We start from the raw sequence: 106,895 nt of genomic DNA, 5'->3' as shown, positions 1-106,895 counted from the left end.
AAGAATAGAACCGGTTAGGGTCTTGAAGGAAGGACATACATATACAATGGAATGTTACTCAGCCATTAGAAAGGACCAACACTCACCATTTGCTTTGATGTGGATGGAACTGGAGGGTATTATGCTGAGTGAAGTAAGTCAATCAGAGAAGGACAAACATCATATGGTTTCACTCATATGGGGAATGTAAGAAATACTGAAAAGGATTATAAGGGAAAGGAGGGAAAATGAGTAGGAAAAATTAGAGAGGGAAACAAACCATGAGAGACTCCTAACTCTGGGAAATGAACAAAGGGTAGTGGGAGAAGAGGTGGGCAGGGGGATGGAGTGACTGGGTATGGGCACTGAGGGGGGCACTTGATGGGATGAGCACTGGGTGTTATGCTATATGTTGGCAAATCGAATTTCAATTAAAAAAAAAAAAGAAGGAAGGACAGACTGCCAAAAGCAGGACTTTAACCCAATAGGCCAGGTGCTCAACCAGTGGACACATTCAGGTGCTCTTGGTGGACACATTCATTTATTTGACAATGATGTCGTGAGGACCGCCAATGAACAATAATGTCCCCACTGGCGACTTTAGATGCAGTGAAGACATTTCATTTTTGACCCTTTCAGGGTAGAATTTTCTTGCTGCCCTCTGCAGCCCAACCAATGCTCCTTGGTTGAGAAAATGTTGCCTTTACCCATGAAAAAATTGGCAACTTGGCTGGAGAAATGACTCATTTGTCTTAGTAACCGCATGTTTCTGGAAAATTACTAGGCTATACCTAAATACTATAAAAACCCACTCAAATTTTCAACATAAGGTTTATAAGTTTTACCTCAGGTGGTAGAAGGGACAGCAATCAGAAAAAGGGGACCATGAGTGGCTTCCAAAGAGCAGGCTGTAGGGGAGGCCAGGTGGCTGTCAGCTGGCTCTCTGGTGGCTGAGTCACACGTAGACAGGTGCGTTCTTGGGGCAGGATAACAAGTCTAGACTTTATGAAATAACAGTCCTCCAGTCGTCAGCAGATGAAAGACTAGGTGTGCCCCAGAAAAGCAAACATTTCCTCTCATCTGTAGACAGTTTATGACAATGTGAAAACTTTACCTGAAAACTTTTAGTTTCGTCTTAGGTGCAAGAACCATATGTTCCCAGTGAAGAATTGGTATACGTGATCTGACATATAGTTGTCTAATGAGTCAGAGTAACTAGACGACTATTTCTGGGGAAATTAGTACAGTTAGAGAGTACCTTAGTGTTTGACACTGAGAATTCTTACCCCCCCCCATCACCCGCCATCTTTTTAATCCATTTTAGATCTGTACCTTAAGGTACTTATACAGTTGAAAATATAAAATTACATTTGCAAGCATCCAGTGAAAGGACATCCACTAGGTTTGTCTTTGTTTTCCACCCAATTTCCTAGAACAGAGCTCTCCTTACCTATGTACAGAATGAGTACCAGAGGGCAGTTCCCCTGAGAAAACATCGTGCCCTGAGTTTACTGGCTTGTCCAGCACCTTCCATTCTACCTGGGCCTTCAAACCTCAACACTTTCTCAGGCATGTGGCTTTCTTTGCAGTGGGCACTGTTAGGTTGTTTCCTGACATGGACCTGGTGCCCACCCTCCTTTTTAACTATACCACATTCAATTGAGTATCCCCTTCCTTTGTGCTTCCAGGACTACCCCCAGCTTCCAGAGGGTGGATCTTGATGTTAAGCCAATCCAGGTGACCCCAATCCTTTTGCTAGTAATAGAGTAAAGCCTGAACAGGTGACTAAATTCTGACCAATAAGAAATTAGAGGATCCTGCTGGAGGGTTCCGAGAACGATTAATTCCTTCTGAAAAAGAGGCAAAGGGATATTTCTTTTATTTACTTAACATTTTTGTGTTTTAATGTGATATTTGCAGCCGTGGCTGCCATTTTATAACCACAAATTGATAATCTGAGGACAAGCCAATAGATTTGCAGTAAGGATTTGCAGAAAAGTGGAGAGAAGCTGGGTTCTTGATGATGTCACTAATTTCTATTCTATCAGAGAGCTTTTTGTTTTGTAAAATAAGAAGTGTTCCTTGTTGTATAAGGTTTTTTGAGCTGAGATTTTCGGTTCCTTGCAGTTCCTTGCAGTCAAAAGTACCCTAATACAATTCCCCAATGTTTTCACACCCCAAAAGTTTCTGATCAACACTAGGTGATGTGGGAAACATTTAGCATCTCCTCTTCCAGGGAAAACATTCTAAAAGGCATGCTGGCAGGGCACCTGCCTAGCTCAGTTGGCAGAGCATGGGACTGCTGATCTTGGTGTTGTGAGTTCAAGCCCCACATTAAGCATAGAGCTTACTTTAAAAAAAAAAAATCAACTGGATTTAATTTTAAAAAAAAACTTCAAAAAAAGGCACCCTGGGTAAGAATACAAATTAGACAGAATTTCATTACTTCCTATTGAAGGTGAAAGAAGTGGAAGTTGATTGATACACACTCACAAAGTATCAAAGTAGTTCTAAGAACTGTCACCAGTGTCTATATAACTAGAATTCTTATAAGAAGGATTTGGGACTCTAGACTTGAAATGTTGGTAGTAAGCCTTTAAGAATGATAATTTTTGGCATACCAAATGTTTCCAGGCACCAATCTATTGCAGTCTGGAGATGCCTGGAAGTTACCAGGGAATTTCACAAGTTCATTGCAATAGCATGTATTCCAATTCAAACCAAGATTAGTAATAATAGATGTAAGTGAATAATCTGACTCTAAAGCTCACAAAAATCGCAAAATCAGTTCCATTTAAGGATAGACAATTACCATTCGCATTAAGATATGATGCAAAATGATCATGAAATTTTGAAAGCAAAGAATTTTCCCCATGACTTAGAATCAAACTTTTTGCTAACTTTCAAAAATTTTATCTTCCTTATATTTAATTGATGTAGAATGTAGATATCTGATGCATCATCACCCCCTGGCTAGAAGATAAAGACATATTTCCTAATTTAATATCCAATAAAATGACCCAGAAACAGCTCTTTCTTCTAGAGAACTCCAGAAATCTAGTATATTATACTCATGACCTAGAGGTAGTTTTATTTTAGAAGACAGCCAGATCTGTGACTTTTGTAGGTCAAGTGCCCAGGAAGTTTCTAGAATCTCTAAATTAACCTCTCTTAGACCATGTGACTTAGCACTTAAAAAGAGCAAATAGAATAAAATAACATGGATCATGCCAAAGCCAGTAGCAGGCATGTTACTGTACTATTGTTAGGAAAACTTGGGTGCACATACCCTCCTTAGAGGTTGAGGAGAACAGATTAAAGTTTGGGGAGGTAGGGGCTCAGGATTGCTGTGACTTAGACATTAAATAAAAGAATGTGATTCTGGGGATGCCTGGGTGGCTTGGGTGGTTAAGTGTCCAACTTGATTTCGGCTCAAGTCATGATTTCAGGATCATGAGATCAAGTTCCACATCACGTTCCACACTCAATGTGGAGTCAGCTTGAGGGTCGTTTTCCCTCCTTCCCACCCCCTCCCCCCACTCTCGTTCTCTAAATTAATTAATTAAATGAAATCTTCAAAAAAATAAAAGAATACGATTTTCACTTTTAACCAAGGGTTGGTGCACTAGATATTCTTCACTTGCCCCTTCAAATGGATTTTCCTCTCTTTCCACCATGCTCTGTGCCCCAGGAGGCTGAAGATTTATATCAACAGGCTCCTTTGTCCTCTGACCTCTGGTTGGGTTTGCCAAAGAGGCTCTAACAAGAGACTGGAAGGCTGGAAGACAGGTGGGGTTTTTAATCCCCCCAGCTCCCTTCTGGGCCACTGCCTTCAAACTGGGGCACCAGCCTTTCTCTTGCCTTCAGACTTGAATCGAAATATCAGCTCTTCTCAGGTCTTGAGCCTGTCGGCCTTCAGATTGAAGCTACACCATTGGTTCTCTTGGGTCTCAAGTTTGTCAACTCATTCTACAGATCTTGGGATTTATCAGCCTTCATAATCTCATGAGCCAGTTCCTTATAATAAATCTCTTTCGATATATTTTGGAGACCAGAATATGCCACCCCAAAATATGCCTTTTTGAGGTTAGGAATTTTTTGAGGTTAGGAATTTTCAAAAACAATGCACAGAGGAGAAGCTCTGAAAACAGAAGTTACCCTTTTAATACGGAGATCTTCATTTCTAAGAGTGTCTCGTTCTCTTCTCTGTACCAGAAAGAGAAATGTGACTAAGTCAGTAGAGACTAAAGAGAGGTTAAAGCACCAACTTAAATCTGCCTAACAAATTACATTTGTTCATTGTCCTTTTCCTGGCCATCCCATAGCTGGCCTCCCCACACCCTTCTTCCTCTGGGTTAGCTGAAGATGGTATTTAAGCCTGAATTCTAGCCACGTCTCTGAATTACTCATCGCCAAATTTCTCCCATGTATACATGAAATGTACATGTTAATAAGCTGTTTATTTTTCTCTTGTTAATCTGTCTCGTTATATAGACCTCAGCTGAGAATTTAGAAGGGTAGAAGGAAAGTTCTTCTCCCTCATCTATGTCTCTGTCACCTTTCTATCCATCCTGTTGGTTCTGTTTCTCTGGAGAACCCTAGTACTGGTAACCTCCGTCAACCACGGAGGCCCTTGCTATAAGAGTGAGGCCAGGGCAGGGCAGGCTGCCTCCCAGCAGCTGGACAGATATTGCCATATAGTCAGGAGACCTCACAGTGACAGATAGGAGTCTCAGGGCATAAAACCTTCCTGGTGAGTGCTGCCTTCCAGAGCCTAAGCTTTCTCTAGGTACCTGGGAGGGGTTGATCAACCCCACCCCAAGGGACTGTGCTCCCACTGGAAGGGAGGGAGTTACAAGGCTTGGATGTGACAGTGTGATATGTGGGCCCCAGAGTGAAAGGTTGGATTCTTATTTATGGAGTTCTAGAACTGACCGAAGACCCCCCCTAGCCTCAGCCCCTTCCTGCTTGCTTGGGTGCTTCCAAGGGGCTGAAATGGGTCCAGATAGCAGTGACAGCACATGTGCAGTGTTTTTGCACCAAGGGGCTGACAAAGTCAAAAAAGGAAGCGAACTGGAGCTGCGCCCCCCCAAGGAGCCTGCCGCCTCTGGAGGACCATGCTCAGGCCCTCCAAAGGCCACAGTTAAGAGCCCCTGGTTTCCACATCTGACACGGGGTTGAAGGTCATCGTACACAGAATTACTGCAAGTCACAGCGTGGGGCTGCCATCGACGATGTGTCGACCCTTGCTGGGACCCCTTTCCCGTGCATGAGGCAGGGCCCAGGGAGCAGTGGAGGGCACTCCAGAGCTGGGCAGAGGGGGGCAGAGGGATGTCACAGAGCACCCTGGAAGCCAGCTGGGAATGAGGCACCCCCAGCTCACAGCTGAAGCTGAGGTGGAGGCTTGGGCCTGACAAAGTTTAACTTTGAGAGAAGGAAGGAAAAACTGTGGAAAGGGTGAAAAGAGTGGAAAACGAGAGAGAAAAGAGAGTTAAAAAAAACAACAACCTTCTGCCCTTAACTATGGGCATGGCGCACGCACTTCTCATTTATCCCTCACCACAGCACCATGAGGTGAGCGCTATTAGGACTCCCGGGGAACGGCAGGGCCTAAATGGGAAGCATGTGGCTAAGAGACCCACCCACAGTCACCCAGCGAGGATTCTAACTCCCACCTGCCCGACCGCAGGGCCTGGGTGCTGGTGGGAAGGACTGACGTGAAGTTAGGGGACAGAGGACATGTAGAAGGTGAGGTGCCCAGGATGGGGGTCAGGGCTGGGGACAAGAATAGGGGGATGGGGTGGCAGTTCCTCTGGGGTTAGAGAGCGCACTTCTTTAGCATCTAGAGTGGGGGCTCCAAACAACCACGTGACATTTTTTCTGGATTCTCCTCTCTGGATGCATATGTTTTGTAAGTTGGCCTGTTCCTTCCTGATGTTTGTCTTCTGTTTATTTACCTGTTTCCTTGGAGCCACGAGGAAGGGCTGTGGCCTGTGGCTACTTTTCCTCTGAGTGAGACAAGGAAGGGGAGCAATGGGAGCAAGGGGGGAGGGAGCTTGTAAGGCCTGCTGCCCTCCCAGGGGAGCCCTCAAAGCCTCATGGGAGCCTGGCCCACCCACAGGCACCCTCCCGTAAATGGAGCCTTCCCTATAACAGCAGACCCAGAGGCTCTTTGCAGACCCACTTGCTGTGCCACTTCAGCAGGTCCACATGCTTCTCCTGAGGCCTGTGCCTCTGCCAAATGGACACAGGATCCTGCGGCCGGAGGGATAATTGGAGATGCGTGGGCCGGGCAGATTCCATTTCTGACAAGAGCAGCGGTTTGAACAGCCTGAAGAAGATTTCAAAATCAGGCAAGGCAGCGTCTGCCCCAGCATCTCCCCCTTCCTCGGCTGGCATCTCCTGCTGAGAATTGCCCGACAAGCCCACCAGACACACAGAGCCCGGCCTGAACCCAAGTGCAAACAGAGTCTTACCTTAACCCTCTGCTTGCGAAAACCCGCCCCGGCCTCCCTTCTGGGTGTTTCCCACATGCTCAGGGGGCGAGGAGGCTGACCAACAGCCCGCCTCCCCCACTTCCCTAACAGTGAGGCCTCTGGCCCTCCATTGCACCGGCTTCCAGAAAAGCAGGCAGGAAACAAGGGTTAGCGCGGGCCTGAGGGGAAGTGTGGGCCCGGCAGGGAATCAGGTGGGCGAAAAACGAAAATGAATTTTCCTTTATGACCCTGTTGAGTTTCCTTTCATGGTACTGAAACCAGGGTCAAGAGGTTGGATAGGTCATAACCCAGGACCCACCCACTCCAGAAGGCTGGAGGGAGCAGGAGCCCACGTGCTCTGCCTTGGAGACCCACACTGGTGCTGACTCATCCTTTCCAGAAACAGCAAGGCAGGCCTCCTGGGGAGGTGGACCCTCCCGGGCAGGGTCCCTCTGTGTGCTCAAAAGTGGCTAAAAACGGACTCCTGAACCTTTGTGTGTGTGCAGATGCTCTAACGAGTTGCTGAGATAGACGTCATACCACATGCTTCACCCTCTATTGTATGTAAGTCCATGACTTGTGGTATAGTCACAGGGGGATCCGACTGTCACCACCCATTCCAAACATTTTCGTCACCCCTAGAAGAAACCCCACACCCCTCAGCCACTGCGGCCTCTAATACTCCCCCGTCTCCCTGCTCTAGGCAACCTCGTGTCTTCCTTCTGCCTCTCAGACTTGGCGATTCTAAACATTTCACATGAATGGACTCATAAGTGTGTCTTCTGGGACTGTCTTCTTTCACTTGGTGTACTTTTAGGGTTCATCCAAGTTATAGCATCTATCATACTGCATTCCTCCTTAGGTTGAGTAATATTCCATCGTATGGTTGTCACACGTTAATTTAGCCATTCATCAGGGAGCTGGAGTTGTTTCCACTTTTAAGCTATTACAAATAATCTGCTATGAACATTTATGTACAAGTTTTTGTGTGGATATGTTCTGTTGGGTATAAACTTGGAGTGGAACTGCTAGGTCATGTGGTGAGCTCTGTGTTTAACCTTTTGAGAAATTGCCAGAACGTTTTCCAATGCACCATTTCAGTGCACCATTTTGCATATCTAGTGGGTTATATATTATTATATATTATATATGTGTTATCGCCAGTCTAATGGGTGTGAAGTTATATCTCACTGTAGTCTTGATTTGCATTTCCTTGATGGCTTGAACCTTTGTTCTTGATAAAATAAACCTATTTCAGAACTTTAAACCTTTCGTCTTTCAATCCAGACTCCAGATCCTTGCTAATTCTGTCATTTAGAAAGTAGAAACTTTTCTCTGGGCCATGAGAACATCAGCTCACTGACCACCCTGAAAAAATTTGAGTTCATTCCAACATTTTCTGAGATTCCTTACCATTAACCCCTTGTCAATTACTATTCTTTGGAACTTCTCACACCTCTCTTTAGAAAAGTAAGAATCCCTCAACAGTCTATAGCAAAAAGAAAAAAATGAGGGAATATTGTTCTGAGTTGGGCTCTGTGCTGATGGTGGAGCCACTTAAGATTCTCTCTCTCTCTCTCCTTCTGCCCCTTCCCGCCTCTTGTGTGCATGTACTCTCTCTCTCAAAACAAAATAAAAATTAAAAAGAAAAACACAAAAGAGACATAACCAAATCTAATGTGTACATTGTATTTGTATCATGATTTGAACCAACCAACAATAAAAAGACATTTTGGGGCACATTTGGAGGAAACTGAGTGTGCACAACGTATATTTTGACATCATGGAATTGTTGCTAATTATGTCAGGCATGATGATGGTGCTGCGGTTAAATAAGAAATTGTTTATTTTTATAGTTTTTAGATGTATCTACTAAGGTAAGTATGGATAAAAATGACATAGTATCTGAAATTTGCTTTAAAATATCAGAAAGGAAAAAAAAAGAAATAAAGGATACATGGATGGCAATTTTGGATGATGGGATATGGAGGCTCATTCTACTTTTCTCTTGACTTTTAGATGTGCTTGAAATTTTTATAATAATACTAAAAATTATGGAGGCACTCCAAGATCTTAATGTAAACTGTGAACAGAAAAACTCCATAAAATACTTGGGTCCTAGGCTGTAGAACCCTGTCATCTATGACCAGTTGAAATCTTCTTAGATCAAGGATGCCTGGGTGGTTCAATGGTTGAGTGTCTGCCTTTGGCTCAGGGCGTGATCCCAAGATCCTGGGATCAAGTCCTACAGGGAGCCTGCTTCCCCCTCTGCCTAGGGCTCTGCCTCTTTCTGTCTCTCACAAATAAATAAATAAAATCTTAAAAAAGAAAAAAGAAATCTTCTTAGATCTAATACATGAAAAGCAACAATTGATTCAAACATATCTTATGTATTGTATTTTAAAACCTACTATGTTAGCCAAAGTTTTGATATCAGGCTAAGGCTTTTCTTTTTTTGAGTATGGGTCCTTTTGATTGGCAATTGTGCTGTTTCTTTTATGTAGACTAGAGTCAGAATGTTTCATGTATAATTTTTAATTATGGCTTCTTCAAAGTGGAACAAGAAGATATAGACAGTACACAACAATCTGAGTGTGGAATGTTTCTATATTTTTATTATTTGTTACCAAACACCAGCATTTATTCCATACAGCAAAATCAACTGCAAATCTTTTTAGGAATTTAGTTTTGGTTATTCCTTACTGAGCATTTATTTACATTGGTTTTTTTTTTAAATTTTTTTTTTTTATGATAGTCACACACACACAGAGAGAGAGAGAGAGAGAGAGAGAGAGAGAGGCAGAGACATAGGCAGAGGGAGAAGCAGGCTCCATGCACCAGGAGCCCGATGTGGGATTTGATCCGGGGTCTCCAGGATCACGCCCTGGGCCAAAGGCAGGCGCCAAACTGCTGCGCCACCCAGGGATCCCTACATTGGTTTTTATATAACAAACAACTCTCTTCTTTGCACTCATACTTAATTGACTTATATAACATACAGGTAAATTACATTACCACCATGACAAGAACTACTGTAAGTAGGTTGGGAGACAAGCTCACCTGACTCTCAGTAAGCACAGATCTCAGCTGGTGGGAGCCAAGGGCATGGTGCAGCCTTCTAGTGTGGGGCATCCACCAGCATGGTTTACGGGAAGATGGAATACATGGTTAATATGGTAGGCTAAAAGGAAGTCAGTTTAAAAAAAAAAGATTATTTTCTACTCAGAAAAATTTGAATTAATTGACCAAATTTTTCATTGAACATCATGTTTTTTGAGTGATGGATAGCTGGCCAACAAGCTTGCTGAGTTTGGTGAGGAGTCAACATGGCACCACAGGCAGTGCTTCATTCCCATTCAGGAACAGGGCCACGACTAAAGGCTGCAAACAGGACAAAGGGAGGTGGGAGAGGAAGTAAAGAAGGTAAATTTTCAATCCAGTAGTGTTGGCTACTGCTCTTTCCTCTCCAGAGGTTAAATTTGATCCACTGATTCCCACAGCAAAGTACTGAGAATGGGGGCTCGTGACTAAATTTCAAGTTTTCTAGAGCAAGTTGCGGACACTTTAAAGGTCAACTCATCTCCCTCGGTGAGGTTGGGAGTGGTTCAGTATATGTTTCCATGCTTGGCAGACATGTCCTTATAGAACACAAAGAGCTCTTTGTGGGAGCAGAGAAAGAATTATAATCAATCAAGGAACATCAGAGTTGGAAGGGGCCGTAGTGGCCTCTACTACAAATATCCCATTTTACAGATGAGGTGATGGAGGTCTAGATAGAGGTAGTGGCTTATCACTGCCTTGACCACCGGGCAGACCATGTTCAGCAAACATAGATATGCTGATTACATACTAATTTCAAACTTCTGCCCCAAATTCTCTGAAGCTCAGAGTGGCACTGTATCATTGGATGATAGAGGAACAGAGTGATCATTGGAAGTACTGACAAGGTGACTATAGAATGTAAGAAAGACCCACTGCTGAGTGAGAAAGGATCATCAGTGACCATGTAGCCCAAAGCTTTTATTTTGTAGTTGAGGACAGCAAGGCTCTGAGCAGGTAGCAAAAGAATTACCTGGGCTAGAAGAAGTAAATATTTTTTTAAATAATGGAAATCTATCAACTGAAATATGTAAGATCTACTAACAGCCCCCCTGTTGCTTGGGTTAATTTTATCCCATGCATCTCTATCTCCAACACGTAGTAAGCTCTCGATAAATGTCCTTGAGTTGAATTATAAAGCTTATCATTCAAGCTAACATGGCATACGGCACAATGTATATTCCATACAAAAATTAAAAGGTATTCTAAGACCACAGCTGGTTAAAAGGGTAGGAAAAGCTTCCAGGAGGAGAGAGCTTTGAGGAAGACCTTGAAAATGAGTGGGACTTTTGAGGGGTGGGTGGGAAGTACAAAGAGAATGCTCTCCACAGAGCAGATGGCATGTTATAGATGCAGAGGGCCTGGAGTTTAGGGAAATCTGGACACCCAGTTGGCCACAGGGTAGTGCTGGGGCAGGGAAATAAGAGTGGTAGGATTGTCAATGAGGGCCCAGAATTCTCTGTCCCTAATTCTTTTATGAGGTTCTGAAGAGGCATCAGGTTTTGAGGTGGGGAAAGACATATAAGACTCATTCTTAGGAATGAGACCCTACAAGAAGCTGATACTCAGTTCAGAGACAGGAATTTTCTACACTTCATCCAAGTGCTTTGGCTCTATGAAAAGGTCAAAAAAACATTGATGACTGTCTGTTTTTGGGAAATATTTCAGATCACTGAAGCTGTTAGGGAGATAAGCATCCTCATGATGCTTCCCAGGATCCAGGCCCATTCTGGCTCAGAAAGTATAAGGACACTCAAAGATCAAATTTGTTGGAGGAACATGTTTGCTAAACATTCTCAGTTTTTCAGAGAAGTTCAGGCTCAGTTCAAATTTGGGGCTGAGGTTTGAGCCGATGTTGATTTTATCAGCACCTATTTGCCCCCAAGACTTTAGGGAAAAGGTAGTTTGCATTAGTTCTGATGTTGCCAATGGAGGAAATAATGACCATCAACTGAGTGTCTCCTATTAGGTACTCTATTAGGCACTCATATTTGCAGAGGTAGATAGCATTAGAGGCATGTGGTGGGTATTTTTGTTGTCAAGCTTTCCCGTCACTCTGGTATTGGTGGCCATATGACCAGGGACTGGCCCAATCATAATTGCTCATCTCCCTCAGCCAAAACTTAATGAACCAAGGAGTGGGCATAGGCACCTACTCCAATCCGTCCTTTCCTGGGACAGATTCCTTTGATGCTGGGAGTAAGGAGCATGTTCTGCTGGGATGAGCTGGGGCCATGGTGGCCACTGTGACAATGGCACTGCAGTGCAGCCTCTACCCCTACCCAGTCCTGCTTCCTTTACTCCCTCACAGATGTGGTGCTGAGCACTCACTCGAATATCTTGCTGTTTGTTGACCACTTTCTCAGAGTGGTCTCCCAGGAAACAGACCCGAGAGGAAGAAGAGGAGGATGAGGATGGAGTGGGGATATTTGATTTTATAGAGAATTTTTCTTCTATTACAAAGTATAATTATAAATACAAGCATTCAGGAAGTCCTGAGAGTCTCCAAAACCTTTTTCCAAGGAAGCCTCAAACCAGCAACCTTTCCATCAGCTACCAGGAATGCTAGCGTAACATAGAGGTGGTTTTGCCTAAAGGCTAGGAGTGCCCAGATAGCCTCTTACAGATGTGTCCAGCTTTGAAATTCTTTCAATTATGCCTTACATACCCAAAAGCTGTCTTGGTAGATGATTTCAGAGAGATCTGCAGTTTGCATGGGTTGAGATTCAATGCCCTTTTTTGCTGAACGGACATGGACAATGAATGCCTCTGGATGAGCAGGGTTGATGCAGCCTTCAGCCAGCCTGGGAACCCAGTCGCTTCATTGCTCCATCACTGACTCATTCCTGTCCTCCAGTCTCTGGTGGGCAAATCTAAAGCAGGCATTTCAAGGGCTAAGGCACTAATAACCTTCTCTGGAGCAAGACAGAAACCCTCTCACAAAACTGAGCAGCCGAGTGCTGGGGCTGCTTCACACACCATGGGCCAAGGGGTGGAGCCAAGGCTGATACCAGCCTGTCCTCTGCTTTGCTGAGCCCTGGGACCAGGAGACACTGTATCCTCCCAGAAAACAGGATGCCTTTGTCCAGTCTTCACATAGGCACTGCACTTAGGAGTTTCTCCCTGCCAGGAGTACATCTTCCCTCCTAATCATTTTCCCACCTCAATTAAAAAGAAGCTTGGGGCCCCAGCATGAAAGATTGCCAGGAACTGGGACACACCTATACTGGGCAGGTTTGTTCACAGCTCATGGGGCATAAAGACTTAACTCACTTTTCACATTAAATTTCACATTGGATATGACAGCTAAATCCCTCATTGTCATTTCAATGACAAAAAACGATTTGGAGCATTGGGAAAGAACTTGCTTTATTTATTCTTTCAGAAATAAAACTTTTCCTGCAGAGACTTCACAGGGTTTACTTATAATCTTAGCTCATAATCAGACAAAAAGATTAGAGCTGGGCACGTCGGGTTTTTTGAAAAGCTTTAGAGTGAGACGAAAGATGGGCAAATACAATTTTCCTTTTTTTTTTTTTTTAATGCCCAGGCCAAAATGCAGGTAATATCAATATCTTGAAAACTTTCCTGTGGAGGTAACTCTACCTTTCTGTACCACAAGTACATGAAGATGAATATCAGGTCCTGCCAGAGGCACCTGGCAGCCCAGACCTCATGGCCAGGGCCTGTTGGTCACTCTGAAGGGGCAGACAGGCCCCAGGTAAGGGGCAGGGCAGTCCAGTTCTGGGAAGTTACAGACCTGGCAGTGAGACATGGGCTGCGGGTCCTGGTTGGTGAGAGCAATCAGCATATTTGTGCCCCAAATCCTGGTTCTGAGTAGGAGGGGGAGCCTCTCTAGAGATAATCAGAATCAATGAAAGAAAGATAAGGCCTTGAGTTGTTCTCCAGACCCATTTGACTTCATGTTAATAAGGGAATACACAAAACGAAATCTCAAAAGAATAGGCTAGCCTGAATGACAAGCTCAGTGGATAGCACTTCTTGGGGTAATGTGAGCAATGGTTCCTTTGAGTTTAACTTGGCTTTTACTGAGGCGCTTCTTTCTAACAGGAAAGTAGTAACTGACTAATATATTAGCAAGAGTGAGTTTGTCATGTGGAACCAACAGAACAAGAAGAGAGGTCTGAATGTTGTAGGAAGATTGGAATGAAGATAGGTGGGAACCTGGAAGCGAAGGAGGAAGAGGGTCTGAAGGCAAGTTTGTTCTCATCCTCCAGGCTCACCTTTTCCATGGGCTTGTTCTGGGTTAAAAGGAAGGGCCATACCCGGTGCTAGCCTCTGTTTTGTGGCACTGTGTTGAGACACGTGTATTTCCCAGTTTCTGCACAACAGGGGTGCCTTAGACTTCCAGACATAAACAAAAATCCCACAGCCTGAAGCTCCTGAGTCAGGCGTGGGCCATGGGCCCCCACTAGGATCAGAGAACAGCTAGCCCTACTAAAAGCTGAGCCTCCTTGAGCAAATCTGTTTTGAATTCCAAAGCTAGCATGAAGCATCTAAGAAAATAAATACAAGGCGGAAATAACTGTTAGGAGGAATACAGCTGCTCAATTTGTTCTGTGGGGTTAGGTACCTGGAGAAAGCACTCCTCCTGCAAAGAGAACAGCATGTAGGATTTGGAGAAAAAAAGCAACAAAACACCCCCGAGAAGGTGCAGCTCTGGGTTATCTGCATTTCTTGTGTTCCAAAATGTTCTTCTGCCCAAAAGATCTTAGATCACGTGGCAGTCTTCCCATCCATGCACCTGTCTATCTACCCATCATCCACCCACTCATCCATCCAACCATCTAGCCATCATCAACTAACCCATCCATCCATCCATCCATCCATCCATCCACCAAACACTACTTGATACCCATTACATGAGCCAGGCTAAGGACAATTGGCCACATATACTCATATACTCACTGGGTGGGCAGGAAGTCGGTAGTTCTTCTCTTTAAGGAAATAACTGACAGACATTATAAGGCCCAGTAAGATGCTGTATAACATAGACATAAAGAGCACAGACTGTAGAGTTAGCTGTGATAGAGTTACCCATGATTCTGGCCCTTTCTGGGCATGTGGGAAAGTTACCTAGCCTTTCAGTGCCTCAATTCCCTCTTCTGTAGGATGAGGGAGTCATAATAGCTCTTATCCTACAGCTTGCTGTAAGAACTGACTGGGACAATTAATGTAAAGTGGTTGTTAGTACAGTGCACATATAAGTACAGTGCACATAAGCATATATAAAGTGCTTAATAAATTTTAGCTCGTATTATTCAAAACAGGAAGACCACAGTGAATTCTGCAGAGTCTAAAAGGTAGTGGGAAGGCAGAGTTTCCTAAGGGGCAGAAAGGTGTACCAGAGGCCATGACCAAGCTCTGGGGACACTTTACAAATGTCCTGGGCAAGTAAGGAGCAGGTTGGTTGGTGGGGAGAGTGGTAAGTTAAAATGTAGGGTTTTCTCGATATGTTTGTCTTTATGTTCCCAGAGGTCCAGCAACACTTCAAGCCATTGGTTCTGCCACAAAGCGTCCTGGCAGGGAGAGCCAGGAAATGGGGAAATGTCCCCAGAAAGAACAGGGCGGGCAGGTCAGAAGATGTAGGTGGCAGAGATCTTGCAGGTTTGCCTGATAAGGGCAAACCATCAGCCAGGGAGTCTGCTGAGGCTTGGGGAGACAAGAGAAATGTGGGCCTGTGGGGCCCTGGCTTTTCACTATTAAATGTTATGCAAGGAAGCAGCTGATAAGGATGAGAAGTTGGAGAGGAAAGAAATGTCAGGTCTAAGGCTGAGGGGTTCATGGTCAACATGGCAGCTTCTACAAACCCATCTAGAATGTCTGGGAAAGGGAGAGACCCTGGCTAGGAATCAAACATCTGGGTGATACAGAGAGACCAGATAATGCTGGGCCTGGCAGAGGAGAGAAGTAAACACCCAAAAGATGTCCCACAGGCTTCTTTTGGCTAATTTGTCTCAGGAACACAGGAGTCAGGGTTGGGATGGGGAGGATGCTGTGATTCATGGGAAGAGCCTCCCCCAATGCTGTGTCCTACAATTAAACTCTCTGGGACTCTTTCTATATATCTTGAAGGGGGAAGGGAGGTGTCTGGGCACCCCTTGCAGGTTGCAGTGAGGGCCACCACCTGCCCACCTCCTTATCAGAGGGACATGATAGATGTAAGCCTGATGAAGGCTGGGGACCCAGAACAAAGGAAGGAGGGATTGCTGAAGAATCCTGCCTGCTGATCCTGAATCTACTCTAGGAGACGGGCTAGGAAGATGGTGGTTAAGTCCAAGATTATGTAATACAGAGCCCACTGCTTTAGGGGCACACACCCCTGAGATCCTGGCAAGGCTGCTCCAAAGATGCTGAGACAAACTGGCCGAGCTGGTCCAGGATGTACCATGAGCACGACACCCAGAGAATCCCACCTTGTCCCTTGAGACACACCAGGCTGGGCTCAACGGCCATTCACAGACTCATAAGAATATGAATCACCCCTCCAGATATCTGCAAAACTAAGGAGGCTTGTTTGTGGTCAGTCTTGGCCCTAAATTCCTGTTTCTACTGAATTCAGTTTCTTTCTTTCTTTTTTTTTAAGATTTTTATTTATTTATTCATGGGAGACAGAGAGAGGCAGAGACACAGGCAGTGAGAAGCAGGCTCCCTGCAAGAAGCCCGATGTGAGACTCGATCCCGGATCCTGGGATCATGCTCCCAGTCACAGGCAGACACCCAACCACTGAGCCACCCAGGCGTCCCCTGAATTCAGTTTCTAATTCTGCTTCCTGTTCTGTAGATGCTGGCCTAGTTTCATGCCAGGGAAACCCATTTATGGAGCTCGGCCCTTTCCTTGGATTTCCATCAAATCTGTGTGAATGCCTGTGAAACAGGTTTCCCTGGAGGAGTGAGGAGGCTGTGACAGGGTCACATCACCGCCGAGCAAATGATTGTAGATGGTCAAGCTGACCGCCTTGTTCTTGGCAGTTTGTTGTCCTCCCAACCGTGTGTCTTGTCATCTTTTCTTGCCAACCCCTCCGCAACTCATCTTTTTCTGCTCTCCTCCACCCACCCCCCAAGTTTCTGTTATACACTAATTCAGAAAGATTCAATTATTAATTAAATCAATTTAATTTTTGATGTACTTGTCTTCAGCTAAGGCATGATTCAGGATCTCACCTTCTATCTCTAGATTTTTATCAAGGTCTGTCCTTCAACAGGGAGAGGCTCCTCTAGGAGAGAGTTAAACTGATTTTTTTGTTGTGCTTTGCTGAGCCTGACTGAAGGTAGACCACAGAAGGGGAGGGATGTTGCTTCTCTTTAGGCCCTGGAAAAACTAAGCCTTGTTAGGCCCTGTGAAATGTGTGCGGCTGGCTCAGGACGCAGAGGTAGCCTGACAAGGCCCTCCTCGTTCCTCTGCCTGGGAAAAACATTCTCTGTGCAGGTGGGAAGAATCACATGCTTGCTTCATCTCCAAAGATCAAGGAATAACTTTGGACTGTGGTGGCGGGTGCTCTTTCCAGATCAGATGCTCATCAAAGAAGCTAACCTGAGGTCACTGATGACGAAGCTATTTCTTTTAGTAAAAATCGAACAACATTTTAACCTCACTGGAAAAAAGGTAATGGAGTGGTTCCGAGTAGTTCCTATGAGCACTGTCTTGCTACGCTGTCCCTAGAAAAGGGGAAATGAGCCATCTCTCCCCTGTGCATTCACTGTCCACCCGGGGAAATACACAGGGAACAGAAGGGACTTGATAGTTGTCGACAGGTCCAACAACCCTTACCTCAGCACAGACTGGTCCCAGGTTGGGTATCTTGGATATGTAATCCCAGTTAATCTCCAGAGAGAATCTTCAGAAATTCTCTAAGTGATTTATCTCCATTATATAGATGAGGAAACCATCACTTGGACGGGTGAAGCGATGTACCCTAAGTCTTAAAGCCAGCGAGAGGTAGATGTGGGTTTGCATTCCATTCGCCTTCTTCCAAATGGCAGTGGCTTTCTACTATCGTCCCCACCCACCCTCATCCCACAGTGATGTAGAGGGGAGCAAAGCTACGAAAAGCACAGGGAAATGCCTGCAGTCTGCAGAATGCAGAAAGGAGCAGTAACACTGAGACCCCGAGCGGGGCTGTGCAACCACAGTCTGTGTCTTTAGTTAGTTCTTACATTTCTTTTGGTTCTTGGTAAGATTCCTTTGGGAAAACTCTAATCTGTCTCCACTGAACAAAAGGCAAGGATATTTTGTGATTGTCTTGTCAGGATGATGGCAGCTGGGACTTTGAATACCTTCTAACTTTAGTTGCAATTGTCAGATGTGATCATGACTTTTCCCTCTGAAATTATACCTCAGAGTCATCCGACGTTGGGAACTTTACAGGGTACTTCTTCAATCAATTTATCTGGAACAACAAAATGAGTACCTATTAGTCTTAAGCCATCTAAAGCAACGCTGATGTAGGATCCTATGGAAGATTTCTGGCAATACAGGGAAGTAGGGGAAAGAGAAATCTGACACACATTTGGTACTTACTTCTGGGAATCTGACTCCTCAACTGTTGAATGTTGGAGGCCACATGAACAAATCATATAAAGATCATGTTAAAAATCAATACCACTACACACTGTCTTTTTTTTCTTTTTTTTTAATTTTTATTTATTTATGATAGTCACACACACAGAGAGAGAGGCAGAGACACAGGCAGAGGGAGAAGCAGGCTCCATGCACCAGGAGCCCGACGTGGGATTCGATCCCGGGTCTCCAGGATCGTGCCCTGAGCCAAAGGCAGGCGCCAAACCACTGCATCACCCAGGGATCCCTGCACACTGTCTTTTAAAAATAAGTGGTTGTCTTGTGAAGTCACAAATAAAGAAAGGATTATTGAACTTGGGGTAAATTTTCCAACAATATCACACTTAGGTTTTAAAAAGTGCTGAATGTCGAAGGCAACCTGGATGGATATGCAGATGAGATGCTCTGGAAAGCATACGGCACATTGGAAAGATTCCATTAAAAGCTTTGCATTGTGAATGGGTAAAGCCGTATGTCTGCATTATAAACATGATGTGATTTTTGAATATATCCCTTGAACTATTAACGTATTAATCAGTGTTTATAGATTAACAGTGTATATGATTTTAAGTATGTATAAATAATTAAAAGATATTAATTATTATATGCAGATATTTGTCTCTTTCATTTCTATCCTGATACATTTTTATATTCACATCAATAAATCAAATCCTTTTTTTTTTTTTTTTAGATTTTACTTATTTATTTGAGAGAGAGAGAGAGAGAGAATGCACAAGCAGAGGGGAGAGGCAGAGAGAGGGAGGAGAAGACTCTCCACTGAGCAGGAAGCCCAATGCAGAGGTTCATCCCAGGACCCCAGGATCATGACCTGAGCTGATGGCAGATGCTTAACTGACTGAGCCACCCAGGCGCCCCCAACGAAATCCTCTCTTAAACTCTCATTGGGTAAATGGGGCTGCTCTCATATTCAGGTCGCCTCACATGCAGTACTTACTGGATGTCTTCTATCCATAACCTCACTGTCATTGAAGGGATGGCAAGACCCTAACTCATACGCATTTTAGCCCAAAACACAGTCTGTCCTCAGTCAAACGTTGTTGAGCTGCCGCTGTCATTTTGGAGATACAGAAATCAAGACTCCGAGGGATAGAAGACTGGGCCAAAGCACACAACAGATAACAGGCAGAGTTGGCTGCTTCTAGAACAGTTTCCTGACACTCCAGCCAAGGCACAAGCCAGTATATCAAGCTGGAGAGCATGGAAACGTTTCCTCCTCCGCTGGGATCAGAACCCCAGCCCTGGCCAAAGACTACAATGGCTTGGCCTGTTCGCCACAGAGCAGGAGGCCGTCTGGAGACGTGATACTCTTGGATCTGGCCACTGCCCAGGCAATGCCACACACATATATTTGGCCTTTTGCTAATTGGTTATCAATTCATGAATGTTGTGAAGCAGAACTGACAACATTTGATTTAGATTCCCACTTTTTTTTTTTTGCCATTTCGGACGTTATCTCTTTTCTGTCACATTCTTTTCATCACGTGATAGCAGCACTGAACGCTGCCTGTGTGCTCATGTGAGCAGCACTGCCTGGGAACTCACTCCCAGCACTTTTTTGGAGGGGATAAGTTCCATGGAAAATTATCAGATGTGCAATAATGTACAAAATTCTAGGAAAAGGGCTTGGTGGAACACGCATTGCAGCTAGGTTGCTAATGCTTCAAGTTGGCATGTGTGTTGGTCACTGACACTGAATTTAGTCATGTTTGGAGGAGGTTTTTTTCTTTTAATCATATTTTATTAAGATGTGGAGACATATTCTCACAAGTTAAAAAAAGAACTGTGGTCTCCCAATATGACTGTAAGAACAGCACTTTACAGAAACATTAACATTCTCCTAAATCAGAAGCGTATGGAGAGTGTGTCTGTGCGTTTCATTCCTCCTCAGTTCTGGACAAGCCAAGCTTTCAAAGAGACAGGACTGTCCCTTGGTGGGGCCATGCTGCACTCATAAGAGGTTTTTTTGCCTTGCTGCCTTCCCAGTGTGATTGATCAAAATGTCCTTTTTGATATCCCAACTTTTCCTTTCCATCCCCTTGTGAGGCCCCAGCTAGCTCTGAGGTTCCCCATAAATATTCTTCCTAGGAAATCAGTTGGGAATGGCATGCCTCCTTCTCAGCACTTGGGTCCCAGGAAAGTAGATGAGAGGGGGACTCAGTGGATCCCCTGGGGCAAGGCCTTCATTGTCACCATGGGAAAAGGCTCAAGAACCAAAGGTCTCAGTCTTCGGTGGAGATGTGTCAGGGTAGACCGTGAGAATGCTGTTTGGAGTTCCCTTGATGCTTTCCCAGGGCCTGGGACAAGACAATCCTGACAAAAGGGACCAGGTCCCAGCACCACTCTACTCTTTGCCTTACCCCTTGCCTCAACTCTCTGCCCCTAAAACCACCTCTGTGAATGGGCCTCAAGGGGCCTACCTCTGAGTGTGGCTTATGTGGGAAGACCATTTCAGGTTCAGACTGCTGGCAGGGGTGGGGGAAACACTTCCACTTCCTGAGCTTAAATCACCACTGTCGAGAACAAACATTTAGTCTGACACCCTCTGAGTGACAGCCTTTAAGTCACTACAAATTTGCTGATTCAGAAGGACCAAAGCCAAAAGGCAGTTGTTAATTCTCAGCATGATCTAGAATTTGTTGGTATAGACATCATTCTTTTCTTCCCTGATTTATACACGCATATAAGTCACCACCTAAACACTACAAAGGAGTCTCACTGTTTCAAAGATCAAGTCCAGATCTATTAGGGGACCTTGCTTACCCCTATGGCCTCACACTGTACCACTGACCCCACTTTCTGTGCATCCAACCATCTTGTTTTCTTCCTGGGGAAATTTTGTAAGATCCTTCAATCCTAGCAGGACCTCCATCCCTGCCCCAATTCTGCACTCTCGTAACAACTCAGCAACCCTGGGGTCCCTGGGTGGCGCAGCGGTTTGGCGCCTGCCTTTGGCCCAGGGCGCGGTCCTGGAGACCCGGGGTCGGGTCCCACGTCGGGCTCCCGGTGCATGGAGCCTGCTTCTCCCTCTGCCTGTGTCTCTGCCTCTCTCTCTCTCTCTCTCTGTGACTATCATAAATAAATAAAAATTGAAAAAAAAAAAAAAAAACCTTAAAAAAAAAAAAAAAAAACAACTCAGCAACCCTTGCAGGACTTACATTAATGCAGTCAAGCAATTAATTGATTGGTTAGTTATTTCACAGTCCAGGATATCAGCTCCCAGAGGGCTTATCTGTCTTATCCCCAAGACCTTAGGACTGTGCCTTGCACATATAATGAGTACAAAATATTTGTTTGAATGAATATCTGTTTGAATGAATAATGGATCGAGGTATCAGACTGTGCAGCCGCAGAGTACAGGGGAGTGTTTGACCCAGCTGACTAGCTCCAGGAGCCAGAGGCATGCAGCCTGGGTGGGTGGCAGAGGCAGCCAGGGGACAGGCACAGGGCAGCTCAGCCATGAAGTATTTCGTAAGAAGACCTCAGGCTTCCCTGCTGGCTGAGCTCCTCCACTGTTGAGCAGGGAGGGCACTCAGACATTTGTCTCTCTGGTTCCGAGTTTTTCCGAGCAGCACGAGATTAGAAGGAAAAACAGTTTAGGAGGAAACACAACATTCTTTTATTCTTGAAAGTCTGAAAGTCTTCATGAAGAATAGGACTAAGGAATAAGTTTGAGTGGCTGTATTTATTTGTCACCCTGAGTGTCCCAGAAGCGACCCGGGTCGTCTGTGAGAGTAGGAAAGTCATGCAGGTGATTGTGGCTCCCACGGAAAGAACTCTGGGGCTTTGGAGTCAGAAATACTTGGGTTCAGATCTCTGTTTCCACTTGCTAGCTATGTGAACTCAGGCAAGGGACTACACCTGTCCTTGAACTTCAATAGCCTTATCTGTCAAATGGGCATAATTACTGTGTAACTGCAGGAATGAACAGACCGCTAAGTGCAGAGTCTGATGCAGGGGAGGCACTGTAAGTAAAGAAGAGCTGCGATCACTGATGGCTTATTACTGTTAGCTCCTGGAGGGATGTTCAGCTTTGATCCCACTGTGAATTTTGACCCTTCTTCTTTTTTTTTTTAGGGGTTATATAACGATCCACTGTAAGGCAGGAGTGTATAGTGCAGTGAGTTTGTTTTTCAAATAAGAGGAAACATTTTTCCCCCTTTTAACAGCTCGTTGTTCATATGTAATCCAATTACAGTGCTGTTTGGGAAACTTTACAGTTAGGATTACCAGCAGCGATCAATACTGTCTTGGCTTAGGGAGAAGGAAAGGCCACTCCATTCCGCCACCCTGGAAATGCTGGGCTCAGGTGTGGAGGCCCAACACTAGGTGATGTTAGAAAGAACACACACAGAGACACACATTCCTGGGCCATGAGCATGAGGCTCTTGTCTGCTCCTTATAAGGAACCAGTTATCATCAGGCCCACAGAAAGGTCACTGTTATTTCTCTCTCCTCAAGTGCCTGAAATCAGTTTTCCTCAGAGGGGTGAGGCGGTGATTAAGCAGGATAAATATGCTGCACTTCGTGTAACCAGTTATGAGGATGTTGACAGACCCTTGCAGCAGAGCCGGCTGTTTGAGTTTTTGTCTGATTCGGGGAGTCTCAGAAGACATCCTTGTATGCGTCCCCAGCCCCTCCCTGCCGGGGGCAAATGAGCCTGAAGATCCACTTTTGCAGCCAGAGAGCCAACGGCAAAAGTTGGCCTGGTTGAGGAGCTGGATCTGGAGCTGTGTCTATGCCCTGGTCAGCCCCTTCACTCCTGCCTGCCTTTTCCCATCACCAGTAGCCCTGGAACACTGATGTGTGAAGCTGGTGGCTGCTGGGAGGAGAGGGAGCCCAGAATACGGCAGGTGAGGCTTTCCCGCCTCTCAGAGGGTCAGCTCTTCACCCCTCTCAGAAGTGAGGACCTGGGGTGGCCACCCTGAAATCTCCAAGGCCTGAGCCTCACTTCCCCTGCTGCATCCCCCGACCTGTCCATCTGACTCCTGTTCTCGCGGCTGCACTGCACCAACTCACACCCAGGGCATAGTCTGACATCCCACAGTCTGGTGTGGACCGTGGTGCTCTCCTGGGCACACTGGTCTGGCCTCCCTGCCAACACCACAGGTCCTTCCTAAGCAGATGTACAGCTTGCACCTCATCTGTCACCCTGCAGGACCCAGCCCAAGAGCTAGGCCTAAAATGGGTGCTGGGGGAAAGCTTGTTGATGGCTCGATGGAAAGTTGATTAGGCCACATGGCCCAAAAGGCCTGGATGATCCCCTCCTTTCTGGGAGAATGAGTCCGAGGTTGCTGAGAGCTGGTTATCTGAAGGCATTTAGGTCTTTTCCACCTGACTCTTGCTCCTAGTTATGCCTGGAGCTGACCGGGGCCCAGCATTCCCCTGTCCCTTCCTCTGCGAGTGGCCACATTTAAATCCACTTTCAGATTCTCCCCCAGTCCCTGTGAGCGAGCCCTGCTGTGTGCCCAGTGCTGTACTCAGACATCGGTGCGACAGACGCAGAGCTGCCCCCTGCCCCCGGGAGCCTTCTGTGTAGTTCAGGAGTGAAAACCCACACCGGGGGTACCTCCATCGGTGCCCTTTTTGCATCGACCTTTCTTCTATCCCTTGAGATTTTTTTTAAAGCTTTTAACTTATCAATGCCCTCCTGTGACTATCCATAGCCTGGGAACTCAGACCAACTTCTCAATGTCCCCTTCATGGTTCTCTGACATCCTTTAAAGACCTTCTTGTCTTTTATGGGTTCTACTGTTAATCACTGTAACAGCAAGAAAGAACAGACATGAGAAAGTCACTAGGTAAATACCCAGTAGTGCAATTGCTGGGTCGTAGGGTCACTCCATTTTTAACTTTTTGAGGAAACTTCATACTGTTTTCCAGAGTGGCTGCACCAGCTTGCATTCCCACCAGCAGTGTAAGAGGGCTCCCCTTTCTCCTCATTCTTGCCATTTGTCATTTCCTGACTTGTTAATTTTAGCAGTTCTAGCAGGTGTGAGGTAGTATCTCATTGTGGTTTTGATTTCTATTTCCCTGATGCCAGTGGATATGGAGCATTTTTTCATGTGTCTGTTGGCCATTTGTATGTCTTCTTTGGAGAAATGTCTGTTCATATCTTCTGCCCATTTCTTGACTGGATTTTTTGTTTTGGGGTATTACATTTGATAAGTTCTTTTTTTTTAATTTGATAAGTTCTTAATAGATATTGGATACTAGCCTTTTATCTGATATGTCATTTGCAAATGCCTTCTCCCATTCCATAGGTTGCCTTTTATTTTTGACTACAAAAAGAAATAAAAGGCATTCAAGTTGGCAACGGAGAAGTCAAACTCTCACTCTTTGCAGAGGACATGATACTTCATGTGAAAACCCAAAAAACTCCACCACAAAATTGCTAGAACTCATACAGGAATTCAGCAAAGTGGCAGGATATAAAATCAATGCACAGAAATCAGTTGCATTTCTGTATACTAACAATGAGACAGAAGAGAGAGGAATTAAGGAATTGACCCCATTTTTAATTGCATCCAAAACTGTAAGATACCTAGGAATAAACCTAACCAAAGAGGTAAAGGATCTACTCTAAAAACTATAGAATATGTATTAGGAAATTGAGAAAGACACAAAAAAATGGAAAAAACTTCTATGCTCATAGACTGGAAGAATAAATATTGTAAAAATATCTATGCTATCCAGAGCAATTACACATTCAATACAATCCCTATCAAAATATCACCAACGTTTTTCACAGAGCTGGAACAAATAATCCTAAAATTTGTATGGAACCAGAAAAGACCCCAGAATAGCCAAAAGAATGTTAAAAAAGAAAACCAAAGCTGGGGACATCACAATGTCTGACTTCAAGCTGTATTACAAAGCTGTGATCATCAAGACAGTGTGGTACTGGCACAATAACGGACACACAGATGAATGAAACAGAATAGAGAACCAAGGGGCAGCCTGGGTGGCTCAGTGGTTTAGCACCGCCTTTGGCCCAGGGTGTGATCCTGGAGACCTGGGATTGAGTCCCACATCAGGCTGAAGCCTGCTTCTCCCTCTGCTTGTGTCTCTGCCTCTCTCTCGCTCTGTGTCTCTCATGAATATATAAATAAAATCTTAAAAATATATAGAGAACCAAGAACTCTATGGTCAACTAATCTTCAACAAAGCAGGAAAGAAAAAAGAACAGTCTCTTCAATAAATAGTGTTGGGAAAATTGGACAACCACATGCAGAAGAATGAAATAGGCCATTCTCTTACACTGTATACAGGGATAAACTCAAAATGGATGAAGACCTAAATGTGATAAAGGGATCCATCAAAATCCTAGAGGAGAACACCGGCAGCAACCTCTGTGACCTCAGCCACAACAACTTCTTCCTAGACACTACTCCAAAGGCCAGGGAGACAAAGGCAAAAATGAACTATTGGGATGTCATCAAGATAAAAACTTCTGCACAGCAAAGGAAATGGTCATAGAGAAATTCATCTGCTTTAGCTTTTCCCCTTTACCTGAGATGGGCAGGGCCAGCCGAGGGGCCTCTACCAGCCAGTGGCTGTCCCTGCCTGCAGCTAGCTGCCCCGAAGTGGGACCTGACTGGGAGCAAAGGATTGCTCCTGAGTTCATCAGCTCCAGCACTGGGTCAAGGCACCACCAGTACTTAAGAAATTATGGCATCTGAACCCAAAATGTTAAAAACTGAAACTTTTGCAGTAATACTGAGGATTGCTTCATTGATGTTATGAAAAAAATAAAAGAGAAACAGAAACAAAAAACAATGTCTAATCTTTCCAATAGGAACATGATGAAAGTTAAGAGACCTCCAAAATGGTTAGCTGCTTACCTAAACAGAACAGTTAGGACAAGCTACAAAATGCCCAGATCAACTACATAAGGTCATCTACGGCAGGAAAAAAAAAAAAAAAAAGTTCATCCTTTTCCAAATCCTTGTCCCAGAAAACAGTCTCCTAGACGTGGGGGCTGTGACAAGGCCGAGAAGAGGAACTGGCTTGTGCCAGCCACCTGCCTGTACAGTTACCCTATGAGAGTCCAACAGTTACCCTATGAGAGTCCAACGTTGATTCCAGTGATTCTTCAGGGACAGGAAGCTCAATATCAAAATATAGTGAGTGATTTCCCCTGAGGCTCCTCAGAACTGTGAGACAATGAAACAAATTTAGCTCAGCAGGAATTTGTTTTTTTTTTTTAATTTTTATTTATTTATGATAGTCACACAGAGAGAGAGAGGCAGAGACACAGGCAGAGGGAGAAGCAGGCTCCATGCAGGGAGCCCGACGTGGGATTCGATCCTGGGTCTCCAGGATCGCGCCCTGGGCCAAAGGCAGGCGCCAAACTGCTGCGCCACCCAGGGATCCCTAGCTCAGCAGGAATTTGGGACTGAATATAGCTTTAACTTTCCAAAGAATGAGAAATACAGGTGAACTTGCAGCTTGCTTGGTGAGGATAGGAGCCTTCCTGTACTCACTGAAAATTTATGGGAAAGAAAAAGCATCTCACCGGACTACTGGGTAGACTTGTTGCCTCTAGGAGAGTCACGACTTAGAAGCAAATTAGAAAAATATGTGATGATTGGTTTAACCTGGCTTCAAACATCATAAAGGTAGTGGCCAGAATAATCATCCAAACCAGAAATTATAAATGGTAGAAATATTTAGATTTTAAAACAAGAATTAAGTAGATTATGGGAACTAGACAATCATTTTACTTTTGGTTTCAAGATATACTGATCGTATGGCTAAGGATGTATTACAGCTGCATTCAGAGACTTCATTTTTGTTATTTGAAACATCCCAGGACCCTATGACTTCCAGAAACACGTCTTAACTGAAAATTTTGAACTATGGAAGAAATCAAAACCATCTTTTTTCCTTGTATAAAAAAGCCACATAGAGAAATGAAACCTTAACAGCCTATTTCACATCAAAGTAGAAACATCCAAAAGGGATAGCTTCAAATTCCATGAAGGGAAAGTGCCCTATGAAGATGGTTACTTTTATGGCATTTGAGGTTGATTCATTTGGTTATTTGGTGATGCTGTTTAAGAACTACTGGGTCTTATTAATACCATACTGCATATTGCATAAGAATGTAAGTTATACTGTCTGAAAAAGAATAAGACAGGGGGTGTTACTAGGAACCACAAAGACTGATTCAAGATTGTGCTTCAGAAGTCACTGAAACTTGTGCAGAGATTTTCTCATGTTGAGATGATTTTGAAAGTTTAAAAATGTCATAGCAAATAATATTAAAATTTTTTTGTCCACACTGATACCGTGAATGCAAAATGCTCTCGTTATTAGTAAGCCAATGTATTATGACACCAATATCTGTTTTATAAAATTAAAACCACCCATGCTGCTGGCATGATAAATCATGAAATTAAACCAGGGGTTTACATTCAGGTATAATGCTGTTGCTGAAACTTATTTCACACAATTTTTAAAAGTTGAGGATATTTTTAGTGTCGTTTGTTTTGTTTTGCAAGAATCATGAGGTCATGTATGTATGTGTGGTACCTATAGAAAAGAAAAAAAATGAATATATTTGTATGATGATGATGCTTCACTGGAAATGTGAGGTCTGTTAATCTATATTCAATTTTTATTGTATATGGATTTCTAATATTTTCCGTTCTGTATCATTTAAGCTTCCTTTGAGTAAATTTACTAAGCTTTTCTTTAAAAAAAAAAAAGTTCAGGTGTTTTGATCAATCCATCTGCAAAATTGGAGATGAACAGAAAAATATGAAATAATCAAAAACAAAGATTTATGTACAATATTAATGATTGAAAAGACCTATTACTTTGAAACTTTTGAAAATGATGTTTCTAGGAATTTTTAAATGCCCAAAATATGTTAAGTGAGGGACACCTGGGTGGCTCAGCGGTTTGGCGCCTGCCTTCAGCCCAGGACGTGATCCTGGAGACTCCGGATCGAGTCCCATGTCAGGTTCCTGCATGGAGCCTGCTTCTCCCTCTCTCTGCCTCTCTCTCTCTGCTTGTGTCTCTGCCTCTCTGTCTCTCTCATTAATAAAAAAATAAAATCTTTAAAAAATATATGTTAAGTGAAAATGAAAGAAAAAAATGAATACCTTCCCACTCACAAAATTATATGACATATGTATGTATGTCTGTGTGTGTCACTGTGTGTTATACTAAAGTGTACCAAGATGTTAACATGTTAACAGTAGTTCTTTCTAAGTGCTGGGAACTTAGGCAATTTTTTTCTTTTTATGTTTTTCTGTGTTTTCCAAAATAGCTATCACCATAATTTTCTACATGATCAGGAAACAACTTTATTGAAAAAGAGAAAAGCATACTTGGAAAAGCCCCTCATATAACAATTGAAAGCACAAAACAGAGGGCTTACCGTGTACAGTTGCCTTATATGCATCTCATGTATCGTGTGTATGCTTACAATGGGGCCAGGGTGGGTGTTAGTGTCCCTGTTTTCTAGATCTAGAAGATTCCAAGGCTCAGGGGGTTGCGTATCTTGTCCAATGTCCCACAGCTCTCATGGGTGGACCAGGATCTAACAGTGTACCTGTCTCATCAGAACATCTCAGACACAACCTGCTTACCTCCCGTGTATAGTCGGGTGCTCACTCCCCACTCCCTGCCTCCTACAGGCTGAACCCACCTTGGTCTCAGAGGGACCCTGCCTCCCCAGAAGCTCACTGCCAGCAGGAGGGCCAAAGCTGCCTTTAGAACAAATACATATGAATCTCAGGTGTGCCCAGGCCCCAGTCTAATGCTGCATAGCCTGTATCTCTAGCTCCTGTGTACCCTTGGCCCAACCTGATCTCTCTCCAAGTGACACACAGGTCACAAGAGAAGGGCACCACCACCTGTGTCTTTTCTCTGCCTGTGGTCACATCCTTTGGCTTTGATGGTTTTGAACTTACCAAGTTCAAAGTTTTGAACTTACCATTGCTGGGGGGACTCTCTTCCCTACCACTCAGCTCTCAGGAAACCCATCAAACTGTGTGGGCCAGGGGGGCTGGGAGTGGTAGTGGAACAGCCCCAAGGGCTCCTTCTTGGGTGCTCCCACCAGTAGCTCTGACCCTTGGCTGGTTGTGGAGAAAGTGCCAATGAGCCTCAGGGCCACCGGAGAGGATGCTGTCAGGAAAGCTCAGTAGGAATGTGCCTACAGCTCTATGTGCCTGTGGGCAACACACCCAGCCTTTCTGAGGACAGCGGCATGGGGTCCAGGAGACCACACACGGGAAAGCATATTGTCAACCAGTAAGCTCTACATGAACATCAGGTGTGACCAGCTAGAAAGGGACAGGGATCAAAGGACCAGAATAGCCACCCATGGGTTTCTTCTCTGCTTTATTTACTGCTGAATTCCTGCCACCTCGAATGGTACCTGACACACAGTTGGCACTCAGTAAAAACTGTTTAAATGAATGAATAAAGTGTCCTTGGTGGCTCATCCAGTCTTTTTTTTTTTTTAAGATTTTATTTATTTATTCATGAGAGACACAGAGAGAAAGGCAGAGACACAGGCAGAGGGAGAAACAGGCTCCATGCAGGGAGCCCGACGTGGGACTCGATCCTGGGACTCTAGGATCATGCCCTGGACCGAAGGCAGGCGCCAAACTGCCGAGCCACCCAGGGATCCCTCATCCAGTCTTTTAATATGTGGCATTTCACTTACCTGCCAAGAAAGCAGGTGCTGTGGGAAAGTGGGAAAAGACACTGGAAGGGGATGGTTTCTCACTGTGTGGATTTGGGCCAGTCCTTGGTCACTTGAAGCCTCAGTTTGCCTATCTATCAAGTGGGAAGAATAATATGATCCACAGATATCATCCCAAGTGACCAGCAAATGAAAACATATAGGATTTAAAACTTTCAGGTCTATGGTGCTTTTTATCTCTAACATGTTGGGTTACAGCAGCCCATGCAGGGACTCTGGAAAGACCCGTCTAGATCCTCCCCTAGGTTCCGGTAAGAAGTCAGCCTCCGAGGTGAAAAAAATCTTTTATTTATTAGAAGTTGCCTGTATTAGAATGAGTCAAGTTATCTGTGTGGGTAGAAATGTGTTTATTTAGAAATTGAATTCCTGATTTGTGTCCAATATTTCCTAATGATCCATTTAAGGAAGGGAAATACGCCCATACAGAATCGGTTAATGAAGCCTTGAGAAACCAATAAATCTCTGCATCTATTTAACAAATGGGCCAGCTCCTGATTCAGCTTGCTCATGTCAGGAGCCTTGAGAGAATGTAGTGAGCTCCCTAAACAGATACAAAAGCTCTTATTTCATCACTGAAATATCTTCTCTGGAAGGCAGTGCTGAGCTCCAACATGCAAACCAGCTTGGCTGTAATCCTCAGGATCCCCCCCAAAAAAATAAATAAATAAATAAAATAAAATAAAATCCTCAGGATCCCAGGCAACTTGTGGTGATGGCCTCCCTATTACGTATCTCAGATTGTCCCAGTGGCCCTCCTCCCTCCCATCCTCACCCAAACCCCTGCCCCTTCCCTCAGATCCCTCTCTACTTACTGCCTGGGCCTGGAGTCTCTTTGATGAGGACAAAGTTTCCCATTGGTAGTCAGAGAGACAGCCTAAATAAATATGCGTGGTCAATGGTCAGTAATTAAGCACATTTCTGTCCTTGGCTTCTCCATCAACATACAGCACCCTCCTTCATTACCTGCTTCTTGAACCCAGAGACATAGGAGAAAGGTCTACAAGGAAACACGCAGCCTCATTTGCTTTTGTCCATGAAGGCCATGGAGGTAAGGTCCATAGCGTGCTGTGCTGAAGAGAGCCGTGAGCTATCTAGGCACCACTGAGCTTTGGACAAACCACTTCATCTTTCCAATCATCAGTTTTCTCATCCATAAAATGAAGTGGTTCAGCTAGAAATTTCCAAGTGCCTATCTAGTCCTAAAAGAATGCTGCCCCTATGTTCCCCAGGTCACCTACTCCTGTCTGAATTCAGTAGAACATCAAGGATTTTACCTCCTGCCCTCCTGGAGTGAAGACAGACCCAGGGGACACCTGATGCAGTGCTCTGACACTCTACCTGTCTCCACTCAATTACACGAGTCACAGGAAGAGTCAGATCTATGTGGGTTCTTGGTCTTTCCTGCTTACTAGCTGTGAGTGATCCTGGACAATCTTTGCACCTCTGGATCTTTATCTCTAGATGTGAGTGATACATCCTGCCTGGCAGAGTCAGTGGGAAGTTACAGTTGTTTATCTGTTTGTTTGTTTAGGATAATGCCTGGCTCATCACAAGGATCCTCTTGTCATCGGCTCCCTTCCTTCCTTCTTGCTGAGTCATACTAGGCTGGAAGGGTCAGGAAGAGAGAAGCCAAAGAACAACCCCACAGGTGTATCAGTTAGGCTAGAGGTGAAGCTGCCAGAGCAAAGAGACCCACAGATACAGTGGCCTTAACGTGTCTAACTTCCCTCTTATGAATGGAGGTCATAAGATAGTCAGAGGTAGGAGGTTGGTGAGCCCCTCTCCTCTATGGGACCTCAACTTGCCACATCCTGTTCTTCTTCAAGATCAACTAACTCAGAGCCCACCCCCCTTGGAGCCCCTGGAGAACCTCTCATCCACAGGGATCCCATGTGGTCAGCTCCTCCCAGTGGGCTCAGCGTGCACTGCCTCACAGTGCCAGATAACTTTGCACCACCAGGCTGGGAGCTCCTTGCTGCCCAGGGTCATGCCCCCCCACCCCTGCCCCCACCCCCATCTCAACTCAACTTCAGCAAAGTGTTTAGCTTAGTGCTTAGCTTAGTGCTTGGCACACGGCAGGCTCTCCAGGAGGGTTTGAGAACTCCCTGCCCCCACCCCTGTGAATGCATTCCTGGAGACTTGAGCTAGCCACAATTATGAAAGCTGAGGTGTTTGCTTAGTCATCACCATCTTACATATTTTTTAGCTTAATTACCGTGCAATTTCCTCATATCCTCCCATAGATGAAAGGCAAAAATTGCATATCTTTGGGAGAGGGAGGATGTGTAAAATTAATTCCTTGATTCATCACAAAAATTCAAGAAATGTGCTTCTCGCATACAGACACAGGGAAGTATCAATTTTCCTGTAATATGCAAGATAAGAACCTCTGGGTGGAAGAGGTGACGGATGCCCAGCGGAGTGAATGTCTAAACTACTAACCGTAAATCTTATATAATTGAATTTTTTAGTGGATAAACTTACCATAGTTGTTAGATTTGGTAACTGCCCTGATCTGAGCAGCTTATATCTAGCCATCCCAAAGACCACTGTAACTCAGTCATCTACCTCAATGTTTACTTCATACTTGTGCACTTAAAGGCAAACCACACTCCCGACGGGAACCAATTGGAGTTCTACTGAGGTATTTTATAGCTAGCATGTGGGGAAGGACACAGTTTGTTTTACCGGCTTTGAAAATCTTCAGACAAACATTCTTTTTTTTTAAAAAAATTTTTATTTATTTATGATAGTCACAGAGAGAGAGAGAGGTAGAGACACAGGCAGAGGGAGAAGCAGGCTCCATGCACCGGGAGCCCGATGTGGGATTCGATCCCGGGTCTCCAGGATCACGCCCTGGGCCAAAGGCAGGCGCCAAACCGCTGCGCCACCCAGGGATCCCTCAGACAAACATTCTTGTGGCCATTCTCTGTGTTGGATACGACTTCAGGTTATTTCTAATGGAGCATCTTGGTCCTGCCCACTGCTGCCCCTTTTAGCCCATTTCTCTAGTAAGTGAATATTATGTGTTCTTTTTTGGCACTGGAACTTTTATAAATATGTGTACTTTTTATACTTTAATAAATATATCTGCTTTGGTTACTGGTTAAAGCCTATGTCTTTACGCTTATCCAGCCTCATAAATAGGAATGCCTTATACAGTCGTGCAGGTTGTGCACTGCAAGGCTCCAAGATGTGCTATTTACGTAGACCATGATGGCACCTCCAAAGCTATCTTGGTGTAAACCTCCATAATTTTCCAGGAAAGCCTTGTCTCATAGATTACCTGCAAATTTCTCCGCAGATGTATGCTTGAACTCTCTGCTATTTGGTGTTCAACTAAAGCTTGATTGAGATAAGCAGCCCCAAGAGCCATGAAGTATGTCTGCTCCTGGGCACTGAAGGTTTGTTCCTGGAACAACCCAGGTAAATAAAAAGCTGTGACTGTGGACCACATTGTTCTGACTCTGCATGCACTTGCTTTTACTTAATTACACTCTGGCATAAGGCATCGACCACACTGGAGAATGTAATAAGAAACATTATGAGCCTTACCGTAGTTCTCTAAACGTTCTGGTGGAGGAGCTTGCTCACGATATACAACCTCTTCAGAAGGGCTCATGGGAGAAATTTCTCTCTGGTCCTAGTATCAGGAAGATGATTTTTCTGAAGAGTTTGACCTGAGATGCAAGCATTCCAACTGTAATGGTCCACATGTAACTAGACCATTTCCATGTGTGGTATTGACTGTTGGAAAGCTGAGAGGCAAGTTGGTGGTCCGTACTAACTCTTATAAAGACCTCATAACATGTGTTTCATGTTCTTGCCTCATTCCTAGCTTCATCAACTTTAATAAATTTAATGAAAGCTATTGAGTGCCCACTACGTGCCAAGTGCTCTTCTAGATCCTACCCTGAGCTTAGACAGACGTTCCCATGAAGAAGCGTACATTCTAGTGGGGGGTACATGGTAAACAAATGACATAGGCATATTGGTAATATTGTCTATGTATTATATATATAATTACCTATACATGCCTATGTGTATATGTAATACTACATATGTGCATAAGCAATGTTATATATGTATTATAAAGAGTTATCTATACATACACATATATGTAATATTATAAATATTATATATGCGTATGTGTAGTATTATATTAGTGTGGTAAAGAAGTAGAAAACAGGGGCGCCTGGGTGGCTCAGTGGTTGAGCATCTGCCTTTGGCTCAGGATGTGATCCTGGGGCCCTGGAATCGAGTTCCGTATTGGGATCCCCACAGGGAGCCTGCTTCTCCCTCTGCCAGTGTCTCTGCCTCTCTCTCTGGGTCTCTCATGAATGACTAATCAAAATCTTTAGAAAAAAATAAAGTAGAAAATAAATCAAGGAAGGGGAAGATGGTGGGAGAGGTGAATTTTAAATAGAGTGGACATCTGAGAAAAACGTTCTGAGAAGATGCCATTTGAGCAAAGCCTGAGGAGGTGAGGGAGTGGGCTATGTGGCTCCCTGGGGAAGAACATTCCAGACAGAGGGACCAGCTAATTCAAAATTCCTGAGGCAGGAGTGTACTGGGCACGTTGAAGAAACAGCAAGGGGGCCAGCGTGGCCGCAGAGCGGTGAGGGAAGAACTAGGACAGTAGCCGGAAGAAGGCCTGGGAGGGCTCTGGTGTGCTTGGATCCTGCACTAAGATGGAAAGCATCTGAGGGTTCTGAGTGGAGGAGTGACATAATTCTCAAGGGTGACTCTAGCTAATGAACTGAGGTCAGAGGAGACAAAGGCACACCCCGGAGCCCAGTTAGGAGACAGTTGTAGAGGTCAGAGGTGATGGGGCCTGAGTCTCTTGGTAGCAGGGGCAGGTAAGAATGAGTTATATTGTGGGTGTACAGTCGACCCTCGAATGTGGTAGCAGAATAGGGGCATAGCAGATTCGGACGTGCTAAGGATGAGGGGCTGGCTAGACACCAAGTGAGGATGAGCAAGCTGGATTTTCAGGCAGATATCTGAGCTGGGTGTAACCAACTGGGGGTGCTTGGCACCATGACACTGGAGGGAAGATCACAGGGTGAGTGTGGATGGAGAGGAGGTAGGTACCCCAAGAACAGGGTCCTGGGGTACTACAAAGCTAAGAGCTCACCTAAGCATCCTATTCTCATTTTTTAAAGGCTGGTATTCAATAAACTGTATTATTTTCAGTTTCATAAACCTCCTTATATTGTGCTTAGAACAAGGCAAACATAGTGGAGCACTGGAGCACTGACATCGTGTCATTCACGTAAGAAATGTCTACTCTGAGCCAATGACATGTCAGGCATTAGGAGCTGTGGATGACCAGACAAAGACTCTGGCCTCCTGAAGCTTATGTTCCAGCTGAGGACAAGGACAGTACTTGACATGTAAATAAACACACAAGGCAGTTTCAGATCGTAGCAGGAGCTATAAAGGAAGTAGAACAGATAAATAGAGGGTAACTCAGGACAGGAGCTGTGGCTTCACTGAGGACATTTTATCTGAACTGAACCAGAGTGAAGAGGAGGAGCCATGCAATGTTCTGGAGGAAGAGCATTCCAGGCAGAGGGAGCAACCAGTGCAAAGGCCCGAGATAGAAGGAGCTTGGCTTGTCGGGTGACAGAAAGTAGGCTGGCTGGTGCGGCTGGGACACGGTGAAAGGGAGAGCGGTGTAGGAGGCAGAGCCAGAGAGGGGCAGGGGCCACTTGTGCTGAGTCTTGCCAGCATGGGTTTCATTCAGTGAAACTTTGGGTTTCATTTTAAGTGCACTGGGAAGTCACTGCAGATTCTCAGCCGGGGCAGCGATGGGATGGGACTTACCCTAGCTGCGGAGTGAGTGTAGCACGGGCTGTAAGGAGCAGAGAGACTGGCATGGAGGGTGTCACGGTGGATGAGGGCCCAGCCACCGGGGGCTGGACTAGGACAGGCGCAGGGCAAGTGGGGGAGAGTGTGAGGCCTTGCCCATGGATGGAATGAAGGCAGAGAGAAGTCTTTGATGACCCTGGGTTTCGGCTTGAGCAACTAGATGGATGTCATTCCGTGGACAAGAGACCTGGCAAACAGGAAGAGGGGCGGGTTTCCCGGAGAAATAAAGAGCTCCTGTCCAGCTGTGCTAAAATTGCACTGAGATGCATGCTGGTCATTTTGCAATTCTTTGTGTTATCGACAAAGTCCTACATTCATTGTTCATTCGGCGTCACACTCCCACCAGCCATGTTTCAGAGTTTCGATTTCTCCACATCCTCACCAGCACTTGTTATTCTGTTATCTTTTTTATTTTAGCCATCTGAGTGTGTGTGAGATGATACCTCACTGCGGCCTTGATTCACATTTTCCTAATCTGATGACGTGGGATATCTTTTCATCTGTCAGTTTCTGGCCTGCAGGGTTTTGGGTCCCAGGCCAGGATGCCGGGGCATGGCTGTATTTAGAACATGCTGTTGACCTTCCCATCAGATCGAAGGAGGAGCATGTTTCATCAGAGTGTGAGCAAACATCGAGGCCTTTTCTAAAAACAGATGTGGTTTTTTGCCTGAGAGCCCGGCAAAGGACATTAACGTTGTAACTTTTAAAATTATTTCACAAAATTAACGAGCAAAGGGGGAAAAAACTACGATGAATAAGATAGAAGAGAAACTCGATTAGAAGAAAATTTTATTATCTAATCTGATTCCAAACTTGAATCTTCTTCCATACGTATGCTTTCATCCTACGAGTAAGTGTCATGATGAAATCACTCTGCTTTTTAGAGCTCATAATGGTAGCAACCTCAAACCAAGGCCGATTAAACAAACTCACAAGTTGGCCATCATCCGCACGCTATTCTATTCTCTGATGGGGCTTCCGTGAGATGCTGATGGGTCAAACAGCTTTGATCTTCTGGAAAGCAGCTAGCCCGACAGGGGGTGAAAGAGGAAACAGAAGGTGGGCAGCCGGCTGCTGAAGGCAGCACTGGTCTCTCATAAAGGCCCAGGCCTACCACTTCCCAGCCATGTGGTTTCAGGCAAATTACTGACTTTCCATAAACCTCCATCTCTTCCTCTGAAAAATGCAGCTCAGTTTACTTACTTAAAAAGCCTGATTTGGGGCACAAATCAACAGTGAGCGAGGGAGCACCCACCCAGCCTGCTAAGAAGTGCTACATGAAGGACACTACTGGTATGTCATCTTTCCCCCCAACCCTCAGTAGGAACTCTCTTTCCTTTCCTTTTCAACCTCCCTCCTAGGTCCCAAACCCCAACCCCAGGAATAATGCCAGACCTTCAGAAGTTACTCAGCAGAAGTTGTCTTAGAGGAGACAAACCCATTCTGTCCGGATGAACAGAATATCAAAGAGATAAATGGATTTGGTCATTTAACAAATACTTGTTGGTGCCTCTTATGCTCCAGAGACTGTGTTAGGTACCAGAGAAACAGCTGTGAACAAGACAAGACAACCCATGCCCTCGTGGAGCTTTCACACTAGCTAGAGAGACTAGAAAGACTCCGAACAGATCGATCACCAGAGTGCGCTGGGGGTGAACTGGTGGGGAGTGACTGGAGAGAAACGAGGCGGGGAAGATGAGGCTGGAGATGGGTGCCTGTTCCTAAGGATGCCAATTCGCAGTTCTAAGGGGTGAATTCTTTGGAGGTGAGTTAGGTTTCTGGGGCTCATTTCTAAGGAGACCTCACCTTCCTTCCAGGGCAGCCGACACTCTGCTCCCAAGCATGCAGCAGCTGGGCTCAGCCGAGGGCAATGTCAGGCCAGACAAATGCAAAGGAGACTGGCCAGCGCTGCACGCCACCCAACCCTGAGAATTAGATCACCTTGGGAAAGACTCTTCACCTTGGCTCTGAGTAAAAAAAGGCCTGCACTGTGCTTCCTTAAATAGCACCGGACAGAGACCAGTTTCATACACTTCAAAGCCCTTCCCTGTCTGCATTGTATGAATGACACATTCCTATCTAAACTCACCCAGACTAACAGCCACTAATTTCCTAGCAACCCTGCCCTAACAGTTCTGGCATGGAATGGAATTAATTCTAGCACAGAACTGGAAGTTTATACTGCAGGAAAAACAAAAAACCTTTCAAAATTCTTCCTACATGTCTGCCCTACTACTCAATCTCCACCCCCATGCACCATCTTTGACCAAGTCCAACAGGTGGTTCTCCCCTGTAGCACCGGGCAAGCCCTAACCGTGTGACAGCAGTGCTGAGAACCCTCTGCCTAAATAATCATACAGCTTGCATTTATTTACACTGAGCCACCTCACGCTATTTCTTGACTATGGAATCATCCATTTTCTGCCTCATGACAACTTTTGTAGGAAGCCTGGACAAGTCTATACGGAAACAGATTGAGAATCACATCGTGTGAGGGTAAAAAGGCTTCAGAAAACCGGCAAAGGGTGGCAGGTAGGTTGTATCTTGGGCTCCTGTCCCATGTGCCTGGTGCTGGCTCCATGTGGCTCCGGTGTGTAAAGGGGTCCCTCGGGCAGCCAAGTGGTACGGAAGCAAAGGATGACAGACTACTGATGTCCACCGTGGACGAGACACAGGAGCCAGGCATGCCCCTTGGATGTTTGTTATGTCTGACCCAGTTCCAGCTTCTCATCTTACAAGTGAGGGAGCTGATACTCAGGGAATTGGGGTGACTCCATCAAGGTCACACTGCCACTGAGAAACAGCCAGACCTCGAACCCAAGCATCTAGATTCTCACCTGAGAATTGCTGTCGAAATCCACTCTTTTTTGCTCTCATTCATAACGTCTACAGAGGGCTGATTTCATGAGGCCAGGAGGGCCGGGGAACCTGGCTGGCGCTGTGTAATGCCTGCCATGTGGCCCCTGGTAATCAGCTGTCCAGGGCTCCCAGCCTGGCTCCTGCTCCCTCTGCGCCCTCCCAACAGGACTGCTTGCCTCAAGCTATTGTGAACCCAGCAAGGAGGGTGAGGGTCCTGCCCATGAAGAAATCTACAGTGATTCACAGAGGCCTGGACTCCTGACCCAGATCCTGATGTTATTCCCTTTTCTCCATAGTCATGTTACCTTCAGAATTCTTATTATCCCAGTTTGGATGGGCTCAGGCTTGTGAGAATATACACAGAACTGCTTTTATGTTTTTCTCAGAGTGATGCTGACACACATTATATTTACTTCTTCTTTTTTTTAATAATAAATTTATTTTTTTGGTGTTCAATTTACCAACATACAGAATAACACCCAGGGCTCATCCCATCAAGTGCCCCCCTCAGTGTCCGTCACCCATTCACCCCCACCTCCCGCCCTCCTCCCCTTCCACCACCCCTAGTTCGTTTCCCAGAGTTAGGAGTCTTTAAGTTCTATCTCCCTTTCTGATATTTCCTACCCATTTCTTCTCCCTTCCCTTCTATTGCCTTTCACTATTATTTATATTCCCCAAATGAATGAGACCATATAATGTTTGTCCTTCTCTGATTGACTTACTTCACTCAGCATAATACCCTCCAGTTCCATCCACCTCGAAGCAAATGGTGGGTATTTGTCGTTTCTAATGGCTGAGGAATATTCCATTGTATACATAGACCACATCTTCTTTATCCATTCATCTTTCGATGGACACCGAGGCTCCTTCCACAGTTTGGCTATTGTGGACATTGCTGCTAGAAACATCGGGGTGCAGGTGTCCCGGCGTTTCATTGCTGCTGTATCTTTGGGGTAAATCCCCAACAGTGCAATTGCTGGGTTGTAGGGCAGGTCTATTTTTAACTTTTTTAAAACTTAGCTTACATGGCTACGAATAAATGACTCCTTTGATGAGAAAATACATTCATATGTAGATGTCACTGGAAGGGAAAAGGGACCAGAAATTTAAATTTATCATAGGATATCTTTCTTTTAAAAATAAATATAAAATAAAATAAAATAAAATAAAATAAAATAAAATAAAATAAAATAAAATAAAATAATAAAATAAATCCTAGCTCAACTGATGATGTGCCTTTTCCTTTGGCCCAACACCTGGTCTCCTGCCAGGTCCCACGCTGGTCATCACCTCCTCCTGAAATGTTCTATTCTTGCGGGACAAACCCTGTTCTCCCCTTCAGGGTCTAAAGTGCTCCTTTGTCTTGGGGTAAGAAAAGAAAATTTGTTTAGTTCAATGGACTTATTTTGAGTATCTAAAAGGTGCCAGGCATGTGCCAGGCACTCAAGGCTTAGAAGTAAATGCAGTAGGTCCCTGCCCACAGGAAATTTAAATGAAACTTAAATTGAGCCCAAGAAACACAGAGTTGAGCCTGTGTCATTTAAGCTTTGCCCTAAATCCACTCTTCTGTGGTCATGCACTGTGTCTCTTTTGTTCCCCACTCTGTCCCCAGCACTGAGCACAGTGCCTGGCACATGGTGCCAGGAAAGACTGGTGACTCATTGAATCACTGATTCCTTAATGACCACCCTACAAGGCACACAACATTTTTCTCCTTTTACAGAGAAAGAACTGAAGCTGCCAGCAGCTAAGGACCCTCTCCCAAAGTCTCCTGGTAGTGATGACCCAGGCATTTGTTTTTAAATCCTTTGCTTTTTCTCCTGTGTAGCACATCCTACCACTTCCCTTTCTAGACCTAGTGTTCTCATCCGTAAATTCAGGGGAGCAGTCTAGATGATCCCATGATCCCTTAAAGCTTTAAATTTTGTAGCCCATGTCCAAAGTTGGTACTAGCATGCATACCCTATTTTCCCTGGGTGGGTTCTCATGAGTTTTTTTCTTAAGAGGCACTTCCCCTGTTCCCATCATACTTCAGCTCTTTGAGTTTAATATTTCACTGTGTAAGCTGTTTGTAGTACCCCTAGATCTGTTTTCTTTGCTCAGGGATTTCTCATTTCTTAAAGTGCATGGCTGTGTAAACCTGCCTTATCTGGACTATGTAAATCACACACTTTACTTCCCCATGCCAAGAATTTCTCAAGGACAGCAGCCAGCTTTTGGTGCTCCGTGGCAGGCTTCAAAGAATCCCATGCCTTAAGATGGACAAAATATTCCTTGGAAATGACAACTCTCGATTTTAAAAGGAAAGATACAGATTTTTACAATTTTGTGGGATCATAAAACTGCATTTTTATATACTAACCATGAAAAATCAAAAATGAAATTAAGAATTTCATTTGCAATAGCATCAAAAGGAAGAAAATATTTCAGAACAAATTTAACAAAAGAAGTGCAATACTGGTACACTGAAAATTAAAAAAAAAAAAAACATTATTGTAGACAACCGAAGGAAAAAAATACATGGAGAGATAGCCCATTTTTGTAGACTGAAGGACTTAATATTGTTAAGATAGCCACACTCCCTAAATTGATTCACAGATCACACACAATCCCTATCAACATCCTGGCTGTTTTTTTCTACAGAGATTGACAAACTGATATTAAAATGTATGTGGAAATGCAAGGGACCCAGAATAGCTAAAACGATATTGAAAAAGAATAAAGTTAGAAGACATATACACCCTGATTTCAAAATTGCAAAGTGTAGTAATCAAAACACTGTAACACTGAGATAATGATAGATATATAGATAAGTAGAGTAGAGAGTGCAGAAAGAAAGTCTTACATTTATGGTCAATTGATTTTGACAAGCGTATTCAATCTGATGAGGGAAAGAGTAGTCTTTGTAACAGATGGTTCTGGGACAAGTGGATATCCACATACAAAAGGATGAAGTTGGGGGATCCCTGGGTGTCTCAGCACTTTAGTGCCTGCCTTTGGCTCAGGGTGAGATCCTGGAGTCCCAGGATGGCGTCCCACGTCGGGCTCCCTGCATAGAGCCTGCTTCTCCCTCTGCCTGTGTCTCTGCTTTTCTCTCTCATGAATAAATATATAAAACCTTTAAAACAAAATGAAACAAAAAAATGAAGTTGGACTACTAGCTCACACCATGTACCAAAATTAACTCAAATGGATCAAAGACCTAAATATAAGAACTAACACTATAAAATTCTTAGAAGAAAATAGAGGTGTTAATCTTCATGACCTTTAGACGGGCGACAGTTTCTTACCTGTGCCACCAAAAGCACAGGTGACCAAAGGCAAAATATAGATTGGATTTCATCAAAATTGAAAACTTTTGTGCTTCAAAGACTCTATGAAGAAAGTAAAAAGACAAGCCACAGAATGGGAGAAAACATTTGCAAATTATGTATCCGATATAGGTTCAATATCCAGAATATATAAAGATCACTTAACAAGCCAAGAATAAAGAGACAACACATTCTTTATACTTTTCTGAGTTGTCCTACATGCAAGTACATGTTTTTAATGTTGTCTGTCTTCTGTGCTGTTACTGTAAGTTTGCTACTAAAATATATTAAACTATACCAAATAAAGACCAAAAAACACAATTTAAAGATGGTAAAGGATTTGAATCAACATTTCTCATAATAAGATATACAAATGTTTAATAAGCACATGAAAATATGTTCAACATCAGTGGTCATTAGGAAATTATAAATCAAAACTATAAGATGCCACTTTATACTCACTAGGATGGCTATAAAAAAGGGGGGGGGGATGCCTGGGTGGCTCAGTGGTTAAGCATGTCCGCCTTCAGCTCAGCATGATCCTGGAGTACCAAGATCTAGTCCCACATCAGGATCCCGGCATGGAGCCTGCTTCTCCCTCTGCCTGTGTCTCTGCCTCTCTCACTCTCACTCTGTGTCTCTCATGAATAAATAAATAAAGTCTTAAAAAAAAGAGGTAATAAAAAGAATAGTGAGGATAAGGAGAAATTGGAACCCTCCTTCATTACTGGTAGATTTGCAAAATAGTGTTCAAAAAGTTCAACACAGAGTTACCACATGATCTAGCATTTCTACTCCTAGGGTGTGTGTGTGTGCATACATGTATGAAAACATTTGAATGCACAAAAACATGTACCTGACTGTTGTTAGCAGTATTATTCATAATAGCCAGGAAGTGGAAATAGCCCAATACTCATCAACTAAGGAATGGATAACAAAATATGGTATATCCACGCAATGGAATATTATTTGGCAATCAAAAAGAATGAAGTGCTGATTCATGCTACAAGTTTTTGAGGAAATGGTTAGTGATGAAAATATTCTGGAACTGAATAGTAGTAATAGTCGTACAACTCTGAAGGTGGTAAAAATTATGATATATAAATTGCACTTTAACAAAGCTGTTTAAGATAAATCTTGTGGGAAATTCGATGGAAAATGAGAGGTTAAGTGAAAATCCCAGGCTAACCCCCACTCTTAGCACCTAGAAGGCTCCCCACAACTGTGGCAACAGTCACACCCATAGAACTCTGAATCTGTGGATATTCAAAGGCTATCTTACCTGATGATCCTTCAACCTCTCAATGGTACCCCCACTAGGTGATTACCCAACCTGTGCTTGACTAGGCTGTTTTCTCCCTCTCCAAGCATTTGCTGAATATCTACTATGTGCTCAGCTCTGGGCTAAACATTGAGAATATACTTTGTGCCGTGGTTGTCTCTGTAATATAACCAACATGTATTTGAATATTTATAATATGTCAGGCACTTTATTGGTTTCTATTCTTTTTTGTTTGCTTGTACCTCTTTTAGTTTGGGCTCTCCCAGAAACAGATCCTGAGACAAAGATTCAGTGGAAACAATTTTTTCAGGAAGTGCAAGCACTTACCACCTCCATGCTCTCTCTATCCCTCTCTCTCTCAGGAAAAAAAAAAAAAAGATTTAAAAAAATACCTTCCTCCTTCCACACACTGGAGATGGTGTACAAAACGTATAATAATGCCATGAATTAGGTCAAGGTAAATGAATAGAAGTCTTTCTGCTAAGGCGAAGAATATCCTTCTAATCAATGCAGACAACGGATGCTTTTTCTCACCATATCCTTTGTCAAACACTAGATCTCCAAAAATACCTCCAAAACTATTTTTTGGAAAGGGAAAACTGAGTTGCCAGCTTTATCATGATAAATGAGGTCACAAACTTGACAGAGTCTCAGTAGGTGAGGGGTTTGGGGGTTTTGAGGTCCAGTATAAGGCAAGATTTTCTCTGCAGGCCCTTGATTAGAATTGAGTAAGGCGTACAGTATAATAAAGACTGGTGAACACAGGAGAGGGTTCTCACTGAGGCGAAGGTTGCAGGGAGTCATGGGAAGTAAACAATTGTTTGGTGTTAATTACTGACCGGTTGAACCATCAAGTATTTGTTTAAATGTTTAAATGGTTATGAGGAGGAAGTTCCTGTGGTGAGCAGTTATTTGCAACTTTAATCTTCTCGATAAATGTTTTCTGATATAGGAAAGTGCTTATGTTGCAGAAAGTTGTGTGGGCACAAATGGTTTCTCCTGGCACTTTCGACAGGAGCCTACGACGTCACACACTAAGACAGAATCCAGTGAAAGCAGCTCTTTAGGACAGCAACAATCTGCCACCCAGACCCCAGTAAGCCTTACTGAAGAGGGGGAAAGACACACACTTCCCATCTTTAAGGAGCAGGCTTAGGAGCACCTGCTGGCTCAGTTGGTAGAGCATGTGACTCTTGATCTTGGGTTGTAAGTTCAAGCCCCACGTTGGCTATAGAGATTACCTAAAAAATAAAATCTTTTTTCTTTTCTTTTTTTTTTTTAAGGAGCAGGATTAGAAGGGAAGTCCTAGAATGCAGGGGTATGACAACTTCTGTGCCTGGCAGTGGAACATGTCTCCCACGGGCCTGGGGACATGCTGAGAAGGGGGAGAATCCGAGCAGTGAGGTTTCTTAAATCACTCCTCCTGGCCTCACTGCCAGGTGGGCAGCTCTCTCACGGATGCCACAAAGGAAGTTACAGCAAACCTGACCTCCGCCAGTCCCCCCTCCTGGCCCCTGCTTCTTCAGGGCTCATTCTGGCTGCTGCACCCCAGCCCGCCCCTTTAAGATTCTATTTATTTATTCATGAGAGACACACAGAGAGAGACAGAGACAGGGGCAGAGGGAAAAGCAGGTTCTCTGCAGGGAGCCCAGGATCAAGCCCTGGGCCCAAGGCAAGTGCTCAGCCACTGAGCCGCCCGGGCGCCCTGTGGCTGCGGTCTTACTCCCTTCGGAAGGCGCCTTTCCCACGCTGGGCTGGGGGATGGCAGGAGTTTCAAGCAGGACTCGTTCTGCTACCCTTGCCTATAGAATCACCAAAATCGCAGGGACTGGCCACCACCTCCTCCCAAGGCCACCTAGCGCTGATGCCTGGCAGGTGGAACCTCCGCCGGGCCCGCCCGGCCCATCGCCCTGGCTCCTCGCAGGCAGGCAGCCAGGCAGGCAGGCAGGCAGGCAGGCAGGCAAGTTTCCTTTCCTGACAAAAGAAATAGAGGCTCAAGTTCAAGTCAGCAAAAGAGCCGGAATCATCAACCAGGTCTTCGGACTCCGCCCAGAGCTCTTTCTGGGGTAAGAAATGTCCTATTTTTTCAATTGTGATAGAATCATTGTGTCAGGCTAGGGCTTCACATCCAAACACGAGAAACTGCTCCTACCAACCTGGAAACGCGGTCGCCCGTGGCTTCGATCTGCAAGGCCTTGCTACTCAAACATTCAGAAATACGAGTGATTATTTTTTCCATTATGAGAGTAATAATGCTCATCCCAGAAAACGTGTTTTAAGAATCGATTCGTGGATTTTTGTGTTTGTGAAGAAAAGGCTTTGGTCCTTTCTTGAGAAAGAGTGACCTCATCTTAAAGGAATGAATGCCCCTGGAAAAGAGCTGTGTGTCAAGGTCCCAGCGGTTTTATGTTTCTAAGAGAGGACGGGGCTCTGTTCACTCTCCAGCAGAGTAAATAAGTTTTTATGTTCCTAAGGGCTTGATTTTTCAGTTTAACAGGCCATCCTGTCCTTTCCAACAAGCTGTTAAGCCTTATTGCATAAGAGACGGAAGACAATGAGAGTCATTGTGCCCAAGAGCTGGGGTGGGGGCAGCGCTCCAGGCAGAAGGGCTCACCGGACCCTGACACCCTGACACCGAGGTGATCTGAAGGGAGGTTTGCTGGCCTCAAAGTGCCGAGAGATGGGATGGGACAGGGCTGGGGAGAGAGCACTGGTGGAAACGTTCTGCTGTCCGAGGGGCATGGCTGGACCTGCGCCTGCCCCTGCCCCAGGGCCCACCTAAGCTGTGGGGGCCCCTAGAGAGGGCAGGTACCCGAGGGACCAGGCAAGTGCGAGGAAGTGAAGCTGTACCTTCCTTCTCGCACTTCTCTGTACCCCCAGGACACCTGCAGGGCCCCGGGAGCCTAGTGCTAGCCCAGGGCCGATTCCTGTTTCTGTGTCTAGTGACTGGACAAGAACTGCTGGTGCCTCCCAAGCTGAGAGGTGGAGGATGAACGAGCCACCAGTGTCACGGTACACAGAAATGTTATGCAAATCCTGCATGCTTCCCCGTCCCCACACACCCCAATCTCTGCGAAGCCCTTCCAGATCTGAAGGGGTTGGCTCCAGCTCTCTCTCCCCGTCCGCAGGCTGTGTCAGCTGTACAAATGCAGCTTTTAACCAGAAACTTTAACCAGAAAATTCCACCCTCTGAGAACGGTGGGCCTCGGCGCTCAGGAACGCTGGTGACAGCATTCACCACCTTCCTTGTCCCCAAAGTCAGCAGCATCTCAGGCACCATGAAAAGCTGCCTGGGATTTTGAAATTTGGGCCTTTGCAGCAGAAGATGCCTATGAGTGGAAAGAATAAGTCCTGGTGTCAGCAGAGCAGTGAGTGCCCACGAGTGGCAGCTCGGGGATTCAGGGCCCCCTCACCGCTGGGGGTGAGTGCGGGGCACATGTTCCTCCAGTCGCCCCTGCTTAGGGCCTAAGTGGGATCAGATGGCTTGTCTGTGACCTCGCAGACATGATGCAAGTCCAACAGTCTCTCGGCTACCGTCTCTCCAATCACAGCAAGCCTCCCACTACCCCGGGAGGCAAGTCTGAACCTTGGCTTGGGCATCCTGAGGATCACATGCGTTTTTGTTTAATTAACTTGAATTTGATGACATACAAGCCACGTGTGTTAGGGGAATCGTCCCTCCACCACCACCCCCCACCACCCCCAAGGTGTCCATGTCCTCATCCCCTAAACTGCGACTATGTTAGGTTGCATGGCAAAGGGGAATCAAGATTCCAGATGAAATTAAGTTGCTGACCAACTGGCCTTAAGACTGGGAGTTTAGCCTGGATTCTCCAGGTGAGCCTCGTAAATACCAAGGGTGCTTAACAGGGAAGAGGGAGGCAAGGCCGGAGGTTGAAGTGATGAACTGGGAAGACCCAGCATAACCCTGTGGACATCCTGATTTTCACCCCGTGAGACCCATGTTGGACTTGCGGCCTCCGGCTCTGGAACATGATGAAGCCACGTCATAGAAGCCGCGGAGTCTGTGGTTATTTGTTACTGCGGCCCTAAGGAACGAATGCACTACGTATTAACCATTCAAGAAACAGCCCTCTGGGTATTGACAAATGTTCCAGAGTCTTCAAACTCTGCTTCAAAAAGACAATGACTCTTGCTTCATTTTCTGGTTTCTCCAGATCTTGCATCTCAAGGGGAAAAATAAAGCTCCTAGAATTCATGGCTGCAAAACCAGTTTGAGGAGTCTCAACTATGTGGGCAACGGGTATAATAAAGTGCACTTTCCCCAGTCCCCAACCTTGCCCATCCAGCCCAGTCTGGGTCAAATTCCAATCTCAGGTCCAGTTTAAATTTCACCTTCCCTCTGTCCCTGAGAAATCCCTGAGGGGGGTGGGGCTGAGGCAGTCGTAGCTCCTCTGGTCAGCATTAGCCTGCACCCTTAACCTCTCCCCTGGGTGGGTCTTGCCTCACCTGGCCAGTTGGCTTGTTGCCAGCAACTACGGAGCAGCCTCTCAGGCCTCGGCCCAGGCAGTTCCCACAGGGCTCCTGCCTTCAGACATCTCTGGGTTTGGGCCTCAAAGTTTCATGGGTGCCTCCGAACGACACGAACATAACTTGTGCCCCCCAAGAACTTTCCCAGTCATGCCACATTCTGCTCCATTCAGCTGGCCCCCTCCATCGTAGGGCACAGCCAGCTCTCCACCTCACTCTGGGGAGGAAGTCGCCTGCCCCTGTGACCACCGACCTGGTCAGAATTCATCCTCTTCCCACCCACCCCTCTTCCCGGGGCTCTGCTGCTATTGCAGAACGGAGTGGGAGGAAGGCTGCAGGCAGTCGTGGTCTGGCCCTTCTATAGAATGAGGGGCTTTTAACGCTCTGTTGTCCGGTACAGCAGGGGCCTCCACTTGTCCATGTAACTTCCCATTCCAGCTGCCTTCCAAAAATCCCGTCCTTTGATGATGCCTTCTCTAGAAATCTTCTTGGTTGGTTTTAACAACCACCACCCTATTAAGATGGAGGACCTGAAACACAGCTCTCTGAGTGAGGACTCTAAGAGATTTCAGCCCTGCAGAAGTAGAAATAGAAAAGAATCCAAGAGTTTTACTAAATACAGTAAATTAGTATCTGGGTGGACAGAAGCAAAGCCTATGAGCCTGAGGCACTTCTCAGGAAACAGCCCTTCCCATTCTCTGAGCCTCCAGCTGCTAAGGGACTGACTTTGGCTCTGGGCAGAGCCACACTAGGGCCTCTCCCTGTGACCCAGCTCCTCAGGCCTCCCTGCATACCCGGTGTAGGTGAGGCCAATGAGCAGTAATGTGTACCCACTTGTACCCTCTCACCTGCTCCTACCGGGCTTTCTCCCAGTAACCACCTCTGAGTCCCAAGTAGCTGAGGGTGCTCCCCTGGGAGGGTATGCCTGGATGTGCAGTTACTGTTACAAGTGCGGCTCTCTAACGCCCTGGAGATGGGAGTGGTCTGCGGAAAGGGGAGCACCCATAAAGGGTCTCAGAGTCATGCACTTGTGTCTTTAAGTCTTACAGGTGCTCTGGGTTTCATTTAACCAACGCTTTGCACTTCTAATATTCTAAGCGATTTCCAAACATTAACCCACATGACCTCATAGCAACCCTCTAAAGCTAGGAACCACACATGGATGGCTACTCGATAGGGGGAACAGCCTTGAAAGCCACCCGAAGTCACTCAGTGAGTGGTGGGACAGAGCTGGAATTTTTTTTTTTAATGTGATTTTATACGTATGTTTTACTCCCAAGCTCTTCTTCTCCCTGTGGCCCAGTGACGTGACTGAGGAGCCAGGCTGAGGACAGATGCAGGCTGAAGTCAGAAGCGTGCCTGGCCCTGAACACATGACGCTCTGCTCAGCATGGCTCACTGTGCCCGGCTGTCTCCCTGGAATGAGTTCTCCAGAAGGCCCCTATACCCCCTTAAAGATAGACCACTCTCCGGCAGCCCAGACAGCACCAGAGGGGCCCGAATTCCCAGCAGAGAAGGAGAAAGCTTTGACTCTGCTGGGAGTGGTCTCCTTGATCTGATACAGAATTTAGGGTCTAGCTCTGACTGCTTTCCTCTCAGGCAGGATCTTTTAATTTTTTTAAAAGATTTTATTTTTTTGAGAGAGAGAGCCCACAAACGGGGGGAGGGACAGACTCCCCACTGAGCAGGGAGCCTGGTGCAGGGCTCCATCCCAGGACTCTAGGATTATGACCTGGGCCCAAGGTAGATGCTTAACCGACTGAGCCACCCAGGCACCCCTGAACCAGGATCTTTAGAGAGTGACCATTTCTCCCGGCCAGCGGCTACTCCCTTCTCAACCCAGGAGGCTCTGGTGGCCTGATGAAGAGCAAGTAGGAGCATCACAGGCTCTGCAGGCCGGGCTGGAAGTAACCACTAGTGATCTCTGAGCCGAGAAAGGACCCTGGGCTCCTCCACCTGCCCCAGGAATGGTGGCCCAGCCACAGGGGACAGCGTGCTCCGCAGGGAAGACCCACCTTGCCTTTGCCCTGTAAGTGCACCTGATTAAAAAACTCAGGTGTGATGCAATTGAAGACAAGAGTTGAAAAGACACCAGGTGGTTTCAATCTACCCTCAGTGTGAGGATGAAGGGGGCCCAGCCCTGCAGGTTCCCTCTCCCGCATTCCGAACCTGGGTGGGGGCGCCGCCCGGGCACCCCAGCCCTGGGAGGAGGCTGGCCCGGCCCCAGCCTTGGAGACAAACAAGAGCTGGTGCCCTGGGAGGGGACAGCCACCCTCCCAGGCCTCCCTTCCCGCCAGGGTTTGGGCTCTCGCCTTCAATGCTAATGAGCAGCTCCTAAACACAAATACGCTCCGTGGCACCTGGAAGCGGGCAGCGTGACTTCGGGAGTGAACGTGGGCCAAGGCTAGGCCCCAGCCGAGTCAGGGTGGTGCCACCCGTGGAGTGTGGTGGCCTGAGATGGCAGGAAGGCTAGCCGCTCCTCCCAGACGGCTGACTCAGGGGGGCCACGGGGCCACCCCGCAGTCATATACCTCAGTCACAGACACTTCTCCCTGACAGACGGGCATGAGCAAGGTGCCCTCCCTGACACTCAGATATGCGGCAGCTTCCAGAAGGTCCAAGATCAGCCCCAGTCTCCGAGAAGGCTTACGCGATGTTGAAAGGCAGGCAGCATGCCGACATTCCTGCCCAGCCCTGCACCCACGCCCCCAGAGCCGGCCGCTAAGTTGGCAGAAGACGTGCACAGGTGACGCTCTGAGCTCGTACTCAGGCCACTGGAGCCCGGAGAAAACCACTAGGGATGTGTGAGGCTCCTTGGAGCCCATTTGCCTGAGCACTTCCACCTTCATGGAGAGAGAGAGCTGTAGGAAGCAGCAGCCCTGCCCGCACCCCCTGCCCCTGCTGGGAAGAGGCCCAAAGGCCAACACCAGTGGGGCCGCGTTCCTCTTCCTGGGGCTGGGAATTCATTGTCCCATTCCCACACAACCTGCTGGGATTCCTCTGGTCCTTGGAATGTCGGGCCTCCATCTCTGCCTCCGCCTTGTCTCTGTGCGGTGTCCCCAGGCCCCGGGCCTGGGTGGAGGAGGCGGTCCTGGTAATGCCCCCCCACCTCAGCTGCGTTCCCCCTTCCTCGAGCCTGCGTGCTCTGTGACTCTGCCCGGGGATTTCTCTGTTTGCAGCGAGGTGCTCGGCCCCCAGCAGGCCAGCCCACACTAGCTGGGAGTTCGTGCCCTCCACCAGTGAGGGAGGGAATTGGCAGGCACACCTCCCCAGCCTCCTGGCCCTGTGGATTGGCGGGGGGGGGGGGGGGGGGGGGGGGGGGGGGGGGGGGGGGGGGGGCAAAGCCAGGCAACCTCCACACCATCTGCCCGACATCCCCAGCCTGGGGACATTAACCTATTCGCTCAATGCATTTTGAATGTGCTTCCTTCCCTTCCTCCCTCCCTCCCTCCCTCCCTCCCTCCCTCCCTCCTCCTTCCTTCCTTCCTTCCTTCCTTCCCTTATCAGTGCCCTTAAACCACGGTGGCTGAGCAGCATTAGAAAGAGGGAACATCCAAGAGACAGTGCCTCCTTTAGGATTCCATCAAGGCTAAATCCAGGAGAAAAGCAGTCCCTGACGAAGTGGGCTCTTCTTGGGTTAGTAATTACATCAGTCTCAGCAACCACAGGGCTTGGGGCCACTGGGGACACAACTGTGGCACCCTCATCCTTCTTTCTGTGGTGCCTAGCACAGGTATGACACTTATAGGTTCTCAGTAAACGCTGAACAAGGCAGAGATCACCCCAGGGAAGCTCAGTGGAAAGGGGCTCTTCAAAGACTCCTCCACCCCATGAAAGAGAACATCTCTTTGACTTTCTATCCTTCTGAAGCCACTAAGGAGCAACAGTTGGGCGTCACGCCATCCCATTTTTCTCTGGCACTGGAGGAGTCAACTTTCACTGCAGGGCTCCGGAGCTGACACAGGACTCCTCCCTTATGTAAGAATGGTGAGGCAATCTCCAGGGGAGAAGCGGGGAGCTGGGCCTGCGCTCCAGGGCAGAAGGCAGGGCCGTAGACTGCACATTGCCCTGACCCTCTAACCAAACAGGATGGACGGGGCTCTTCACATGCTGTTTCTACAGAGCCCACCCTGGGAAGGGCTCCCACAATGTGATAATATTTGGTCATGGCATTTATTTATCTCACATAATTAGAGGGCAGGGAACCAGGAAGATGTTGAAACATCTTGGGTAGAGCTAAGCTTGGGAATAAGCTCAAGGAGTGCTGTTTCTTATAACCCTAACTGAATAATTCCCTAAATAGTAAAAGAAGGAAAAAGAAGAGAAAAAAAAGGTGCTGGCACATGAAATGAAATCAAGTGATATTTGTCACCCACAGGTCTCAGACTCCTGGTCCCCAGAGACTCCCAGTCACTGCCTCGAGGTCTCAGAGTCTATCCATGCTCCCAGGTTAGTAAACATGGGTTAAGACCTGGGAGAAACTGATGAACCACTGTGTCTGGGCCTTTCACTTCCTTGGCCTGAGTCACATCAAGCAAGCTCACCTCTCCTCCCCGAGCAATGCGGAGAAATGGGGAAGGTGCCCAGACCTGGGTGTGGTGTTGTTGGGATCTAGCCAGGCTCCGGATTTTCTGGCCAGATTCTCTCCCCAGAACAGCCTGGCCAACTCACACAGGTAGCACCTTTGTGTTTCTGGAAAAGGAAGCATCAAATGGAAGGGGAGAGGGGAGGAGGCTAATCAGGCCCCTCTGCCCAGGCACAAAAAGTTTGCTAGGAAATGGCTTTAAATGTCACAGATGATTTGCCCCAGGAGGGACCCAGTATTCAATACTGCCAGCCACTGTTATTTTCCCCAACTAAACTATACATCCCTTGAGGGCAGAAGCTCATTCTCACAGCCTTAGCTGTTTTCCACACGCCTTACAAATAACACACAGCCAGGAATGTGTTGACCTTTGATTTTCTATTGTATAGGACCATTTCCTTCTGGAAAGAAAAAGCCATGAAACTTGGTACAGGTTGTGAAAAAGACACTTTGTCCAATAAAATGATTTTCAGTTTCATATTTTAAAATAATTAACCTATCCACTGGAAAAGGGACAGCCTCTTCAATAAATGGTGCTGGAAAAATTGGACAGCCATGTGCAGAAGAATGAAACTGGATCATTCTCTTACAGCATACACAAAGATAAACTCAAAGATAAACTTTTCATCAAAATGAATGAAAGATCTAACTGTGAGACAAGAATCCATCAAAATCCTAGAGGACAACACAGGCAACACCCTTTTTGGGAACTTGGCCACAGCAACTTCTTGCAAGATACATCTATGAAGGCAAGAGAAACAAAAGTAAAAATTAACTATTGGGACTTAATCAAGATAAAAAGCTTCTGCACAGGGGATCCCTGGGTGGCGCAGCGGTTTGGCGCCTGCCTTTGGCCCAGGGCGCGATCCTGGAGACCCGGGATCGAATCCCACGTCGGGCTCCCGGTGCATGGAGCCTGCTTCTCCCTCTGCCTGTGTCTCTGCCTCTCTCTCTCTGTGTGTGACTATCATAAATAAATAAAAATTTTAAAAAAAAAGCTTCTGCACAGCAAAAGAACAAAAGTAAAAGACAACCTACAGAATGGGAGAAGATACTTGCAAATGACGTATCAGATAAAGGGCTAGTATCTAAGATCTATGAAGAACTTACTAAACTTAACAGCAAAGAAACAAACAATCCAACATGAAATGGGCAGAAGACATGAACAGAAATCTCACAGAGGAAGACCTAGACATGGCCAACAAGCACATGAGAAAATGCTCTGCATCACTGGCCATTAGGGAAATAGAAATCAAAACCACAATGAGATCCCACCTCACATCAGTGAGAATGGGGAAAATTAACAAGACAGGAACCAACAAATGTTGGAGAGGATGTGGAGAAAGGGGAACCCTCTTGCACTGTTGGTGGGAATGTGAACTGGTGCAGCCACTCTGGAAAACTGTGTGGAGGTTCCTCAAAGAGTTAAAAATAGATTTGCCCTACGACCCAGCAATTGCACTGCTGGGGATTTACCCCAAAGATACAGATGCAGTGAAACGGCAGGACACCTGCACCCCGATGTTTATAGCAGCAATGTCCACAGTAGCCAAACTGTGGAAGGAGCCTTGGTGTCCATCGACAGATGAATGGATAAAGAAGATGTCGTCTAGGGATCCCTGGGTGGCGCAGCGGTTTGGCGCCTGCCTTTGGCCCAGGGCGCGATCCTGGAGACCCGGGATCTAATCCCACATTGGGCTCCCAGTGCATGGAGCCTGCTTCTCCCTCTGCCTATGTCTCTGCCTCTCTCTCTCTCTCTCTCTGTGGCTATCATAAATAAATAAAATTTAAAAAAAAGAAGATGTCTATATACACAATGGAATATTACTCAGCCATTAGAGAAGACAAATACCCACCATTTGCTTCGACATGGATAGAACTGGAGGGTATTATGCTCAGTGAAGCAACTCAATCGGAGAAGGACAAACATTATATGGTCTCATTCATTCAGGGGAATATAAAAAATAGTGAAAAGGATTAAAGGGGAAAGGAGAGAAAATGAATGGGAAATATCAGAGAGGGTGACAGGACATGAGAGACACCTAACTCTGGGAAACGAACAAGGGGTAATAGAAGGGGAGGGGTGATTGGGTGACAGGCACTGAGGGGGGCACTTGGCGGGATGAGCACTGGGTGTTATGCTATATGTTGGCAAATAAAACTCCAATAAATTTTTTTTTATTTTAAAAAATAAAATAATTAACCTAGATGTCCACAACTATGGTTTGTCCTGGAATGTTTAGACGAGGATAATAGTTGAAAGCTGAAATAAGCAAAGCAAGCCAGAAATAATCTAGCCTGTTTGGGTGAACATCACAATGGGTCTTTAGGAAAGCATGCACAATTATACTTTCAGAAAATAAACCTTTGCCTGAGGCCTGACTCTTGGCAGACAAAATGGTCCAGACAGGCATCCCCCTGCCCCAAAGATGCACCTTTGGCTGCTGCTAAGTGCTTCCTGGGCAGACCGTGGTGGGCAAGCAAGTGGTCTGTGTTACTCTAGCTCAGCTCCACGGCAGGACACACAGCCTCACTGTCATCAGTTAGGAAAGACCAGACCCCTTCTGCTCTAACGTTCCCTCACACCCTATCTTGCTGTTGTATAATGGAAAAGGGCCTAGATGTGGGTCTGGGAGGTGACCCACATTCATGGTCCCTCCTGGCCACTCACTAGCTGTGTGACCTTAGTCGACTCACTCAGCCTCTCTGGGCCTCACTCATAAAGGCCATAGACCTATAGATTAATGGATGGCAACATCTATAAAATGAAGAGAGTAGGGCCAGATAGTCTGTGAGGAGAGTTTCAGCTCTAAATCCTGGCATCCTCTGAGATGTGAGAGAGGGTCAGCTGCTGGCAGCACAGGGCAGATGGGTGCTGGTGCCCAGAGCACTCTCAAAGACCACGTCCACATTCTTTTTTTTTGCCACTCCCAGGATGTACACACAAAGGCACGTCATAGAGTACTATCCCTGGGTATAGATGGCAAATATTAATTTGAATCATTTAATAAATCAACATTTGCAGAGGATCTCCTGCAGAACAATGGGCTATGGGGTCATGTTGTGTGGATACAATATACCCTTGCCCTCGGGAAGGCCAGGGTCTACATGCCAGCTGCAGCTGCAGCAGGCCGTGAGGCCCTAGGCATACTACAGCCTCTCTACGTACACCTCTTCATCTGCAAAAGATGATAAACTTATTTTGCTTGTTGTAAGAATTAGAGAGGATACGTGTAAAGCATGTTAGACTGTTTCTAGGATTGGATTGTTAAGAAAGAGATATTATGTGGTAAGCTCCTAGCATGGTGCCTAGCACCTGGTGGGTTTGACATGAATGGTAATGACTAGTTACTATTAATATGCTCTCATCATCATTTCCAGTATGGGCAGCATTAATAAATGCTTCTCGGAAGAGAGGAGACTGGCAAGAGCCCTGAAGAAGAAATGGGTCTCAGTGGATGGTAGGTAAGTGGCAATCCGAGACCTTCCCTCCTTACTGCCAGACATGTGGCATATCTCCTGTCTGTCATTCATTCCTAGAAACTCCTTAGACCCACCTTCCCACAGGGCTTTCTAATCGGAAATACAACTGTCAGCAGGTTTTTCTTTTTTTCAAGTTAAAATCAAGTTCAGCCCACATGTATTTCTTTGGGTATTAACCCTACACAGTGCTGCCCCGTGAGCAGCCGTCTCCTGCTTTTTGAGAGACACAATCTCTGATCTCCTTGCGGCTGTCCAGAAGGTGGCTTTGTTATCCTCAGTACAATCTGGGGCCTTGGAATCTCTGCCCTTAAGTGGGGCTCATGCAGCCGCCCCTAGAGGAATGTAAGAAATCCCTCAGATCTCTAAAGAATCTGGATTAATGGGGCTTCTTGGTGGGCAAGGTGACCTGCTATAAATACTAGCATCTTAACTCAAAGGCTTTCAAATTCTTGCTTCTTAAAGCTAGTTCTTCGAATAACTCCATACACGTCACCACAAGTTTTTGCTTTTTTCCTATGCTCCTATTTTTCTCTGAAACTGTATGACAAAATGCAACAATATTTTGTTAACATTAATAAAATACATTTGTAATGTAATGTAGAAAGGGTTTTTACTTCTTTGGCCTCACCTCCCTTCTCCCCTTACTTTCTCTCTCCCACAAAAGCCTTACTTTCTCAAGTGCCCATTCCTCTTTCCGTAGGGAATATCATAATAACTGCAAAGTATTGAGTAATAAATACATGCCAGGAATGGACAAAATTCGTCATGTACTTTATTTCACGTAATCCTCTCAACAACGCCCTGTCCTAATCCTCGTTATATTATTACCGTTCCTATTTTGCACCTGAGAATGGTAGGATAGGAGAGGTTAAATAACTTTCCCAAGGTCACACAGCCGGGCGGGTAAACCTACGACTTGAATCCAGAATGCCAATGACTGTTCTCCTCTTTATCATTACATTACATTTTCCAAGTTTCTAGAGACCATCAACAATCCTCTACATTGCTTTTGGTGGTCCAAATAATTATATTCCTGAGGGCCGAGTGGTTGTTCCATTCTAAATAAGTTATTATATCTTTTAAGATAAGTTATTATATCTAAGGAAGCAGTTATAAGGCACCTTAAAGCAACTGCCCAGATTGGCATTTTGATCCAGTATACTTGACAGTGGGATGGCCAGCCATGTGGCCTTGCAAAGATTGTGGAAACCACAGCTTAATACTCTTAGGATAGCAGACCTGGACATCCCATGTATCCCACCACTAAAGCCAAGTTCTGTTACCCCCCCCCCAAAAAAAAATCCTTCAAATGTCTTTTCTCAGTAATACAATAGCATAGCTAATGACAGTTTCTTCACTTTACGGGCCCCAGACCTCAGGATCACCAGGAAATAAAGCAGCACGCCTGGAAAGACGCAGAGTCAGGGCAAGTGCAAAGTGGGTGCGTCTCAGCACACCTCCACTGCAAGAAGGGTTTCATAAGCTGTGTGTTGCTCCAAGAAAGGGCTGCTGCTCCCTATATCTTTTTAGCTCCATACCACTTCCTAGGCTTCTACATTTCTGGAACTTTTCCATCTCGGGGAATAACTCCAAAGTCTTAATTCTAATGCAGAAGGTCTACAGTATTTGGATATAATGTAGATGGAAAGTCAGATGGACAGTGGTCTTGAATGAGATCCTAATGTACCTGCTATTTCTGCCTGACAACCAAAGAGATGAAAGGAACATGTCCATAGCAGAAATGGATGGTGGCCTAAGGTTGGGTTAGGCATGTAGGTCTCTTAGGTTAATTAAAGGAGGAGGCCGTTAGACTGGGGGGAGGCTCTAATGTCATGACAGCCTATGGAAAGCTACCCAAATCTAAGCCTGAAAGTGCCTCAAGGTTATGAAATCAAACCCTAAGGACAACCAACCACAAACAGCCAACTAGACTTTAAGCTACAGCCAGTCACGTAATTTCCTATCTTTGCTCCTCTACTTTTTTATATAAGTCTCCCCAAGTACATATACCCTCAGTTCCTGTCCTCGAAGCACTTTTGACAACTTCTGGTTTGGCGCTGCCTCTTCGAAATCAATTTTTGCTCAAATAAACTCTTTAAATTTTTTATCTATGCCTCAGTTTATCTTTTAACACTTAACCCTCTGAGTTCCCCAGAGCTAACATCTTCAGATCCAAAGAGGCGATCCACTGGCAGTTATCAACTAAGAAAGAGGACTAGTACTTCTTGGAGGGCCCTTGGAAATGCGGGTGGTGATACGGTTGTCACAGTGATGGGGGTGGGGGAGTATTGCCAGCATTTAGTGAATGGGCCAGGGATGCTAAACATCCTGCAGTGAGGGGACAGCTCTGCACTATGAGAAAAGTAGCATCTTAGATGTCAAGTGCACTCCTGTGTGGGTCCCAGCCCTCAGAGTTGTGCTCCGCTCTGGATCCGGGCTGGAACTCTGCACAGCCAACCTGAGTTTTATCTTCAGGGGACTTTGTTGGAAAAGGACTGATGCCATCATCAGCCTCATCCTCAATAAATAAATGTGTACAAAGAGCCTGTGATGCGGAGGCAGGGCGCTTACCCAGGGGAAAGTAGGGAAATGCAGTGAAAATCAAGTGGCCTTGAAAACATGACTCTTGGTCTACCACAATTGTCCAGAAGACCAGCATTTAATTTATAAATTAAATAAATTAATTTTATAAATTAATTTTATAAATTAATTTATAAATTTAGGAATGTGATATGCCCCCCTGTTTCTTCTCTCTCTTTTTCTAGATAAATAAGGGTTGGCTCCATGAAACCAGGAAAAAACAAAATCCATACATACAAATTTCCAGTAACAGTTCTAGTCAGTGTACTATCTTCTCATGTGATATACTTTCAAGGCTACAGACTTCTCAAAATAATCAACTAATTAAGTAATAATTAAAAGACTCTTGATTTACACGAGGCTCTGCTCTACAATAATACCACAGTCTTATCACTTGAGTGGGCATTTTGTTTTGTTTTCATTCCAAATTTAGTCCATACAAAATTACATATGAAAAGTAGAGTAATTCTCTGACATTCTGAAATTATTTTCAAAATTGCTGAAGGCATTTTGTCCTAAATACTCACATTTTCTTCAGCTGCCAAAGAAATTAATGAGTGATGCAGGAAATACTACATTTTATGACCTTAGCGAGAGTCTGCATTTTCTGAAAATCGATATATGTATTTGAAGACACACCTACTCTGTGTTCTAAGGTAAACTTGTCTACGGGAGCTTTCCCTTGAATGACCCTGGTGCTAACTCATGGTGTTTTCTATGGCTCAGTGCTAGTGCCCGGCGTTCCCTTCCTTGCATAGGCTTTGGACATCTTTCACCTCTGTGCATGCCACCGAAAGGTGTGTTTTCATATCTGATCTCTCACCAACTATCTTGTGTTACATCTGATATTGCCTAATGTGCATTTCACATGGAGGTCCTATTTCCTTTTCAACAATGTCCCCAAACACCACTTCTCCCTTCTACTTCTCCTGTTCTGTCAGTTCTCTGGGCTCCTTCTTATCCTTTCCAATGAGGGAGAGATCAAGGAGAAGGAAGGGAAAGAGGGAGGGTGGATTTATTTTTTCTCCCTTCCTTTTTTTTGGGGGGGGGTATATTTTTTTATTGGAGTTCAATTTGCCAACAGATAGCATATCACCCAGTGCTCATCCCGTCAAATGCCCCCCTCAGGGCCCGTCACCCAGTCACCCCATCCCCCGGCCCACCTCCCCTTCCACTACCCTTGTTCATTTTCCAGAGTTAGGAGTGTCTCATGTTCTGTCACCCTCTCTGATATTTCCCACTCATTTTCTCTCCTTTCCCCTTTAATCCCTTTCACTATTTTTTATATTCCCCGAATGAATGAGACCATATAATGTTTGTCCTTCTCCAACTGACTGACTTCACTCAGCATAATGGGAGGGTAGATTTCAGTGCAATCTGTAGTCCATAATACCTTATGCTATTATCAGTATTATCAGCACCCACTCCCTCTCCACACCCTGTCACCCCATAACAGATATGAAATCTCTGAGGCTAGATGCCTTTGTTCCCAGATTCCACAATTAACAAGCAGTCAATAAGGTTGACGATGATGAAGACAATGACCTCAATCAAATTTCCTTTGATGATGGGGAACAAGAGCTTGAATAATATATAATAAAATGATAAAAACCCAATCCAGGGACACCTGGGTGGATGGCTCAGCAGTTACGTGTCTGCCTTCAGCTCAGGGTGTGATCCTGGAGTTCCGGGATCGAGTCCCACATCAGGCTCCCTTCAGGGAGCCTGCTTCTCCCTCTGCCTATGTCTCTGCCTCTCTCTGTGTGTCTTTCATGAATAAATAAATAAAATCTTAAAAAAGAAAACCAATCCAATCCAAAGTAGATTAAGCAAAAGCAAATTTCTCAGCATAATACATTGAAAAGTCCAGGTTCCTGGGACTTAGAGCACCACTGGACCTGGGGGCCCAAATACTGTCATCAAAACCTGTTCCCTGCCTCTTCTTCAGCTCTACTTTCCCCTGTCTCAGTTCCATTTTCAGCCCAGGCTTTCCCAAATCAGGCAAAGACAATTAGTGGCACCATCACAAAAAGAGTGCCGCTTGAGCATGGGCCTCACCAAAGTTCTGGAGCTGACTCCCATTTGCTCTGATTGGCCCAGTGTGCTCATTTGATGTGCTCACCTCTAAACCAATCAGAGATGATATGCCCTCACTGGCTAGGTTAGGGTCTAGACCAGTGGGTGGTACAGCCTCAGACAAAACACATGGACTTTGGTGAAAGAAGAGTGATGCCAGAAAAAAGAAAAAAAAAAATGGACACCAGCCGTCAAATACCACAGGTGTTTACCATAATCCCAAACAATGATACCTATCATACAGGGTTGTGGTAAAAAGTAAGTCGCATGGATTCAAGAAGTCTATAAATCATAAAACCATTATATCTAAAAAGTTTTTTAGCATTAAGTAGATGTTTCTGCTTTTCCACAGACAAGAATAGAGATAGGTTGCATCGACACTACAAGAAAGGCAGTGGCCATTGCCCGTACAGCTAGATGGTCAAGGGAGACTCCAGTGGCAGAGGAAGGCATGCTGGGTTTTGTGGACAGTCTGTTGTGCTGGGAAGGAGCCTGGCCATGCAGATGCAGACCATGGTCTTGGCTGCGTCTTCTGTTGGCCGTGAGAACTTGTACTTAATCTTTCTGAGCCCTACTTTCTTCAACCGGGAAATGAGACCCATCACACTTTTTAACACCCCATTCCTGTGAGGGTTAAAATGTATGCAAAGCCTTCATGGTGCCTGGCACATCACAGATAGTCATTAAATATTAGAAACACTTACCCCCTCTCTCTCCCTTGCTTCCAGGACTCATTGTGTTACTTTATTGCTATTGAAATGTGGAACCTGGAAAATCTCTCTCTTTTTTTTTTTTTTAGTAGTAGAAACAGAAGTAAATCAAGTTAGTCTTATTATTATTATTAATTATTATTTTTTTAAGATTTTATTTATTTATTCATGAGAGACAGAGACAGAGGCAGAGACACAGGTAGAGGGAGAAGCAGGCTCCATGCAGGGGGCCCTATATGGGACTTGATCCCAGGACTCCAGGATCATGCCCTGGGCCGAAGGCAGACACTCAACCACTGAGCCACCCAGGCATCCCTATTATTACTATTATTATTATTGCATTGCTATTTAGACATTTTCTAAATACCCAATTGAGGGAGAGGGAGATCTGGAAATGGAACCAGGAAATTCGTCCTAAATATCCACTAATCTGGGCCATGAACTTTGGTTTCAGACATTGTTATCACACTTATAACACACTAAGTCACACAGCACACAGGCCAGGGAGCAGCTGTGGTGTTATAAAATTATCTTCCAAGGTGCAAAAGTGCAACTTTCAAGGCAACCTGTGAGTCAGCAAAGAGAGTGAAACGAAGTAGGGAGACCATCACCCATAAGGAAGACGTGATTAAGGGAACAAGCCTCCGTGAGCATATTTTCGGGGGGTACTTTGTGCAAAGTTGTGGGGGGGGGGACAGAAGTCACAAGATTATAACATGGGGGCTTTCTTCCTGAAGGAAGTCGAGAGTTGCTTCGGCAAATGCCACACTAAGTCCTTTCTGCCAACCCCTTGGTCCTCCCCTCTGTGCACCAACAGTCAGCCTCCTGGGGGAAGCGGACTGACTCTCCTCAGGACTGCCACCCTCCTTGCTTTCCTTCCCCGAAGCACATCTAGAAATGCCAGGGCTCAGGAAAGACTCTCTCCGTCCTCTGCCCTCACCAAGTTGCAGAACCACAAGGACCCACCTTAGGAGGCCACGGGAGTCTCCCAGCCATTCCCCAGAAAGATCCTGGCCCATCCTTCTCATAAAAGCAGTGACACAAGGAATTCCATGTCCACGCAGTGTAAACAGTGTTCATCTGGGTGGATCGCCACCTGCCTGGGGTGGACACACGGGCACGGACCAACCCCCTTCCTTCTCCGCTTGCCTCCAGCCGGCCACCTCACCTCATGCCCCTGGAGCATCGGACGCTAACGTGTGTGATGTCCTCAGCCTGGGGGGAAAGGGGCTGATGCTGCAGGTTTCAGTAATCGGCTTCTGAGCAGCTAAGCCAATTCAGCTGATAAGTATTAAGAACTAGAGGGAGCGGGGCACCTGGATGGCTCAGTGGTTGAGCCTCTGTCTTTGGCCCAGGGTGTGATCCCAGGGTCCTGAGATCGAGTTCCGCATCAGGCTCCCTGCAGGGAGCCTGCTTCTCCTTCTGCCTGTGTCTCTGTCTCTCTCTATTTCTTTAAAAAGAAAGAAACTAGCAGGACCGACTTTACTGAGTCACTGTCCCTATTGAGGATGGAGAGTGGGTCACCCAGCTGTAGGACACTATGGCTTCATGATGCTTTGCAGCTGAGGGTCCTGCTCATCAGTGCTAACTCCGTGCCTCAGGAAATCTGCACGCATTGATTTGGGGTCCCTTCCTCAGTCTTGGAGAGGGGGCAGAGAGGGGTGCCAGTGCAGGGGTTCAACAAAAGAAGGGGCTCCTCATTAAGCTCCAGCCCAAGCGGCCCGAGGAACCTCATGGCCATGGGCAGATGTTCCCCCTTCTGCAGCTGAATCCCTGGTCTCCTCTTCTGTCTGGCTGCCAGAGTTCCATCCAGGCCAAACTCCAAAGGTAACAGCAGCTGATGCCTTCTGGAATGCACCAGCTGGCACCACCTGCACTGTCTTATCATATCATATGTTTGTCTGGCACTGTCCGCCTGTCTTTAGTCTCCTATTTCCCAGGAGACCGCATGTGGTCCCTCAACTCCCTGGCTACCTAGACTGGTAGCTCCTGGAAGGGCCACATCCAGTTCCTGTTTCCTCCCCAGCTCTCAGCATCCTGCTTTGGGCAAGGCTTAGTGAGCATTTACTGTTTTCCAAATACCCTCTTGGCCAATTCCAAGTGAACCTTTAACGTTCAAGGAGCGCCTGGCCAAATGCATGTCCAAAGTCACTAGAATCATCCTGACCCGGCAGATACAGACATGAAGTTGGTTGGCTCAGTCCTGTCACCGCTGGAGCTCTCACCTGACCCTGCACACTCTCGGTGAACCACCAGGCTGGCTGGAGAATAGGGGCTGAGGCGGGAGAGAAGGGGAGCGAGAGGAAGAGAGGGATTAGGAAAGGGATCCAAAAGAGAGCGGAGGGAAGCAGGCAGGTGAGCAGCAAGGGACAGACACACCCAGAGAAAGAGGGAGAGAGAGAGAGGACAGGAAGGGCCCGGGGAGGAAGGCCGAGTGTGCGCAGAGTACCCGGGTAGGTCAAGTAAACGGTTACCCGGTAACACATTTGGATACAGCTCCTATCACTCCTGCGTTGTCCCAGCCAGTGTTGAGTCAAGACCAAAGACAGTTAAACCTGACTAACACAGGAGCGATAGGCTGAGTCATTCCCATGATGAGCGGCCCACGCTCAGGGCGGCAGCATTCCCGAGCCCGAGAACGACAAAATGGTGCCTCTTTTTAGGTTGAGTTATTAGCTGGGGCCTCATCTTTATAACTTTCGAGAAGGAATTAATATAGCTCACACCTCCAAGAACAAATAAAATGGGCAGATTACCTCATGCATGAGTAATCAGACAGCAATACGACTGCAACCTAAGGGCTGAAGGGGAAGAGCGGCCACCTAGAGCTGCCCACACTTCCTACCCCCAAGGCCGCCATTCTGGGGGATGAGGAACACCTGCACTCTAGGGCCTGCTGGGTGCCCCTGCCACCTCCAGCACTCGTGTCTGAGATTCATTGGGGCCAAGTGGGTGAGAAAAAAGAATAGAACCTAAACAAATTTCTTATTCTCAAATGGTTGACTTGGGTTCCATGATTGGTGAGATCGATGAAATAAAAATGAATCATATCATATGTTTTTCTACGTGTTCTGGTGCTTCTTTTCCTGGTTGGGCTGGTTCTTATTTGAGCCCTTTGGGGGCCATGAAAGGCCAAGGCATCAGGACAAGGACAGGCATCTCAGGAACTACCGAAAAGACCTCAGGGACACTGTGGCTTCAAGACAGCAATTCCTGAAGGCTCTGCACTCTTTAACTATCATCACAAGAGGGGAAAACCACTGAGGGTCTCTCCTATGGAGATAGAGGTGTATGTACATGGGTTCTGTAGGAACACTGAGCACTCAGATGGCGATGTGGTTGGTGATGATGGTGATGATGACAGCTTACATTGATTAAAACGTAAAATGTGGGATACCTGGGGGCTCAGCAGTTGAGCATCTGCCTTCCGCTCAGGGTGTGATCCCAGGACCTGGGATCGAGTCTCACATCGGGCTCCTTGCAGGAAGCCTGCTCCTCCCTCTGCCTATGTCTCTGCCTCTCTCTCTCTCTCTCTCTCTCTCTCTCTCTCTGTGTGTGTGTGTGTGTGTGTGTCTTTCATGAATAAATAAATAAAATCTTTTTTTAAAAAAGAGCAACATAAAATACACTGGGCACTATGGTGGGGGACTTACATGCAGTGTCTTGCTTAACTCTCATGATCACTCTATCAATTACATATTACATACATTCATCAATTTAGGTGGGAAACATACTGGTAGGAAAGATGCTAAAAAAAAAAAAAAAAAAAAAAAAAAAAAAACCCAGCTCCAAAATGAATCAGACTGAAAAAACCCACCTAGAAGTCTTAGCAAAGATGTACCCCTGAGTGTCATCATCAGGGCCGGTGTGCCCCTGGGACCTAGCACAGGCTCTTCCTTACATTTTATTTCAAACTTGAGCACTTACCACCACTGCTGTTGCCACTTACATTCACACTACCATTGTCTCTCACCACGACCACAAATAGTAGCTAATAAGCTCTTCTGGGGTGCCAGGCATTGTCCTAGGCACGTTTTCTGTGTTTGACTCTTTAACCCAAGTTAGAAATCATTACTAAGACCACTGTGTTGCACAACTCCAAGTGGTAACGTTCACAGTGTGTTCACTGGGCTCCAGGGGCTGATTCCACCTGGAGTTGCACAAGGTAGCAGACCTTACTATTATCATCTCCATTTTACATATCAAGAAACTAAGGCACAGAGGAGTTATTTAACTTGGCTATGTTCACACTGCTCCTTAATGGCATAGGCATGCCTCAAACCCCAGCAGTCTGGCTCCAGAGTCTTACCACTATGTTACACTGCTTCTCCTTCTCTTCATTAACACCCTAAGTGGCCTTTCTGCTTCTATTTTGCCCTTTTGTATTCTCCAGTAGACAGACTGATCCTTTTAAAACATATAAACAGTATTGTGACTCAAACCCTACAATAACCTTTAGTCCATCCTAAAACACACTCTGAACAAACTCCTTAGCATGCCCCACGAGGCCCTATGTGGCCTGGCCCCTGGCCATGCCTCTAGGCTCCTCACCAACAACCTTCTCCCCAGTTTACTCTGCTCCAGCCACACTGGCCTTTTTGTTTTCGTAAGATCACACCAATCTTGTGTCCCACCTCCGGGCCTTTGCACCTGCTATTTCTTTTGCCTCTGCCATGTACTTTGCCCAGATCCTCCTGTGGATTTACTCCTTACCTCATTCAGGACACTGCTCTGTCTTGTCTAGAGAGGGTACCCTGGTCTTTCCACATAAAATATCCCCCACCTGCCGGTCTCTATCCCATTACTCTCCTCTTCTTTCTTCATAGCACTTTACAGGACTTGAAATTATACCACAGAATTATTCATCTGTTCGATTATTACCCTCAAATGTAAGCAGGGACTTTGTCATCCTTAAACATGGAGTCTCCGGGGCCCTGGAGAGAGCCTGATACATCATAGGAACTGAATAAATATTGACTGAGTATACAAATGAGCAAAGTTCCTGGAAAGCAGGGCCACAAGAGCACTGGCCCAGGGATGTAGTTCTCAAGAAGAACCAACAAGGCAGAGGAGGATGGAAAAAGGAGAAGAAAGAACAAAAAAAGTGCTATTCATTTCAATTTAACTGCATTTATTTAGTTTTTCTTTCCCATGAAGCTTAGTGACACATAGTATCTCATTCTTTTTTTTTTTAAAGATTTTATTTATTTATTCATGAGAGACACAGAGAAAGACAGAGACATAGGCAGAGAAGCAGGCTCCCCGTAGGGAGCCTGAATGGAGAACTCAATCCCAGGACCCCAGGATTGCGACCTGAGCCAAAGGCAGACACTCAACCACTGAGCCACCCAGGTGTCCACCCCCCACTTTTTTTAAAAAGAATCTCATTCAATTCGTACAACTGCTGCAGCAAGTAATTTTAGCGAGAAAGGGGAAATAAGAGAATAGTGGGCAGAAGCATATTTGCATCAATTCCTTGACATACTCTTTGTATAAACAGGAAAGAGCCTGTAATTAAAGCAACAGACTCTGAATTGCTTATCTTTATGTAGCCTGAACCACAGGATTTTGTGTTTGTTTTTCTTATGACTCAATTCCATGAATCCTGTAGCCTATTTATTGAATTCACTTTTATTATAGCTTCAAGATAAAAAAAAAAAAAAAAGGTTTATTTCTACCATCCACTGTTCTCTCAACTCAGCTCTTAGAATTCCGCCCCCCGCCAGGTTTTATGTGTATTAATTCAATTCACTGGCCAACGGTGAGTTGTTTCCATAAATTGTTTTGCCAATTTTTCTAAGGATGAGTTTTTCTAAGGATGTGTCCAAACTAAAATGTTTATAATAGCATTACACCAGCATTTTAACCAGTTGTTCATTTTCATCACCTGTTGAAACAGTGACCTAACAGCGTTCAAGATGAAATCTCTCACACAGTGTTCTTTTTTTTTTTTTTTTAATTTTTTTTTTAAATTTATTTATTTATGATAGTCCCACAGAGAGAGAGAGAGAGAGGCAGAGACACAGGCAGAGGGAGAAGCAGGCTCCATGCACCGGGAGCCCGATATGGGATTCGATCCCGGGTCTCCAGGATCGCGCCCTGAGCCAAAGGCAGGCGCCAAACCGCTGCGCCACCCAGGGATCCCCTCACACAGTGTTCTAATCTGAAATCCTGAGGCCCTTGATCCCCATTCTCCAAAAAAAACAAACAAACAAACAAACAAACAAAAAAAACCCCTCCCTCTTTATTAAAAGAAAGCACTCCTCAGTGGGTCAGGCCCCTCCTTGCCTCCTTGTCTAGCAAGGCACCTGCTGGTTGGTTGGTCTGCGGTTAAAACCGAATTTACACAATGAGGATGTGGCTTCTGCCCTAGGGTTGTGCAAAACGGGGGAATCTCACAGAGCTGGGGCTTTAAGCAGAGTCCCAACTTATGTAACGGCAGCTCCAGCCAGAGGCTGATCATCCCGCGGATGAACCTGAGTAACCCCTCCACCTACCCCCTGTGCAGAGGTTGGAGCCCATAAATCCAGATGGGGGTTCGGATTAGGGTCAGAAGACACCCTTTTAGAGCTCAGACCCACATAGTGCTGATGTAGCCCACAGCTACTCCCCAGAGGTGTCAGGAGCCCTTCAAGGGCTATTAATGCTGAAACAGTAACACAGCCCTGCCCAGAGATGCTAACAATCCTGTCAAAAAGAATGGAAACGGTACATCAGTGTAGCTTCTGAGAGGGCTTCTGGAAACTCATTCCCTTCTTCCTGTCCTGATGAAAGGTATGGGAATTGGCATACGCTACTAAATCCCAGTACTCGCCCACCACAGCGTTCCGGGCACTTAGCTTCGTGGTAGGACATTCTGGGGGATCCCTTCTCCTGAGAACCTGCCTGCCCCACCTGCCAGAGTCAATGACTCTCCACGTTACTGAAAACTTACAAGTGCTCTAAATAATTTACGCTTGCTTAAATATCTGTGTTAAATGTTGTTTTTAAGGATTTTATTTATTTATTCATAGGAGACACAGAGAGAGAAGCAGAGACATAGGCAGAAGGAGAGACAGGCTCCCCATGGGTAGCCTGATGTGGGACTCGATCCCAGGACCCCGGGATCACAACCCGAGCCGAAGGCAGACGCTCAACCACAGTCATCCAGGCATCCCTATGTTAAACATTTTTTATTTCCTCAAAATCTTGTGTACCCTAGAGAGCAATGAGGGTCAGATCCTTTTCACCTTGCCAACTTAAGGCCATTGGTATGAAAACCGTTGCTATGAGACCATTCTGAGCTCTGCCTTGCCCCCTGGGGTTACCCGAAGCATGCTGGCTGTTTGCCCCTGCCCTCAGTGGGTCTGGTGGTTGAGATGCTTCCGTTAGCCATTAGTGGCCCTGGATCATTGCCTGGAAAAGAGACTGAGGATGTTCTGTAAACTGTAAGGTGTGGTACCCACGTCTGGTGTTGGCATTAGGGGTCTCTACCCTGGAGAGAGCTGGGTTTGCTTAGGCTTGTTTTCATTCATCTTGATTGTTTGTAATGTGGAGTCAAAATATCAGGATTCAGATTCCAGGTCTTCTTGCTACCCAGCCTCAGATTGCCCAGGTTCAGTTCACAGGTCAACCGGCAGTCACATCTTTGCAATGACCTTCCCCAACAATCTCCCCAGGGCCTATCTGGGATCTTCCATGGGGTGAAAGCTCACCAGGTATTAGCTCAAGTGGAATGGAGCCACGAGTCCACACAACTTGAAGAGAAGCGAGAGTGCAGGAAGCTGGAAGGAAATGAAACCTGCTCTACTTTTTCCCCCTTCCCACCCTTTCAACACTGACTTTGGCACTCTTCCTCTCTGCTCTGCCTTGCCAGCCTTAGCCCCCAGGCCCAATGGCCAGAGCCACGCGGCAGTGAAGACTTGGGTGGCTAGCTAGTCGACCAGACTCCTGCAAAGCCACCAGACTTTCAGCAGAGCAGACAGGAGCCCCTGGAGCCATCTCCCAGGACGCAGGGCAGACATCACCCTAAGCTCCCACCTCCTCACATTCCCATGCCCTTACCTCCTCTCCCCTCTGGTGTCACCAACGTCTTCTGTAGACAGAGTTCAACTGGAAAACTCTGGGCAAATTATTTAATATACATAGCAGAAATTGCTCATTGTTTAGCCCAATATCCATCCCTTGGATAACAGAAGCTCTGATTTTTAAATGGTTCCCTGGAATAAAGACTGCATTTCCCAGTCTCCTTTGTGGCTAGGTCTAGCCATGTGACTAAGCTTTAGCCAATGAACTGTAAAGGAAAGTAGCACGTGTGCAAATTCCAGAAAATGTCTTTAAAGGAAGAGGGTGTACCTCTTTGGCCCTTCTTGCTTTCTGCTGGCTAAAGCTTTGAGCAGCCATATTACGCCATAAAGCGGAAGCTAATGCTGAGGATGGCAAAGCAACAAGATAGAGGAAGCTCAGGTTCTAACACTAACCTTGTAAGGTCTGGATTGTCTATCTGCGGACTTCTTTCAGATGAGAGAGAAATACACATCTATCCTATTTAAGTCATTATTTTGGATTTTTCTGTCACTTGCATCTAAATCTAAGTCTATCTGAGACATTTCTGAGCCTTGATTGCTTTGTATAAAAACTACCAAAGTCACAGAATTACTTGGAATGCTAAATGAGAAAGCACTTTTAAAAATGTTCTTTTTAAAAACATTATTTATTTAAAGAGAGCGAGAAGGGTGGGGGGGGGGGCGAAGAGAGAGAGAGAATATCCAGCAGATTCCATGCGGAGCGTGAGCCAGACTTGGACCCTGAGATCATGGCCTGAGCCCAAGTCAGAAGTCAAACACTTAATGGACAGAGCCACCCAGATGTCCCTAAAATGGAAGTAAACAGCTGAAAGCTGAAGAAGGAGTGTCAGTAATCCGTCTAAAGAGAAATGCCCTGGCGTGGGGGCCCACAGGCACTGTCAGGGAGGGGAGCTTGGAGAACCTCAGCTTGCTCATGAAAGCACCCCAAGAGATGGAGAGCTGCCTTTAGATGACTGGCTGGCCCTGAGAGGTGAGGCCAGTTTATGACGATCCCATCTATGAAGCGAGGCTTTTCCATACCTTCTTCCTCTTCCTCCCCCGTGCCCCACCACCTGGGGGCCAGCCCCAGAGAGACTGAGAAGTCAACCAGACCGCCACCCAGTTCCCAAATGCTAGCTTCTGGTCCACAGCGGCCACTGGGGAAGGAGACAGAGTCGGGCCTCTTATCGGGTTCAGAATGTTGACTGCTCCTGGGGACTCGACAGGCTCATTGCCGGGTGGAGTCAGCACTTGGAGCCTGAAATGACTCTAGGATCATCTGTTACCTAAAATAAGTAAAAACATCTTGGAGGCCCACTGGAGCTCTTGCAGGGGCAGGGAAGGATGAGCAATATTAGAGATCATCAGGAATGCAGAGAGACTACACATAAAATTGCATTCTGATTGCCTTACGCATCTGTTGGCCAGCACAGGCAGCCCTTGTTTATGGGTTGATGTCCACACACACAGTTGCGTGGCCACAAATGAGAGGCATGTCCTCCCTCAGGAGGGCCCCCAGTGTCACATCAGAGGGAGCCACTTTGGGCTTGAGATGACACAGGGAATGGGCCTGGCCTGCTTAGGAGAGGAGGCAAGTCCTCCATAAGGAGCCAAGACTCTCTGTCGATTTTTCCTGTCGGCCAATTTTCTTCCAGTCCTCAAGGAGGCCCAGCAAGGAGCCTCTAGAGCCGGTGGTGGCTGGGCCCAGATTATTCAAAAGTAGACCCGGGCAATAACACTAAAGCCCCTAACGTCATAGTCCCAAGGTCCGTAGGGGTTATAACATGAGACCCACGAAGCTGGGGAGTGCCCACTGGGGTCCCTCATGTCCAGTTTATCAGAGCTTTCCCTCTCAGAGGAATGACCATTCCCCTCTCCTCCATGGGTGTGATGGAGATGGGAACCCCTGCCTCTGAACCACCTCCAAGGAACATGGAAGAAACTGCTGCTCTTCCCAAGCTCCCCACCTTGATAGCTAACTGTGCCCCAACTCGAGATGCCATTCCTCCATCTGGGCCAGTGCTATGGCTGCCATCGCCATATAGGCCCTGGGACTGACCTGGTGTGAGCAGCACATTGATCTCACTAGAAACAGGCCATTTAATGAAAAGTTCAAAGGTTAAAAATCACTAGGAATCAACTAAAAGAAAAATTTCTACATGTGGAAGGAGCTGCAGAGCACAGGTTGTTATTCTGGAATAAGCAGCCTCCAGCCACACACTGGCTCCGCTGCGGACACAGCTTCTGCTCCTGACTTCTCTTCTGTAGCTCCAGAGAGACCACATCCCAGAGCCCAGTTTTCAGTCCAGAAAGATAGATGGAGTTTGGGGGGAAGAGGAAGGAGTCCAGCCAAGTCCCAGTCTGGAGAGTGGAGTTGCCTGTGGGAAGGTGGGGGGTGGGTGGAGAATAAAAGAAACTCGTACTCTTCTGGGAAGGCAGTGGTCACCAAAAGGCACCAAGGGAGGTGCCCTCTCCGCAGGCATCCTGCCTTTCATGTCCCCTCATGTCACAATACTTTATAAGTGACTACATTTATTCATTCCTCAGACATCTCCTGAGGCCCTACTGTACCCTGGACCTGGGCTCTGTGGGCTTGGAAACAAACTCAGCTCGCGCCCTAAAGGTGCTCAGTCCGAAGCCAGGACGGTCACATCCAGAGAAGGTAAGGGAGGATGTGGCGGTTGACCCCCCTGGAGGCAGACTCTGAGACAGGGCTGAGCATGCGGGGTGCCCTTGGGAGAGGCAGGGGAGGATGCGGGAGGGGTAGGGGAGATGTCCAGTGGCCACCCGGGCCTGGTGACAGTCTCCGCCCCCACAGTAAGCGCTGGTGGCTTTCTAGGCCTCTCAGTCAGGCTGAGAGAAAGTCACACTCTGCACCCATTAATCTTTGGTTGGGGCCCCCAGGGTGGGGTGACTTGGGCAGCCGGGGCGGACCTCTGATCGGGGGACCTGGGCCGGGCCTGTGGCGCCCACCACAGCACCCCCAGCGCTCTGAGACCAGGCTCCCCGGGAAGGGTCTGGAGGATGAGCAGCGCTTTCAGGCCGAGGCCGGGTAGGAATTTGAGCTGCAGGGGCCTGGGGGTTGCTGCTGCCCAGCGGACTGGGGAGGGGCGCAGGAGGGGGGTCCCCTCACCCCCACGAAGACCCAGCTCATCCCGGTGTGCCCACTGTGGACATTCACCGCAAGCTGCTGCGCCCGAGGATCAGGGCCCCTGCTGGCTTGTCGCCGGCGCCACAGCCGCACTGCCCCTAGAGCAAGCCGGGGACACCCGCGGGCCTGCAGTCTCCCAGAGCCGGGGCTGGTAACCGCAGAGACCGGGCAAGCCTGGCCTGGGCCTTTCCGGCCGGGGCTAGAGAGGGTTGCCAAGCGACAGCGGGAATTCATCTTTGGGACCATCCCCCTTCCCACCAGCAATGCCACCTCGCTCATCAGGACTATTGTTCTGGACACTTCTTCCGGAAAGGGGTTTTATTCGGAGGTGAACTGGGGACACTCCTCTGATGGGAATTGCCACCAGGATAAAGGGACAGCTGTGGGGCCGGAGAGAGGGGAGCTGCAGCGTGGGGCCCCCTGCCCGCTCGGGGGCCGAATTATTCTGGAACAGAGGTGGGCACCAAAGGCAGGCTGCACAGGCGGGCCTCTGTCCGTGCTTGGCAGGGAAAGCACAGGACTCTCTTTTTTTTTTTTTCTCTCCTTTTAAGCCTTTCTAAGTCTCAGCCCGTGCTGCCCCCAGGATGGAAGGGGGTTCCTGCGCCTCTGGGGAGTGGGGGTGACAGAGGAGTCAGAGCCTCAGCCTAGGACGGCGCGCAGTGGCCTGGGAGCCCGGAGCCCGGGAACTGTCCGCAGGGCGCAGGCCTCGCAGAGCTGTCGGGGCCCCTGCAGCTTGGGGAGGGGACGCACCGCGAGCTCCTCCAGCCCCCGGCCCAGACTCCCATCGCTTTGGTAGGTCGAAAGCCCCAAGCAGTGAGGCCCTAACAGTCCAATTTTCCCTAAGGCCGAAGGAATGAACATCTGAAGAAACCGGGATTTCCTCACTGAGTAGCTTCAGATGCTTCTCGAGGCAGAAGACCATGAATGACGGCAGAGTCGGGTGAGCCTGAAGGCAGGCCTGCGACTATTTGCTTTTAGGAATAGGAACAGTCCCGGCCCTCCCCCATCCTCAGCCGGACCCCAGAAAGAGGAGCTTTGTGCTCTGTAAGAGAGAAAACCTGCGTTTGTCCTGTCAGCGCTCCACTCTCCGTACCTCACTTCCGACCCTCAGAACACTTCCCTTCTGGTCACCAAATGCGCAAGGCGCGTGGGTTTTCCGCACCAAGATCTTCTCAGACACCAGCTGGGGGTCCTACGGTTTACCTCAGTTCTGACTTCCTGCACCCGGAGATAGCATCAGCTCCCTCAGGTGAAGGGTCGGCCTCTTCAGACGTCAGTCCTGAGTCCAGGTTCTGACCTCCTCTTCTGACCAATAGGCTCTAAATCAGAGGCCACCACGACTCTCTTCTTGGGTTCAATCCATTTGCTAGAGTAGTTCACAGAACTCGGGAGAAGAGTTTAGTTACAATCTAATGGTTTATTATAAAAAGACAGGATAAAGATGAACACCCAGATGGAAGACACGGGAAGGACAAGGTATGTGGGAAGGTGCGAGGAGCTTCCATGCCCTCTCTGAGCTCACCACACACCCAACACCTCCACCTCCTCGCCAACCTGGAAGCTCTCCAAACTCTGCACTTTGGAGATGTGTAAGGGGCTTCATCATGTAGGCCTGATCAGTCATTAACTGTATTTCCAGCCCTCCCTCCTCTGTGGAGAATGGGGTGGAGGTGGGATGTGGGGCCGAAACTCCCAAGTTCCAATCATGATGTGGTCCTTCCCAGTGACCAGCTCCCACCTGGGACCCACTTAGAGTCACCTCATTAGACTGAAAGGACGCCCCTATTACTGAGGAAATTCCATAAAATGCAGGTCCTCTATGTCAGTCAGAACCCAGGTCAAAGACCAAATATTTGAACAAAAGGTATTTCCTGTCTTCTTATCACTTAGGAAGAAATTACAAGGGTTTTAGTAGGAGCTCTGTGCCACGAACTCATGGCAGAGACCAATATATGATTTTTTTTCTATTATCTCACACCATGCTTCTGGCAAACTGGCTGTAAATCTGTTTCCCACAGCCCTCTCCTTGAGTTCAATCATTTGCTAGAGCAGCTCCCAGAACTCAGGAAAACATTTTAGTTACGATTTTGCCAATCTATTGTACAAGGCTAGAACTCAGGAAAGCCAGATGGAAGAGATGCACAGGTCGAAGTGTGTGGGAAAGGGCTCGGAGTTTCCATGCTCTCTCCCAGCGCACCACCCTCCTAGCACCTCCGGATGTTCACCAACAGAAGCTCTCCAAACCATGTCCTCTGGGATTATTGTGGAGGCTTCCTTCCCTAGGCATGATTGATTAAATCATTAGCCATCGGTGATTAATTCAACCTCCATTCCGCACCCCTTCCCACAAGTGGGAGGGGAGAGACTTGAAGTTTTAACCCTCTAATCATGACTGATCCTCTTGGCAACCAGCCCCCATCCAGTGGTGACCTGGGGGCTTTCCAAAAGTCATTCTATTAACATAAACTCAGAAGTGGTTAATGGGTTTGTTATGAATAACAGAAGAGATGTATTTATCACATTTGTCACTCTGAAGCTATTTACAAGAACTGAGGACAAAAGCCAAATATTTTAACAGAAGTTGCCTCTCCTGCTCTAATCAGTTAGGCAATACAGAAGATTTGGGAACTGCGAGCCAGAAAGTGCAGGTGAAGACCGAAATATAAATTTCTTATTATAAATCACAGTATCGCATGCTTCTTAGCAAAAGAGAGAGATGAGGCCATTGTAATGGACCATCACTGTCGGAGGGACTGAGAGTCCCTGATGCCACAGGGACCGTCCTGCATGGGGTAGAGGCAGCGGCGTGGCACGCAAGCTGGCTCAAGAGAGGAGCTTGCCTCTGCCTGGCGAAGCTCAATAACCAGAAGGTCCACCACTTTGAAAAGCCAACTCTTTCTGAAACCTAAGGGCCTTTCATTTAGAGGTTGTATTATTTTATGATTGTCTTATTGTTTCTGTTGTCTTAAATAATCAGTAACAACTTTCAAACCTAATTGTAAAAAAAAAAAATACTTTTCAAACTATTCATAGTTCACAGTACATTAGGAGATACCACAGCCCTGTGATTTTTCCAGAGCAAGAATTCTTCATCTGTTTTGCAGATTTGGAAATGGAGGCTCAGAGAGACCAGAGGGGGCAGAAAAAAATGTTTTCCTAACTCTCTCAGGGTCCCTGGCGAGGTCTGAACATTAAACTGGCAGAGACAGATGCACAGGAGCAGAGCATACAGCTCTATTTAACGTAAGTTTGGTGTGACATGGGGGCCTCCACATGGCAATGAGAACCTGAAGAAACTGTTCCAGCCGAGAGCTTTCTTTCTTTGCTAGGTTTGATGAAGAGCAGACAATCATGGAGAGAAATATGATAAGACAAAGGATAAGTGTGGCAAATTGGGGGAAACGTAGCAAGGCCTGTTTGTCCGGGTTTTTCTTGGTGTCCCTCCATCTTGAGGATAAGGATGTTCCTTTCCTCTGGATGTAGGGATGGCACGTCTCCCACAAGGGTTTTCATGACCTGCTTCAGAGGAGAAAAGCAGAGGAAAGTCACAGAGACCTTCCCACATCTGCTTAAACTACTCAGTGTGCCCTGGCATATGTTATTGTATCTGGTACCAAAAGGTATTGTATTGGGGTGTGGCATGTACTGAACCCCAACTATCTCATATCTAATGCAGAGTAGAATTAGTATTTGAATCTGGATTTAAAGTCCAGGGCTATGCAACTGAATTCTCCTATCCCTATTACACACAGTGTCTAATAGCACATTACAGAAGCTGAAGCTAAAGGTAAAGCAGATAACAGTTGTATTAAAATATAGAAGGAAGGATTACCTGTTTGGGCTGCTAACCCATCATTAAATGAGGCCAGAGAGAGACTGGCATCAAGCCGCTTCTTACCTCCTATACTTTGGAACATGAGATCTGACATATGAAGAATCTGTACCACAGGCATCTGTTTAAGAATTTAAGATTATACACAAATGCCTTCTTGTCAAAATATAGTTGTTGGGTTTTTTTTAAGGGATTTTGAAAAGGCATTCTTTAAAGCTTTACTAAGTTTCTTGGATGTTTATGAGTGTCTCAAATTATGTTTCGGTAACTTTCAACATCAGTAAAAAAAAAACACAGGGGGATTCATTTTTTTCTTTAAACATAATTTTTTTTGAGACAGAGAAAGAGCACGTGTGAGCAGGGAGGGCAGGGAGAGGAAAAGTGGGAGGAGAGAGTAAATCTTAAGCAGACTTCATGCATGGAGCTTGATGATGGAGCTCAGTCTCACGACCCTGAGATCATGACCTGAGCCAAAATCAAGAGTTAGATGCTTAACCAACTGAGCCACCCAAGCTTAAACATAATTTTCAACCAAGAAAAAAATATACAACTAACTTCCTTTTTCACATTTTTTAAAGACTCAAGCATTTTAGAACTGCCTTAAGATTTCCTTCTGATGAACTCAAGATATGTCCAGATTCCCACATCATTACTGGCAGAAAACAATTTTTAAGCCAATATTGTTCTTTCATTGAACAAGCATCAAAGTCAGTGAATGTATTTGCTTTTTGTGCTTGCTTATTAAAAATCAGGGGACAACACTGATCAACCAATCAGTAAAAAAAAAAAAAAAAAACAAAAAAAAAAGAACAAACAGAGCACTTTGAAAACCACTAGCATTTCAGTGCTCAAAAGGCCTCTTTGTGACCTGCGTCCCAGCATCCTCACATCTGAGCTACTCTGACTGCCCTCTAAAATTAGGCCACTCTGAGAAACCTCACGTGGCTAAGTAGAGTACACAAAAGCCACACTAGCTGATAATCACCTCTGCAATCTCACCATAAAATAATCTGCATCTTTCTGAAATCTTTGCGAACTAAAGAAAGGGTTTAGCTGACAGCTCACAGGAGTCCAGCAAAAGTAACTTCAAAAGTTCATAATTACTTGCCTGTCAACAGTGTCCAAGATCCCTGATACAGAAATCTGCAAACCGTTAGGTCTCCAGAAATCACAAACCCCTGGCTGTGATTACCAGGGACACCCTCGTGGAAGGTTTTGAAAAGTCTGGGAGGGCTTTTTCCAGATGGAGGTTTTACATACAGAAAAGGCCAAAGCCTAAGTGAGGGGTATCAGACTGAAATTAGAAAAGATTTTGGCCGGGCACCTGGGTGGCTCTGTGGTTGAGCATCTCCCTTTGGCTCAGGTCGCGATCCCCAAGATTGAGTCCCACATCAGGCTCCCTGTAGGGAGCCTGCTTCTCCCTCTGCCTGTGTCGCTGCCTCTCTCTCTCTCTCGTGTGTGTGTGTGTGTCTCCCATGAATAAATAAATAATGTCTTGAAAGAAAGAAAGAAAGAAAGAAAGAAAAAGAAAGAAAGAAAGAAAGAAAGAAAGAAAGGAAGAAAGAAAGGAAGGAAGGAAGGAAGGAAGGAAGGAAGGAAGGAAGGAAGAAAGAAAGAAAGAAAGAAAGAAAGAAAGAAAGAAAGAAAGAAAGAAAGAAAGAAAGAAAGATTGATTGATTTTGGCGAAGGGATTGAGACCCACTTGCTCTCCATAAATCATTTTTAAAAGCTTTTTAATGAAATGAAATAAACAGAAAGGGTACATTCTATTAGCGTAGAGGCTAACGAATTTTCACAAAGAACACAGCTGTGCGACCAGCACTCAGAACTATAACAACAACACCTACAAAAACCCAGAGTATCACCAGCAGCCCCAGAAGACCCTCCAAGACCTCCTTCCCCAGGGGGAGACTACCTGATTGGTTTGCCTGTTTCTGTGGTTTATATAAGAAAAAGTAAACAGAGTACACCCTGTGTGCCTGGCTTCTTTCACTTGACACCGTGTTTATGGGAGGTCCCCATACTGTGGTAGGGGCAGCAGGAGGCTCCTTTTTTTTTTTTAAGATCTACTTATTTATTCATGAGAGACACAGAGAGAGGCAGAGACACAGGTAGAGGGAGAAGCAGGCTCCCTGCAGGGAGCCCGACGTGGGACTCGATCCCAGGACCCCAGGATCACGCCCTGGGCCGAAGGCAGACGCTCACCCCTGAGCCACCCAGGTGCCCCAGCAGGCAGCTCCTTCTAACCCACGGTGATGCATCCCACTGTGCTGACTGCGACTCAGATTAATCATTCTATTACTGGTGGGCATTTGGTCTATACACTGCGAGTCAAAGGTTATTGTCTGGCTTAGGAAGTTTTTAGAAAACGATGCCATGGGGATCCCTGGGTGGCGCAGCGGTTTGGCGCCTGCCTTTGGCCCAGGGCGCGATCCTGGAGACCCGGGATCGAATCCCACGTCAGGCTCCCGGTGCATGGAGCCTGCTTCTCCCTCTGCCTATGTCTCTGCCTCTCTCTCTCTGTATGACTAAAATAAATTAAAAAAAGAAAAAGAAAACGATGCCATGCTGGAGTGAGATACTCCAAGGATTTTGTGCCAGCACAGGGAAAGAAAAGAGGGGACCATTTCGTTTGCTTAGACGTCGGCTTTGTTCTGCAATGCTTTCATTGCCCCCATCCCCTGGCTCAGGAAAAATCGTGAGTGTTAATGTTAACAGAAAGGTTAAGATTCGGAGTCCCAGAAATCGAGGGAGAGCCTTGGGTCTGCAGGGAGTGGACACAAGTTGTACCTGTATGTCAACTTCAGAGAAGCCTCTGGTCACCGTAAAAATCCTCCGTAAATATCTCAGAAAAGGTAGGATCACTCAGTCAACCCAGATTATTGTGATTTCAGTCTCTGGCATCTCAGCAAGCGTGGGTATCGGGCCATTTTTATCCTAGAAGTTCTCAAGAGAAAATGAGATTATGAGCTGTGTATTTGATCCAAGGAGGCTTAAGTCAGGCCCTGGCAGATTAACCTTCCAGTTTTTAAGTCTTCTGACCAAAACCCTTCTCTAGCATGTAGCTCAGATTTTAATCCCATCTCCAAAATTTCAATTACCCTGCTTAAGACTTCTTTGGGGGTTCTAAAATACTAACTGCTCTCTAGGTTTCCAATAATTCAAGGCAAAGCTAGGTATTTCAGGCCGTCTCTCTTCATCTGGGTGCAATGGTTTAAAATGCACTAGTCTCCCCTCCCCTGCGGTTTCAGTTACCTGTGGTCTGGAACTAGATAATCCACCTGCTGTATCGTCAGATCAGTAGTAGCCTAACACTGCGTTACAACACCGACGTCATTCACCTCGCTTCACCTCCTCGCATAGGCATTTTATCATCTCTCGTTATCTCAAGAAGAAGAAGGTGAATGCAACGCAGTAAGGTATTTTGAGAGAGAGAGAGACCACATTACGTTTATATTATTATAATTGTTCTATTTTACTATTACTTTTCATTGTTAATCTCTTACTGTGCCTAATATATAAATTAAGCCTTATCATAGGTATGTACATACAGGAAGAAACATAGTCTATATATGGGGTTCAATGCTATCACTATCTGGGCTTTCAGGCATCCACTGGGGGTCTTGGAACATATCCCCTATAGATAAGGGAAACGACTGTATTCCTAAATACTTTAGAGAGAAGACTCTTAAAATTTGACTCTCTGATCATCAGTATATAAATTCAAAGTGCCTTTGGGATCTAAAGATAACAAGAGTCCTCGTTTGAAGGAGGAAGGCTGGGAAAATACAAGGAAGTCAAGTGTTTAGATTCACTAGCTTGGAAAGACTTTTAAAATATTTATATCAGTATTGAGAACTTATTTATGTTTATTTCTTGGGAAGGCTTTGAAGAAATTACATGTAAATCCTCAAGGATTTTAAGCATCATTTCATAAAGAAAATGCTACTGTTTATAAACACAAATGTATGAGATTAGAACAATTATTTTTAAAAAGAATTATGACTTTTAATTATATTTTTCCCTGACCTTCTTTGACTGCATCCAACTTTTGAATTGTTTTTTTTTTCCAAACTTTGTAAGCCCTCCAATCATGAGAGATGCTGGTATATGAGACTTTCTAAAAGGCCATCTAAAAGACAAATTAATGACTTCTTGGGTTGCTCAAGTACTCATGCTTCATAAGCATCCAAGTCTCCTGATTATGTTCAAGTACAAAGGCTTAAAGTACATAAAAGTGACAATAATATTTTAAATCATTATAAAAATAGTCATAATATTACAAATAATTACAAAAACATAATAATAATAATTAATAATAATAATAATAATAGGGTGTGTATATCATGAAAAAATAAAATAGGAAGTTCTTCCTGCCCATAACTATCTGTTCTTCATACTAACATTTTCTGTGTTTTTAACTTTTGTGCCAGCCACTGTGTACTTTTAAGAATTGATCTTCACAATGACTCTGTGAGGTGGGTAATAGTATCCCCATTTTACAGATGAGAAAACTGGGCTTCAAGAGGTTAACATTTTGCCAAAGTTACAAGATTGTGAGTGACAGAGGCCTCCACCGTCTTGTTATCTGCTGCCTCCCTCGTACCTACAAGCTGTCCATGTAAGGCTGACACCAAGGCAGTTAGCCTGAACATTGGGCTCTGGAGGGACAAAGGCTTAACTCCAAAGTTGAGGACGATTTCCACTGAATTTGTTGAAAATGATGCAATCTTGTTCTCCAACGATTTAAGGGTCTTGATTTTGTCTCTTTCTTTCAGGTAACATGAAGAAACTTCCATTTGGAGAGCAAGGACTATTATGTCCATCAGATGTCTATTCTGTGCTGTCTGATGCTAGGAATAGAGAAGTTAACAAAATGTGGCTCCCGCATCAGAACACATTAACATGGGACTACTGCATCTGTGCCACTGGGCAAATGAGGGTCCTGCCCCTTGACTCTGCTTTTGTTCTGAATCTCTTTAAGATTAAAAACCTACAATGGACCCCTCTTTGTCTAAACTGCTAAAGTGAGTTCTTTCTTACCGTATGTGATGTATTCATGAATAACACCAAAAGACGACATGAGAATGCAAATATTTGGTTCCTTTAAAGATTCATTTCCAAGTTTTTCCTCCCAAACATGCACCCCATGTATGTATCTCTCTCCTCCCATCTTCCCAACAAGAGCAGCCTTGTGCTAAAATCAACATTAAAAATTCCTCCTAAGGATTCTTCCTTAGGCAGAATATATACTTCACTCTCAGTGAAGAATTCTAGAAGATGAGAGCCAAGATGGTACAACTAACTATGTAGAGCACCTGATCTGGCCCTTTTTTTTTTTTTAAGATTTATTTATTTATCTATTTATTTATTTATTTATGAGAGACACACAGAGAGAGAGGCAGAGACACAGGCAGAGGGAGAAGCAGGCTCCATGCAGGGAGCCCAGTGCGGGACTCAATCCCGGAACCCCAGGATCACGCCCTGATGGAAAGCAGACATTCAACCACTGAGTCACTCAGGCGTCCCCGTCCTTTCTTTAAAAAATATAATAACTAAGACTCCGAGAAGCTAAGTGGCCTATCGATGGGCAGAGAGAAATAAACAACAAACCCATGACTTAAATTCAGGCCATTTCCCCCCTACAGCCTTGTAGTGCATGCCAAGTCCAGTCCTTTGGCCACAGAAGTCTCTGATAGGAGCTCCGGCCCATCACTTTGCACAGTGCTCAGGAGAGAGCAGATTCTTGGTAAAAAGCTGGTTAAGTAAATCGCGTAAGAGGACTCTCAGCTTCTAGTCTACCCCTCGTTACCTCCCTGCTAGCCCTGTCTGGCACTGCACCTTCCCTTCCTTCCTGAGCTACATTGGCCAACAATACTTATGCCACTCTTGCCTGAGCAGCAAGAGCAGGACAGCATCTCTGGAAACACATATTTTACCCAGGCAGAGAGGGACCACTCACAACTGTTTAGTCATTACGTTAACCGGGATATATTTTACTAATGGACCCCTAGATGTGCTGTCTAGAGGCTGAAGTAAGGATGTTTTAGTCATAGGGGTTGGTGACAAATTCAGAGCTTAGAGGGTAGAAAGAAATGAAAGAAAACAAAAGCTAGAGAAAATCAGTGAGTTAACTGACTTGCTCAAGGTCACACAACTAGTTGGTGCCAGAGTGGGGATTTGGGCTCTGGCATTGAGATTACTCTGGAAGCTCCACTCAATGCTGCTCTCCCAATAGACCAGAACCCACTGTGCCCAGGTTGAGAGGCAATTCAGAGGAGTAAAGATGGTGCACAAGCATAAAGGACAAGGGACAAAAGAGGATGCATATCATCAATAGAAATGTTTATAGAGAACCTACTTATTGTGTGTTAGGCATTTGTTATAGACTGAATGGTGCACCCCTGCCCCCCGCCCCGTAATCATTCATATGTTGAAACACTAATCCCTAGTGTAATTGTATTTGGACATGGGGCCTTGCAGGGGTAATTAATATTAAATGGATTCACAAGTATGAGCCCCTAATCCAATAGGGCTAGTGTCCTTTTAAGTAGGAGAAGATGCAACAGGAACATGTGTGAAGAGAGGAAAAGCCATAGGATAACACAAGAAGGTAGCCATCTGCAAGCCGAAGAGAGACTTCAGGAGAAACAAAACATGTTGGCATGTTGATCTTGAACTTCAAACTTCCAGAACTGTGAGAAAATAAATTTCTATTATTTAAACCACCTAGTATTTTGCTATGGCAGGGCAACCTAACACAACCAACATGGCCAAAGTGAGGGAGCTGCTGAAGACTACCTCAGTCTCATTCTGTTCCAAGCTTACCCGGGCCCAGGCAGAAGATGGGAACTAACACAGTTGAACCTTAACTGGGTATTTTCAAGTTAAGCAGGTCCATGCTAAAACAAAAAGTAAGAAGACATAAATAATGGTGAAAGCTGTAGACAGCCATGAACAGTTTATCTTTTCTCTGTGGCTTATCTATTTGTATATCTTTTAATTGCCTTGTTCCCTTGGTAGTTTTATAATAACAAACATTTGTCTCAGAAAACTCATTTCCTGAAAATTCAGAATAAATCTAAACTATTTGAGACTTTAGGTGATCAATGTTTAGAAAAATAATAGTTTATGTCAAGGAAAGAATAAAATTCCATGGAAAGAATCTGTGGAGGGACATTAGCAAAAGTAGCAGAGAATGGACCTCAGAAAATCTCCATGAAAGCAGTGAGAACACTTGCAAAAATTGTCAGAATCAACTTTTTCAGAACTCTGGAAATTAAGCAAAGGTTTATGGCAATCTGAGAAGAGTTTACTCAAGAAGAAAAGCTCAGTCTCAGGAAGACCAGCAAGCTTTGTGACATTTTCACTTGCTCTATCTCCATTTCTCCTCCCCAACCCAAAAGCAGACTTGATAACCAATGCCCCTTCAAGCACAGCAAAATCAGCAGCATAGTAACCACTGGAGGGAGCAGAATGGATCTGGGGTTCCTTCAAAGCTCTGTTCTCAGAGAATTGTCATTATTTGATCCATCTGGTGATTCTTAAAAGACCCTGCTCACAAAGCTGTCTTTACTTGGATTGACTTGAAGCTTACCTCCTATGAAGAGCCTTTTCCTAGAACCATAACTTGAAACATTACAGCTGCCTTGGGTGGCAGATAACAGTTGGGTCAAACAACAGGCTAACCAAAAAGCTTAAAAGAAAAAGGTGAGGAATGAGACATCTATAGGGAGCTTTGAAAAGCTTTCATATATTCCTGGGAATCTAGAAGGCTTCATGCATGCCCGGGGTCATGAACATGCTCGCAAAAGACCTGAGAAGGGCCTAAATTCTCACCTCTAGCTGACCTTGAGACTCTGCACAAGCAGGAAGTGAAGGCTGAGAGTTAGAAACTGATGGGGTGCATGAGTGGCTCTGTCAGTTAAGTATCTGGCTCTTGATTTCAGCTCAGGTCATGATTTCAGGGTCATAAGATCAAACCCCATGTCAGGTTCTGTGCTGGGTGCAGAGCCTGCTTATGATTCTTTCCTTCTCCCTCTGCCCACCCCTGCTGCAAAAAAAAAGGTTGGAAACTGCCTGAATGTTGAAGATGTGCCCCCAAATACACAGCGCTTATGCTGGACTTACTAGACAAAGACTTTAAGCCAGCTATTGTAAATATATTCAAGGAACTAAAGGCAAGTATGAAAGGGATGTCTCACCAAATAGAAATCACAGAACAGAACCAGATAGGAACTCTGAAGTTAAAAAGCGCAAAAATTGAAATATAAAAATTCACTAGAGGAATTCAACAGCATATTTAAGCTGGCAGAAGAAGCAATGAAGTTTAAGATACGTCAACTGAGGTTATATAGTCAGAGGAAAGGAAAAAACAAAAAGAATAAAGAAAGATTAACAGAGCCCTCGGCCACCTGTGGGACACCATCTAGCATACCAGGATATGCATAATGATAGACCCAGAAGAAGAGAACAGAGAGGCATGGGGAAAATATTTGAAGAAATCATTACTGAAAAGTTTCTAAATTTCATGATAAGCATAATCTATACATCCGAGAAGCAAGTAAGTAAGCAAGCAAGCAAGAAAGAACAAAAATCCTCCAAGTAGGATAAGCTGAAAGAGATTAACACTTAGATCATACTCAAATTGTTAAACTCTAAAGCAAAGAGAATCTTGAAGGCAGCAAAAGAAGAGGGACTCATCGTGTGCAAGGGAATCTTGATAAGATTAACAGCTGATTATTCATCAATGACCATGGAGGCCAGCAGGCAGTGAGGTCTGCCATACTCAGTGATGACATATTCAGGGTACTGAAAGAAAGGCCGTCATAAGAATTCTATGTCCAACAAAATTATCCTTTAAGAAATAGGACATTCCCAGATAAAAACTGAATTTGTCACTAGTAAACCAGACCTACAAAACATATTAAAGGGAATCCTTCCTTCAGGCTTTAGTGAAAGTACTCTAGACAATAATTTGAATCCATATGGAGAAATAAAAAGCACTGGTAAAGATAACTACATCGTAAATATGAAAGACAGTATAAATATATTTTTTGTTTATAATTTGTTTTCTCCTATTTGATTTTTTAAAAATATTTCTTTATTTACTTGAGAGAGAGAGAGAGAGTGTGGGGGGGGGCAAAGGCAGAGGCAGAGGGAGAGGGAGAGGGAGAGAGAGAATCCCAAGCAGACTCTCTGCTGAGCACCCAGCACCAAGCCTGCTGCAGGGATCGATTTCAGGACCCCAAGATCATGACCTGAGCTGAAACCAAGAGTCAGATGCTTAACCAACTGAGCTTCCCAGGCGCTCCTTCTCCTACATGATTTAAAAGACAACTGCATAAAACAATAACTATAAATCTGTGTTGATAGGCACGCAATGTATAAAGATGTAATTTTTATGACAATAATAGTGAAAGAGTGGGGAGAGAATGAAGCTATAAAGGAGCAAAATTTTTACATACTTTTAAAAGTAAGTTTATTCATTCACACTAGAATGTTATAAGATATTCATTGTAATTCCCAGGGCAACTATTTAGAAAATAACTTGAAAGTATCAGTGGTACAGATGGTTTCGTTAAATCCAGCAAAGCTTTACTGGTATTTATAAAACAGTGCTCGAACCGGTATGAATTAGTAAAATCTCTGAAGAAAGGAAGTTCTTCACTGAAGACATCATTTTTATTGATTTCTCAACACACAGTGACTAAAAGAACAAATAGTGTTCTTTCATCCACTTTAAATCAATCTATTGTGTGGGCCTATTACGTGTCAGGTACTATTTGATGCTGCAAAAGATAGGCTTAGCAGAGTCCATCTTAATGAAAAGCTCTCTATTTCTGTTACTTTAATTTCCTAATGACTCAGGTCTCCCTTAATCGGCTCTTTAATCTCCATCATACTCAATCTAATCTATTTATTCACTCAGCAAATATGTGTTGAGCTCCTGTTATGCATCATCCATTGGAGATACAGTGGTAAGTAAGGCAGATGGAATTTTTGCTCTCCTGGCCTCAAGGAATTTCCATGTAATGTGTAATGTCATGTAGTATATATAAGGTAATGGCAGGGAATGAGTGTGCCAGGGGATAGGGTCGGGATGTTTTTAGGTAAGTTCAGGAAAGAACTCTCTAATTAAAGAACTTCTAACGGATGAATGGAAACCTAAATAAAATGCCAAGATCTGGGGAAGGAGCGTTGCACAAGAGAGGATGGCTACAGAGCTGAGGTAGGAATGACCTGGGCCTGCGAGATGAGTAGGGAGGCCAGTGTGAGTGGAGTCTCTTAACATATGACTTGGAATCACTGTGCCCTACCATGCCTCCTGCCACCACCCCTGTCCTGACCCGTGGTGCTCACATCTAACTTACTGCGGGAATCTTCTCGTCGTTCCTGCCCCAAGTCTGTGTCCCATACAATTTGTTCTAAACCCACTGCCAAAATGGTTTTTCCAGAACAATGTCATCCTGTCACCTCACAATCAAGATGTTCCAGTGGCTTCTTGGTGCCGCTAAGCCCTTCGGGATCTTCCACAAGCATTTACTGGTTTTCTACTATGTCTCGGATGACTTTTTTAGCCACTGTGCATACATTAACATACAGTGAAAACCAGGTTCTTGCTCCCACAGGGCTTCTGTACTTGAAGGATAAGACAGACACCAAACAAGTAAATCAATAAACCAAGATAATTTCAAGTATGTTAAGTGCCAAGAAGAAAACAGAGAAATGGTGCCCAAGGGGGTTATCTGAGGTGGTCTGAGGTGGTCTGGAGAATCTGGGGCCAGGGTCTCTTCCGGGAGTGGGAATAGCAGGTGCCAGGGCTCTAACATGGGACCTTCAGGGGGAAGGGTGAGGGCATCTCTTATGTGAAGAGTCCCCAGCACACCAGGGAAACAGGCCACCTCTCTTCTGAGTGACTAAAGCACAGGGACCATATTTCTATTTGTGTGCTTATCAACATAGTCAAGTTTGTCTCCCTCTGATAGGCTATGGGTCCGTTGAATACAAGAACCACATCTAATTCATATCATGCTACCTGGAGCACTCTACGTCACCGATAAATATCTGTGGACAAGAAGCAAATGGAGTTTAAGTCCTAATGTGGCAGGTAAAGCCATCCATTACTGAGCTCTAGTCCAACCTGAACTCCCATCCCTGCATCTTGTAAAGCCAGTGTCCTCATGCCCTGGTTCTCTGAGTAAAATATGACAATGTTTATGAATTTTAATAAATCAATACAGGTATCCCCTGCCTTCTGAAAGTTTGCATTGCACCACTCTGGTTTTAGGAAAGACCCCTACTAGTGGCGGATACACTTGGCTTTTATGCCATCGGGCTGATGAAAGTTTCATAGGAACGTCCCACTTTCAAATGGCGGAGGACACCTGCATTACATGAATATAAAATTCTGGAGGGGATCCCTGGGTGGCGCAGCGGTTTAGCGCCTGCCTTTGGCCTAGGGCGCGGTCCTGGAGACCCGGGATCGAATCTCATGTCAGGCTCCCGGTGCATGGGGCCTGCTTCTCCCTCTGCCTGTGTCTCTGTGTCTCTCTCTCTCTCTCTCTCTCTGTGCGACTATCATAAATAAAAAAATAAAAAAAAAAGAATCAAAAAAAAATTCTGGAACACAAATTACTGTTTGCCTGGTTAGAATAACTTCTCAAGAATTAACATGGTTTAACTCCTGGGTTGAATTAGTTGATGATCTCGTTCAAAAATAGTTTAAGCTTTTGAAGTTGACACCAGTAACAATGACCTGTAGAAAATGTTTTATCTTGACTTAGGAGTTTTGTTGAAAGACTGTCACTGATCTTCATTCAATCAATATTAGTAGTAGTCAATATTATTTTTACGTACTCCTGTGTGCTAGGTAAGTAGAGTACTTGTTCCTCGGTATACAAGGGTGAATAAAATACATACGTGCCCTAATGGGCTTTATAGTCTTGTCAGGGATACAGGTAAGAAACAAAAAACCAAATAAATGTATAGCTACTACTATTCAAGAAACAAACAGCATACAAGATAGAGAACAACAGGGAGAATTTTGCACAGTGTGGTCACAGAATGCCTGACATTTAAACCATGACTCAGTTATGCAAAGCAGAGATGGATCTTACAGCTTCTAATAAATTCTAAATAATTTGCTTAATTCTGACAAGCTGTTTCCAATGTCCTGTGGCCATTATACTTTTCTTTGTCCTTATTTAAAAAAAAGGGGGGGGGGATTTTTTAGGTTGCCCTACACTAGTGAGAATTCACTGTGTTTACTGTATGCTGTCAATGTAAAGTAAGAACACTTACCAAGGAGAGGACGCTCTCTTCTTCACCTCCCTGGACCACATGCTTTGTCCTTCACTGCAACTGGGGTGAGTGGCAGTACTTGTGGCTGTGTTTCCTAATGACAGTGATCCCTCTGGGTAGTTCCAGGCATGCAGACCGTTGTGGGCTCACACTGGTCCAGTCCCACAGCCCACACATCAGAGGCCCACTAGGTTCCACAGTTCAGTTGTTAGAACATGGTGTCTGTGGCACATGTGGGGGATGCTCAGGTTGGATCCCGGTGAACTTGTCAGTCCCATGGTCACCAGTTTACTCCACCTCTGACCAGCAACTTCCTGGCTCTACACTGTAGGCTCTGGGAGGGGCCCCCCGAGAGTGTAGACTAATTAGGGTAGATATTACACAACCTCACAGAATTAATACCGGAGGGCTTTTAGAAAGCCAGCTAAATGGTTCATTGTGAAGCAGCTCCCCCAGTCTGCTCAGAAGCAGGACAAAGGCAACTCATTAGCTGGAGAGGCACGAAGCAGCTGCTGGTGGTGTGTCTGTGCACATCCAACCCAGACAGGAAAATAACTGTGAATTCCAGAGACCTAAAAAACAAATGTGCAGCATCCCCCAACACACACACACACACACATCCGCCCTCTGCATTCCTGGAGGGAATGTATGTAAATACTAAGAGAAGGACAATCCAGTAGTCAAGGAACAGGATGCCTTTGTCCGAGATTATTGATCTGGTCCTAAGCAATCTGAGGTGCTAGGAGCCGGCAACATTGGCAAAGCAGCACATCTAGGACTGTTAGGTGGCTACTGATTTATGATCCAGCAAAGAAAAACAATGTATATCTAGCCTGGGCCTGTAACAGCTGAGAAGCCATAAGAAGAGCAATAAGGGAGTCAGGGAGAGAGATCCCAACTGGGGCGAGATGACCTGGATGAGAGGCCGTTGCATTTCCGTTCAGAGGACTTATTTACCACTGCAGGAAACAATCGCTTGGTTGCAAGACTAAACTCAAATAAGGATCTTAAATATAAATCTATCATTGTTGTGAGAGCCTGTAATTCCTATAAGCATTTCTTATCAAGTTGGACTCCTTTTATTCATTCACCAGTATTTGTTAAATGTCTACTCCATGCTGGATACTATTGCTCCTGGGACTTCAGTGCCTCCAAAGGAAAAACAGGAAGAAGTCTATCTAATAGGGTGGGCCTAGGGAAGACAGAAAATCAACTAATAAACAATCAAATGTAGTGAAAAGCAATAGGGTAAATAATAAGCAGGTGAGGATGCAGAGTGATAAGAACGGGGTCTCAAGAGAACTCTTCCCTAAGGGCTATTATATAGAATGGTCAAGGAAGGCTCCTCTGATCATTTGCCCAGAAAGTGCCTAGTAAGCCCTGGGAAGATGTGGGGGAAAGCACTCCAAGCAGAAGGGGAGAAACAAGTGCAAAGTCTCTGGGGCAGGAGTGTTCTTGCCATGGTCAAGGAACCAGCAACAAAGTTGTGTGGCTGAGCAAATAAGGAACAGAATGGTAGGAAATGAGACAGAGATGCAGGCAGGGGCCAGATTGTGTGGGGCCTTGAGGGCCATGAAAAGACTGAGATGGGAAATGGTGGAAAGGTTTTGAGCAGAGAAGTGATGGTATCTAACTTAGATCCCTTTATAGGGATCACTCTGGCTGTGTGTGCAAAATAGAGTGGAAGCAGGAATGCTCCAGGGACCACACCAGGGTAGTAGATCATTAGCACATTGTTAACATGAGCTTCATCACCCACACCAGGAAGCCCAGGCCAAGGTGAATTAATAATGCCTTCCTTGAGTTGGAATTCAAACCATGGAATCTCAACTCATTGGAAAGTTTGTGGGATGGAATAGTCTTATTACTACACTGCCTGACGTAGCAGCCACCAGCCACATGCGGCTATCGAACTTGCAATACAGCTCGTCTGAATGGAGATGTTCTATAAGCATAGATTATACTGAGTTTCAAAGACTTGGTATTAAAAAAAAAACAAAAACAACTCAAAACCAGAATGTAAGATATCTCATTAATAATTTTTATATCAGGGATCCCTGGGTGGCACAGCGGTTTGGCGCCTGCCTTTGGCCAGGGTGCGATCCTGGGGACCCGGGATCGAATCCCATGTCGGGCTCCCAGTGCCTGCTTCTCCCTCTGCCTATGTCTCTGCCTCTCTCTCTCACTGTGTGCCTATCATAAATAAAAATAATAATAATAATAATAATTTTTATATCATTACACACTAAAATGATAATGTTTTGCTTATATTGGGTTAAGTAAGCATACTTTTTTTCTCTCTCCTCGAAACCCTTATTACAGTATAGCGTTATGCCACACAACTAGCATTCTGTTAGATATTATGTTGTTTTCTAACAGAAGTCTAGCTTTAAAATGACAAGGGCTTGCTTTTTTCCTTATACATTACAGGGCCCAGTACGTGCTGTTAGTCACACAACATGTGCTTTGTAAATGCTTGATCTTATATCCAAAAGAAGGCCATGAATGCCAAGCTGTTGGCAAGCTGCTCTTAGAATTATCAAGATCCAGTTCGTCTTACTATGTATGGTCATTCCCACAGCAACCTCTAGACAAGTTGCAATAAAAAGAATAATGTGGCTCTATTCTCAGAGGAGTTAATTTGGCAAAGCAATGATAAAGGAAAGTAATCTTACTTTTGAGTTAGGACCACATTTTCCAAATGAAGTCAGAAGTTTTGATTGCAGGCTCTTTTCCTTCTGCTACCTCTGGTCTCCACGGCTTGCTAACCATTCCTTCTGCTGGGATAGGGGCCTGAATATCCCCTTCTGTCACTTATGAATGTAGACGAGACTTGCCGCCGGGCCCATGGAATCCAGATATTAGGATGAAGGTTTATCTCCACAAAGGGAGGAGGAAAGTTCTGCTCAGGACTGGAAACATATACTCTTGAAATTAATTTCCCCTATTTCTTTTTACTTTTTTCATATCTTATTTTTTACTGCAACATATAACAAAATAAGGTAGGGAAATTTTTTTAACTTTTTTTTTTAATGTGCCTACTAGAAAATTTTAAAACACATTTGCGGCTCACATTATATTTCTATTAGACAGCAATGGTATGATAAACTAAATTATACAAAGAAATCCTTTGTTATTTCGAGACTTGATTTCTCCAAAAGTATTGTCTGTTTTCCAGCTTTAATAAACAAAATTACGCAAAGTACAACTAATGTTATTAAATTTACTTTCATTAATGTGGTGAGTGTGTCAGTTACTCTGCATCATCAAAGCTTTATTCTAAACATGACTCAGTGGCTCCATTATCATGAAGATGGTAAAAACGGCTCTCCCACACTGGCTCTGCCCTTGGAGGGGCCCTTGGCTTGGGGTCCTTAACTTCACAGGTTCAGAACATGAATTTGATAGGTTTCTGGGCCGAGATCATAGGGACACATTTCTCAAGAGTTGGTATGAGAACTGTGACTTCCCAGAAGGACAGGCTTTTCTGGATCATTCTATCTGCCATCTTGCTAATTCAGCTTTTCACCTCCCAAAGGTATATATGTCATGGGTTGGGCCCCAAAGTCAGGCAGGGCAATGAAAACTACAGGGTGGATTCACTGCACGGGGGCTTAGAGGTTCTAAAGGTGGGTGGATTTATGCAAGAGAGGCTGTGGTGTGGGAATGGGGTGGAGAACCCATACGGAGACAGCCATTAATGTGAACTATCCTCAGGCCACATCTCTCTTAATCCTATGGTGACTTACCAATGTCCTCGGAATGATCAAGCTTTAGAGGAGCAAGTTGAACTCGCTAGAAGGAAGTCTACCTCACTGGTGGTGATACACACTCAAAAGACAACTTACTGGGGGCACTTGAGTGGCTCAGTCAGTTAAGTGTCTGACTCTTGGTTTCAGCTCAGGTCGTGATTTCAGGTTCATGAGATTGAGCCCCAGATTGGGCTCTGTGCTCAGTGCAGAGTCTGCTTAAGACTCTCTCTCCATCTCCCTCTGCGCCCCCCTCCCACCCCGCCTGTCTTTCTCTCTCTAAAATAGATAAATTACTGATTTATAGGAAGAAACTAATCATCAAGGATCAACACACTTGGGTCAGAGAGTCACTTTGCTTTGCTCTGTGGGAGAGGATGCTCAGGAGGACAAATCCATCGTATTTGGAGCTTACTTAATAAGCAAAGACAGTGGATAGGAGAGATAAAAGGGTATCCCAAACATTTGGAAATGACAGGATGGACAACCTCTGAAGAGTTAACCTGTAAAGTCAAATCACCCAATGGTTCAGAGAAAAGCCATTTGGACTGGTTAGCTTGGAATGAATTTATGATCTGCATGAGTGTTTAATCTTAGAGATGGTGAGACAGAATGATTCCTAGGCCAGATCTAGACTTGACTGAAACATTAACATATTTCATGGAGGAATGTGTTAATCACCCACAGAAGCAAAGAAAAGGGGGAGTTTCAGAAACAAATTTGGTTGGCCCATTCACACGAAGCCAAGAGACCAGAAGGTACCCTAACTAGAGGTGGAAAGGAGGTCAATGGGGGCATAGGGTGTCCAGCTCTGGAGAAAGACACATTGGCTGTCAGAGTGTGGGCTACACAACATCTGAGTCCTAGGACTAAGTTCCCTGATTCTGAATCCAGCATCACTAAGCTGATCATTGCCTTCCCAGGCAGCTTTCCAATGGGAGAGACCATGCTAGTGAGCTTGGCTTGATTATCTTGTCTGCCTGAGTTATGGATTTCCAGCCTGGTAAGTTAATTGAATTTATGATTGGAGAGAGTAGTCTCTTATGAATTTTTAAGCATGGAGTTCATTTATGTAATGAAGCACATAAATGAATTGTGTTTCTGAATCTATAAGACTTACTCAAGGGGCAAATTCACCAAGTCCAGCTAGTGTATCCTTCCTATTGAGAGCTCTCTGTGTTCCTGAATTCCACTGCCTTCCAGTACAATCCTCAGCAGTAAGCACAAAGAATCATGTTCCAATCTGGCTAAGATGCTCAACTTGGAATTTGCAGGTCCAAGCAGGTGACCATAGCTCTACATTATGGACAGCTGTGTAGACTACAGGTTTAGAGAAGGAACAGACACTGAGCTGAATTTTTACTTACCCCAAGACAACTCTTGAACGTTTTTCAAGTCTAAGTCTCTATTATTAGTATTTTGATATGTTAAAAATATAAAACCATGATTGTGATTTATTCATTTCAGGCAATCAACAAATATTTATTTGAAGATCTGCTATGTTTCAAGCCCCATTCTAAGTGCTGGGATGTATGTCAACAAATAACACACACAAAGATATCTATTCCCAAGGAAATTAGAGTCCAGGAGGGTGGGCAGGAAAAAGACGATCAATTAACAAATTCAAAAATATATAGTATTTTAGGAAGCATTAAGCATTGTTTACATTTTTAAAATAACAGTCGAATCGGGGAAGGAGATTGCAGAACTAAAAAGGCAGAACAGTGGATGCTGTCTGGTTCAGGCTTATGAGAGTGAGCACGTGACCACATACGTTCTTCAAAAGTTCACTTGTAAAACCTACAGATTAGGGAAGAAAGCTGAAAAGAGAAGCAAAGTATATTCAGCACATCTATCCTACATAAGGGCACTTTCACTTGGGCTTTCACTGTATTCTCCTTAGGAACTTCTTTAGGATCCATCCTCACGTATGTGCTGCTTATTGAATTATTGTCTCAGAAGTACTTTGGCTCTGCTGCAGTTTATCAATGTGCTTTCTCACAAACCAGCAGTTTCTCACACCCCCTCGCCCACCCTCCCCTCCCTTCCCTTCTCAAAGGGAAGGAAAACAGAAAGGCTTCTTTAGCTGCCCCGAAAGTCCCTTGATCACCTCTTTTATGAGGCTGAAGTTCTGTGCCTCTTAATCTGAGAACATCTCAGTCCTTAGATCGTGATACCTCATTGACAAAGCTGTGCCCCAGATTCCTTCCCAGCCGAGCCTTTCAAATCTATGCAAATCAGCACTGGGTAGAGTGGTGTGCAACGCTGCATACCTCCTCCTCCACGTTCCCCTTCATCTACCCAAGTTTGCTCTTTAGATCATAACATGAGTTGACTGGCTTACATTTTCCCTTTTAAATAGTGAAAGCACTGGCTGAAAACATTTGACAGAGTTATTAAGGAAAATTCAGTTAGTGAGGTATCTTGCCCATTCTCTCAAGCAACAGAAATCGATTCCTTTCAAGAGAGCTCAAGACAAAAGCATGACTTTTTTTTTTTCCCCCATGCAGGGAGCCCAACCCCGGGTGGGACTCCACTCGATCCCGGGTCTCCAGGATCACACCCCCGGCCGAAGGCGGCACTAAACCGCTGAGCCACCTGGGCTGCCCAAGAGCATGGCTCTTAGATGATGCCCTCCAGCTTACAGTTTGGTCAAGCCAGAGCTTAGACTACATCTCATCACCCAAGACTCCTGTCTAGTCTTTCAAGGTCAGACATTCAGGACCTGTATTCCTGTCAACACCATCCAATATTTACCCAGTCTGAAATCAGAGCTATATAAATATTCCTTATCTCTTCCTTTCATATACTACTTGCAAAGAATAAGCAATGGAATGTGTTTAATAAATAGGCAAGGTGAATAAACATAGAAAAGAAATAAGGAGGCTGGTTTTAAAAGAAACAGAATTATTATATTTTTTAAAAAGGCTTAGGTTCTAGGTTACTTCTGAGCCTATCTGGTTATGGATAGGCTTTGGGTTTTTGTTAGACCCTACAGAACATGTAGTACTTTACATACTGCCTTGATGGGAAAGGAGAAGAGTCAGCTCTCAGTAGCCAAGTCTAAAGATTCATAAACTTTGGTTGGGGCCTTAAGGTAGATCTTTTTCTTTGAGACAACCATCTAATGTAGAGCCTGATGTAAAACTTTCTTCTCTTCATTTGACATTAGAAAAAAAGATTAGGTTAAAGAAGTATGTAATTTTTCTAAACCTACACATCTCAGGGAATGCAAACCTGGAATTCAAATCCAGGTGTATCTGGTCCTAAAAGCCATGTTCAACCCCAAACCTGTAGCCCCAAGTCATTTGCCAGATATCTTGGGATACCTACCCTAAATATAGGTTTGGGTGCCCACTGGCATCCAAAGCTGAGAGGATAAATGCCTTTGGGACAGGTATAAGGTGACCCTGCATTGAGTGAGTGATAAGTCAGGTACCACAGCTGTCTCCAGGCTTAGAAGCCAAGCAAAACCATTATCAAGGGAGTGTTCAAGCCTCTTCAACCAGAGACCTTTCAAGTTACTCCAGTAAGAATAGAAATTAACCTTCTTGAGCAAGCAGAAAATATTTGAATGAATGCTAATTAATGACATGCTGCACTTACTTATAATTTACCAGCCACTCTGAGATCTCTGAGATCTTCCACAAACAACTTACTATGACAATAGCTTGTGAGCTGTGTGCTTCACTCCACAGAACAGGACAGTGAGGAGCCCACACGAATCAGCAGTAGTATTGGCATGCTGCTATCTATTCCAGTCTAGTCCAAGACCAGAAACCACTCTAGGTTTCTCGAACAGAGTGGATTTGATACAGGGAACTGGTTACAAAGGTCACAGAAGAGCTGAGAAACCAAAGAGGACATAGGAAAGCAATCTCATGAGGAACAATAGCAGGCATCTGCTACCATCCCTAGGGATGGAGGGACAATGGGTGGTGGTACTAGATCCCAGGGGGAGGACTGCCTGGCTGAGTCCATGGAGGAGGCGCAGCCAGCAGGGCACACGCTGCGGACCAAAGTGGGGGCTGGGGAAGGAAAGAAACACTCTGGCTTGTCCCCTCCTCTCACCCTCGGTCTTCTACCAGCTACACCCGATGACTGAGCTAAGATGCTAGAAGGGAGCCTGGGAAACATACCTCCATACAGACAGGGTTGGAAGGAGAAGGACGGCTTTGGGATCCGCGCAGAAGTCAAAAATGTGGTGGTGACTAGGCTGCAGATGGGCAATGGGTGCAATGGGTGGGGAAAGGAGACATTGAGAGTATTACCGCCGGTCACTGATAAAGAGGATTAGGAGCACACGAGGACACCCCCCCCCCAATTCCCAGCAAGAGTGATTATCCAATATATTAAAGCATTTTCAGGCAAGTGAGGAAGGGGGCCATATGAACAGGCTAAAAGCATGAATTCCAAGGGAGTATTAAAGAATAATGCATGCTTGTGTTGCAAAATAGATTTAGAAACAGCACAGAACCAACTCCTTGTAGACGAAACTCATTATAATAAAGCTGGTCTAGAAGGCTTGAGATGGAAAGCAGCAGCCGACTGCGGAGCCAACAACAGGAGAGGACGGACACCCTCCAGCACAGGTGGACAGCAGCACGTCTGGACCCCCGAGGTCTACCTACGTCCAGGGCTGCAGGGCCAAGGCCCTCCCAAGCCTGGGGCCAGCACCCTGTGATTTATTCATTCGTCTGTAGAAATTCACTGGACACCTACAGTGCACCCGGATCTAGACAGGACACAGACGGAGGGAACACCCCGGGCCTCTGCACGGCCAGAGTGGGACCGTCCACTCCGTCCAGAGGAGAGGGACGGGTGGGGTGTCCTGGCAGGATATGGTCACAGAGAGTCCGAAACTCCTGCTCCCGGCCCTGCTAGACAGATTCATGGCACTGACATAAGCAGTAGGGACACACCAGCCCCACCAACAGAGATCCTCCTCTAAAGAACAGTGATATCTCCCCTGGATTCGAATTTATTCAGTTCAACACAACATTTGTTAGAAAGCACTGCCCCTGCCCTCCGTATGATAAGAGTGGCAAATCCATGCAATTTCAAATGCTGTCAGAGACCGTAGTCCTCTACAGATTCACATAGAGGATGGAGATTGGTTTCCCCACCAGGGCAAAGTGGTGGCAAAGTGGTGGTGATCAGGGTCAGGGTGACGCAAAGCTGACCCGAGCCATCGTGCAGCCCTCTCGCCACTGAGGCTGAATCTCCACCAGGGAGAACCTTCTGGTGAATGTCTCGTGAGACGTTCAGTGCTCTCCTCGGCAGCACATATACTGAAGCTATCACCAGCCAGGGGAGATTGGCATGGCCTCTGGGCAAAGGATGACATGCAAACTCATGAAGCAGTTCCTATTTTTGTGACCAGATTGAACAGAGAGGATATTAAGGGAATGAAATACCCTTTACGAAACCGGGATACTGGATGGGTGTCCTCACACCGTCGTCCAAACCCGGAGGATGTACAGCACCGGGAGTGGACCGTACCATCAACTCTGGACTTTGGCTGCTAATGGTGTGTCAGTGGAGCTCCACCTGTTGTCAGAAAGGTACCACCCTCGTGGGGGACTGATGACGGGGGTAGGGAGGACTATGCCTTTGTGGGGGACCCGGGGTACCGGGGAAATCTCTGTACCCTCTGCTCAATTTTGCTGTGAACCTAAAACTGCTCTTAAAGAAAAATAGTCTTCATTTTTAAAAAATGACTAAAAAGGGGCAGCCCGGGTGGCTGCCCGGGGTACCGGGGAAATCTCTGTACCCTCTGCTCAATTTTGCTGTGAACCTAAAACTGCTCTTAAAGAAAAATAGTCTTCATTTTTAAAAAATGACTAAAAAGGGGCAGCCCGGGTGGCTCAGTGGTTTAGCACCGCCGCCTTCAACCCAGGGCGTGATCCCGGAGATCAAGTCCCATGTTGGACTCCCAGCGTGGAGCCTGCTTCTCCCTCTGCTGTGTCTCTGCCTCTTTCTCTCTCTGTGTCTCTCATGAATAAATAAATATATTCTTAAAAAAAATAAAAATGACTAAAAAGAAGGAAGAGTTTCAGGCAGGAAAGCAGCTGAGTAAATTCCCTGGAACAAGCCAGACACATAGGAGACAGGGGCTGAGAAAGCCTCAGTCCTCCTCTTGCCATCTGGAGCAGAGCAAGGAGGCCAGTATATCTGAGTCTAATTTCCTCCTTTTATATAAATGCCTGGCAATAATACACCTAAGTAATTGAACTAGTCCAGTACTATAATTTATTTTTTTGATTTATTAATAATTAGGGGGAAAATATAAATGAACGAGATTTCTTACGTTGCAAAATCTTTTGTTTTGTTTTAATGTGTTCCTCTGGACTGATAAGCAAAAACAAAGACTCCATTTGTTATTTAAGATTCTCGTTTCTCCTGGGCTTATGCTCTCCTGGAACAGTACTGTTGTTATCTTAAAAACTTCTGTTTCATCGGAGAGAGTGAGTCCTGGCCAAGCCTGGACTTCCTTGGTGTGGAATCTCTGCTTCCCTCAATATGTGTTTGCCTTGACAAGTTAATTTTTTAAGCATAATCAAGGCCTTAGCTGGCCATACCGTGTTTAGTCAACCACAGGATGTCGGGTATTATGTAGCAATGTGAACTGCGCCCTCAATCTGTTTGTGTTTTCCAGAAAGGTTAAGGGCTGCCGGAGACCCAGCCACAGGGGTGGGATGGGGGGCTGCTTGCCTACCCCCCACCCTCACCCGAACTTGCAGCCTGGCGCTCAGCCGGGTTGCCCCCGAAGCACCCTCCTCGGTTCTGACCCAGGGCAGACCTGCCCACCCACCCCACCCACGGCTCCCTGCTGCCTCCTTCGCTCAGACCCGGTCCTAAGTAGCATCTTAATCATGAAACTCAAGTGAGGGGTTTTGTTACTTTCAACACCTGGACACATCGCTGAAGTTTTAGGCTTGGGCTATAAGCTCAAACCCGTGTCACTGCTGTCATTGGCTAGAGCCACCCTCTCCACATTATACATTAATCCCACAACTGTTTGGGGACAAACCTGAAGGCTGGGGCGGATTTGCGGTCTGTTTTGCTTCTCTGGCTTGCTGATGAGAGCTGTGGGAGTAGGTGAACAGGTCTGGGAGGGCACGAATGGTTTTAGAGCTTGTCCTTCCTCCTCAGCGTTAATTAGAACATTTTATATCAAGGTTAATGCCTTGGGAAGCAATGATGTTAGCTGTTGGAGGAAGCTGAACACATCCTTGGGCAGAATAGATAATACAAGCAAAAAATCAAACAAACAAAAAAAACAGAAGGGCATCCATAACTGCCTGCCTCTCGCCAAGGGCCGCAAATAAGAAGGAATTTTATTTAAAGCCATAAAATCTTTCTTTTTTCTTCTCTGTTTTCAAGTAAAGGTACTTTTCCTAATTTTCAAAGTCTGAGTCATCCTTTTTGGTACACAAGAAGTCAAGTTAGCCAGGTGAGATTGAAAAGATAAAATAGTTCCCCACAGAGAACCAAGGACTCTTTCTCAGCACTTTTTCTTCTTCCTGGGTCACGGACTTAGCACAGTGTCTCCTACTTTATAGCACATATTGCTGCCTTCACCTCCCTAGGCCCCCTTGAAGGCAGGGGGAAGGTCTTGACCCTGAGCTGGAGCCTAGTGAGTGCTCAGGATGGGGTGCTCACAGGAGGGGTCATGTATCGGTTCTGGAACTAAACAACCTAGTTTTAGCCCCAGTCCCGCCACATCCCAGTGTGTGATCCTACCCAGTTACTTTAGCCTTGCTGAGCCTCTGTTTTCTCAAGGAGGAAACTACAGTACCTGCTTTCCAGGATTTTCATCAGAAGTAAATTAGATCATCCTAGTACATAGGTTTTGTGGCTAAATCAATGATGATCTAGGCAGAAAGTTCATCAATGCCGGTAAAGCAATTGCTTATCTATGAAGTGTTCAGGCAAAAGAAAACCCACTCATTCGGATGGCAATTGGTGAAGATGGGAGTGTTTAGTGGGTATTGGGCAGAAACCACTGACTTGTCCAGTGTCATCAAGAAGGCTTTGAAGGATTGGGGTTTCAGGAGCTCTTAGTTGAAGGGAGAACCTAGGGAGTTTGCCCAGAACAGTCTCGCAGGCAAATAGGAGAATCTCAGAAAATTGCTCTGTTGTCTCACTCTCAAGTTCTCAGCACCTCCCTGCTGATCTTGGAAAGAGATGGACACTGAGGAGCAGGTGCAGAGCTTGTCATGCAGTCAGCTGCCGCCAAGCCCTCCCCTAGGGAGTGATGTGCCCTACCGGTGTACCTGGTTAAGTGTTTTTCCTCCAAGAGCTGTGCATCCATTGTGCACCAATTGCACATCTGGGTCTCAGTAAATAATGAACAACACTAAGACCGTGATGGCCATAATATCGCATGTGCCAGTGCTAAAATAAAACATGCAGACCCACAGGGAAATGGTCCTTAATATCTAAGTGCTTGCCAATGACAAAGAAATGGTGGGTCTGAATTTGGTCTCAAACTCTTACAACCAGTTTGGGTCTGGAACCATTGGATGCTTTGAACCAAGTCAGTTTCAGAGGTATATTCACAGAAACTATAAATTATAATCCTTAGAGGAAGATAAATGTCAATTTAAAACTTATTTTAAAACTGGAAATAGGGGACACCTGGGTGGCTCAGTGGTTTAGCATCTGCCTTCGGCCCAGGGCGTGATCCCAGGACCAGGGATCGAGTCCTGTATTGGGCTCCCTGCGAGGAGCTTGCTTCTCCCTCTGCCTATGTCTCTGCCTCTCTCTCTCTCTCTCTCTCTCTCTCTCTCTCTCTCTCTGTCTCTCAGGAATAAATAAATAAATCTTTTAAAAATAAAATTAAATAAAAAATAAAATAAATAAAAATTAGAAATAGTAAGTATTTGATACAACAAGCATATTGCAGCCATGAAAATAAGCTCTGGTCCATCTGTCTGTCTCTAAGACAGCAAAACAAAGAACTTGAGATCTGGATCACAGATTCATTGTGCCCATTCTACAGATAGGAAAATGAAAACTCTGAAAAATCACACGACTTGTGCACACGGGCGCGCGCACACACACACACTCACCATATCAGTTTTTCCCTCTTAGTGGAAGGCGCATGCGCCACTTTTCCACAACCACTGTTGATTTTAAGACTTGGTTATTTCACATGGCCTCAAAAACCAGTGTGCTTTGCTCTTGGATTAACTGAACTATTTGAGCTAAAGGCTTAACTTGTTCTTAATCTTCTCTTTGAAATGCTGACTTAAAGAATTAGTGCCCTGTCCAACAGGTCAGAGGCTCAGAAGGAAGCAAGGGGCCCGCATGCACACTCCTTTAGCGACACAAAGTTCCTGGTTAGAGATCCAGGACCAGATTTTCGTGGAACCTATGTCAGATCCAGCATATCGTGGTTAGAGACCCGAGCAGAGGCAGAGATAAGTGGAGGCTATCTGGAGAAGCACCAGATGCTATCGGGAGAAAGTAGGCCGGGATGCAGGAAGCCCTTCTCTTGGGTCATTCAGAGTGGCCAGGCGTCTCTATGAAGGACCCACAGAATCCCAGAAACGGCACCTCTCCCACACCCGTGACCCTGGCACCCACCACCGACGTGGTGGCAACTGTCCCCACACCACTAGGCCCAGCAACAGGGGCTCAGAGTCTGTGGGTACTGCTGGCAGCATCCGAGCGACCGCTCCAGTTATGACATGACCTTTCTCCCTGCATAGAAAGGGGCTAAGTGGCTTCCTCGGGTAGGGGACCAGGTGCTCCTGTCCCCCGAAGTACCTCCTGGAGTGTCAGAGGCGGCAGCAGGGACCCCGTGGTTCAGGTCACACGGTCAGATTGACCATTCCCTCTTACAAAAAACAAGAGTTCTCTTTATCTTCCTGCGTAACTCTTGACATCACATCCGCTGTCCCACTCCACTCCTGCTGCCCCTGTGGCTTTTCTGTCCTGTGGGCGCCTTAATGATTACTGGAGCCTGAGTGTCAAATGATACAAATGTCCCCAGTGGGAGGGAGAAGAGTCTGTGATGATTTTTTCTGGGATCAGCTTCAGTCATGGGTCCTCAGATACCACTGACATTTTTCCAAGCTGCTTTATTTTTTTTTTAACTTTTTTTTCCCAAGCGCTTTTAAAGGTAGCATGGAGATGACCACGTCCTGTAGCGTAGGACAGGCACAGAGATAGTAGTTCAGCTAAGAAAGGCCCCAGTTACCCAGGCACTGATGCCACCTGACCCATTTCCAGAGGCAGGCTCGGAGGTTGGCATGGGGCAACCCGCAGCAGGTTTGGGGAAGTGAGGGGCCACAGAGGAGCCGGGTCAGTGGTGGAGGTGGCCCCCGAATCCTGTGGGAGGGAACGCAACTGCCTGAGCATCCCTTCTGGGGATCCAGGATTATCATCACACAGACCAGGGGAAATGTAAGTGACTCTATGACAAGTTCCATCTTGAGCCTGGACACGTGTATCATGACGACAAATAGGATGTAAATTCACACGTGCGAGAAGGCATATGGAAAGTTACAGAGCAGTGGAGGGGATTCTAGATTAAACCAGTTCATCAGCTCGGTTATGGCATAAGCAAGAAGCGAATCAGAAGGGCCCTCCGAGCCTAAACTCTAGGTTATGAGACCTCTATTTCTTAGTGAAAGACAGGAATATGGAGGAGCATTTGTTTCATGTTGGCGGGGGAGGCATTTGTAGGCTAGGGTGTCCTTTTTTTTTTGTCCTGCTTTGGTAAGAAAAAAGTCTGGATGTCAAATAACATTAAGGATTTAATGAATTGGAAACAAAGCAGAAGAAGGAGCCCTTTATTCTCAATTGAGGGCTGGTTTTGGCTTGGTCTTCTATTGGAAATTCCCCTTATTCCGAAGCCAGGAACTTTAGAGAGGTCCAGCTTCACAAGGCAGGAAACACTGGGGAAAAAGGAAATGGGCTTGACTCTGTGCAGTGGGAAATGTACCTCCTAAACGCTACCACTGTGGAGAGGTGGCACGGTGGTAGAGTGGCTGTGGAGGGCACCCTGGAGCTAACTGCCTGTGTTCAAACCCCAGCTTTGTCACCTCCCAGTTGTGCAACGCTGGGCGAGTTAATTAACCTCGCTGGGCTTTGGGTTAACTCAGGTGCACAAAATCCTACCTACCTCTCCCACAATTGTGAGGATGAAATAAGTTAATACCTAGAGAATGCTAGAATAGTATTTTCTGTTTATTTTTATAGGCTGCAAATAATAGAAATAGCTACGGAAAGCTGCTGAATGCTCCCAAATGATCTTTCACTTTTCCACTGGCAGCATGTCATCAGCTAAGAAGAAATAAAAGGCTAAATGTAGAAAGAACAAGTTATTTTGCAGATTTCCTAGATTCTCAGAAAATGGCATCATGTGTGGAGAAAGGGGAACCCTTCGTATAATGTTGGTGGGAATGTCAGCTGGGGCAGCCACTCAGTATGGAGGTTCCTCAAAAAGTGGAAAATAGAGCAACCCCATGACGAAGCAATTGCACTACTAGGTACTTACCCCAAAGACATAAATGTAGTGATCCGAAGGGACCTCTGTACTCCAATGTTTATGGCAGCAATGTCCACAATATCCAAACTGTGGAAAGAGCCCGGATGTCCATTGATAGATGAATGGATAAAGAAGATGTGGGATATATATATATATATATATATATATATATATATATATATATCTCCCATGGAATTTTACTCAGTCATCAAAAAAGAATAAAACCTAGCCATTTGCAATGATGTGGATGGAGCTAGAGGGTATTATGCTAAGTGGAAAAAATCAGAGAAAGACAATTATCATATGATCTCACATGTATGTGGGATGTAAGAAACAAAACAGAGGATCATTAAGGTAAGGGATAGAAAAATAAAATAAGACAAAATCAGAGAGAGAAAAACAAATCACAACAGACTCTTAACCATAGGAAACAAACTGCTGATTGCTAGGGGTGAGGGGTGGGGGGACGGGGTAACTGGGTGATGGACATTGAGGAGGGCATGTGATGTAATGAGCACTGGGTGTTAGATAAGACTGAGGAATCACTGCCCTCTACCTCTGAAACTAATAGTATACTCTAGGTTAATTAACTGAATTTAAATTAAAAAAATAAAAATAAAATGGCATGATGTCAGGGCTACGTATGGTTGTTCCCACATTTGGCAAATATCTGACAGTAGCATCGAAGCATTGGAGGCACTGGCCTTCAGAGCGGCAAGAAGGCAGACACATTCCTGCCTGCATGATGCATCACCAGAGCAGACAATGACGTCACAATTCACTTCAATCCCGGGCAAGGACTGTGGTAGGAGGAGGAGGACGGGATTCTGGCCACTGACCAGGCGAAAGGCTGGGCCTCCCCGGTACCCAGCACGTACCATAAACGCTCATGGGGTTAATGGACACAGTGCATATCGTGCTTTATTGTTTATCTCATGTTGTCCTTTATCTCATAATCTTCGGGGCAAGAATACATCTCCCAGCACCTAACATCATGCCTCGCACGTTCGGGGATAGGGAGGCAGTGAGCAGCAACAAATGTTTGCTGGATTGATCTGAATGACTGAGAAAACCTAATGTGTCTCTTCCCTATTCAACGGCACAGATCTTTCTAGCTTCCACCAAAGAAGTGAGAAACTTGTCAAGATTGGTAGCCACGTTAATTTTAGGGGTTGGGTGTTGTAGCACCCATTAAAATGACATGCATCACTGGTTTTCTGCTCACTCTTGGCTGCCATGACCTAAAGCTCTCTTTCTTACTAAAGCTTTCTTACTAAAGCTCTCCTCCTTAGTGTTAGGGTCCCATTTGTCCTCCCTCATCCCTCTGAACCTTCCTCTACTTTTTCCCCTACATCATCTTCCTCCTCCAGTGATGTCCCAGTCTCAGTCCTAGGGCCACTGGTGGCCACAGTTTCTGTCTGACTGCTAACTTGATCCATCTGCTCCCTCCAAGAGCAGACCCACTCCCTGGCCCCAGGAGCAGACACACAGCCAGGCCTGGTATTCCTCTGGCAACGGGGATTGGCTAACGAGAGGGCAAGTGCCCCAAACACAGACAAAGTCCTTCCCCGGCATGATGGCTGGACCCCAAAGCAATGGAGCCTAGGGAATGTCACTCGGTGCCATTGGCTGTAACCAAACAATGCACACAGAGTCCACGAACAGATGCAAGTGGAGACCAGCTTCATGAGACATGGGAGAAAGAGCAGGCAAGAGCAAGAGAGAGAGCTGGTCTCAGAGGCCCTGGTTTCTATGGCCCTTCCACTGGACTACAAGCTTCCCAGACTCATAAACGTATACACGCTCCTCCAACTGGAGCTAGGCTGACCAGGTCACTATGGATTTCCCATTACTCTAGACCTTCCATTGGAAACCTTGTCTACTTTGACATCTTTGACCAAGCCTCAAGGCCAATATCTCCTAATTTCTCGCTCTAGCCTCATCTCTTGGCAAGCTTTGGCGTCTCGTTTCCAACTCTTCATGCTGGGCATTTTTCCTAGAGGTCTATGGCCACCTCACCTTCAACATGTGTAAAATTCAGTTTCTGAATGGCCAACTTTCTCTTCCAGGCTCCATTATGGCTGCCACCTTTCTCTGCCCCCAAGACCTCAGCCCTCTGTATCCTTCCTGCCCCCACCCACGGTCAGTCACTGAGTCCTGCAACTTCTTCCTTCACGCTGCTCCCCACAGCCATCTGTCCTTTCTATTCCTCAGCCACTCTGCGGGTGAGGGGCCTAGGTTCCTGTTACGCCCCCTGACTCAATTCTTCTGATGAACCATGACCAGAAGAATAAGCTTCTGAAGGTACTATCTGCTGAGTCAAATCCAGACTCCTTGGTGGAGCCAACAGAGCTGCCCATGAGCCATGGTTCTAGCTTCTGACAACACTTGTCACCTGCAGGATCCCTAAACCCCCCACTCTGCTCACACAGGCCTCAGCCCTTGGATCATCCTTTCTCTCCTCAGCCATTCCCCTGTGGTCCAGCTCAGACAGTGCTTTCCTCCAGGGAACCTTCTCTCATCACCGTGGAAAGTAAATTCTCCCTTTGGAGGTCCCAAATACCTTCTCTATCTTTAAACAAAGCTTTATGGATGCAGAGGACACACTACCCGCCGGGCACTGTGCCAGGCTGGGATATTAGTAAAGATAAAGCAGCCTCTGCTGGCACAGAGCGCTCAAACTACTAGTGAGACGCATGACAACATGTCCCGCTTCACTGACCCCCGCCTCCTCTGGTGGAAGCTGACACACTGGGCTCAGCTCTCTGACTAGCTGCAAGATACCTTAGCAAAAGGACTCCTGCGAGAGTGCCTGGCGCATTGGCCTTCAGGACGTATTTATTAGCCTGTATAAGGCAAGACCTTGGTGACAAATCCATCAAGGAGGTGTAAGACAAATGCTATTCTTAAAATCAAAGACCAGGCTCGAGACCAATTCGATCTGGACATTTCAACAGCTGTCTATGAAGCATACCAAACTCTGAAAACCCAGTCCCTGGCAGGGTCCCACAAGCCCCCTCTGTAGCGTGTGTCCTGCTGCGCTCCTGACACCAGGGAATCCGAGGCATTCCGTGGTCGGTTGGCAGCTGATTCAGATCTGAGATAGCGCAGTACAGAGACGAGGGGTGCTGGTTCACGGTGGCGATCGCCACCAGCCAACGTTACAAACATGCCTCCGGGGCAGAC

At 45.7% G+C, this 106,895-nt stretch overlaps 1 long non-coding RNA gene and 1 other non-coding gene across 2 annotated transcripts; one reads left to right on the top strand and one right to left on the bottom strand.

Annotated features, from left to right (window-relative positions):
• Positions 1–39,247: 39,247 nt before the first annotated feature.
• On the bottom strand, positions 39,248–88,687 carry LOC129519916 (uncharacterized). The gene is made up of 4 exons (XR_008666449.1): positions 88,458–88,687; positions 78,945–79,100; positions 41,454–41,726; positions 39,248–39,689 (listed from the first exon to the last, which is right to left on the bottom strand). It is a non-coding gene; the product is annotated as an uncharacterized LOC129519916 (long non-coding RNA).
• Positions 88,688–97,473: 8,786 nt separating this feature from the next.
• LOC129520335 (U6 spliceosomal RNA) lies at positions 97,474–97,581 on the top strand. The gene has a single exon (XR_008666571.1). It is a non-coding gene; the product is annotated as a U6 spliceosomal RNA (small nuclear RNA).
• The last annotated feature ends 9,314 nt before the right edge of the window (positions 97,582–106,895 follow it).

The sequence above is a fragment of the Nyctereutes procyonoides genome, unplaced genomic scaffold (genome assembly GCF_905146905.1).
Source record: "Nyctereutes procyonoides isolate TBG_1078 unplaced genomic scaffold, NYPRO_anot_genome, whole genome shotgun sequence".
NCBI lineage: Eukaryota > Metazoa > Chordata > Mammalia > Carnivora > Canidae > Nyctereutes > Nyctereutes procyonoides.
The sequence above is the reverse complement of the archived record's forward strand: the minus strand, read 5'-3'. Positions and strand labels throughout refer to the sequence as shown.